We start from the raw sequence: 137,498 nt of genomic DNA on the forward strand, positions 1-137,498 counted from the left end.
ACATACATAACCAACGCCATTATTACAACATGACGCGTCTTATGTTGCATGCAATATTTGTTTTATTATCCATAAGCAGTTTGTTCCTGGGCCACTTTCTGACACGGATTCTAATACACTGTGCAGATGTAGTGGTTCTTGTCGGTTTCTGATATATAACAGACGCAATACAGCCCGTGATCATTGTGTGTTCTGATTATTGCAGGTGGTCACTATCACCAGACATGAATGATGGCGACTGGGGTATTCAGAAAGTTGTTCATTTGAAGGCGAGAGACATAATAGTTAGTGGTTTAGGAGATGGAGAAGATGTGTTTGTTATTGGTTTTCGAGATGGAGAAAGGCATGTTTGTTGTTAGCTGAGAAGATGAAGACAAACATGTTTGTTGCTGGTTGAAAAGATGGCGAGATAAGTTTGGTTGAGGAAGTGGCGAGATATGTTTGGTTGAGAAGATGGCGAGGTATGTTTGGTTGAGGAGGTGGCGAGATATGTTTGGTTGAGAAGATGGCGAGATACGTTTGGTTGAGAAGATGGCGAGGTATGTTTGGTTGAGAAGATGGCGAGATACGTTTGGTTGAGAAGATGGCGAGATATGTTTGAGATATGTTTGGTTGAGAAGACGGCGAGATATGTTTGGTTGAGAAGATGGCGAGATATGTTCGGTTGAGGAAATGGTGGGACATATTTGGTTGAGGAGACGGAGAGAGACATGTTCGGTGCTGGTTGAGGAGATGGAGACAGACATGTTTGTTGCTGGATAAGGAGATGGAGAGACAAGGTTGTTGTTCGTTGAGGAGATGCAAAGGAACTTGTTTGCTGATGGCCGAGGAGATGGTCATACATGTTTGGTTGAGGAGATGAGAGACATGTTTGTCGTCTGAGGACATGGAGAGACATGTTTGTTGTGTGTTGGCTAGGTATGTAAAGAGACGTGTTTGTGCTGCAATGTGGCATGGTGGGTATGTATTGAAATGTCTAACATATTAACGTCGGGTTCAAGATTATTAAGCTTGTTTATATTAACGTATATACATGTTGACGCTTCTATGCTAACCCGGCTTTAAGTCGAGTTTACGTTTTATGTCGCAGTTTAACATGGCCTCTGTCATTGTGAGGTATGGAATCGACACATCGACTTGCCTTTCTCGGGGCAGACACTCCCTCAACCACACAACAGATGTCTCTAAAGGAGATACGGAGATATATTCCACATAAATTGACAAGACAAAGAAGTATGTTTGATTTTGCTGGATGAGATACAGATGACTCTAATTTGCCGCTGGAGGTCAAGGTCACCATGCAATCAGACCATTAACAATATTCCCAATTATCAGCCATATTTAACGGGGTGGTTGTACCAGACGTGACACTGATCTAGTTTCATGGTTAACTTTACACGGATATAATAACGAAACAGAAATCCGTATATATTCTTGGACTAGGAACATCATCACGAGACGATCATTGCTTGTCATGGAGCATATTTTAAATTGATAGCACCTTGATTCTAAGACCCACTGAAAGAACACATGTTGAAATGTGGCATACGATAAGCCGTAACACTTTTTGAAAACATCATTCCGAACACAGGGCGACTGTCAGTTCAATTTCGAAATCAATGCATCAAGATACACCGATGCATGTTGCGCATATCTATGCCATGTTTCGTTTAGCTGGAACGCGCATAGTCCAGAGTATTCAAAACGCCCCTTTGTAGTGAGGTAATTTATTGTGTGATTGTTTTAAGCCTTGCATTGTTTCAACAATATCTTTTCCTACGCTATGTGTGCTGTTAATGGAATCCGCATATGTTGAAAATATGAGCACTCTTAGTTCCATCCTCTGGTAATGTGAAGGTCAACAAATTGTTCAATCCCATCTTATGGTTCCTTTAATGAACTTTCTACGGAAATAGACTTACGCCGTTTCTCTGAATGATTTAGTTCATAGAATTCCATACACCCCGTTTGTGGTACATGAAAGCTGTTGTTGAGGAAAGTCTCCGTTAAGTTAACAAAGAGCTGTTCCAATATGTCTGACGATTCGATTACTCATATCGACGCCATCGTATCCCCGGGAAGGTAACTTAGAGTATAAAGAGAATGAGTTGTGTTGCGAGAGGCAAGTGACGATATTTAATTTAAATGGTAAAAATAGAATAGCAAGTACAACTTATGGACAACAGTATGGATTTCTACCTGTTGAAGCTCACGACTTTCTAACTTGACCAAAAATCCTTAAGGAACCTTTGGTTGATTCACAAATTCTAATCACATGAATTAAATATCAGTCATCTTCTGTCGACATATCCAAACTGCCCATTCTTTAATGAATTAATTATATGACAGGGATAGATGTGGTGCTTAAAAATTGCACGGGGAACATACACTGCATATGTTAATATAATATTTGTATTTGGTCAATTCTGCTCAGTTTTAGAACACACACACACACACACACACACACACACACACATACGCACACACATGAACATCAACATAAATGTTATGCAGTAAACTAAAAGTTGTATTTGCGATATAAAAATATTATTTACAAACGGGGTACTCAACCCTCTCAATATTTGTATAGGTTATTGTCAGTTGTTCAGTCAATTCATATATTTACCAACACCACTGATGGAGGGTAATTTTTAAAACTGCGTCTTCATAATCTGATACTAGCTCCTAATATACCAGTCACGAACTCATTTCCACACATGAAATACTTTGCTAAAATGATTATGGCGTCACTGACCATAACCAATAGGTTCGATGTCTGGTCTCCACATCATTGTCTCTATTGAGTAAAGTAAAAGATGCTTATGTGTATTGTTTGTTACTTTTAAGTGTTAAGCAACGACGTTTTCCCTGTCAGAGTGAAGGTGACATGGCCATCTCGATCATAAACTGTATAATTGTAAAACGCTGAGAAGTGGTGCGATATTCTCTTTGTGGAATTTTCCATGTTGTTTTTAACCACGGTCTCGATTGCAGATATTTTGATAAAATATTTAAAAGGCGATCAGCCATCCAAATAGGCAGATACTGATGACAGAAGAGAAACTTTCAACACCATGGTTATGAATACACAGTACAGTTCCCACGATGCTTTGTCTGTTTTTGAAAATATGTGCCCTCGTCGTTCTTTGTGGAATAACTTCGTGACTCGTTCATTCGGGTTTCCTGCGACTGAAGCCTAGTCCTCGACATGTAGATACTTTTTATGTGGTTTTTGAAATGAAACTTAAGCATTGTTTGACAGCTACATCCCAGTCACAACAGACACGTGATTCCGTACAAACGTGTAATTGCCCAGGAGAAGGACAGATTGGTTTCAGTGTCTGCACTGCAAGGATGTACATGGTACAACGACGTTGTATTTTTCGTTGTTGATGCCAGCTGAAGAAATGCTAAGAAAATATAAATATTCGAGGTTTGGTTGAATAATATTCCGTAAACAATGTGCCTTTTTAGAGAGGCATGCATTTCAAAGAAGAAATACCATTACATTTCCCTGTGTCTCTTGTTAGATTTATGAATGGAACAGCTGCTTTATCACATAAAACTATGTACAGTGATGTGTTCATAAAATATACCAGTGACAAATGTTGTCAGTATGACACAAGGAGGTAGGCGCATTGGAACGTGCACATAAGACGTCTATATAAGTGTGCAGGCTGTGATTTTGTGAAGTTCCGTTCAAAGCAGTCTAAATAAATTTAGGCTCAGTAATATTCGTTGGGCTGCTTACACGATATAAGCAGTGTAACGAATAATATTATGCCAAAACTTACTCACACTTTGCTGAAAGCGGCGTTACATTAGACTCATTCATATTTCGGAAACAGGCCATACTACGTACTCCAGTGAAAGCTGAGTACATATGGGTTTAAATATATCGACATGAGAGTCACGTTAACATCCTTGCACATAATACTATGCAACATCTTCTCAAGACCATTGGATAGATTTAGCGCTAGGGTAATTGTAAGTTAATGTATAGCTGTTACTGCTATCTTAGCGCTAATAGAGCTACTAAAATTCTTGGCCCTGATGCTGAAGTCACTTTGAATATCCGAATGGATACTAGATGCAAATCCCAATTCTGACGTTCCTTACAGTTTAGACGCTGAAATAAAAACCATACTCACTTTGTCAAGGTTACGATAGTATCAGTCTATATTAAACCACTGATAAAAAATGTATCTAATCTGCACGCAAAAGGTGGTCCTACACGAGCATCCGGCTGGGAACTGTAAATGGTAAACTCAAACGTGGAGGAGAATTAATGGTTGCCTGTTAGATACTTGTGGTCAAGTGTTTATTGCCAAGGCGAATTCATGTTTACACCGACTAATCGCCTGACCATTGCCATGGATGCGTAACCGCTCTCCGGTCAAAGTTCACGGGGGCATATATAATTAACCCTGCTGACTCAGCACATCTGTTTCTGTCTATTGCTCCTTGCGGTTATCTTTCCTTGGCAAAACAAACATAAGTTTAATCTATTGGAATTGGCAAAAAGTCTCCACTGTTCTTTAAGCTGAATAATTCCTTTAAGGTATGAAAATAATTCAACTCACGTCCAAAATTCAGAAGAATGAAACTAACGACGAGTGGTTATACGTTTATGTTATGACTTTGGGGTCAAGCGGTCTGCATTGAGATAAGTGCCTTTGGTGCGCAGATAAACAAATGAATAGTTCAAGGAGATACCTGGTGCTTTAGCGCGAGACATATGCTTTATAATGTCTGAATACAAATACATATCACATGAATAACGTTACTACTAAAGAATAAAGATACAATGTAACTGTATACGTTCTTTCAACCATGTCAATCTTTCTCCAGCAAACCTGAAGACTATGAAATTAAATGACTAAGAAGAAGGGTCACTGTTTCAGTTGATCTGCACCACTGTCTCCTTTTCACCGATGGCACAGTTGTCCTAAATATTAATGCAACATAATGTTACCCATGTTATCGAAGAGTAATGAGTTTTGTCTTGTCAGCAGATTCTTTTTATGAGTGTTTTCTTCATTACCCTTCCTCAGAGTGACAAAACACGTGCTTGGTACATGTTGCAGGTCAAAGGACGTATTGATTTGAAAGCTGGTTTGACCGAAAACGTACACACTTATATCAAAATATCACTAGAGTGAAAGTGACTGAATAGTTACTTGGTCCAAAGCACAACTATGGTACTCATAATATGCTGCAATACCAACTGAAGCACCAACAAATAACAGCTCATTGCATGTTTAAATTCAGCAAAAATGAAACAAAAATGTACTACTTTTTGACTTGTAGTTTATCCATACAAAAAATGTTGATGAACTTTTGCTGTGTATATATCAATGACAGGATTATTACTAAATGTAGATGCTGCTATTTTAAGTTAACAATTCCACCTTCTAAAATACAATCAGATGAATAGATTATGAAATGGTCATAAAATGGACAACATATACTTGGTCAGTGGGTCAAGTGAGGTATCTGACCAATGGTGCCCACAATCATGGGTCTTTGTTCTGCTGACCACGTTCGAATTCCTCAAGTGATTTGTGTCTTTAACACGATAACAAGTGTCGCTTGCGGCCTTCAAAATGTCCAGCTTGGCAGGGTCCCTCGCCTGGGAACAGCTACATATTGGATCCAGCTGCAGGTTTTCTACGGCGAACTAACCGGGCCATAATCGCTCCCCTCCAGCGGGTTCCGCGACGGCACATCTTACTTTCAGAGATAATTTGATAATAATAGACTAATGTGTTTGAGCAACAAAAATAATGCAAATTTAACACACAAACACCAGTGAACGAATCATGTTACATAGATACAATATTGTAGAATAAATCATACATGCACACATACAAGCATACATGCATGCATGCATTCATACACACACTCTCACACATACATGCATGCATACATACATACATACATACATACATACATACATACATACATACATACATACATACATACATACATACATACACACAGACATACACACATACACACATACACACACACATACATACATACATACATACATACATACATTCATACATACACTGTATTGTTTGCACTCGGATGTAGCAATACTTAACACTACATTAAACAAAAAATAGAAATACTGTACTGACGCAAATCACATCAGGAGTACAGCAATACTTAACACTACATTAAACAAAAAATGGAAATACTGTACTGACGCAAATCACATCAGGAGTACTGCTCTCAATCTGCTCTCATTCCTAATTATATTTATATATCATTTTCAATCAACTAAAAATATTATAGTTAACTTTTAATGGTAAACGCTATCTCCTAAAATTGTTTGTCGATATGTGGTGCGGCGGGGTCAAGTAATTACCCTAGTGTGACCTAGCTGTAACCTGAACTAGGCAGGAGAATAGTCCAGACAGACTTGCAGATCTTGCAGTTTCTTCAAGTCATGCTAAAATCACTTCAACACAATTCATGTTATCAGCCAGACAGTCAATGACTGTCTGGTCATTGACCGGGATTGTCATAATTAATAAAAACTATATTTCAGTTGTAACATTATAATTACTGTTTATCTATATCAGTTGGTCCCTTTGTACAACATAGTATCAGGAAATCTTTCATATACACTGAAAATATTACAACCCTTTGCACCCTGTTTAAATGGTTAGATGGTTTCCTTGTCATCTTGCAAGTAATTAGTCTCAAACTTTCTATTGTTATAACGGCATTGACAAATATCAAAATATTTATTTATGCACTGTTTAATGGCTACCAGCGTTGAGCCAGTTAGTAAACAACCACGAGTAAAACATACTTCACAAGTGATGCTATATCTTCCCATGCCTTCTTTTTGTTACGTCTTTTTTAAATTTACGCACACTTACATACCACAGATCAAGTTTACAAAAGAAAAACAAAGTATTTGGAGAAAAAAACACACATTCTGTCACAATTAGCATTTCACGACACATAATTGAACGTGCATTGCTTACTCAGCGAAAATTAAATGGAATTGTTTAGTCAGTAGAAATATAAATATGAACGTGATAAAATTAAGTTCTTCGATGAGAGGATGGAGTGAAAATAGGACGGTGTCGTGTGTCGTATTGCGGACAATTATAGAAACGTTTGATGGTCACAGGGGGAGGGCTTTAGGCTTCTCAGGTCACCATGATAGATTTGCATGATGCTTAACATACGTGACCCAGATTTTGTTTCAGGTCAAAGCAAGACGTTACTACTCGATAAATACTTAACGCTTGAGAAAACTCATTTCTGTTAGTAAATATATTGAAACATAATCAATTTTATCAATGCAATTCAAAGTTACTCTCAAAGGAGACTACATTGGTCAATATTTTTTTGTTTTAATGAACATGTTCTTCCTGCTTTGACTTCGGTATTAGTTCTTTTGTTAGTATTTGGAGATTTATGCTAATATATACAAGTGAATACAAGTGTTTCTGGAAGAAATGAATTGACTGTATATTAAACATGACTTTGCATTGAAATTGATTGGTCGGTGAAATAAAAAAGAACTTTATTCAATATAATTGTAGACATATGTTTCAAATAATCTATAAATGAAAAATTTAGAAGCACAAAAATTGGTTTTCAAGATATTGTGCATACATTTATATTCTTGTTCATATTAATCTGTTATACAAAGCATATTATGGTCAACAGTTGAAAGATGCTGAGACGAGAACAATCCATTGTTTAGGTATCGGGTTACATTTAGGCAGAGCTGCGGAGTTTGGAGCTGTTTGGAGGCTGGCGTTTCCAGGCTTGCTCAGAGAGAGGGTCAATTCTCGCCTTCCCGATTGGTCCATTTTTTATGCACGCCATATAAAATCCCTGGTCTAGCAGACCGGGTTTGTTGGCAGCTTTCACAAGCCTGCCAGACAATATTGTATCCAAACTTCCTAGGAATCCGTTGTTGAGCTCCAAGGAGCTCAGGCTCGGCTCTTCCTAGTAGTAGAAGCCATTTTCTGGCTTCTAAAACAATCTTGTAATTTTAAAGTTTGTCTGTGAATGTCTTGACGTTTTGTCGGACTACACATCAGGATGTGGAGAGAGGCTTTGATAGCCCTATTGGCTCTTGCAGCCGTGATACACGCTCAAGGTGGGTTAATTTCAATTTCTGCACGTTTTAATAAGTTTTATTTCATAGGCATGTGTTTAAAGTGACTGTACACGTCGCAAAGTGACAATGCGGCAAACGTATATCGTTGCCGTGGCGGTTTTCATTCAAATTTCAAAAGAACTTAGTGAAGTCATTTATAAATGTCGCCTCTTCAGGAAGACATTGGTATCTATTACTTTAGCGTTTCTTAACATGTGCCAAAGTATTTAGCAGCTTGTAAATTGATTCTTAGAACAAACTTCAATTTCTGTTTAATAATTCAAAGAAACTTTTAAACATTAGACAGAAGTCTTTAGATTGAAAAGAACTGTCCGGGAAGTTGAATTTCATATGTATGTTGAAACCTTTGTACAGCCAGCTAATGGCTTGACGTAACACTCTGTGACAAAGCACGGCTCATGAACTTGAAATCAGGGCTGCTTATTACACGCAGGGCTTTTAGCATGTATACTCTTTTCTAGCTGGTGCCCAGAAGCTGCCGTGCCATGATGTATATATGAATTGTCATGCCATAGAAATATACTTGGGTTAGCAACCACCTTTCAGTGCAACAAGTTGTCAGTTTAAAATATTGGCAATAGTTCACGGTAGGCAGGTCGCATGGGACCTTAGTGGACCAATGAAACTTCATGACCTAGGAAATTTGCATAATGGTTGAGATGAAGGTCATGACACGTTGTCGAATGACACGTTTACTATGTGAGCTTAATTTCTGCTTAGCTGCCCTTGCTTGCTTGGTCGGTCTTTATGGGGTTTTGTTTTACCTGTCGTTGCAAATGATTAATTGAAGCCGCACTCCTAGATTGGATTAATATTAATTTGTTTTACTAAAAGCCTATCAAGAAGTTAGTTTTTCATTTAAACATAACAATTCATCAGCTCATCTCATAAGAATCTTTGTTAAATGTTCAACACATTGTCCTAAGGTAAAGGCGCCAGTGGTTGGCATTGTTAGCGAGCGTAAATGTATGCGCTCGTGGAGGTTGGCTTTACAGGATATAGTGAACTATTTATAATTATTGACTTTATCGGTTAATATAGCGGTCGAGTCATTGTTTAAACAAGGAAGTGGTACAAAGCTGTTGTGTAATCATATGTATTTACAGTTTTATATGTGTGCCCTGTCTTGTAGAAAATATGATTGCACCTTCTTATTGAACCATTGCGTATCACTGCATTTGATACTTACAACACTTATTCTTCTTTTACTTAATTCCAATACGGTGCTTAAATCAATTTAGTTACTTAATTTGCCTATGCTGTTGTATTTTATACACGGTGTGCACATATCATCATTGATAGTTTATGCGATCTGATAAATGCTACATAACAGGTTTCGCTCTCTGTCTGGGGATAGACCTGTTTGCTACGCTATGTAAAACAATGATAGTTTCACGTTTGAGTGAAAATGTTACAAAATGTCACGATCACTTAGTATTTATCCAAATATCTTGAAGGTCAATAGCAATGTCAGAACTTTAATGAACGTAGAGACATTTCAGTGATGTGTACTTACCCTGAACTTACGAGAAAGTGAAGAGCCTGATAACAACAGTCAACAACAGTTCAATCAGTTGAGTTATCCTGTCTCTCATCCTGTTATGTAGGGTCCACGGGAAAGTTGAATCCCACGTAAGCAATTGGCAATTAGAACAGAAACAGCATTTCAAAACAAATATGACCAAAACAGTGAAATGTAATACCTGATACGTACTTGGCATCTGAAAAGAGCGTTTGCCCTTTGTCTATACACGAAATGTTCCTAGAGTTCGCTTTTGTTTTCGACATGGGTATGTAGTAGGGTCCAAGAAAATGGCACCCTGTTTTCTCATCTGATGTGATAATACGCGCAAATACCCTACTACACCATCATCTACACCCAACCAATGAAATAATAGTTTGTCGACAAAGTTTGAGAACTATACATCGATGACAAACGGTACCAGCATTGTTTTGCCAGATAACATGTTGAGCTGGAGAGGCAACTAACATTATTAATGGCGATATTGTGTATGTATTTAATTATTAATTATACATGTCCGGAGTAGATCACACCCATTGTGTACATCTTTGACTGCCTTTACTGCAACGAAAACGTTACTTTTTAAAAACATACTTTACAGTTATACATTATTTCCAGGCGTTGAGAGCGAATGCTATGATGAAGCGGGTGAAGAGGTTGCCGATGGCGACAGTTGGATTCCGGACATAACTGACCCATGCTACGTGTGCACATGCAGTGGAACACAGGCTATCTGCAAGGATACAGCCTCCTCCTGTGCGTCTGTCGACTGTGGTGATGATGAGCCTGTGAAGCCTGTTGGTGTATGCTGTGCCACGTGCCCAGGTGGGTGAACACCGTACAGTCATGCGAAGCAATGTATTTACAAGACTGCGCCTTACTTAAGCGCATAGTCTCATCAATGTGTTGGATGTATGTTTTATTATTGTATTAAAACAGCCTACAGGGGTGACTTGTTAATTTTCTAAGGAGGACACAGTTGATTCTCCAAGAATCATGAACCAACGATACAAATTGTCCTTAAGAATTTTGAAAATAATATATGCATCTTTCATATGGCAAAACAATATATTTAATCATAAAGTGTCCAATGTGCCATTCATGTTCAACAATGATTGCGGCCTTTGGCCAACTGACAAACTAATATCATATACTAAAAACATGAAGTATCCTAGGATCGTACAGAAAAGACAGCGTGTATTATGAAAATATGATGTGCGGCAGTGATATTCGATGAGACAAATGGAGTAGCGTATTCGGTATTTGACCGAGCAACGGTATTTGAAATGTCTACCAAATGCTAATGGCGACACAATACTTTGCTCTAAGAAAGGACACATTTGCAGACTGGGCCGTATCCTGTTAACAGCTGTTCCGTGTTGATAACATGTGTCACGACGTTAACTCGACCAAATAATGCATAGCCAGTCAACAAAATAGTGCTTCACCAGAAAGCTAAATTCGGCAAAATATATTTTCGCAAACAAAGTCAAACTGAGACTACAAGTGGTATGTTGTGACATTGTCAGTCCTGAACTTAGAAATGGCGATTGTGTCTTGTTATCCTGTGATGTATAATATCATACCAAGCCAAAATCAATCTTAGTTCTATTCCATGTATGACTCTTTGCCTACTAGATATACTGATGTCCGATTAAAAGTAGCGTTCAACCTCATTAATTAGTGAAACCCAACCATTAGCTGAGACCACTATCTTACGCGTGTGAATAGATATACACCCGAGAAAAAATTTTTAAAGCCACATTTTATATTCATCCAATTTCGAATCATGTTTATTTATGAAACATATTTCCTTTTCAGATAAACCTTCCAACACAGAGCAGGTAGGCGTATCGGAGTTCCCTAGATGCACGTGCACCAGGCGGCGACTGTTTAGCTTAGTTCATAGTATGCACGTGCATGCTCCTTCGTGTCTGTGTATTCACTCTGAGAAGGCGTAGAGTTCAATATCAACGTATTATGCAGGTCGATGCTAGCACACACAATGTTGACTTCGAGACTTTAAACCTTGGCCCCAACACACAGGCGTGCATCTTAGCCAGTTAATTCTGTATCTTGTTCGGAAGTGCAATGCCCAAGTCTCCATGGAATAGAATATGACATATCTCCTATTCAGCGAGCGAAGATTGCATTCCTTATTTTGCTACATAAGTAGTACATCTGAACAGTTTAGATTTGAAATGAATGTATTTGAATCATTTTAACATAGGTGTTTCGGAGAAATGATATAAACATAAAAAGGCCCCATGACGGTCTGGTACGCAAAGATGCAGGCACATATGTATGGCCATTTTGTTTCAAAAGAAGATGTAGCAGTTATTAGTTATAGACACCCGGGGATTATGTGCTTCAGCTTTGTAGCAAATTGCTCACTGAATATACATATGCAGTGGATTGCAAGTATGTTTCGATTTTTCAGAGCTTTCGAGACCCAAACTGATAAGCGCACGCGAGAATGGGAGTGACATGTGATGGCTTACGAAGATTACGCCTCTATGTCAATTTCATCTCTGCGCATGTGCATCAGGGACTTGAACGCTGAAAAATCCTAATTACCCGTGATCCACTGTATGTAAATGATTTATTTCTTTACATCTAGCATACCTTTCAAAATTGTATTGCACATTTGTGTGCTGGGCCAAATAATGGCACAATATTTTAAGTGATGCCCGGTTGGTGATGTCAGAAATGTATTTAAAATTCAAATTATGTGAATTTATATTCATGCTTTCTTTATGAAGTATTTACCATTAACGTCGGCATGATGATGTAAGTTCGATATTTTATTATTATGGGCATATTAAACATGCACCACATAAATAGAGGGGATAACTCCTGCATTAGTCCCCAAGTGTCTTGTTTTGGTTTGGCTTTTCAAGACAAGACAGTCTTTCAAATTGATGCGAGCAAAGTTTAAAGTCTCTCTCAGAATCTCTGACAAACGACAACCCATCTTTTGAACTCTCAGCCACTCAGAAAGTTCTAATCGTCAGAGCTTACGTCACTTCCTTACAGAGATAACCCTCGTCATTTAACCATTCGATGCACGAGTTATCTCCCCTAACATATGCACAGATAATGTATTGATGCTTATTTGGTATTTGTTGATGTCTTGTCTTCAGGAAATGCTCGGTGATGAAGCATCAGAGGGGGGATCTGATATAGCTAAGTCACGTATACGTAGACAGGCAGGGGGAAGAGGTGCAGGAAGTCGACGCCGTACTAGTACCAGAAGACCTTCTAGTAGACGAACTGGTAGCTTTAGTACTAGAGGCGGCGCTGGTAAAGCTGGTGGCAAACGTGGCAGTAGCTTCAGTTTTAGTTCAGGTGGCGGTGGTGCCGGTGGCGCTGGAGGTAAACGAAGGGGTGGGGGAACTGGAAGTAGCTTTAGTTTCGGATCTGGTGGCGCTGGTGGTGGCGGTGCTGGAGGTGGTGGTGCCGGAGGTGCCGGAGGTAAACGAAGGGGTGGTGGAACTGGAAGTAGCTTCAGCTTCGGATCTGGTGGTGCCGGTGGTGGCGGCGGCGGCGGTGGTGCTGGTGGTGGTGCTGGTGGTGGTGCAGGTGGTGCTGGTGGTGCTGGTGGTGCTGGTGGTGGTGCCGGTGGTAAACGAAGGGGTGGTGGAACTGGAAGTAGCTTTAGTTTCGGATCTGGTGGCGCTGGTGGTGGCGGCGCTGGAGGTGGTGGTGCCGGAGGTGCCGGAGGTGCCGGAGGTAAACGAAGGGGTGGTGGAACTGGAAGTAGCTTCAGCTTCGGATCTGGTGGTGCCGGTGGTGGCGGTGCTGGAGGCGGTGGTGCCGGTGGTGCCGGAGGTGCCGGAGGTGCCGGAGGTGCCGGTGGTAAACGAAGGGGTGGTGGAACTGGAAGTAGCTTTAGTTTCGGATCTGGTGGCGCTGGTGGTGCCGGTGGCGGTGGTGCTGGAGGTGCCGGAGGTAAACGAAGGGGTGGTGGAACTGGGAGTAGCTTTAGTTTCGGATCTGGTGGCGCTGGTGGTGCCGGTGGCGGTGGTGCTGGAGGCGGTGGTGCCGGTGGTGCCGGAGGTAAAAGAACGGGTGGTGGAACTGGAAGTAGCTTCAGCTTCGGATCTGGTGGTGCCGGTGGTGCCGGTGGCGGCGGCGGCGGTGGTGCTGGTGGTGGTGCTGGTGGTGGTGCTGGTGGTGGTGCTGGTGGTGGTGCCGGTGGTGGTGCCGGTGGTGGTGCCGGTGGTGCCGGTGGTGCCGGTGGTAAACGAAGGGGTGGTGGAACTGGAAGTAGCTTTACCTTTGGGACCGGTGGTACAGGGGGAACAGGTGGCACAGGAGGGACAGGGGGCAAAACAGGCACTTTCACCTTCGGTACTGGAGGATCTGGAGGAACCGGGGGAAAGACCAGTGGAAGCACTTTCACTTTTGGTTCAGGTGGTACAGGTGGTACAGGTGGAAAAACTAGTGGAGGCAGTTTCACGTTTGGCACTGGAGGTAAGAGAGGGACTGGTGGAACCGGTGGTACAGGTGGAACAGGTGGAAAAACCAGTGGAAGCACTTTCACTTTTGGTTCAGGCGGTACAGGTGGTACGGGTGGTACTGGTGGTACAGGTGGAAAAACTAGTGGAGGCAGTTTCACGTTTGGCACTGGAGGTAAGAGAGGGACTGGTGGAACCGGTGGTACAGGTGGAACTGGTGGAAAAACCGGTGGAAGCACTTTCACTTTTGGTACAGGCGGTACAGGTGGTACGGGTGGTGCTGGTGGTACAGGTGGAAAAACTAGTGGAGGCAGTTTCACGTTTGGCACTGGAGGTAAGAGAGGGACTGGTGGAACCGGTGGTACAGGTGGAACTGGTGGAAAAACCGGTGGAAGCACTTTCACTTTTGGTACAGGCGGTACAGGTGGTACGGGTGGTACAGGTGGTACAGGTGGAAAAACTAGTGGAAGCAGTTTCACGTTTGGCACTGGTGGTACAGGTGGTACAGGTGGTACAGGTGGTACAGGTGGTACAGGTGGAAAGACCAGTGGAGGCAGTTTCACTTTTGGCAGTGGTGGTGGAGCTGGTGGAGCTGGTGGAGGTGGTGGTTCTGGCGGTTCTGGCGGTTCAGGTGGTAAGACCAGCGGAGGCAGTTTCAGTTTTGGGTCAAGCGGAACAGGAGGAAAAACGGGAGGGAAAACAGGAGGAGGTTTTGCATTTGGCTCTGGGACAGCTGGCACAAAAACAAGTGGTTCCAGCTCTGGTTCCACTGTTTCCGATAAAGATTTGAACATTGGTTCAAGATCCGGCAGCGGAGGTTCCGGTAGTAGTTCATGGAGTAGCTCTTCTAGGAGTGGTTCGTCAGGGACTGGTGGTAGTGGGGCTAGTGGTACTGCTGGTGGGGCTAGTGGTACTAGAGGTACAGCCGGCACAGCAGGTACAGCCGGTAGAGGGTCATCTAGTGGAACACGGTCATATGGCACATCTGGAGCGTCAGGTAGTCGAACTCGAAGTTCCGGTTCCAGTAGGTCTTCTTCCTCTAGAGGCAGCAGTCGTTCCTACAGTACTTCTTCCAGGGGTCGTTCTAGGAGTAGTGGTTCTAGCGGCAGACGCCGCACTGTGAGTCCTTCTCGACACTCTTTCACCCGTGTCACAAGAACATATAACATCAAAACGTGGCCCAAAGTGCCCTTTCTCAGGCGTGGTCACTCGCATCTTACTTGACCAATACGTCTATCACATGTGTAGTTTGCCTTGTCTGTATAGTTTAGTTGTGGTAGACGCATTGGTCCAGCAAGAAAACAGTCATCATTCTCTGCCCCTTGGAACACGTTTTGTAAATATCATTTCTCTGACAGTAACCACCGTTTTTGTACATATATGTTCTGGTGACATGACTTACCATCAAAGACACCTTCGTGTCTCTTCTCTGAAAAGAAAAAGGTCACAGGTTTGGAATGCACTATACCCCGAAATGCTATTTTTATCTAAGAAGAGACACGTGGGTGATATTACTGCACATTTATCCTTCACACCGTACGTAAATTCATTGTATTGATCACTACATACATATCCATCGCATTGTATGTCAGGTCAGAATTATAATGTATATTACATCATATATTTGTAATGTACTGCACATCTGTTATGTCTCTGCTTTTGTGTTGTTCTCCTGCAAACAGAACCCTGTAAATCATAATACAGTATCTGCTTATTTGTATTGCTTCGTGAATGAACTTCAATTTAAATTATTGGGATCTCTATACAGGACGCATATACCTGGTAAAACCACGTGACATAATGAGTAATGTAAGAGTACACTGATAGGAAGATACCCTTGTAAATCTTGCGACTTTACCAGTAATGCATGGAGTGAGGAGATAGTGTCCATTAGATAATAGGTTAGTTTGACTCATAGCACTTTTAGGTGTTCAAATTTACCTTGATGATATATGACTGATATGGAGGTCACAATCAAAGACTGTTTAAACGGTATAATAGTATACTGCCTCTGACACACAGAAACCACCGTGTTTATCTCCGCTACAATATTGCAGGCCCAGAACACACAAGGCAATGTCAAGGCCGGACCCGCCTTCTCTCCACAGTACTACTCACCAGTAAGTAAAGCATGCTAGAAATCTACAAAAAGCCATTTATTTTCCCATTTAAACTCAACATGACAAAGTGCTTTCCATAATGTTAACAATCACCATGTTTCCAAAGCACGTACGGTTTATTCTGATAAGCCAGTGTTTGTGAATCACTATGAAATGATGATGACACCAGAAAAAAATAACGTGGAGATATGTAGAGTACTCTCTTTTTCAGGGTGCACCTGGCCCACGTGGACCACCTGGCCCTCCTGGACAACCTGTAAGTAGCATTAGTGCATCAGACAAGCTCTCTCTTCAGTGTATGTAAATTATCATGTATCACATGCTTAAAGAGGATCAATCCTTTGCTCGAAGTTGTATAACAGAAAATATATTGACAAACAACTGACTTATACCCTTGGTTATAGTGACAGTAAAGATAATGACTCTCTTGTGTTGATATCCAGGGACCCCAGGGATTCCAAGGAACGCGCGGAGAATCTGGCGATCCAGGTCCACCCGTAAGTTGTCCAGTCCATATTAGGAAGCGTTTAAGTGTCAGAGTGGAACAGAAGACAACGTTACTAGTTTGGTCGTTAAAACGACTGAATGAGGATTAGTTGGTCAAACTGCAGGACCTGAAATTGTCAGTGTGTCGTCAACTGCATACATATAGTCTGTCGTGTGTCATCGACATGTAATTTAAACACATTTTTAAAAACAGTATTAGTGTATATCCAGTACATATAAAACGGTATGGCGACACAATACTATATCTTGTGTAACTTATTATTATTATCTATCAGTTACGTTTTTGTAACATTTCTGTATCAGTTACACGTGTCTATTTCTCTCACGATTGATCACATTGCAGGGTTCCCCTGGACAACGTGGATTTGCTGGCCCCCCAGGTCCCCCCGGTCTTGATGTAAGTGACACCCAGCCCGTCACTCTCTCGTAATAAATAACCCACATAGCCAAGATAATTTGACTCAGCAACGTCACTACGTTATGCAAGATAATAAACATTAACACCAAATGATACCCCAATCGACAAATTATAAGATTGATCTCTACTTCTTCTCTACTTTGCTACGGATACGCTATATTTCGTATATTTACCTTTGCTTCTATTTACTAGAATGTGAATCCTGTTCGTTATGTCACCTTTCTGTATTCCCTGTGTCATGGCTATTTATTAACTGTGTCTGTCTGATGCAGGGCGAAGAAGGTATGCCTGGAGATCCTGGCCCAGCCGGAGCTCTTGGAGCACCTGTAAGTGATGACCGTCTTAGCATGATTAATGCTATCTGAACACTTCAATTATTCACCTAAGAACACATGGTTAACAAAATTAAACAGTAGCTACCTGGCTACCATTACTGGATCACAGCCAAAACACTTTGTAATGTATATAACACGAAAGTTCAATGCAACGTTTTCGTATAATATATATGTCATCATTGTACGCCTGATTTTACCCAGTAACGTTTATGGCACCAAATGACCCAACAAACATCGTTTTATAGATGTTATTTTCATATGTGTATGTTGTCATGGCCTTCTGATGGACGCCTACTCTGTTGTGTAGGGAGCAGCTGGACGCCCAGGAATGCCAGGAATGCCTGGACCCAAAGGACACAGAGTGAGTAAATATAATAATGTCATTTTACATCGCCTGCGTCTATTGTGCAGTAAAGGGTGATGGCAAAAATAATTTTGAAGAGTTTTTAAAAAGTCTGTGTTTAAGCTTCAGAATATGTGTTCACCAATAAATTAACTACTTTTTATACTGTATGTTACAGGGAGCATCTGGTCGTCCCGGCCGTGACGGAGAACAAGGAAAGCAGGGAGAGAAAGTACGTATTCGTTTTGAGTGTAAATATGTATACGTTCCTGTAAAATACATTTTACATATAATTCTTCATGTATGACTTATAATGTGTTGTATGGGCGTCATTGCCTTCTCCACAAACTAACGCTTGTATTCCATATTTCAGGGTATTCCCGGTGCAGCTGGAGCCCCTGGAGCTTCTGGACCTCAGGGACCCCGTGGATCCCCCGGAGAGAGAGGCCGTGACGGAAGTCCCGGTGCCCCCGTAAGGATTAATACCTTTTCGTTTAAATAAAGTTACGGTTTTAAAGATACAATCCTACTCAATAAATTAAGTCTTAAACTATTTGCGTTTTCTGGAATCTTCATTAAATTATACTATCAAATTGCTGATGGTGTGGTATTTGCCGTGAAGGGTATCCGTGGAGAAGATGGTATGGCTGGTAATGTTGGACCCGCAGGACCTATTGGACCCCCCGGAGCCCCCGGATTCCCCGGATCATCTGGAGCTAAGGTAAATTTCATTTTTGGCAAAAACACGTTCAGGTCGGACATTAGGACAATCCGTGCAAGTTGTAAGATGTATTAATTAAATGTTCTGCGGACTTAGTCAGTAAGTAATTAGTAAGAAATAAGGGACTCATGCGACAGTCATCTTGTAATGACTCACGATACAGTCAACATACTGACTCTTTATAGGGAGATGCAGGTCAGTCTGGAGATCGTGGCCCAATGGGAGCCCAGGGTGCCCCCGGAAACAATGGCGCTGCCGGACAACCTGGTCAGCCTGGAAGGCCTGGTTCCCCTGGTGATGATGGCAATCCTGGTACTAAGGGCGAGATGGTGAGTTTGGATCATTACTTCTTAGAAAGGGACATTGTTGAACTCTAACATTGTAATCTAATAATTACACGAATCGTTACTCCTGATCAAACATCAAACTCTTTGCCATTGTGAGCATATTAATTGCAATTAATGTGTTCTTAATTAAAGAATTGCTAGTGTATCTTTGTTCCATCTATGATACATGAATTCCTTATTACAGGGACCGGCTGGTGGACCCGGTTCTCCTGGCTTCCCAGGACCCCAAGGACCTCCCGGAGCCGCAGGTGCCCCCGGTCCTGCAGGAGGCAAGGGAGATCAGGTATGTATTGCAGTTGTCCAATCTTGTGAACAGTTAAAGTGTTAAATATAGCGTACTTTTAACAACTGTTGATTGATTTGTTGTCAGATTTGTGTCCAGCTAATTCTCGGTAGTTTGGCAATCACCATGTGTAATATTACTCTCTGTACAGGGACGTGATGGAAGCCCCGGAAGCCAGGGAGAGGTTGGAGCTGCTGGTCAACCCGGTGCACAAGGAGAGAGAGGTCTGCCTGGACTTCCTGGTCAGGAGGGAAAGAGGGTAGGCAAAACATTATAACCTCCCACTATAACCCAGCATGTACCACTTCTGTCTGTGCTTTCAGAAACGAAAGTGTGCGAGGTTCAGTTTTACGCCGTACACATCAATTTGCCAGCTATATGGCAATTGTCTGTAAGTAATTGAGTCTGGACCAGACAATCTGGTAATCAACAGCATAAGCGTTGATCTACGCATTTGGAAGATATTCAACTATATTTTTAAAGTAATATTGAAAATAGATTTCCAGAGCTGCTCTTGCTCTTTGTAAAATGCTGAATTCCTTTTATTCATTATTCAGTATGGATTTTGCAATTAATGATATTTTCCTCCTATAGGGAGCCACTGGAGCCGGTGGACCCCCCGGCCCCCCAGGACCAAGCGGTGAAAGGGTAAATACTACTTTCCGTTAATATATTTGTAATGTTTTATATGAAACTGCCAAACTCTCACTTTCCTCCAGCAATAGATGTCTAAACAAAATTTAAAACGACTAATATAGTTATTACACAGTTTTTTTCCTTCAGTGATTTAGTTCTGTTGAGGAAATATAAGGTTATTTGGAAATGATGATTAATGAACCTTTTAGGGATGTATAAAGACTATGGCTTCCAGACTTTAAACACACAGACATGACTCACAGTGATATACAGTTTATATCCAGTAATGTATTTCAAGAGAATACATGCTATTAATGATGATATTGGAACTTGCCAGGGACTTCCCGGAACTCCCGGAATGACTGGACGCCCCGGCGCTGCAGGAGTTCCTGGAAAGGATGGAGCACGTGGTCTCCAGGGAGAACGCGGAGAGGCTGGACAGCAAGTAAGTACTACGTCGCATCATTTTGATTCTGTAACACTGTACAAAGTCTTGGCATTGTCACAGATAATTATGGACATTATCATTTACACTTCCTGTTATCGACAATATGTTCATTGTTTGTGTCACAGCAAACAATACTACTGTTTCGAATAACGCATGATTTCATGTTTTCCATTTCATCTACTTGATGATAAAAACGTAACCTATGTGTTGTGCTTCTATGCAAAATAAGCCACCATATGTTTGCAAGAATAAGACAATGTTACTTTGTATTGCAGGGTGTACCTGGACCCCCAGGAAGCGCTGGACAAACCGGAGCTCGTGTGAGTAACCTTCTGCTCAATGACTTTATGCATGAGGACAGCCATGCATTTCGTGAAATAACGCCATTATGACAATATGTCGTAATAAACAATGATGACTAAATAGTCACGATTTATAAATTGAACTGGTTTCCTTTAAGGTGTGACGTAGCCTCTACTGACATGTAGTCCCAAAAGTTAAGTTGATTATTCAAAATATATGTCAGCAAAATATACTTTAACATTCACATGGAGCTCAAAACCATGTTTAATGAACAAAGCTGATGCAAACAGAACAAGCCAAATCAAGAGACATGACTTGAGACTTGGAATTATCTCTCAGTATGCTCCCTGCCAGGACACGCGGCTTTACGCTGTGCGGTCCGTACCAATTTTAGCTAAAAATCAAATCTGTTGATTATTATTTATCGTTATTATTATTATCGTGCACTGAGCCATCATGTTATTTACCATACAGGGTGCCCCAGGATTGTCTGGTGCTGACGGTGCCCCTGGCGAGCGTGGACCCGCTGTGAGTGCAACTTAAACTGGTGTTTAACTCAAACGTCGGACGTATGGACAGAATACCATTTTCATGTGGAAGTGACATTTGTACAACCAGTAAATTAATTAATTATTAAGTAATTGTCGGAGGTCCATCGAGTCTATTCAAATGATGACAGTAAATACTGCACGTTACTGTCACAATACCAGTTTGGTTACTTGATGCTGGAATACTAAAATGAAATCGAAATGGACTTCTATTTATCAAAAAGAGTGATTTGAAATTCTCGCCCTGAAATGTAAATATCTTGTTTCAGGGCAACCCCGGAGTTGATGGTAACCCAGGAGAACAAGGACCCCAGGGCATCCAGGGACCACCAGGTCTTCAGGGACCCGCTGGAAACAAGGGAGACACTGTAAGTATTCGTTACAGGTTGAAGTGCAGGCAAACAGCGACTTCGAGTTGTCCGAGATCTGAAATTACAGTAAAATTGTGCCCTCTTATGTAATACACATATTTTACTTACAGACAGCCGCAATAATCACATTTCGATACAATCATATAATTATGTACAAAATGATAACGATGCTCTGTACATCTGAGACCTCTGCACTCGTTATATGCTGAAGAAAGTAATTCAGTGTGTGTGTCCGTAATGTGATACTGAGAGAAGGTTCTGTATCTTGGATACGTTAAGTTAACATTGTACGAAGAGGACACTGCAGTTTGCGTTATCTTCATTCACAAGGGCCCAGCAGGCAAGGACGGTGATGTTGGCAGACCAGGAGCACCAGGAGCCCGTGGACCCAGAGGACCCGCTGGAGAGGCTGGTTTGGAGGGACCCCCAGGATCACCCGTACGTCCTGAAAACCCTTACCGTAACTGATTTCGTGCATAATTTTTCAATAAACATCATCGTATGTATATTTGCATGAAAATTAATCATAAGTCACAACAAAAGATTACACGCCAAACAAATTGTCTTTGCACATTGTAATGCATTCCATGAGTAATGGTTTCATAATATGTGTGTGTGTAAACATAGGGTGCTGAAGGAGAGATTGGACCTTCCGGACGCCCAGGCGAGCAAGGATTCCAGGGACTTCCCGGTCCCGCTGGACCCCCCGGCGAAGCTGGACGCCCAGGACCACCCGGTGAGACTGGAATCCCCGGAGAGGTTGGCGCAAGCGGAGAGAGAGTAAGCAGCATTCTCGATTGTCCAGTTTTAGAGCAGTATATTGAATGATACAGTATCACCCATGGAAGGAAATCAGCTTTTTCGGACACAGAAGGATTAACAATGAATAACCTTGAGAAGATTCATCTGTAGTTCTGTTGGATGCTACTGATTCCCGATATTACATATATTGAGTACTAGTGAACGTTTTGTTTCATCCTTAATCAATAAAACGACGACAAATGTGAGGACTTTGTCTCTTGTTTCCTAGGGTGAACGTGGTGCCCCCGGAGAAGTTGGTGTTGCTGGATCACGTGGTGCACCAGGAGAGAGAGGACCAAGTGGACCATCCGGAGAAGTCGGACAAGCTGTAAGTAATCCGCAGTGTGACTCTATTCACCAAACCTTTCAGTGATGAAAATGGGAATATTGTACTAAAATAATTGCTCAATGCTTCATTCGGACATCAGATGCCTATATGACACTTGTCAAGACCGGGTTTGATACCCATATTGATACAGTAAATAAACTTTGTAGTGATGTTAGTACAGTATTAAAACACATCTGGAGAGTAAAACACACTCTTCTATATGGATCGCCCCGTGCGATGGAAACTCATGCGATGGAACAGTATTAGTATATAAGTGTATGTAGGTACAGGTAGCTTATTCCGATTACGTTTGCTTCAGGGACCACCCGGACCCGCTGGAGCTAGGGGAGATGCCGGCGCTCAGGGTCTTATCGTGAGTAAACTTTGTTTACCCAAATGTCAGCCATGTCGTTGTTTTTTTCTACCTGTACAGCCAAGTATAAGATATCACCTTTAAACCCTTTATCTTAAGAGACTGTGTTACATTTACCATGTATCTTAAAGAGACTGAATTACATATAAAGGTGTAATATTGTCTTAGTTTTAAGGTAAACATGAACTGATCATGGTATATCATCATGTGGTGGCCTGTTTCAGGGTATGCCTGGTGAGAGAGGTCCAATTGGACGCCCCGGAGCTCAAGGAAACAGGGTTTGTTTGTAAAACAACATATAAATACGAGCAAGTGAATTATGTAATATTTAACTTAACTGCAGTGTTACGGCCTTAATAAGATGCAGTCATCGATCCATCTTTGGTGGCAACGTAGTGGTATAAACATTATGATTTTTATGATAAAGATGAAGAGAAAACTGATCTCCCTCAGCTGATTTTCCAAGGCTTTTCAAAAGCTTGATTTGCTGCTTTTGGTAGGGTCTTACTGGAGAGCGAGGACAGGATGGAGAACCTGGTCGCCCAGGTGAGGCTGGACCCCCAGGATCACCCGGTCAGCCCGGACCTTCTGGACTTGTTGCTGCTAAGGGAGACCGCGGAGAAACTGGACCCGCTGGAGAGCCTGGCCCACCAGGTTCATCTGGACAGAGAGGACCCGCAGGAGCCCAGGGACCACAAGGACCAACTGGACTTGCTGTAAGTGACGATCTTGTGGACCTTGTCTGTAATGTGTAACCTACACCTGAATCGTTTATTAACAGAATGTTGTCTTATTGATAGAATCGTGAAAGTATTTGTTTGTCAGAACTGACAGAATCTTTGTAGTAAACAGTATATAATCGTTTGATAATTTAGTGTCATAATGTTTTTATGACATGTTTCCATTCTCCGATCTTGTGTATCTTTATACAAAACTGTTGTTGGTAATATGCTAGTTATATCATTGATAGTATTAATATTGTCATTCAGTTCTCTGACCTGGTATTTGGTGATATGTGACAATATAATTATTTCTAAGCACCGTACTTCCATAAAACTGCAACGATGTGTTTGTACGTATTCAGGGACCTACAGGAGAGATGGGACAACCAGGAGATGACGGACAGACTGGGGCCAAGGTAAAATGTCATATATAGCTACTATAGGACAATATAATGAAGTGGTAAAACAAACTTAAAATAACCAAAATAGACTTTATCTATTATCTTTATATATCTATGGGCCATATGGCTTGATTTACTAAACAAACTTGATTGAAACATTTTCTCTTATTCACATGCATATCTATTTCTTTGGAAATGCAGTATTAAATTCAGTTTCGTGTCGCTTGTACTATATACTATTAGTTCCCTTTTAAAAATGAGAATTTCAATACTAACAATTTGAATTTTTGTAAAACTAAATGGCAATAAATCATTCTTCATTCAGGGCGACACCGGAGCACGTGGATACCCAGGCGAGGCTGGACCAATCGGCGCACCAGTACGTTCACTTCAATAGATTTTTCAGAGCGGTGTGACTTACCTTCGCTCATTTAACGATAACTAGATCTACCGCGTGGTTTCACTCTTGTGATATGGAGGTACTGTGGACGACGTCTGATATCGTTAGTTGTTCAATCTTTTAAAATTAAAATGGTTAACATTGTATTTAGATTATCCATGTTATCGTAAAATGCATGTGGTTGGCCATTTATATTAAAACGTGCGTCAGGAATTCGTAGGCAATCCGTTTCCGTTGCTTTGGGGATTTCAACCAACCTTCTGCAACTGTGCGATGACTTTCAGGGAAATGAAGGACGCGAGGGCAGGAAGGGCAACCGTGGATCTGCTGGTATTCCCGGCAATTCTGGAACCCCAGGTGACCCAGGACGTGCTGGACCCCCTGGTGCCCCAGGCGCTCAAGGAGCACCCGGACCCGCAGGAGCTACTGGACTGGCCGGAGATAGCGTATGTGATTTCTGTTAGACTGACTCATTTCCATATTTGATTCAACAATTGTAGAATTGGATGAAGACCAATTGAAATCGTTCCAGTTGAAACTAATGTTTGCATTGTAAGCATTATGGTACAATATAGATATATCTATAACTATACAGGCATGTGTTCAGTATAAACGTTATCTGCTTCTTAGGGCGAGCGTGGCGAGACTGGACCTCCTGGTCGTGCAGGTGAACCTGGCTCTCCTGGCCTTCCTGGTCTTGATGGTGCCCAAGGAGAGAGAGGATCTACCGGACTCACCGTAAGTATACTCACTTCCATTGATGTCCATGACTATACGACCCTGTAAGAGCAATGTTTCAGCCCGATAAATTGAAGATACAATGCCACGTTGTCCGTTATGGAAAAAGTCTTGGCAGAAACTGATCAGCTTTAATGCTTCATTAACAAATAATTCATGCATTGAACAATCGTATTGTTCTGATGCAGGGACCAGCTGGACCTGCCGGACCAGTAGGACCCCAAGGAGAGCGTGGTGCCAACGGATTCCCAGGTGCTCAGGGAGAGGCTGGTGCAGCTGGACCCCCCGGAGCTGCCGTGAGTTTTTGTCCATCTAATCTAGAATGTGCGCCAAATGTGATGTTAAATTTTTCACTCGATTATGTGAATGCTGTATGCAAACTGAACAAACTATCATATAAGACTTTCCACTTCACAAACACAAACGTTATGACGCCCAATATCTTTCATAGGGAGAGCCCGGACTTCGTGGAGAAAATGGAAATGATGGTGCCCCAGGACAAGCCGGACCCCCAGGACCTACCGGACCTGCTGGTTACCCAGGAGAGACTGGACAACCCGTAAGGATTCTGCCAAGTATTATGATATTCACCAACAGTGCAAAACGTGAAAGATGTAGCACATACACATAGCGCATGTGTACATTTACCTTATATATTCATCATTCCAAACAGGTTATAACGCCAAAGTGTCTCTTGAAGAAATGGTAAAATCGACAACAGAAATTAGTGTTCTCACATGAAGCACACCACGCCTTTGTATGCAGGTGACTCTGGTTGTGTCTTCTTTCTAATGGATAGAGAACCGAATACGTTTCATGAAATTAATTAAATGTATTATTACCTCTACTCTAAATGGAACACGATGATTTGTCTCAGGGATCTCCAGGAAAGGATGGACCACTCGGAGCTGTTGGACGTCCAGGAGCAAAGGGAGCTCGTGGAGCCGCTGGAGCCACTGGACCACCAGGACTTAACGGACCTGTTGTAAGTTGTAGCAGCATGTTGTAGTGATATATCCTGTTCCCTCAAAAGTGAACATTTTTAACCCTAATAAGTAAATTTGAATATGGCGGTGTCTTTCGAATATTTCATGAGCGTGATTTTAATAGACTGTTTGAATTCCAGGGCGCACCAGGAAACTCAGGACCTCCCGGACCTCAGGGAGAACGTGGCGAGAGGGTGAGTTTTGAATGTATATGCTAACTGTGGTAAAGTAGTCTGATGTAAAAGCTACTAGTATATCATGTTTTTGTTTTGAGAGATACCATTTCACTGAGTGTACAAGAACTCTTTACACATAAAATACGCCTTTCTGAAGAATGACATGTTGTATGATCCATTATACATATATATTACTTATGTTTAGGGAGAAGTTGGCCCCAGTGGACCCGCTGGATTAACCGGACAACGTGGACCCGCTGTATGTATCTTACATATACATCTCTTTCAAACATGTAAACAAATAATGCAAATAATATGTTGATATATGGACCTGGAGTACAGTTGCTCATATTCACCATGTGGATGGATTCAAATAAAATAGTGTTTCAGAATTGCACATCAAATATAATGCATTTATTGTTAAGGTCAATTACTGTGTTGAATTGCATAATATACTTCCATACTCTGCTTACGGGTCAATGCTTTATTATAGGGTGCCCGCGGTGCTCAAGGAGAGAAGGGAGAAAACGGATGGGATGGAGCTAAGGTACGTAGTGGCAGAGTCTGATATTCTGTCATATATATTGTCCCACAAAATATATGCTATCTGCATTTTCATATTTGAACCAATTATCAACTACTTTCAAAATTTGTCACGTTTTAAATATGTCAGTTTAAATTATTCCCCTTAGTGAATGCTTGAAAACTATGAATAATGTCAAATGATGACAAGAATGTGACTCTGAATTTACCATATTACAGGGCGACAAGGGCTGGCCAGGAATGCCTGGACCCCAAGGACCACCCGGACCTCTCGTAAGTAACCTTAACTCTAGTCTGATTGGTAGCGACGACTAAACAACTGATCAGTATATAATAATACAATATTCAAACTATTATCATCTACAGGTAATCAAGTCCTCTTTGGAATTATCGACTTTCTAGCACCATCCAAGTTAAATGTTATTGATATCATTCGGAAACACATAACATCATCTTTTTATTCATTCATAGAAGCGACAATTTTGTTGGTTATAAGGTATTATTTTGATCTTTTAATGACTTATTTTAGGGAAGCAATGGAGATCCCGGCCCACCAGGACCTCCCGGAGTTGCTGGCCAGAGTGTAAGTAAAGGACATGCCTCATCTATTGCAAGACTTATACCTTACTCTGTAACCATGTACTTACTGTAAAGGAGCAATCAATACTGGTGGAAATGAGTCATAAATCCGTGGATTGCATATATAGTATAATATACCACATTCACTTCGCGAACTGAATGCAAACGTTAAAGCAACATTTGTCTTGAGTTTTAAATGGCAGTTTCAGAAAATCGTGTCTGGTTCTCAGCTACCCATCAACATGTTTTTATTATAGCTTTCTTTTTAACAAACCGGTAAATCTGCCTCGTCAGATCTCACGATGTTTAGAAGTGTTATCACTGTCAAAATGGATAGCAGATGATATGGATTTTCCTTGACGCATGCTCTGTTTCGAGATGTTGATGATGTTGCTATCTTTTCAGGGAAAAGCTGGAAGTCGCGGTCGCCCCGGACGTAGTGGAAGCCCCGGACAACAGGGACCCCCCGGACCTTCTGTGAGCATTACACGTTCATCCCGTACAACAATATAATATGACGCTTAGTGCCCTTAGATTCTTTGTGACATCCACTGTTTGTTTCTTTGTGACTTTCGAAACCATTAAACTTTAAAAGAATGATATTGATTGGAAAAGCACAACCATTTCTTAATGTTATGACAGTATGTTTAAACCTATTCCTAGCTATTTGACCTTCTGATTTCAGGGTGCTCGTGGACCAGCTGGAGACGACGGACTCTCCGTAAGTGGACAAAAGCAAAACATTACTTGAATAGTAAATACTGTAATATCGTAACTAACCGGATGAAAACTATTCACATCCAATCTTGAGTAATCTGTTAGCTGTAAAATGCATCTGACAATACCCGATTTATGTTTTATTGAAAAGTTAATTGTATGCAATAACACTACCTAGCATGACACTTTCAACGTAAACTATGATATTACAGGGACCCAAGGGACCACCCGGACCTCCTGGACCACCAGGACCACCTGTAAGTACAAACATGCTGTTGATTTACTTTCTGTCAGTGGCGTGCCATATAAAACCATCACTCATTCCAGGTTCGATTCCCATAATGTATAGAAGGTGTCCTTTCATGTAATTTTCCACCTATGTTTCTATTTTTTTCACAATGGATTTGTTTCGCCCTATGATTCCCTATTCCATATTTAAATCCACTGTATGAACCTTCCTCCTTTAATAAGGCTGGAATGTTATATTTAAAGCTCAAGACCTCATTCACTTATAGGAGTCGTTTGAGACGGCACACGTTCTTGCCCTTTTTACAAGAAGTAGAACTTTGAATTGTATGTATTGGAATAAAGGCGATTAGTAACAGTGCATTTTTAAGCGTGAAATTTGTAGAACATTTCCTTTATGTCTGCCCTAGGTGTCATGACTGATGGAATAATAACTGTTTCATACTTGAATATTTTAAGGGCTACGGACCAGTCTATTCACCTCAGCCAAACTGGAACAAGGGACCAGACCCATACCAAGTTAGTCATCATTAATGCTGTTGATCAATACGATTATAATGACAATGAGGCAACTTGTACAGCACAGCAATCCGCACAATTTAGTGTACCCTACGATTGAGGGATACTTTTAAACAAAATTACTGTGACAATAATATAAAATCACTGAATCAATTCATATCAATGACCACAGCGTCAGTAGGGTGCTTTGGCAAAAAACATTAATAGTAATGAAAAAACAAAAGACACTATTTTAAGATATTTATATAATGAATATCAATATCTAATAACAACCTGTCTTTCCTTTTCAGTATGATGAGCCAGAGGTAAGTACAGTTTCAATATGTGATGAAATAGTACAGTCTCAAGACGACGTAATAATTGCATAGTGTTAAGGACACCTTGGCAGAAGTAACAAAATGGCTTTACAGATACCTCAATGCGTCTGATGTTAATAAATCAATGCTTAAGAATTGCAGTATAAATGTTGTGCCTACTGTTTACAAGTACCCAACAACTGGTTGCAATCAACATCATGTCAGTATGAAGTGTTACGATTTCATGACAATGTATGTGTTATGCAGGGCGGCATGGCAGTGTATGAGAACCTCAACAGAGTTAGAGAGGCTATCGCCCGTATAGGACACTCCAGACTCGGCAGCCGTACTTCACCTGGCAAGAACTGCAGGGACATCAAACTCAGCAACCCCGACTTCAAGGATGGTCAGTAAATCCTAACAGGACAGTCACGTGTAACGTTTGGCAATGGAGCTGATGTGATTCGTAAACACGGAATCGTACACATGACACAACTTTTATGTGATATTTATAAAAGAGGAAATGTCCTATATATGACATGAAGATATCGACATGCAAACTTTTGATGTAAACATAACCTGCAGAGAAAATAAATGAAAATTGCTTCAAAATGACTTCAGACAGAACCATTTCGAAACAGATCTTTAATCAGTGCATTTCTTCTTGAAGGCGAATACTGGATCGATCCTAATGGCGACTCTGCTCTTGACGCCATCAAGGTATTCTGCAGAATGGAAACCCTTGAGACTTGTGTGAAGCCCAAATTTAGTGAGGTAGGTTATTGACCACAGCAAAACTTGATTCTTTTTTATTCAAATATCAGAAAACAGGATTAAAGTAGCTTCTTAAGAACTTTATATACAATGAATAAGATGTTCTGCATTAACATTGTGCTGTGTTCTTATGTCATTGTTGCCGTTTCAGTACCGCCGTGACCGCTGGACCAAGGACACCACCAGTGGCCAATACTTCATGAGCGATGTCTTCGGCAAGGTCAAACAGGTACGTCTTCGACGCTATTGTTTCTTGGTATCAAGAAAAAATGATCTACTTTCGTACTACAATTAGTATGTACAATATCATAGAAAAACAGCAAACTATATCAGATACTGTTTTTTTTTAACCTTGCCTTACTTGTAATGAATCTGGAAACCACAAAGACTGACATTTGACCTTAGGTTACAATGTAGATATTCTCCTCTCAGTGAGCGCATTCATCTGACTGAACGGTGATCTTATTACAGTTCAAGTACGACATCGACGATCGCCAGATGAAGGTTCTCCAGTTCGACTCCCAGAGCGCCAGACAGGGAGTAACATACCACTGCCTCAACTCACACACCTACGGCACCCGCTTCATCACCGATTCCGGCGACGAACTTGACTCAGCTGAGGGTAGATTCAAGAGGTCAACATACATCGACATCCTGGAGGGAGAATGTGAAAGTGTAAGTAGTTATCTTCAGACTAAATTTTGCAATTTCTTATTTTTTTAAATGATATTGAGGGAAAGCGGCTTACATATTTACGAGTACCACGTGAATTTGTGTAATATGACACAGAAATATGACATCTTGTTATACATCGTACTTTCTGACAGCATGCCTATCTACACTAACGTTTTTCTCTTCCAGGTATCATCCAAAGATAACCAGTGGCATAGAAACAGATATGAAGTTAGGACCAACAAATCAGAACTATTGCCTTTAGTCGATGTCTTGCTATTCGATATTGGTGGAGAAAACCAACAATTTGGCATCGAATTAGGAGAGGTGTGCTTCAGCTAAACCGACAAGATACATAGCTAATTTGCATAATTTAATATTTTGGTGCTATGGGGCCAAACGTTTTCAAGGAGTATCATCCATGTTAGTGGTCTGTATTTTCAATGCCCAAATCAAATTCCGTCCACATGTTGTATGCTAGTATTTTAAAGATCACGTGAATGTAGGACCTCGTTCTGACTTTGATGACCTCATTGTTACCAAGGCAACTGTGATGCAATCCACCAATGACATTTGGCGGGGAAACACCACTCAACTGTGATGTAAATATTGTGATACAACAACTCTAACACTGCCACGATTGACTCACACCTCGCCAAAAATCTGGGATGAACCTCAAGGAAAACTTATCATTTTATCAAAGAAATATTATCATTTGATTAATCCATGTCCATTTACAATAACATCTTTCATTGTCGGTGCGAAGCTGAAAGGGGAAATAAAATTAAAAAATTATTTTTTATAATGTTGTTTTGTTTGTTTTGAATAATGGAGATTGGACACATCTATGAAACGTTAAGTGCACAGCTTGATCATAGGTCAGAATATGATCCGTGCCAATACTGGTCCTCAGTCTGTGAGAAATATCCAGACGCGCGAGGGACTCAACAAAGTGCTAAACATCTATGAGCCATGCCTCACTGGATAACACCACGCTACTCATGAACCAGCACACACACATACACGCACACGCACAGACCTGTGTGTACCGGAAACACGCTATCGTAACTGAACGTGGGTTCTGAAAGCTACTGATTCCATTTTCATACTGTCACTGCTAGTGGTGCAGGGGAACAGTACCGATTCATTAAGTGATTCGATATATGCAACAGGTGCCTTTTGTCAAACAGGAACCATTTAACGGAAGGCAATTAGCTTCCTCTGATTCATACCGCATGTTTATTTGACTTTTCTGTTTTCTACTTCACTTCCACTTTATAGCTTGATAAAACAGTTCTCTCATGTGAACGGGTTACATGTGCAGTTAGTGAGTGAGTTTAGTTTTACGCCGCTTATATCATGGCGCGGGAAACCCGCAATGGGTTTCACTCAATGTACCTACGTGGGCAATCGAACCCGGGTCCTCGGCTTGACGAGAGATCCCTTTAATCAGCAGGCTACTCCGTCACCTCTGACATATTCAGATGAGGTCATCAGAAAAAATTATGTTCAATTGCCTCTCCTACAAGTTGTTCTTTCTACAGGCCTTCTACAGGCCTTCTACAGTTGTTTCTGATGGTGACGCTGCATGGGATGTACGACAGTCTTCACTTACAGCAAGTTGTATTAAAGGCCAGCATTAGTCAATGGTTGCAAATACGAAAACCTTGTTGTTGTCGAAGGGTTATAGTTCTTGGACGCAAGATACATCGGTGCATCACGATGCCATGGGTGATTTTATAAACCATTACCATATTCATTTGTTTCCGGTAGCAACTGTTCACTTACAGGTGACATATCAAGTTATTTACCTCTGCGGAAATCTCATTATACAATGATACAGAGTAACATGACTTGACATGTAACGAACGCTTATGGTGCCCCAAAGTTAACTGATAACTGGGTTCTACCAGAACACGAAGATAATGGGATAGAATCGCAACCACTGCAATTTACTGTGAATAAACTATAAATAAATATCAGAACATATACTACCCCCACCCCCCCAAAACCGCATAGGCAATTTGTAGTTTTTAAAATCTGTTAATTGCGTATTGTCTTCAAACAGTCACCAAAATATGTAGCAAAAGTGAGGATAACGTGATTCTACACAACTCTAAAAGTAGATTTTGATAAGATTTCTTACAAGGATAAGAATTGCATTGCCACAACGCAACAGAAATCACCTTCCAGTAATAAAAATCCAGATTATTTTCAGGAATTGGCATACGTTTTGAAAGAGTGTCAAGGTGGTCAAATCGAGTCACGTCTTGACTCTGCAACACGGAACCTCACCACTGAAATATAAGTACTAGAGATTACCAGTCTTCTATTGCCAGGCGTCTGAATGTTAGTCGGAGCAAGATATCATAGCCTGCAGCTTGTTGCGACCAAACAGTTATAATAAATGACCGTCCCCGTACAAGCAGACCTCGAGTTACCACTGCAGCCCAAGTTCGGTACATCCGGGTACTATACAGCTGCGTGATCGTACTGCTACAGGTGAGAGCACAGCAGCCAGGCTGCCTGGACTTTAGAGGATATCCGGTCAAACTGTACGGAACAGGTCTAAGTCAGGAAACCCTATGTCGGGGTAGTGCTACGTAGTCACCATCGCGCTCAACATCCCATTGTCTAAATGTATCCACTTGGTTGTATAGACATTACCTCCTTATAAACTGGTGTACAATTTCATGCACTAAAACGAGTTGCATGATACCGGCATGTGTCATGTTCTAACCACTGGGCTGCAATCGTCAGCAAAGAACCAATTTTTTTTCAGGATGCATAGGCACTCTTTGCTGGTTTTGCAACTGAGTAAAACATCATATTTTCGATTATTCAGATAATACCTCCGAGTCATTTTTGGTCAATCGGGACTTTTCATCAAAACGGACGATGACTTTGACTTTAATGTTTTGAGCTAACCTTCACCTTACGTTGTATGGTTGTCCAAATATCTGCATCTTTACTGGCATCTTGGTGGCATATATGTTTGTTTGTTGATATTACTAAAATTGTCAGAAATTATACTTATTAATACCAGTGTTTATATTAATAACATTAGACAAAACTGGGGATGTTAACATTTTCCTTATTTCCAATTTCCTAATAATAATAATGATGATGGATATAGCATTTATATAGCACTAATCTCCTGGAGGACTCTTTGTGCATTTCTCTCACAAAAAGTAGATGGAAAAGTACACATTAAGGGAAAGCCTGTTTAAATAAGAGTGTTTATAAACCAGTCTTGAATGAACTTAGAGAAGGGGAATTCATTAGGAAGAACATTCTAAACTGAGGGCGCACTGTATTTGAAAGAGCGCTGTCCTGCTGACTTTAAGTTGTATTTTGAAACTTTAAACAGTTTTGTCATTGGAAGGGCGGAGAGTTCGTGAGGCCTTATATGACAAAGTTCTATGGACAGATATGGCGGTAGTGAACCATTAAAATTCCAAATCTTGCAATCTTGTATTTGCATCGAAATGCGATAGGCAGTCAATGCAGATGCTGCAGCATGGGAGTTACATGATTATACTTCCGTCTCTTTATCACAAGACGACCTGCACTGTGTTCTACTCGCCTGAGTCGAGAGATCTCGTCAAGAGTGGTAAAGCAACTTACAAGACTGGCTGCTGCGTCGTCAGTGAGATATGTTGTAATAGAAGCATGTCGGCCCATCTCAAGGAAGGAAGCACGTGATACACTGGTGATGTGGTTATGGGGTGTTAGTGATTGATCTAGGTGCGCCCCTTGGTACTTCACACAAGGTTGGAAGGGAATATCACTCTCACCTACAACAGCTGACTCATCTTTAATGAGGTTTAGACGGTTAGCTGTACCAACTGGCACAAGTTCTGTTTTTTCAGTGTTCAATTTCAGTTTATTATTGAACATCCATTCCAAAACGTCGTCAATGCATGATTGGATGCCATGTTTGACCACATCGAAGTCCTGTGGTAGACCACTTTTTGACATTTCGGTGTCGTCTGTATATTTCTCAAATCCTCAGGCATGGGAAAAGGTGACTTCTGAGAGTAGTTGAACATATAAAGTAAATAATACTGGCCCAAGGACAGAGCCCTGTGGAACTCCATGCGTGAGGGAACTGGGGTCGGACTGCTTGAAATTAATTTCAACTCTCTGTGTACGTTGTTACGAGTGTGTATTTTCTGTATATTTTGTTATGTATTTAGCAATAATTATTACTGGGTCACAACGTTTAGTGTTTTGAATAAAAATTATGATGGGTCACATATAATAGGGGGTCAGCATTTTTAGGATTGTGGCAGCAGGCTTTCCGGAAATTATCTGCCTTTGACTTTGTATTTGTTTACGTTCGACAGGGCATTCCACGTGAGTGGCGATATATATATTTCCTCTCGCTTATATATATATACATACATATATATACATACATATATATATATATATATATATGCACATACATACATACATACATACATACATACATACATACATACATACATACATACATACATACATACATACATACATACATACATACACACATACATACATACACACATAAACACACACACACACATACATACATACATACATACATACATACATACATACATACATACATACATACATACATACATACATACATACATACATACATACATACATACATACATACATACATACATATATACATATACATATATATATACACACATATATACATATATACATATACATACATACATACATACATACATACATACATACATACATACATACATACATACATACATACATACATACATACATACATACATACATATACACACACACACATATATATATATATACACACACATACATATACATATACATATATACATATACATATACATATATACATATACATATACATATATACATATATATATATAGACGGACACATTCACATTACTGAGGTATACATCGTCATTCGCTACCAACGCATTATTTTCATAGCCGCCGTCAGACCGCTCGCTGTGTTCTTAACCGTAACAACGTCCACTGACATAAGATTTAAACCATGCTGTACCTCGAATGCCGGATGTTATTTCCTCTCGCTTTAATAGAATTGAAGTATTCTAGATATTCTCTAGTATCTTTGAGATAAAAAGCAGTTTCGACACGGGATGGAAATTCTTCATATTGTTTGTATCCAGTCCAGCCTTATTGAGATGGGGTATAACAACAATCGCCTCCTTGAAATTTTGCGCAGCAACGCCAGGAGATATCTAGAGATGTGTTGACCATAGCAGTTATCACAGCAGCCAATTCAGCAATGTGTTGCTTTGTTGTCGAGGTTAGAATATGGCCTTAACTACAACTTTTGTTAAGCGACTGCACAATGATATCACGATATCGTATACGACTGGTCCGAAAAATAATCACAGAATTGCTTTGGAAGAACAGATTTTAGAAAGTTGTTGGGAAGAGATGTAGTATTCCTTTTTGCAATTAATTCATTAGATTGAGAACAGTTGCTTTGGTGACACACTCTCTGTGATATTTTTACAGAAATGGTCCTTCATAGCATTTTCAGATATCCAGGGAGCTGATGGGCGATCTCGATCCATCTCATTTTGCATTGTGCCTTTTATTCATTTTCGATTAAAGATATTTAGTAGTTTCAACTGACGACTAACTGTGGAATAGAAATTGTCACCGCAGTAGATAGTATTACACACCATTCTGAAATGAATATAATCTATAGTAGTTTCTCCAGAAAAAGCATTAACATCAGCTTTGAGGTCTGTATGACATACTACGTGTCGTTGCTTTGGTGCGTTCGTGATCAGCAATGGTAGAAGTATTTACAGACTGTAGCTGTTCTAATGAGACCACGTTTATACCAGTTTATACTTTGTTCTGTACGACAGTTTGTAGCTGTATCAGATACATTTATATGTCGACTTGTAGGTTATTAGAAGCTATGATGGCTGAATTGTTAAGCGGCTAACTTTGTGTGGTGGCGATTAGGTTCCTACTTCTGAGTGTGTTGGTTCGAGTCCCTGGTGGGATTTAATCCAACACAACTGCTAGAATATGTACTTTACTCATAAAGTGTAATCCGAAATAAAACTTTAAGGCCGGGCGGGACAACTTAGGAATGGCCAGCGAGTCCTAACTTGACATACAGAAGGGAGGAAGCTACAAAGACATATTTTATATCATTGGAAAGATCTTGAGGAGATGAACACGAAAAGTTCATTTGCCAGTGTGTTCACGTGTTAATAAGCTCACAAATTGGCTCTGAAAATGCATTTCTGCAGAAATTTCTGGCAGAAATTTTTTTCCCGCAGAAATTTCTGGCAGAAAATTTTTTTCCGCAGAAATTTCTGGCAGAATTTTTTTTCCCGCAGAAATTTCTGGCAGAAATTTTTTATTTCACTACCAGAATTATCTTAATTTAACAAAATTAGAGAGTATAAGTAATGATACTGCTGCATGAGTGGTAGTTTCATGTTTATTACAAGTAATAAGCACTTAGCGTGATCAACGGATCTGATATTTTTGTTTCGATACTAGAATTATCTTAGTTGAATAAGATTAAACACAATCGTTAAATAATTTAATATAGACTTTCTTTAAATGGTGTCGTTTTCCCTGTTTAAAGCCTATCAGTACCAGACAACCGAGAATTTTACAGTCTGAATTTAACCGTATTTCATTATAGCTTTTACAATTTAAAAGGCTTATGCATTATTCCCATCCGTTTCATCATAACACAGTTGTAACTTCTTAGTGGATTCACGTCGTGCAAGATTAATTTAACAGTATCGGGGTGCATTTTCTAATCCCAATAAGCCTACATTGTTTTTGTATGCGACATGGGTTGAAGGCGAATAAAGACGAAACCGGACATATACTACATACATACAATATAATAACAATGTAAGACGTGTGAGCCATAATTTGAATTCATCAACATGCCCGTAAAGACCAGCGTACCAGATGAGATGATAAACAATGCATCAGTGTTCATAGTGACAATGCCCGCGAAAATGTAATTGCCTCGTTGAAACAATAATTTATGCCGGAGTGGCCACCGAGTATTCACACCTGTTAACGTGGTTTATCAGGTTGTCTCTATAAGCGGTCATCGTTCCGGTTCGGTTGGCCTTGAGTGGACACCGCGGTTAATAATTGCGCAAGCCAGAGAGCGGCCACTGGGGAAATACAGCGAAACAATGCCAGTTGGTGCTGCATGGACAATAGACGTTTTATAGAGTATTTCCAGTACGTCTTGTCGGTTCAAGGTCACATGCAACACAAAACAGTTCTTTGCAGATTCTGAATCGGTTCGGTAACAAATTATCAAAAATGCAAAATAAAGTTATGAAGTTGAAAATAACGCGATTGAAAAAACGCTTCCCCAGCGCAGGGGGAAAAGTGGTTTCACCACCCATAGCACATGTGCAGTGATTATTTTGAACCGGAAAGCCAACTTGAACTCGTATAAACACAAGTGATGTGTGCAAGATTATCGTTGCGGTCGAAGTGGGAGAACAAGAGATGTTTCTTGTGGTTACAAGCACCCTGGTTCGGCAATAATAACAATACACTGGTACAGTACCTGCATATTTACAACCCATGCTTTTGACAAAAAATGTATAGTATTAGAAATGCTACTTTCATAGTTCAGTTTGAAAACTGAAATGTTTTAAATCATGTATATGGAAACAAAGAATACATTGATTGTGACAAACAGTGTATGTCATAGACAAAGCGCAACGTCTGTTTATTGTCACCTGTCACTCTGCTTGTCTGCTAATGACAATATGCAGTGCTCAACTTCAATCATTTACCAACTTAACGCCTATCAGGCTATACACCGTAAACAAACTACACTGCTTTATGGCTCGTGCACCTGGGGTCTGTCTCTGTAATTAGACAATATGTAATTAGACAGACAGGCAGGTGCGATTCCTGTACACATGACATGTTATTACGTCTGTGGGTTGCAAACAAACTACCTCCATTTTCCCGGATGACTGGGTTGGAGGGAACTGCGTGCAAACTCAGATTGTCAGTTTCAAGGTCTGTATGTACAAAACCCAACATTTCAATATATAATATTTATGGATAACAACTTCTTCTATTGTGTGTGCTTAGAAGTGGATGGATGAATCATAATGATTGGAATATTTTCAAACTGTTTAACGCTGTATTTTGCACGAATACACGAGTGACCAACATAGTTCTTACTATTCCTGTTTAAAAACATGTAACTGATAATATGCCGACGGTACACTAGAACAGTGATATAAACTGCCATCATCACAGACACATTTATACAATTTAACATTTCAACCACTGGCCTTTGTTGCGAAAACACGCCAATCAAGTTATCTCACTAGCTTCTGTCATGATGGGACGATAATTCACTCACTAGGGTCTTGGTTAAAAAAAGGTAGGAATAACAAATATAAAGGGGATATTGTACCACATTAGTCATTCTTGAATGGGATTAACAGGAGTGAAAACTCGGTGGCCACTTCGGCAAAAATCATTGTTTCAAAGAGGCAATTACATTTTCGCGGGTATTGACACTTTGAACACTGATGCATTGTCACATAGGTATTGTTTATCATCTCATGTGGTACGCTGGTCTTTACGGGCATGTTGTTGAATTCAAATTATGGCTCACACGTCTTACATTGTTATTATATTGTATGTATGTAGTATATGTCCGGTTTCGTCTCTATTCGCCTTCAACCCATGTCGCATGCAAAAACAATGTAGGCTTATTGAGATTAGAAAATGCAACCCAATACTGGTACTGGTACTAATAGGCTTTAAACAGGGAAAACGACACCATTTAAAGAAAGTCTATATTAAATTATTTAACGATTGTGTTTAATCTTATTCAACTAAGATAATTCTAGTATCGAAACAAAAATATCAGATCCGTTGATCACGCTTATTACTTGGAATAAACATGAAACTACCACTCATGCAGCAGTATCATTACTTATACTCTCTAATTTTGTTAAATTAAGATAATTCTGGTAGTGAAATAAAAAATGTCTGCCAGAAATTTCTGCGGGAAAAAAATTTCTGCCAGAAATTTCTGCGGAAAAAAATTTTCTGCCAGAAATTTCTGCGGGAAAAAAAATTTCTGCAGAAATGCATTTTCAGAGCCAATTTGTGAGCTTATTAACACGTGAACACACTGGCAAATGAACTTTTCGTGTTCATCTCCTCGAGATCTTTCTAACGATATAAAATATGTCTTTGTAGCTTCCTCCCTTCTGTATGTCAAGTTAGGACTCGCTGGCCATTCCTAAGTTGTCCCGCCCGGCCTTCTTTTGTTCCAAGCTTATTGTCACTGTGTCGCATTACATGAAGAGAGAAGTCCAGTCTCGAAGATATGCTCATCTCACATCATTTACAAAGTGGAGAATAGACAATAACATGTCACGCTATGACGTAAAGACGGACCACAATGACGATGTGTTTTATTTCTTTTCTACGAGCAAGAGGTGTAACAAGCATAACAGATTGCAGGTTGACTCACTTTCTTGTTGCATGTTGTCGGACTCCAACACCATAGATCGATGCTCATAATGTTAATCACTGAATCGTCTGGCTCAGGCTCATACAGTTGGACTATTAATGAGAACAGCGCTATCAACCAACCACCCAAGCACTCAGTCAACTATACTACCAGAGATACAGGTACAATCTTCGGGAATGTTCCAGTATCAGTCCCTTAGTTGCCACAAATCAGGGTAAACTCAACTTGCATCACAATCAAGTGGGGACGACAATTATTTCAGTCGTGCACTAGTATTCACATTATATCATCACGTGATAAAGCTGACATGTGATAGCGGCAGAGATAATTTTGCGCGGTTTTGTTGACACATCTAATTTTTGATGCGACACTGTTTGCATTAGTCTGTAAACAGTCCACACGTCTGTTATCTTGACCCGGTTTCGCTGTTTTAAAGGTCACCCGTATATAATCGAAGCGGACTGTTACTGTCCTGACGACTGTTCAAAGGTCACACCGGCGTTATTTAAGAGGTGTAACTGATTCAAGGTAAGAACGTGACTGTCACGTACACAAGCATAGACTGCAGTCATACACGCACAGCTGCAGCGTGGAGGACAACACTTGTCGGTAAGCAGACTGCCCATATGAATATTTACACTCGCTTTAGTATACCAGCATACACTGGAACATGTTATTTTCAGCACAGTGTGTGCAGTTATAGCTGTCATTATTCATATGTGGGGTAAACGAACTGACTCTGCCCCATGTGTCCCTGAAAGGATTATTACCCCCAGAGACTAGTGTCACCTGGTGGTTTCAGGTCGGAGAGAGAGATAAGTATTGCACCATAACAAGGTAGCGTGTCTGCTTCCACGGCGATCTACATTACCCATAGAGATTGCTGTTATGCAAGGTTATGCATTATTAATGACATTGATTATGATTTCCGGAAAGTTGCAGCCATGGTCATCTACTGTTCCCTGTACATCATGTACTTTTATAAAATACATGCCGTATAACGTTAGCATTTCACTCTCAGTGGAGGAATAGAGCAGTGTACATACACTTGTCAAGTTCCAGGTCCTGGAGTCTGTACTAAAGCTGGGAGTTGAGGTTATGTTAATATCGCTTTCCGGAGAGTTTTCTCTTTTTGTATCCTACTTCTTTATCCTATAGCAGAGACAACATAATATGCACACTTCAGTTGAGGCAACAGAATTGAACTTCCACATTTATCAGTAATGACAACCCCTATGTCAAGACAGCTCACTCTGTTACGTTGTTACTTGTTATATATTTGCTTTAAAACCTATAACCAATAGTCGTTGAAAATATGAAGTCGAAAATTCGAATTTCCAAATGAATCTTGAAACACAATTATCAAATAATGGTTTGACAGATATGCAGGCACTCGACAGTAACATGTGATGGTGTGATAATGATAACAGCAACGTTAAACAAAACCTGATAACCTTACCGTCATATGGGACACTCAAAGTTTCTAAACCGTTATTATTATGATACGTGTGTTTAGCGTAATACAGCATACTCTAGTATCAAAAGCAATCTGTTTTACTGATAACTTATCTCGTCGTTATAATGAGTAGTCTGAAAATGAGACTGTGCGATGTGAGAAGGTTTCGGCTCTTCTGTAGGATATTGACCGTAGCGTTAGACGTTTATTTGCATGCGGACGGTAGAGGATGCGGCATGGCTGAAAGCATGGTAGGTGTTGCTGTTTTTATCGATCACTGACGTAAAATCCTACACAGTACTACATGCATACATGAATACATGAATAAAGACGTTGGTTTCGCTAGGAAGGCTAATAATCTATTATCATTTGACTCTATTTGCATCGTAACTACTTCAACTTGAGTGGATGTAGGTCACGCGAAAGCATCAGCTGTGTGAGGAATTGCTATGACTGGATCACTGTGTCTCTAAACCATGTTAGTTTCCTTCCACACAGCTCATTCCGCAAAGCAAACTTCCCAGATGAAGCAAACATATATCGGTATACCTCCTGTTCAGGAATCTTTCAGCTCACATGGCTCAATTCGTCAAGCGACTCGTTGATTGTTCGTGCATGTAATCGTTCCCTGATTGCCTTGTCAATCTTCATGATGTCTGTCAATATCTAGTCCAGATGCGATCATGAACGGACGCTGTCATATAGCTGTTTCAGTGTTGAGTGTGGTGTTCAACAATACACATACCGACGTCACACGCTGGGATAATGATCTGATGATACAGTCGGAATCGAACAATGAATTTTTAATGTCGATTTCTTATGGTTATATAAATGACTTTGCTCCTTTGTATTTGATGTTGCGTTTTATTTGCTGCCTGTTATCTACATGTAACTTACAGTCCACACCTTGCACAGGTTATGTCCACTCTTGGTGTTTGACACCTGCTTCATAAATGGCAAAAGGCTGGCTGGAGACAATGTGAGTGACTAATACCACCATAGACGTATACTGCTCTCCGATACGGTTACGAGCACAACCACGGATAATTCGACAAAGTAGCATAGCCAGTATCTGCGAAATACCTTGCACTTGTCTTCTGGTCTCACAAATAGCTGTGGACGGGCGGTGCTGTAGCATCGCTTGTCATGCTAAGAATCAGATTTGATTCCTCATATGGATACAATGTGTAAAGCCCATTTCTGGTGCCCCCCGCCTTGATATTGCTGGAATATAGCCCAACCGACTATCATCTCTATCCATGAAGCAATTTGGTGTACTGTATAGATGCAGAGCCAAAGCAAGATAATCTAACATCGTCTACATTCCCACCTGGACAATATAGGTAATTGCCGCATATCCTTAATACCCTTAAGTCCAGCTGTCGTATGTGATTGTTATCAGTGTAGACCTTTATTAGCTATACTACTATTAGCTGAAGATTACACGATGCCATTTAGAAAGTGGTAAAATGCAACATATGTCATATCGTATGACTCCCACAGTCGCGGAGCTGAGCGGGCTGACTTTGTGTGCTTGCGACTAGGTGCCTGACTCTGAAGGCGCGGATTCGAATCCCGGAATGGGACTCAACCAAAAAAGTACTAGAATTTGTACTTTACTGAGAAAGTGAAATCCCAAATATGACATATGTTGTATTAGCTGAAGAGCTATGTTAAACAGGCAACTGAATGCATGCAGTACATACATATATGAATATATGTAATTTGTTTCATTACAGAATGTATAGTCAGTTTGTGCGGTCTTGTCCAGGAATCAGAGCAGTGACAGAGAACACCCGTGCCTTTGTGTTCACGAAAGGAAAGGCAACAGCAACTACAAACATGTCAGGTAGGTGGACCTTCACTTAAGGTAAGGGGTGGTGGGGTAGCCTAGCGATTAAAGCCTTCGCTTGTCACGCGGGAGGCCCGGGTTCGATTCCCCACAAGAGCACAACGTGTGAAGCCCATTTCTGATGTCATTGTAGGGATATTGCTGGAATATTGCGGCGTTTGTGACTTTTTCGTTACTTCAGACTTTTATATATCTCACGTCTCGGTTGTCTCACCGTATCTCAGTGCGTCACTATAAAGGAATAAAGAATATACACAACAATGAGACGTCATTGTACTTAATTATATAAAGCACTGTTTCTTTCTGTGGACGTATTTGATACTGTAAAACAGCTCTCTAACAACACATACCGTACTTTAATGCCTATCAAAATACTAGCGCAACAGTACAGAGAAATCTTCTAATAAGTTACAACTTTCGAACAAAACTGACGTGTTTTATCATTGCACTGAAGAGTCCAAGGTTCGACCCGATAGTATCACGGCCATCACCATGTGAAATGTTAATCAAGAGAGCATTGAGCCCCACTGACATATTCAGTCAATATCAAGAAGTAACTTTTAGTCAACAAATGGAACAATCTGTCTAACACCTAAATATACTCAACAGAATAAACTCAACTCGTTAGCTGCGAGACTAGCCTGTCTCACAGTCCTTGAACTGCATTATGTTCCCTTTTAGCCTAGCACGAATTGCCAGTGCTAAATGAAGCAAGTCCAGATTTAGTCAGGTAATTTCAATCTATTTCACAGGTAAACATGGAATAATTAACTTCACTGTACTATATCTTACAGTTAACCCGTACTCCGACCCAGAGATAAAGGACTTTTTATCCAAAGTGCAAGAGATCGTTGTCAATGATGCCCTCAGAGACGGTATAGATGGGGAAAAGGTACTAGAGTTCCAGCAACCCGCTAAACTCCAGGTGAGAGCACTCATCACTGCGGTGATAGTCCTTTCTTCAACAGAATGAGTGGATGATTAGTATTTTATGCTGTGATTTAGTGGCCGATCTATTGCGTGATCAAACCTCGCCAAGATCGATTAATTCACAATTTTAAGTTGCCTACTGCCCTCAACAAAGGAAAACAGATGTATGGGAACGCTTGACTTCAGCAACAAATGTTTGATCAACTGTGTATGTTATTAAGAGTTAATGGTCAGGTGTGTCATGTCAGTATGATCCAAGTCCAACGTTAACGTCCTGTATATCACGATGCAGCCTGTTCGAATACAGTTCGTAATTGGACAGATAATTACTTAAATATTACAGGCGGGAAAGTGGGTTGTCGACTCATTCTACTCGAACGAGAATAACCTGGGCGCAACATTGAAAGCGCAGACCATATTTCAACCAGACGCACCAGCAAGGCGTCATTTGAAAAAAATTCAGTTGCGCCGTGCATGTCACCTAAAAGTCATTGCACCTGGGATCTTGGCCCAGACCCGCCATTGTGTGTTGCGTTCGGACGACTCGTATATGCGTTGGCGGCATTGTGTTCGTGTGCCAAGAATTTGTGACTGTTTTCAATTGAAGACCGTACATACCTCAATATTCCTTTCACAGAACTAACTCTACAAGGTGGCCCCACGATGTTCACATTCAAGCATAAACAGTCAACTTTGATCAGTATGTGCATGTGTTATATGATATTCCGATTGTTCAGATTGTGTAATGTTCCAAACCCTCACGGGAGTGAATTCCTCTCTAAAGGTGTTCGATGTACTAACAGCTAACGGTATGAATCTAGGACAATAAAGAACACTGTAAATATAGAAACTGTCCAACTAAAACACATAATCCGAACATGATCTAACACCAAAATGAAGGAAATAGTTGTGGAAATGCCTCCAATCCTCTGTCGCATGCTAATGTCTTTGGAGAAAAACTCCGTTTCCGGTCTCCAGGCCACTTTGTTTTTATTGCCAACACGTGTGGATGTAACATGTCTTTGTACAGAGACAGTTTGGCTGCTGTGACCGCCTGTCTTGGTGTGAGAAACACGGACCCAGACCAGTTACGTAAGATGTAATGACTTGCGTCCCGCATCACTGTATCAAGTTAAAAGCCAAATGAACACCCGGCATTCCTCTGAAGCTGTGAGGGAGGCTTCGAGGCGCTCTGCATTCAGTTGTTAATTATCCTTGCAGACAATGTCATACAGTCTGGCTGATGATTGCTGCCACCAATGTATGTTGATGAGCACCAAGTCACCAAAAGTCCTAACATGGCGACCAAATGTTTGGTCAAAAACTGATGTTGAATAGTAACAGACTGAATGTTTTATATTTGGGAGTGGACGTTTTAGGAAAAAATATTAGGCAATCAATAGACAGAGTAATTTGGCTGATCTGCGTCGCGGTACCCGAACCACATGATTTTCCCAACAGCCTAGCCCTCCCTGCAATGCTAAAGCTCTAGCAAGTCTAGATTTCCCTACGTTCTGAATCTCAAGTCTCCCTTGGTCTCCTTTTCAATTTAAATGGGTTTAATTCTTACCATTAAAATTACATATTTTCATAGACTAAGCATTAGTTATAATTTGAATTGCATATCCTGAATGCTGAAGCAGCATCTGAGAAGGAGACATTTTTGTCTCCTAATCTAACCAAATCTGTCCCACGCAGGTATGTATATATTCAAATTTTAGTAGCAATTATGAATATGGGTTTATTCATAAAGAATTATACTGCAGCATATCTATTACTACCAGTATAACCAGACCTTGTGGTGGTATTGTCATACAAACCAATGATGTGTATTTTCGTTATTACAATGAGAATGGAATGTAACTGCTGATTCAATTCGGTAACAGGTCGAATGTAACTATTGCCACATGCTGCTTTGTATATTTATACTATATATCCAAGCGTCGAGAGGATGCCTGTTCGGTAATTTATCAGTATATGTTAAGGTCAATAAACGTTAGTTCGTTAAAACGCACCTTGTTGTGTCTCTATATTTATTCGAACTATTGCCAGGTAAATATTGTCTCTGTTACTTATGTAGACTTGCACAATTCTCTAAGGTGAAAATTAGTAGTTTAAATGACAATTTCTAAAAAGTAATAAATAACAACCTGGGGCCTGGTTATCTAGACTTGCCTCTTCGAAGGACAGAGTTATTACACATGCTTGGTCTCAGCATTCAGTACAGCCTTGGAGCAAGGCTATTACGCTGCTGCATATAAAGCAGTTTACAGGCCGCGTAGCAATGGCAGGTATACCGATTATTTAATTCTAAAGTGAAGTAATTCCTGTCATATAGACACATATAGTAGCGGATCGCCGCCATATAGTTGGAATATTGCTTAGTAAAACTACACTCACTCACATACAGTAGTGATGGCTGTTCCCAAACCATGCATATTTAATGGTGTCATATTTTCTCAGAGACAAATTTGTATTGATAAAGTTTCTTTTGCCCGTCAGTTTAATAGTGATACAGTGACAGGGAGAAATGTCTTTAAAGAAAACCTTCATCCTCTCAGATATATACACTTCCAGTTTTCGACATGGGAATGAACCTAATTAACTCAACGGACGATAAATTACGTTTGTCTTAACACTTAAAACACGTGTCTGACATCCCACGTGTCAAACGTAACCGCACACAAACATAACACGGCAATTGACGTGGTGGGCAGCAGTCAGTCAGCCAGGCAGGTGGGTCAGGGTAACATGTGTGGCAGTCCAGGCCAGCTGGTTGTAGGAAGCACGTGGAGATCATTCCCACTGGAGCACACCGAAATGCCGACAATGCAAAACACAATGGAAGGATGTGGGCGAGGTTCTTCGGCGGTGCAAGCACAATAGACAAAAAGAATAAGTACATTCAGTGTTGTGGGATTCACTATTTATCAACTGTAGTAGAAGTCTCAAGGGATACATCCGTGCACCTCTGACATCTATATGAAAATGAAAGAAATATTGTGTTATGATTTGTTTGAATACTGTTACTAAGCAAGCAAATCCACGACATCATAGTGGAAGAAAGTGGTCATGTTACCCCCAACTTCTGTGAAGATTACGCCATATAAAGTAGTATTGTGTTGTACCAGCTGGTTCATGATTATGAAGGAAATAAAATATTTCGCAGTTGAAAAGACATTTTCCCAAGCAACTGATACCGCATAACTGAGGCACCGCAGAGGCATTGGGTTTTGATGAAACGAAAGAGATTAGCCTCCCGTTCAAATTGTACAGGGAATGCAGATGGCCCAGTCGTTTATGGCGATCAGTTCGCTATGTATATGTAGAGTTGGGTCCCTTGACCAAGTCAGCAACTTATGCTTCTGGGTTTGTTCTTGCTACAGCCTTGATCTTTGCGTTCTCCAAAGTGGTCTTAGACGCTCATCGCTATATAACCGGAATACCGTTCAAAGCAGCTTTACATTTTTCCATATGACCGTAGAGGATAAATATAAAAAGTGCAACTCAGTTCAGTTGCCTTAGCCCAAAATAAATCGATGTGTCCTGAAATACGATAACTCAAAATTTGAACTAAATTTTAGTGTCCAATAGGCCAAACCCTTTCAGAAATTAAACTGCCCCTCACAGATATATTTCTTGTTGATATTGTTTAGGAGCTGATGCAGCTCCCCATTGGGCGAGATCCTGAACCAAAAGAGAAGCTACTCGACCACTGCCGTCGAGTTGTCAAATACAGTGTAAAAACAGGTACGTGTCGATAGCGAGCATGTCTGATTGCTAGGTTCAACATCCTTGAAATATAATTACCGTTTTCAGCTTCCCATTCTTGGTCAAAATGTTCAGGATTACTTTACCAGTAGTTCATTTTCGTTAAAATTAATTTTGATAGGACGGTTGTATTTCTGTGCAGACGTTATGGTGGTAAATACTAAAGAATGTGTATACATGAAATTTTGTATATTATGCATGAGTTGATGTGTTTTTACAAGCACGGTAATTATGTATGGTAGTTGTTAGGAGATATTTAACAAACATTGAGTGAAGGCATCGTAATGTTACATGTTTGAAAAAGTTAGAGCTGTTTCCTGTGTGAATCACGAAGTTTCCTGTACAAGGACACCTGTGCTGGTCTGTGGCATTTGAAAAACTGCTCACGATACATCAAGTTTTTGTTTCCCTCAGGATAATATGTCTGTCGTGATATTTACAAGACTTACTTCTTACGTACACAACAGGGAGGTCATCTTGCCTGTTCCAGCGCTAGATCTGCCTGTGTGATGTGTTCCTGTTAATAAATGTATCCTAGTAAAGCTCCATCTACTAAAATAATGTATCTAGACCAGATCAAGCATTACTTTGACATTTGTTCATGTTGGACTGTTTTCCATAGCCTGTTTTCACGCCCTGCATTGCTAGCAAGCGATATGTGTGTATTGCCAGTCAATGTTATTCGCGAAATGTCTAACTGTTATGTTTGAACAACATGCTTGTAAATAGTTATCAGCCTTTGATTTATTACATTATTAAGTTTGCATCTTTACGTTCGATATTACAACTGTAATTGATATGATTGTAGTCAACCCTCGTTTCTACAACCAGCTGTATAGTGGAGTGGACCCGTACAGTCTTGCCGGCGCTTGGGTCACTGATGGTCTGAACACAAACATGTGAGTCTCAGATGAAGACCTTGGAAGGCAATACATAGACACATTGTGCTAGGTTTCAAGACATTATGTGACATTCTTCAAGTGCGTGTGCATGACTACACTACTACTTGCACTGGACCTGACGTATGGCCAGGTTTTAGCACTGAGCCAGTCAGATACCAAGCCGCTTTTAAACATAAATATGCTATCATACTGAATCTGAGTTGACTATACTTGAACTATCCATTTCTGAAGGTCATGGCCTCATGAGACAAAACTGTTCATGTAAATGATTTGGCTACAGCATTCAATTCCTTCGTAAACCTTTCAGTTTCTTTTATGGCATTTCCAAATTTAACGCATCAGTGACCTAAATGATGTCCAGTGTAACTCGTTGTACATGTTTCATGTTTATTCAGAACAGCTGACTTGCGTTTCCATGTTTCTGCGACCACTGCCAGTGGTCTACCGCTTATCTCAACTTCAGCTGGACTAAAATTCTATCTTACAAAAAACGTAAATAGATGGATCTCGTAAACACGTAACGACAAAAGAATTTGCTGAAAGGGCATGCAAAGGGCATAGAATTTACATAAAAAATGTTTCCTTGCTGCGCAATGCCATGCACAACAAAACTTGTTCCCAACGATTTGCGATTTGATCTGTCCCAAAACAAAATGACATTTTTCAAAAGAAGTCACAGTTTATTTTGAAGTATAATAAACGACATTTGGCCTTTCACATTGTCGTCACCTCCAAATCTGACGTGCCATAATCTACTGCTGGGGGTGCTCGCTCTTTCCAACCCATGGCTGTTTATATGTTTATCGCTGTTTATTATAAGTCCCAAACGAGATCATGGCAGCGGTATACCTGGAACTGTAATGGTTAACACTGCCAATACATCTTGTAGTATTACTCCGTGGCTCTTTAACTACAAACATGCATCGTGTCACATTGAATGGCGGTGAGTCATTATCCAGAATGCAGACCGGTAACGTGATGTCATATCAGACACATATAGACATTCCATTCAGGACGTTTCGGGGTTTCAAAAATAACATACATATGGCGGTGAGTTTCCGGAAAACTTACTCTGTTATGGATTTAATGGTCAAAGGTATTTCGATCTGACTCTAGCAATGACTGGCACTAGTGTCAAAGTCCTTTGAGGGACAACAATCCGCTGTTCATACACACGTCTCTGGGGAGTTCGCTTCGTATTTTCTCCTGATTATGTTTATAGGAACACCTCGAGGCTTGTAAACTGATATTAATTTTTAGTTGCAGAATGTAATGACTTTATATATACTTGCTGAACTCACCTTCAGCATATATGATGGCTTTCATCGGGGTGGTCATCGGTTCTTGTTTTAGTCTCATGTCAAGCTGGCTGATACAATGTGATAAATGGTATTCAAGCTAAGCTTAACTCGCACACTCATGTACTCACATCAGGTCCCGATTTCTCGAAACAAACCTAAATCTGAGTTTTGACTTATTGGGGGCGTGAACATGAGTATGTCTGTCATATTGTCTGATTACAGATTAACTAGGGATTGTGTGATTACAAAGTGTTTATGATTGTCTGTATTAGCATACAGAAAATACACACAGATTTTAGTTTAGTGGGTTTAGTTTTACGCCGCACTCAGTAATATTCCAGCTCGGCGGTCTGTAAATAAGCGAATCTGGACCAGACAATCCTGTGATCAACAACATGACCATCGATCTGCGCAATTGGGAACTGATGACATGTGTCAACCAAGTCAGCGAGCCTGAGCACCCGATCTCGTTAGTCGCCTCTTACGACAAGCACAGTCGCCTTTTATGGCAAGCATGGGTTGCTGAATGCCTATCCTACCCAGGGGTCTTCACGGGCCCGGATATACAGAAACAATGACATGCATGAATGTGCCAGATGCACAGGTGGTGTCTTATTTGCTACCAGTTTCAACTAATGTGTTCATAATACCATAGTTCAAGCAATGTTATATAAGTAATCTTAAGTTTTAATGTAACCGTGAAATGTATTGGTAATCCGCTTCAACAAATTTAATCGACAAATTTGGACCGTTTGAAATTTTCAGTTGTACGATGACGATGTTTTCATGAACCTCTATCGGATTGTGGTAATACCAGGTGTTCGACCCCACATGCGAAGGCTAGCCAGTTGTTTATCCGAAAAACAAACACTAGGGCATATAGTCTAACTGGATCGTTATTTTTGTCACTATTGTGTCATATTCGGACATCTGTCTTTAAGAACATTACTGCGACTGCATTGTGCAACAGTATTATGTTGCAGGCAAAAGTATTTATATATATTTTTCCGTTTTATTCACAGACACACTTACGAAGTTTGCCCTGTGTTCGTTGTCATGGAGAAATACCTTATGCAGAAAATGTGCGGAATAATTGGATTCCCAAATGGTGACGGGGTCATGTGTCCAGGTGAGGTCTACATGCAGATGACAATTTACGACTCACCTCACATTTTGCAAATCGCAAAGTTTATAAAGCCCTTTTGCGTCAATTTTTAGGTGGATCATATTCAAACATATTAGCCAATCATCTTGCACGATACAAGCGTTGTCCGGAAGTGAAAACGAAAGGGATGATTGGAATTCCGAAGATGAAACTGTTTACGTCAAGTGAGGTAAGGTCATGGTCAAGGTTAAGGTCAAGGTATTTACATCATTTGTAGAGCATTCATAGTTAATATAACATTCAAAACAGTAGGGGATATTGGATTTACACGACTGATACAATCAATGCAAATAATGAAGTCATGAGGAAACAGACGATGAAGAGAAACTGAGGAAAAATGTGACGATTTATTCCATTTCTTCGGAAATGTTTCACCTGTATAGATCTTTAGCACTTTTCCTCATATACACTGGCATCGGCTAACGGCTAATGGAATATCCTATACTGGTTTTAAATGGTATATTTGTTTTATCCCTCATCATATAATTATTGCATATACACTCACTGATACCCCATATATGATCACTACGTTTCTCTGTGCCACTATCAGAAACTGATTTATGATTGATATTATAAGTCATACAGAGGGAGAGTTCATAATCAACTAACTAATGGCACAGCATTCGTTATGCCGGCGATGCACACACTTACCGTGATCATGATGTCATTAGACAAAATTTTATACTTCTGTCAAAGCTAGAGAGTACAAAGTTTGGATTATCATTTGAATCCGTAAAAGTCAATATAGTGGTGAAGGTGTATGTCAGTGAGTACACCAAGTGAAAAAAAACCCACAGTTAAACACAATATGTTTTGTTGTCCTCTGCTATAGCTAAACAAACAGATGATGATTTCCTTTGCGTCTTGTAGGCTCACTACTCTCTACAGAAGTCGGCCAGCTTTCTTGGGTTTGGCACGGAAAATCTTGTACAGGTGGAGACGGACGAAAAGGGGAAAATGAGAATAGATGACCTTGAAAACAAAATCAAGGCTACAGAGGAGGAGGTTAGTAACATCACGACATACCCTTGGGATACAAGAATGTATTTTAAGACACAATCCATTTAGAAAGTGGTCAAATGCGACATATGTTTTGCTGGGATACACTTTCGCAGTAACGTACATGCTCTAGTTCTTTTGTTGGGTAGAGTCCCATTAGTCTTACACTCATCATTTTAATTGTCCTTTAGTGGTTGTTGGTAATGAGGTGTACCCAAAACACTAACATACGTCAAATATCAACAGGTAAAACAACTCGAAAAAGGTTATAATTTTTCATCAAATATGTGTTCATGGGTTTGTTTGGAATGAACGCAACTATCTTCATACAATGATGAGTTTTAGTCTACTGAAATTATAATCCTAGCCTTCGTCACGAAATATTGAAACAATATTTTCAAAACCAGCTTCTTAAAGTCCCAGAACTACTTGATCTATACTCGAGAGAAGTGCTACCAGGCTGACCCTCTTAACGTTAACGACTTCCGTCATAATCTGATAGCTAACTGCTGTTTTGATGCATACATGTAGCTTTATGTTGGCCATGCTTTTACGGTTAAATGTCGGCCTCCAACGCTGTAGTTGCCTCATGTAGATCTGTATTGTTGACACAGGTATCTAAGTACAACCACTTATCATTTCAGGGAAGTATTCCTTTGTTTGTGATGGCGTCTTCAGGGACCACGGTGCTCGGTGCTTATGACGATCTAAACGCTATAGCTGATGTTTGTGAAAAGCATGGCACATGGATGCACGTTGATGTACGTAGCTATGTGTGGGAGACTGCGTGAATGAGTTTAGTTTTAGCAATATTCCTGTGGATGGCTCCAGAAATGGGCTTTACACACAGTCTGGTCTGAAGGGCGAACCTTTAGGCTACCCCACTAGACTTAGGCTAGGTGTGATGATAATTTGGGTACAGTCAGCATGAAGCGGCCAGTCTGCATAAATGTTACATTCAGATAGTTAGCTAGTCATAATTCCTCAGAGGGCAATGGTAGGTCAAGTTCAGAAAGTCCCTTGATCAGAACTTCATGACAATATTATCACTGAGGCCATTGCTCATTCTCAACACGATACAATCTGAAATCGTCTCCACTCTAAAACAGAATCCATCTCGACAACATGGTAAGCAGCAGATCTCCAGTTCGTCTGTGCCGGTATAAAGACACGTGTGTGTTAGTACAGTGTTAGTGTCTGTGTGAACGTGCACACATTCATCTCATGTATTACTATACTCATGGCATTTATCTGAACCTAGGGCGCATGGGGCGGCGGTGTACTGCTCACTGAAGAATATAAACATCTGATGGCTGGGGTTGAAAGGTGAGACATAATTTCGGCGGTCATATGCTCTTTATCAATCAGACTGGACCGCTGTAATCTCGGACCGGAGATAACGAACACCTCCCAATTGCATGCACTAGCTGTCCGATGTGGACGCACTGACGCATTACATTGAAATACCAGCTAGCCTTCACGGTGAGTCATGACCATCCAGCTGTTTACTGCATTTAATGCCCTTTATAGGTTTGACTGCAAACATGCTATAAGCAAGTTTGATTTTTGTATGGGAACAGAAAGATGATTTAGTGAAAACTTGAGGTTCAGGTGAATGATTCTTGATGCCGAAGAACTAAGACCTCAGTATGAATTCTGCCTGATGTTCGGCTTTATGATGATGAAATAACACCAGTCGTCTTGGCGCCAGTAGACGAGCGCGCGCGCACGCACGCACGCACGCACGCACACACACACACACACACACACACACACACCAGTGTTTAATGTGGAGTCACTACGTAAACTCTTACATACCCTGCAGAAAGCCCATGCAAGTCTGGGATATGTGACCAGGTAGCTACAGTTTCAGTATGAAAATGAAGCAAAAACGTCTCAGGGCGCCTTTTTGTTATATTTTATTTTGATTTATTATGAACTCTTTTATCTGTAAAATATGTTCATTTTAGTCCAGTTTAGTTGTTAGTCTACCCAAATCACTTTCCCTACATCGCCTCGTACGCGAGTTATTTAAACTATACCACCTTTTAACGCTTAGAGGGTTATAAAACGACCCATAGATGGACATATCACACAACGGCAGCTTTACAATATTTCCAACTATACAGTATCTTGTAAATATGAAATGATAATTATACTTTCAGTAATACATATGAAATCACTGCCGCTTATTGAAAGAGTTTTGTAATGGTTCATTCCAGGGCTAATTCTGTTGCATGGAACCTTCACAAAATGAGTGGTATACAGCTCCAGTGTTCTGTTCTCGTGGTCAGCGAGAAGGTAAAACGATGGGATATATAAGTTAAGAAACAGTCGTTCATATGTGTTAAATGCGATATAACGAAAAAGATTAGCTGCTTCCCAAAATCTTCAGTCAGCGTTCTGATTATATAAACAACACACGGCTATTAAAGGCCGTTTAACATGACCCCTGTTCTGTGAAGTACTTGTGTTAGCTACACGTTTCCTTTGAACACATTTAGGGTCTGCTGGAGGAGTGCAATCGAGGTAACGCTGAATACCTCTTCCAACAGGACAAGAATTACGACCCAACCTTCGATATTGGTACGTAATTATGAGTGAGTGAGTGAGTTTAACTTTCTGTAGCGCTCAACAACATCCCAGCTATTTGACCGTGAACTATAAATAATCAAGTGCATCTCAAGCTAGTGCATGCAGGTCGGTCTGCTCAAGTGGAAACTGTTGACATTCTTCCACCGAGCCTGACCACCTGATCCCGTTAGTCGCCTCTTACGACAAGCATGGGTTACTGGAGGGCAATATTTTAGCCCGGACCCTCACGTGTAATTTAATTATCAAAACACGTGCACACATTTAGAAAGATGGATATATTTTGCCTGTATTTGTTTTGTCTAAAGTGAGTAGACTGTTGACCAAGATGATATATTTCAAATATTTCATCACTACATCAGTTACTTAACATAAGAATCGTGACGTCATGTGGTTTGTTGAATTATATGTCCACTTTATTTGTATGACGTTATGAAACATTGTGTAGCCTATACGTGCATATCAGACTTATACACATTGTTTTGTCTACGTTCATTTCTTATGGGAGTATGCATTTCCAATCAAAGGCGACAAGACCATACAGTGTGGACGTAAGGTAGATGCGATGAAGCTGTGGCTGGCATGGAAGGCGATGGGCGATAAAGGCATGGGGGACAGGGTAATCCGGGCTTTTGACAACGCAAGGTATGTATTGCAGTCTCTTATCAAACAGCCAAACGCAGCGTCCATACTTTCATTTCTCTCCAATGTGTATATGTGTGTGAGAAAGTCTCTGTGTGATGCTACGTTCGTTTCATATACCACGAGGGGATGCTGCGTTCGTTTTACATACCATGATGTGATGCTACGTTGTTTCCATATACCATGAGGTGATGCTACGTTGTTTCCATATACCATGAGGTGATGCTACGTTCTTTCCACATACCATGATGAGATGCTACGTTCTTTCCACATACCATGATGTGATGCTACGTTCTTTTCACATACCATGATGTGATGCTACGTTGTTTCCATATACCATGAGGTGATGCTACGTTGTTTCCATATACCATGATGTGATGCTACGTTGTTTCCATATACCATGAGGTGATGCTATGTTCTTTCCACATACCATGAAGTGATGCTACGTTCTTTTCACATACCATGATGTGATGCTACGTTCTTTCCACATACCATGATGAGATGCTACGTTCTTTTCACATACCATGATGTGATGCTACGTTGTTTCCATATACCATGAGGTGATGCTGCGTTGTTTCCATATACCATGATGTGATGCTACGTTCTTTCCATATACCATGAGGTGATGCTACGTTCTTTTCACATACCATGATGTGATGCTACGTTCTTTACATATACCATGAGGTGATGCTACGTTCTTTTCACATACCATGATGTGATGCTACGTTCTTTCCATATACCATGATGTGATGCTACGTTCTTTCCATATACCATGAGGTGATGCTGCGTTGTTTCCATATACCATGATGTGATGCTACGTTCTTTCCATATACCATGATGTGATGCTACGTTCTTTTCACATACCATGATGTGATGCTGCGTTGTTTCCATATACCATGAGGTGACGCTACGTTCTTTCCATATACCATGAGGTGATGCTACATTCTTTTCACATACCATGATGTGATGCTACGTTCTTTACATACACCATGATGTGATGCTACGTTCTTTTCACATACCATGATGTGATGTTGCGTTCGATTTTCATAACATGAGGTGATGTTACGTTTGTTTTACATATCATGTCGTGATGTTACGTTCGTTTCATATACCAGTGTCGTGTTGCTACGTTGAGACGACGTTCGTTCTTCATAGGATGTGATAACCTTACGTTGGTTCTTCATACCATGTGAATTGGGAACTGCATTCCTTGAGATGATGTCTGATACCGTGTTGTCATTATCATTCTTATGTTCGAAGTCTTGATGTTGTTATGTCAGTGGATGATGTCCATATTTTATGATGTCCACTCCTCGTGTTCATACCTCGCCATGATCTTAAAAATAATAGCTATCGATGATCGTAGCTCCGGGTTTACATGATATGGCAATAATATCACTGATGGTGACACAAATCTTTCCATAAAAACTCGAATTTTCGATTGAGGTTATATATTAACCATGCGTTTAGGAATCAAGATCCAGTAGTGATGACATAAGGTGTTTTCGGGAATGGGAGCGTACCCTGCAATGAATGTGGCATGTATTATTGCTTGAATAAAGGACGACAACAGTATGTTTCCAGGAGTAATAAAAACCATAGACTCATGTTACTACACCGAATCTAGTTAAACATTTTCTATCTGGTGTAAACCCGTAGCCTTTATTTCAAACAGGTATCTCACAGAGCGACTTCGAGAAACAGAAGGATTTAGGCTCATCATACCCGAGGTTTGTATTTCACAATCGCACATTCGACCTGATAATGATTCATACCTTGTTTACCCATTTTTCATGTTTTAATAAAGATGTATGACACAAAATTTAATGTGGACACACATTGAGTTGAAACTGTAACTAATCGAAATGCTCTTCAAAACCTGCCCCAACACACTCAGAATGGTTTGCACGATGTTGATACACACGGCTGTTGTTGTTGTCGCTTCAGTTCGAGTGCACCAACGTTGGCTTCTGGTATATTCCTCCAAGTCTGCGCGGCCAAGAAGAAACACCGGAATGGTGGCAGAAGGTTGGGAAGGTATGTGACGTGGTAGCCTCACGAATAACCTCAATGACACATGACACCATATCTAAGCAATCTTATTTAACACAGCGCTGCTTGGGCGTTTGTTGTATGGACGACCGCCTTCACGAGGAATCCAGGGTAACCTCGGACCTTATACTGTTACGGTTGTTCAGACAATACATTTTATGCAGATCAGACATAACCGGAGATCATAAACACGTTAGTCTTTAGAGAGTGTATGATGCTGTTGAGCAAATTCTGGATAAATATACATGTTCACAAACAAAGCTGGTATTCTTTAAAGGTCCTTGGTGAATATATATGGAAGGTGTGGTCTGCCAAGCAGTCGACTATCATCCACACACAGGTCCTGAATCCGATATTATAGTTTCTTCATTGTTACCAGGTGGCTCCAAAAATCAAACAACGGATGATGGAGACTGGCAGTATGATGATCGGATTCACGCCTCTTTCAGTCAAGGGATTTGTCAACTTCTTCCGCATCATCATCAACAATCCTCTACAGGACCATGCCGAGATGGACAGAGTTCTAGCGGAGATAGACAAACTAGGAAAAGACCTCTAAGCTTAAACTAACAAATAAGAATGAACAAGGACCAGTATATCAATGTTGTGATTGGACACTCTGTCATCAGCTTGCATGATGGAGATGCAGAAATTTCTCATTTATGTGACATCAGTCCGACTGGTCATATTGTGAATGTATTTGTGCTGATTGTGCAATAAACAGATAAGTCCTTTTCATGTTCTATGTGTGTTGCAATATTATGATAGCATGTGTGTCATACACATACACAGGAATCTTCAGCAAACCCACTGTTGTCTTAAGATGCATCTAAAGGCACCTGGTGATCAGGCACACTGTCTTTGTTGATACATGTCATAGAATCCCGATTGCGTAGATCGGTGCTCATGCTGTTGATCACTACATTGTCTAGTCCCAACCAGATTATTCACACCGCCGTCTTATGGCTGTAGTACTGCTCAGTGAGTTAAACAGCAAACACGAGGTACCTAAAAGTACATGATGTATCTGCTAATGTAATATATTCTTAATATCTGCCTTTTCTGAATCCATTTGCTCCTCATCCTCCATCTCCGCCATAAAAGGCTAAAAGAGTGAAAACCACAAATGTCGTGACTCTAGTCTGTGGAGGCCACAATTAAAGTCTGCCTGTCAAAAAGTCACGACGTGACTGGGGTGTACGTACGGTAATGAAATATAGCGAGGTAACAATATTCGACATATTTCTGCTACACCCACCCAAATCAGAAAAAAAAGACTTATTCTTCAGATATAGAAACTGTTTCAGTTTGGCTTGAGTTCGGAGTAAATGTTTTCTCAATATTTATATCTTCAAAGTTGCATTTCTGGTGACAATGATTATCTCATTGTTCTGTATATTCCCGAGGGTATAATCTGATCGTCGACTTTTTGTGTTTAAACACTGAAGTAATCCATATTTGACCTTTCATATTAACATTTCTATCCACAGATTGTCTTTATCCTGTTGAGAATAAATGTCTTTCACAAATAATTGTTATCATTTTTTTCATGTAGAGTGAGTTTCATGTAGAGTGAGTTTAGCTTTATGCCGCTTTTAGAAACACCCCAGCAATATCACAGCGGCGAACACCAGAACTGGGCTTCACAGACTGAACCAGTGTGGGAAATCGAACCGAGACCTCGGCCCGATGAGCGAAAGCTTTAATCACTTAGCTACCCCACCGCCCCTACATCTATGAAACGACACTAATAAAACTCACGAGTAGAACCTCGCTGAGAAACAGGTGACAAGGTTAAAAATACAGTTGTATGCTGCAATGCAGGCTATATGGAAATTCTCGCCTGTTAGCTATGAGAAGTTGCTTAATTTGCCTGTATTCCTCTTTCAAAGTGTTTTAATGAAATGATGATTATAGTATTGGCAGTTAAATTTCTGGCTTGGAAAATACAAGAAATCTGTGAATAGAAACAATAAAAATATAAGTCTCGCAGTATTTCCGATTAGCGAATCCATGTCATTTGTTATGATTTCAGAGGAAATAGGGATACCATCTCCCACCTGATTGTGAAAGTATAGTTAGTGGGAATATTGTGTAGATCATGTCACTTCCAGTAATTGGAAATGTTTCCTTCATTAACTATAAAATGGAACAATTTAGATGCAAATGCGTGTATACATTGGTTTTGGATAACGACATCATCTAAGGTTTGACATATTAATGATGCTAAACCTTTTCAAACCGAAAAACAGGTCCAAAAACTGAAAACCAAAATAACTGCCAAACTGTACATTTTAGCGACTTGAGTGAGTCAGTCAGTTTAGCTTTACGCCGCACTCAGCAATATTCCAGCAGAATGGCCAGGGTCTGGAAATAATCGAGTCTGGACCAGACAATCCAGTGATCAATAGCATGAACATCGATCTGCGCATTTGGAAACTAATAACATGTGCCAACCAAGTTGGCGAGCCTGACTACCCGGGCAGAATTGTTGGGAATTGGATTGTGCATCTGTACAAGAAATTTGAAAGTGTTGGAACAATTAGTTCTTGAGATATTTGCTGTCGAACTTTGAACTTTAGGAATTAATTTTGAATTATCCCCCCTTTTCTATTGGGCCTAGAGCCTAGAGATTTTTTAAAAGGAATATCAACACCTCGGTGTGCGTGTGTGTGATTTTGTTGTAAGCGATTTGGAGCATTGGGTTTTGGAGTTGTTTGGTACAAAATTCGGCGGAATAAATAATAATAATAATCCGAACAATTACAATAGGTAATCCTGCCTAAAAGCATGGAGCCCTAATAGTCCTAATAAAATCCTAATAAAATTGAAATGTATCGAACGATCCTTTCATATTCACAAGAATTAAAACAATATATATAATGTTTTTATAATGTGTCAAACGACGAAAGAGAAGTCTGTAATCAGCCGTGAAAGTATATGCTTATTTTAACTTACGTTTAGCCCTTACCAGATATTGTTAAGAAACATGTTGTTGTTACGTAAAAGAGTGAGTGTGGTTATCTGAACATCTCCAGGTATTTTTATACAGGGGTGTGTGTGTAAACTTGTGTGTGTACTTCTCATTCATATGAACATATCTGAAACCATTCCAAACAAGTTGTAAGTTTCTCCCCCATTCTCTCTGTCGTTAAGGTTTATTTGCAAAATGATTTCGTTAATGATGATACAACTAGTGATGATAAACAGCTTTTTATCCAAGTTTCAGACATGAATAGTATTCAGACAGAAATTATCTGAGTGGTTATTTATCAAATCACTTTACATCCACAAGTGAGATATGGTCGATTTGTACATTGATCTTTGTTTTAGAATGTACATGCTAAAGAATTAACCACATATTGTCACTTTTTTAAGTATAATGTTTGTCCTCTTGATCCGATGCACCGGTTCTGTTCTTTACTTTCTCCTGGATCCAATATTTGTGCGTCATTTAACACCAATAACCCCACTGTTTCTCATTGTTTTTAGCATTATGTACATATTCACGTCAGGAATAATTTCGACATATTACAGGATTACTGTATCTTGAATATGGTGACAAGGTGTTCTTCCCAACCTGACACCTATCCTTTATATTCCGTTTATTCCATGTTAGTTAGCTGCTTTAAACATTCTGCCTCAAGCATAGCACTATGTGCAATACGTATTTGTCACATTTTTGTGGACACTGACATCTAGTCTTTGAAATGAACGTGTTGTATATTAAATAACATTTTTATAACATTTACTCTACAAAATATAATAAAAGGGAGAGAAAGGAATGTTCATTTTTTTTAAAATTTCAACAATCTAAACTTACACATCATAGACTTGAATAGGTTCTGTTGATTATATTTGTTCCAGGGTTTATATCACAGGATGTTCGTCGGACAAAGTTGTTGTCTTTAATTCGGTGTTACGGTACAAAGGTGTGATGAAGGTAAAAACTAATGAGGGATTAAGGTGAAAGCTGGTGTGTATATTGTGTAAATCTGGGCAACCTACCTTTTTATGTTCATGACTTTTGGGAGTTGTTTTCTTATCACAGAATGCATATTTAATAATCATTGACGCACGGACATCCGAACACAACGTCTCGAAACCAGTTATATTTAGCAACGTATTACTGCGTCTTTTCTCTTATCAACCCATCAAGAAACAGACGTTTTTAATCTTTGTTTTACGGAAATATAGGTGTGCAATGTGGAACGTCAGTGCCAGCGAATACCAAGTCTTGACTATCCTCAGGAACAGAATCGTATCGTCATGAGCCATGTCTCAAGTGGAGTTCCGAGTTTTCAAGTGAGACTTTTCATTGTGTTAAACGTTTGTGACTTTTTGACATTGTAAACTAGGACTGGTTAAGTATTTTACACACCAGTCAGATAATAACAGGTCTGAGCCAGGGAAATCAGACCGGCAACCGGATCCAACTGACCTGTTTGGGTCACCTTTTGCTACCCTGATAACGAAGGTGCTTACATTGAATTGACTGTCTGTTCAACAACGCCTTCCTTACACATTCAGTCTGTGTAAGGCAACCACAAAACCACATATCCATAGTCAGTTATAAGACTGACTATATTTAGTGGTTTGCTAAGGGATATTACCGCCACGACTGTCCTAAGATTTTATTAAACAATTGCAGATTCACGATAGCCTTGTGAAGACGACCTTTGACTGTGTTAACAGTGCAAGATACTGACCAAGACAAACATGCATCCACATATGTTTTCTTAACAAATAAACAGTCATTGGCTTTTTCTCTTTTTTTATTTAAAAATAAATCACAAAAATGTTCTTAATTTTATTTTTTTATTTCCCACTTCAGCTGAATGCCGACAATTTTGGACGGATTTATTAGACAGAGGTAGTAAACAGGCCGCGTTGAAACAACATGCATCCAGCATAGGTTTGTGTCCCCTGATCCCTTGAACACTAGACGTAGGTAATGGCAGTAATGTAGCGCTGATCACATATGCTTTGTATTAGTAAATCACAGTTTCTTAACATCCGCCTACTATTCTCCGCCGCGGCATCGATGCTCCTCTCGCAATGTCGAAAACAAATAATAATAAATTGGTCCATGAGGTTAACAGAATGATATCTGGAAGGTACTTGAGTTTTATTAGATGAATGTTGAAGAAATTTCTAAAATTGTCTATATCTGTCATGAAATATGAGAAGACGTGTGCGGATGAATACGGAACTAGCCATCGGCTCAGCTGAAGCACGCGGGCCCTATGTCAATACCAAATTCTTGATCTTCTCCCCCAACATCATATAGTCCTACATCAATAATTGGCATTCTTTCTATGCGGTGTCCGCGGCCGCGTACTTCTATTATTGTTTGTCCCAACTGTCCATTGTATTCCTGAAATAGATTATTATGTATTAGAAAAAAAAGCACAAACCTATCGCATTGCTAGTCATTTGAAACACAACAAAGGTTAGACTTTTTGGTGATGGAATTAATCCATAAGTCTAACACTGGATTAACATTGTCCTGGTTCATATAACAACATCCTGTGCCACAAAGGTAAACCCTGATATCTAAAAGTTTCAAAGTCCATAATGTATGCGAAAACCAAATTCATTTTATAGTTTCAGGCATGTGTAAACGTACCTTGCAAGTATCGGACTTTACTCTAAATCTGTATGGTTTCTTGGCAATTGGTCCCATGATCTCCTCATCGAAACTGCCAAGCCTCACAGCCTTCTTGTGGTTGCCAGCGGCTTGGTCGTAGATGACGACGGTGTTCTTGCAGCTGATGGCGATGTCCTGGCGAGCACGTGAGCTCATTTGGTGTAGGTACTTAACTTGAGACCTGTGCATTCCATAGTCGAACTGCAATTGATAATGAATCACATGTTGCATCACAGTGACCTAAACAATCAACAGGCTGTAAACATAATAATGTATTTCTTTGTGTACCCGAGAAAATGACTTGTAGACCATCTATATCATAATCAATAGTCATATAGCATAATCTTAAAATGTAATGAACTTAATATGACAGGGCAACACATCATCAAGGTTGTGTCTGACATTTTATAACGGTTCGGACTATCCTCTAAATTATTTTCAAGCATAGACATGTTTCTTATATAAAACCTCGAGTTGTGGTAGATGTTATTTAGATGGTATGCATCGGAGTGAAGACGCTTCAAATACTGATAAAAGAGAATCACTAATCACTCGTATATAGTATTATGTGTTATGCGAGTACTTACGAAGCCGTTGGCGTCGAAGGTCTCGGCGAACCATACGTGTGCCTCTGGGTTTTCCTTCCTTGCGAACCAGTGCTGTCTCTCATACTGCAACATGGATGAACAGGTTTAAACAAACCATCCCTCGTATAAAATTGTTAAAAACAACTGAACAGTTGTGAAAGAGTACAGATACCCGATACGAGAATTTACATCTACGATCTTATAGATAACACACAGGAAAACAGGAAGCGTTGCCCAGCTTCTGCATTCATTCTTACCCCAGTTTGGATTGGATGTAAGCAGGTCTCGGTCCTCTTTCCGTTGAAGATACATTCGGCCTCAAAAGCATCACTGATGCCTCCACCATTAGGATCAACGAAGTACCAACCTGAATAAATAACACAATACTTCCGGAATCTGTTTTGAAGGCTAAGACATATTCCTAAAATGGAATGAGAACTTCATTTCATAGAAAGTATCGAAAATACTATACTTTCAGAACATACTTAGATACCTTAGACTAAATACTCTAACACTTTTAGACACTGTATCCACTGACCCCAGTTCAAAGGTGATGTCACGTGTTTTGTCGATTTCGTTCGAAACGCATTTGAAAGACTTTCCAATTTCTGTATAGTTACCCAATTAAGGGAATATCGTTTTCCCACTTTCGGAACATAAAATTTCGAATCTACATGAACAAAAAAAAGATCAGAATGTCGTACCGTTAGTGATGTCAGGGTTGTTCTTGAGCAGGTCATGGCAGGTACGTCCGGGGGCGTCCTTGGTTCCAGTGGGATCCCTCAGTTTCTTGATCTCCTCCTCTACATCCTTAAGAGCCTTGATGGCGTTACGTGCCTACACGAATATAGTCAGTACGTAATGAACGAGCGTGTACATGGTGAGCACAAATATGTATTCAACAGAATAGTTACACACATAAGTATACAACATTTATTCCCATTAACTTTAACTGTATTGCAAACTGACGATTCTCGATTCTTGAGGTTCCTTTTACTGGTTATATTCCATCCTGTTAAATGTTTCTTACAACCAAAATTGAACGTACCTCCTCTGGTTCACCCTCCTAAAAAGGAAAATCAATAACCTTTCAATAATAAAGGAACATGTTTTTCTGAGGATTATCTATTTGTCAAACAGACATCTTTAAAAGGTTTTTCAGTTAGTTGTCAAACGATCAAATGAAGTGATGAAATGTCTTTATCAAATATAATGCGTGAATTCAAATTTATGGCTTAAACAAATGTCAGTGGGTCTGTATTATTGTAAAACTTCAACTTACTGCAGATGGCACATCACCCTGTAAACAGAAACAATGAAATGACGATAATTAGTTAAAGGATTTAACGATTCGTCACAGTTATTCCTACTGTAATTTGTCAGCTGAATACCTAGAGTTCATGTCCAGGCCATCTGACATGTAGAGCTAAAAGACATGAGTACTTATGAGCGCTGAAACTTAATCATAAGTAATAACGACAACGATAATGTTAAGATTGACAGAAGATCATGAATTTTGTTCGTGAAAAAATATTATACTTAAACAACGTGTCATTGTGATAAGGTGGATACAGGGTTAAAGCAGAGTTGTCAGAACACTGATCGGGAACTGAAGATTGTTTCAAACACCCACCATGAAGCCAGGGCCCTTGGATCCAGTGGCCCAGCCGGTGAGAGCACTGCCGAACACGCTTTCTCCTGGTGGTCCCTACAACACATAAGCAATAGCCGGTAACAGTAACACATCTTCCTTCTCACATTATTAAAAGTTACTTATGTCCTCAACACACAGTCATCAATCTATTACCAAATCATGAATATTTGATTACATTTTTTTCCGAACAGTGTTGGAGGCATACGTACATTGTATGAGAGGTATTGTAAGGAAAACGAAGGACATGTTTTCATGTATAATCAACAATAAATACTTATACCGTTTTTAAGCAAAACAGGTAATTGAACACGGCATTGAAACGCTATTGTAAAATATAGAAGCTCATCATCCATAACGACTTATTCTCACATATAATTATATGCATAGCTTCACTTACAGGGGGTCCTGGATTCCCGGGAAGACCGGCGGCACCCTGTTAAAGGAAAAGAAGCAAACACAAATGAATAAGTATATAATATGCAACACAGGAATATTGACAGAGCATTAACAGGCATATGTACAACTTTAGCATTAACACAATTGATTTTGACAGAAGTGGGCACGTTGTCCACAGACATGCATATAACATAGGATCAGAAGCCTGTGACCGAGAAATTTTAGCGTTAACATCAGTACATGTCTTACATCTTGTACATACATTCTGTACGTTTGGATACATTTGGGGAAGAGTGAATATCTAACTGGAACTCATAAATTACTTGAAAACAGACCAATCTGGGGTGATGAAAACAATAAAACTAAGGTTTCACAAATTTACATACCCTCCTTCCATCTTCTCCACTGGGTCCACGGGCGCCCTGGCGTAGGCAAAATACATAGACATTAGACAACAAAAATGTTAAAAAGGTTTTCAAATAATACGAAAATACGGAAAATGCACGCGCAAATTGCAAAATGAGTAAGTTTGCACCTTACCATATTCAAATGGCCAGAAAGGAAACGTAGAAATCATTCCACGTGAACTTAGGTGGTACGAAAACAAATCACTTGCCGAGGCAGTTATTGTGAATGTGGATGGGTATGAATGTCGTTATCGTTTCTTTAATGGGTCCTCGACTGCCAATGCAAGCACATAATGGTTTATTGAACTCTTTGGTAACAGGAGTATAATTAATCTCGTAGTTTCTGGTGAGAACATCCAGTACGTGCTTATGTGAAATAGAGCCGCTTGGATACGTACGACTCAAGAGCGACGAATAAAATACAATCTGTTTCATCAAATACTCACTGGGGCACCACGGGGGCCGTCGGGGCCGTCTTCTCCTGGAAGACCGGGTTGTCCACGGACACCGTCGTTACCCTGGCGGGAAAGATAACAAGGAACTGAATACATATACATGAGATCAGAGAGGGTCGATGTTGGAACTGATGTTCAGAGGAGTTCATTTCTTGCGAGTCGACTAACTGACGCTAAGATTGGATCATTTGAAGACGTAAATGTAACTGGAATCTTTTGCTTTGAGGAGCAACAACAATAACAACAACAACAACAACAACAACAAAACTAACAAAACACAATCACACACTGAATACCAGTGAATTAAAGAAGCAATACGTACTCTCTCTCCAGCTGGTCCACGATGTCCTGGTGGACCATTCTCTCCAATTGGACCCTAAAAAAAGAAAATATTACAATATGCATTTGAGTTGAAAGTTACTTCACTGCTGGATGCCTCTGCACACGATTAGGGGCAGTATACACTGTTACATAGCAATGTCCAGTGTACTGTTATAGTAAGATATTGCAAGTTCATGATGAAAGATGACATAGACATACTCACCTCGGGTCCAGGTAGACCAGGAAGTCCCATGTAGCCTGGGTCACCCTTGTCTCCCTACAACATTACAAGAAAACAAAAAAAACCCAATGAATTGTTTACTGTCACTAAAGATCTTTAAAAAATAAATTCACAGGCTTCTTATTTTAAAAAAAACAATGAATTGTTTACTGTCACTAAAGATCTTTAAAAACTAAAATCACAGGCTTCTTATTTAAAAAAACAATAAATTGTTTACTGTCACTAAAGATCTTTAAAAACTAAAATCACAGGCTCCTTATTTCTTTCTACTAATAAGGTAACAGAAGAAATAAGTTCATAAATGGGATTGGTGTAGCGTTTCCTATCTGTCATAAGTATTTATAAACATGTTTATCAGTACACTTACTCACTTAACATCAAATGTTCCTCAAGAAAAGTGCTTATTATGTTATGCCAGTCTTATCCTTCCCTGACATGTATTCAAGTTGTATCACTTACAGTGTGACCAGAATCTCCAGCCTCGCCATCAATGCCTTGCTCTCCTTGAACTCCCTGTAACAGAAACACTTATACTGACCCCATGCTAGTCATACTTCATCGGTCTTTCTAACGCCATCTTTATCTTGTAAGACAAATGTCATCGGTGACATCTTGGTAGACTTGCTTAGGTCTCTAAGGTGAATGATAATTTATGAAATAAGTCCCTTTATTTCCTTTGTCTCTTTAAAGGTAGAATTACTATACATGTGTGGGCTTGGCACTCAGTACAGCTTTGGAGCAAGGTAACTTAATACAGTGACACCGGTTTTAAGGAAAAATGGGAACACGGGCCGATACCAAGCAACATCAACATATACACGTGATTTGAAATGCGGGCATGTTTCAATTTGGAAAATTCATTTGGATTTATACAGAATCGGATTTTCAGTCTACAAGATTCATTTTCACTGAATTGACAATGTATGTCAGATAATTACTAAAGTAGAAATTATGCATTACTTACGGGAGAGCCTCTCAATCCCTGGGGTCCTCTGGGTCCAACAGGTCCAATTGCTCCCTGCATATCGAGAAATGTATGTTAGCTCGGTAACAAGTGCATTTACTATTAACATATGACGTGATAATTCCTTTAGAGAAGAGCAAGTGATTAAAGGTCTGGGTGAGGAACATACCAAAGTGCTTAACAAGGAAGCATACAACATCTGTAATGACCGTGAAAGGTAGTGTAACCAATTACATCCTTTTGATGTTTAACGAGGCCATCAATGTGCAGTTATGTCTGATATCTTGAATGTTTCGTTATCAATATTTCCACTGACTATTATTATGAGAACAGTCTTACCCTTTCTCCACGTGAGCCTGCCTCGCCTACTGCTCCGCTGGGTCCAGCAGGTCCCTGTAAAAACGATATTCGTTGTTACAAAATTGCCAGCGAATATCACATTTCATGTCGAAAATGATATACTGTCATTGTGCGTTTATTCAGTAAATATAAAACATCCTTTGAAGACTGCATCACAAAGCTGTGAGTGGATTTCATAAAAGCATGACACCACAGAAATATGACCGTTCCATATCACAGGGTTACTTGGATATTTATAATGGTTTTACACACATCTGGGCATGTCGTGAATGAGAGAACAAATATATCTCACCTGAAGTCCTGGTAGACCTACGGGTCCAACTGGCCCGGCATCTCCAACAAGTCCAGCCTCGCCTTGACGTCCTGGAAGACCAGGGGCGCCGTCAGCTCCGGGAGCTCCCTGGTCAAGGAAAAGACCAAATCATTCACATGCTCTAATTCTACTTTTAACGAAGTAACCATAAGAGTAACTGCTACATACAGAAGGTCCCGTTGGTCCGTTAATGCCGGGTCCTCCAACGGGTCCAGGGGGTCCAGCCTTTCCTGGAAGTCCATCGCTTCCACGACGTCCATTAGCTCCACGAGCTCCCTGTGGATGAATCAAATATGTTAATCGTTTCATGTTGTATGACAATAACATGTAGTATGTAGTGAAAGCTGTCCATACCAAGTATAATACAGTTTCGTAATAGGTATCCCTTTACTGTATGGACACGTCATTTCGATGTGGTCATTTGGTGGTTAGTTTCAATTGTGTAAGAATAATGATAGTACTTACATTAGGTCCTTGGGGTCCTCCGGGTCCAGTTTCACCAGGTGGTCCAGGCATACCTGGTTCACCGCGCTCTCCTGATGCACCTGCAGGACCAGGGGGTCCAGATGATCCCTATTATCAGATGAAGACATGCATATAAGTAAGTATATTGGATTTTTCTTTTCCAATTTGTATTGAGCTGTTTTCTGAAAAGTGGCACGCGTGTGTTTTACTGTTTAGGATAGTGGCATTTAACGGCAACGTGGCAACATGAAAACCGTAGGTTTAATCAAAGGTCTACAAAATATGAAATATAAAAAATGTTTGTTTGAGATTTACGTACAGGTGAACCGTCTTCTCCACGGCTACCCTTCAGTCCTGGATTTCCGGGTTGTCCGGGAGCACCATTTCTGCCAGCCTGTCCCATGTTGCCAGTGGAGCCACGTGATCCCTGCAAAACAAATTAATACATCTCAGGGCTGCTAATTGTGTCGAGGGCGGAATCATTCTTAAGTTGTTTGATGAAACAACCAGTCCTTGATAAAAGTACAATATTTAAGTTCCCAAATAATTGGGCCATTATACAACAAGCAGATAAAAGGAAGCGCTGAAGTACATACATAATTGCAAATCCCTAGTACTGACCTTGATACCGGGAGAACCGGCGGGTCCAGCAGGGCCTGGGAGACCTTGTTGACCAGAGAGACCCTGGGATCCTGGGGCTCCGGGGGCACCTGGCTCACCGGGGATTCCAGCCACACCCTGCTCTCCTCTTGGACCCTTGCGACCTTGAATACCAGGAACTCCCTAGTGGAATGTATACGGAAAATGAGAATAGTTTGCAAAGACAAAAACAAAACGTGACAATGAACAGTTTTAAGGGTAAACTTATTATATACAAAATTATATACCTCATATACAAAAGGGCCGATCATTAAGCAGATACATATCGGGAAAGTAGTTCATCTTTGTACTCACAGCTGGTCCTTGACTTCCTGGCTCACCAGCAGCACCAGCATCTCCTTGCTCTCCCTGAAATGCATAAATAACGTTTAAGTTAACATGGGCCTTTATATCCTAACGAAACATTCATAATACTGTGGTTGAAGCGATCTTCGAGTTGGAATTGTTGCCTCGCATAAGCGTTATGCTCTACTTTAAGTAAAAGTCTTATTTCAAAGCTGAGGTTATGAAATCAATCGTACCTTAGTTCCGGGCAGTCCTGCCTCTCCCTTCATACCTGCACCTCCGGCAGGACCCTGTAGACAATGACAATAAAAGTTTGATTAAAAAGTAATAATAACATGTACATTGGAATGTTTCCACAAAAGTAATGCCGAATATTATAAGTACTCTGTTAAGTGGAAAATAATCGGGAATAATTTGAGAATGGCACACTTGGCAGTCATCGTCAACCATTAATGAGAATCAGTACGACTTACAGGAAGGCCTGGGTATCCGGGCTCTCCGTCAGGGCCAGCATTTCCGCGCTCTCCAGAGGCACCAGGGGGGCCAGACTGTCCACGGTAGCCAGGGTCACCAGGTTGTCCCTTCTCAGCAGGGGGACCGGCAAGACCAGGTGGGCCAGGCTCTCCTGGGGGACCAGCAAGACCAGGTCGGCCAGTGTTTCCATCAGGGCCTGGGGGACCTGCCTCACCCTAAAGACAAAATAAATAAATAAGTAAATAAAACTAAAAAAAAAAAAAAAAACAGTTCCAGGAAAAATACCAGGAAAAGCTCAGAGTTAATATTCATAGGGGTAAACTCTCATTATTATTGTCTGTTTGCCTGACTTTGGTATATTACTGCCTTTACAGGGATTTCAGAAAGAGAGGGAAATACACGAAATCTACTTACATCGTCTCCCTTAGCTCCTGCCTCTCCAGCTGGACCTCGCTCTCCTGGCATACCCTGAAAATATGAATACATGTACGTGATTAATCCAGTTTCCTATTATGACATATGCCATTTGTAAGTAAGCATTGTTCATCATAACCACGACACGAACTTCTTCTCAACATGTAACTTGAAAGCATCAGCTTCTGATTGACTAGATATGTCCTTAAATTCGTTGTACTCACCATAGGTCCCTGGGGACCAACGTCGCCCTGGACACCGATTTCTCCGGGAATACCCTGGAATGGAAGTGTTTGAATGATTATTCGGATACCAACGTATGAATATAACGTGCAAGCGTATCGTATCTCATCCTCCCACAGAGAACAATTAACTAAATCGCTAACTACATCCACAAATATTACCACAAATAAAGCACTGAATTACCTACAATACCTAATTTGAATGTGTATGGCACAGATGTATGCATCCATATAATTTAATATACACTGTTTCTTGAAGAAGTCAGAGCAGCCACCTACTCTCTCGCCATCATTTCCAGCGGGTCCAACTGGCCCGGGTGGTCCAGGCTCACCAACAGGTCCCATAGCTCCGCGTTCGCCGGGGAAACCACGCTCTCCCTGTGGCCCAAAAACGAGCAATGTAAGACGTGTTAAAAACATACTAACAATCTCACTGAAACCACTCTGTGACATACGGACAAAGAATTTACTATAACAAGGCTCAAGACAAACCTTTAAAGCGATGAACTTTCTGTACAATTCATGTTTAAATATTTCCTCCTGAAAATCTCTAATTAGAGTCAGTCATCTAGTGCTATAGTCACCCTGTTTCCAGTACGTCCTGGCTGACCTGGTCCTCCGGGTGTGCCGGGCTCTCCCTCAGTTCCAGCCTCTCCTGGGGGGCCGGGAAGACCTGGAGCTCCCTGGACACGTGAAACGTTTCCATGTAAATATCATACTTTCAAAAATATATGATGAAGTCATCATTAATATCACAGAGATGAATGTTCGTTTGGCAATCACCTCAAGGATACTACCAATGCAACGTGTACGCACCTGGAATCCAGGTCCTCCAGGGGGTCCCTCAGCGCCTCTGGGGCCAGGCTCTCCCTGAAAAGGGCAACGAAGAATACTTTTCATAAATACAATATTACGAAACAGTATGAAATGTTAAGAATTATATGAAACGGTAAGCTATCAACGTAAATGAATTATTGCCTTGTGCAATAATGTAGTCTCATTTGTAACATTAACGTTGTAGAGTAAAATTACTGATGTGAGAGAGACAGGATGAACGACAATTCCTCATAGCATCAGCATTTGTTTATGGTGATTTCTTCGTCAACTGTTTACGCAGGGAATCGCTCTTCGCTCGTACCTCGGGTCCAGGTGCTCCCTGGGGTCCCATTTCACCAGTTGGTCCGTTGTCGCCTGAGGGTCCACGTGGACCTTGTTGTCCGGGGTTTCCAGACTTGCCAGGGTTTCCCTGAAGTGTACAGAAAGTAATCAGCAAGATAGATTTGACTGAACACATCTGGTAAAATATTCTATGGTTGCAGGACAAAACCTCAGTCTGACATGAGATATACAGAGAAACAATCATGAACGTAGGCGAAACATTTCCCTCTTTGCTGGAACGCTTGGTACTAGAAATTCAGGAGTCCATTTGATATCATTTCCAGTATCGGACTGCCATCTATGATGTGGCTGCTGCTTATGAGATACGTACTCTCTCTCCAGTTGGGCCTTGAGCACCCTGCTGTCCTGGGGAGCCAGAGGGTCCGGGGGCACCAATCTCGCCGGGGCGTCCATCGTTACCAGATGGACCCTGTAACAGGACAATAGCTATCATTATTGAGGTTAATAAGTAACATATTTTCATAAATTTCACCGTCGTTTTCAAACTATTAAGCTTCACTTGTAAAATATGTGTTGGAAGAAATAGAAATCTGCATATAAAATGAATCCATCAGTGAGATCATGAAAGGTAGTTAAATGTAATTGTAAACCAAAAGTTACTGTGTTCTGTAATCTGATTGGTTGAAAAACATGATTAAATGGTATTAGATTCCCGGAAACTGAAAGACTATTCACCGCGTATTGACACTGAAACAATTGTTTTGTTGTGTCATCAACAGTGGTGACGTCATTCAAATCATATTGTGACGTAAAGTTAGAATGACGTCACAAATGAGCAACTCCAGATGCTACCATGAGAACCAGCTGAAACGGCCAGCTGATGACTCTTCACTGCTGTGTCCGTATTCGATGTAAACGAGTGCAGACACTAAAACCCCTTTGGTTTACTTTTGTGTTTACAATGTCGATAAACATCATGTGTTGGCCAATAACTGCTTAGTCTTTTAATGCAGAATCTGCACGTTTTGGGTACTCTGGTGCCAGGCAAGTTGTTGAGTTGACAGAGAAGGCACTAGCATCAGTACCAAAAAGAGGCATTAAAAGAATAACAAGTTGAACTCCATAAGCCATCATGGTCTTCAGCCCATCTAATTATGTTTCCTTTTAACTTGCAGAATTTGTTTCCACTGAAATATGCTTCCAAATGCATTCCCGTGCTTCAAATACTCAATAACACCCGGAAATTGGCCAACACATGATGTTTATCTCCTAAATGTATTATGTTGTATTTCTTGTTACTTACGATAGGTCCAGGTGATCCAGATTTTCCATCAGGTCCAGGTGGTCCAACTGCACCCTGAAAAGGAAAACAAATAAATAAATATATGAATTCACCAATATAGGATAATATTATGCTTCGTAAGTATCAGTTAACAAATAGAGATATAAAAGCTATGTTAACCAGGAAAGCGTGACGTTAGAGATCATTTTAACTTTACATAATATCACCAGTAAGTACCGTCAACAACAATGAATGCACAATAGAAACTTTATATAAATGTTCGTACCGCCTCACCAGGTGGTCCGGGGGGACCTGGGCGACCAGCCTCTCCCTAAAAGTAGATGAAACAAAAGATATTTATCAAACAGTACAGCCATGATCTTATAGTTAAACAGACATTATGATAACACTGCCTTGCAAGGTTCGGTGTGATTTGAAAAACAAAACTAAAAACATGCATCATACAGTCCTTATTGGACGAAGCTATGACTACCTTGTATTGTTCAGGTTTTGTGACTTTGTGGGGAAATGAAAAAGCTCGATAAGATCAACGATAAACGTTTTCACTACAGTTATATAATGACGTACAGTAAGCCTCATGTGAAGAACGAAATAAGTATAACAGAAGGATATGCAAAGAGATTCAATGCATTGAACGATATGATACTACAAGAAACGACTTGTATGCCCCTTACCATTGAGCCTGTCTGTCCCCTCTCTCCGCGGAGTCCGGCGTCTCCATCTTCTCCCTTAGGTCCGGGGTTTCCGGGGCTTCCAGGATTTCCACGCGCACCAGGGAGGCCCTACGTTCAGATGATAATATATAATTGCATCTATACGGCAGACACCCATTTACCACATTCTTTACTTAATATTTTCAAATGGTACTACAGCCAAGCTATTCTGGAAACTACTCATACGTTCGTAATGGTTTATTCTTCAGGCAGGCTAAATATGCCTCAGATTATAAAAGTGAAAAGATATGTCTTATCTGGTGTATGGCATAAGCCAAAAACCCAGCTAGACATCAGGACTGGTAACTTCAAAATCTTACCTGCCAAAAAAGCATTGAGCAAGACAATCCAAAGAAAATAACTAAATTTTTAGTTACGCAATGCTTTGGACGATAGTCCAAACCTTAAACAGCAATTGTAAAGTCTGAATGTAACGCTCAATTTGAAAAATAGATGTATGGAACATCTTATTTCACAATTTTACCAGACCATCCGACTGGCGAAGTGTACAATTAGATCGCCGGTAGAAATGTAGCCTGTGTGGGACGCTCGGATAGGCCTTATTTCACACACTCTTATCAAAACGTCTTTGTGAAGGTGCTTTGTATCTGTGGGATATACATTATCCTATCCTCCTACTTACTCTCTCTCCATTGGGACCCTGAGGTCCGGCGGCTCCAGCACCACCACGGCTGCCCTGCAAAACATCAAATGATGAAACAAAACAGAAGCATTTTTCGAAGGTTTTGTCATGGTCTTTACTCTTTCATTCCAAATACAGGTGTCAACCTTAAAAACTTTGTTAGTTATTGTAAGATAACTACAAAAACATCTCATCTTTCATTCACATTTGTCTTTTAAACTGACAAAACAACGCGACATGTACGTACACGTCTTCCCTGGATTCCTGGGGCTCCTGGTTGTCCTCTGTCTCCAGGTGCTCCTGGAGACCCCTTCAGACCTTGTTCTCCTTTGTATCCAGCTTGTCCAGGGGCTCCCTGTATATGGGGTTAGTAACATTCTATAATCATCCTTATAAATTCGCATGTTCGTTATTTGTTTATACGGCTATCTGATAACCTAAATTTAAATGAATCAAATGCTTTATTGGACTCTACTTTTCGTAAAAAAAACCCTATGCAAGTTTCGGCCACAGTGTAATTCTGAGGATTACTGCAAACTTACGGCGGCTCCCTTAAGACCAGGCAATCCTGGGCTTCCCAAAAGTCCGGGGGGTCCACGGGGTCCAGGGAATCCTGGAGAACCGGCTGGACCTGGGTCTCCCTGAAGTGAAAGTATAAATATATAAGCTAACTATTATAAATGTAACGTCCTATTGCATAATATCCCCTCCCAATACAGTAACAATATACAACAGAATGAATGCAAACAAAATGAATTAACTCAGACTTTGGTTTCTCCCATTGGCATAATAGTATGTGTTAAAATGTTGCTCTTTGCCACATCCTTTAAAATACATAACTTCCAAACTACGACCCCAGGACTACTTACAACGGTACCCTTCTCGCCATCACTTCCAGGCTGACCAGGTGGCCCGTTCATTCCGTCCTCTCCATTAGCTCCAGGCATGCCATTTTCACCACGGGATCCCTGAGGTCCAACTCCTCCCTTAGGCCCCTTAGCACCGGCTTCTCCCTGAAAATTTCATTTTTTTATATCAGATTAAAAGGAATAGCGTCATATGCTTCAAAGAATAATGATATTCGTATTGACATTGCAATTAGTTGTTTTATCGGAGTGAGCATTGACGCCTTGATTGCGATCCTTTCTGTCACCATTTGGTGCCTGTAGTTCAGTCCATTCAAAATGTCAACATAAGTTACTTTTTGTTATTATAACACCATTCATTCACTAAGCAACAAACAATTGTAAAAAGCGGTAACAGAAACAATTTGTTCCTTACCTTAGCTCCAACCATTCCTGGTGATCCAGGAGGACCGGATGCACCCATTGCACCAGGGGCTCCAGGTTGTCCAGGAAGACCATCAACACCACGAAGACCTGAAGGTCCAGTAGAACCATCAGGACCCCTCTCGCCAGACTGACCACGGGGACCAACTGGGCCAGGAGCTCCAGATGGACCTGGGGCACCGACGGCACCCTAAGGAAAAACCAAGTTCGTGAACGACCTCCTGTTTCTCTTCTAGAGACAGCTAACATAATGTTAAACACAAGTTTTTTTCACTTACAGTATATACTGGTCAGGAATTTGTTTCGAGGAAACATACAACCGAAACCGTGCAAACGGTACATTCCAATGTCTGTAACATGATATATATAGTAGTGTATGTAGTTTGGGTATGGCAAGGATGTCTTATAATACTTTTAGCAAATGATGACTCTGAGGTGATGTGTATGAATCATTTTATGCAAACTTACACTCTCTCCTGAAATACCCTGCTCTCCACGTTTTCCGGGGAAGCCAGGGAAGCCCTGAAAAGAGCGAAGAAACACAATTTTCAAAACAACTCAACATTTTCAGGGAGACAAAATTTCCAGAAAATGCCCTCACAAGCGTAACGTCTGGAAGTTCATTCACGCCAACTTTTCATTCATATAATGTGATAATCACCGAGACACTTTATCAATGCGCTATGATAGATGACCTTGAATACAATTAAATTAATGCATTCGTATTCTGAAACATTTAAAGTTTGAGATGTGTGTTGACAAGACTTACTCTATGTCCCTTGGCACCAGGAAGTCCAGGCATACCAGATGGTCCAGGGCCTCCCTGAAGAAGAAACAATCAGAGGACCTGTGTAGATGACCCATTTGGCTAACTTCACAGCAGAGCTTTAATGGCATCAGAAATAATATATAAAAGTAAACTAAAACGTTTTTTCGAATTTTATGGAATGGTACATTGCGCTTTATATAAAACAACTGTTCGAAATACAAAGGTCAGTCACCAGCAATTCTGCATTGAAATATTAAAAATGCGCAGGGTAAATGATAAGAAAGTATTTTACCCTAGCGCCGGGGAGACCTGGAGCTCCTGCTTCACCATTACGTCCACTGTCGCCCTGAAATCACAACGAAAACTGAGAATTGTCCTCCATGTATAACGGGTGAATATCAGCATCGAATCTCTATTACATCGGATATATAGAATGAATGCAATGTAACGGTATATTTGGTTCTGTCCTCACCTCAGGTCCGCGAGGTCCAGCTGGGCCTGGAGGTCCACGGCTTCCGGGCGCTCCCTGTAAGTTGAGAACGATTTTAAACATCTAGTCAAAGAAGACTTACCGACATGTTTTAGACTTACCGACATGTTTTACACATTACACATTTAGTCCATTCACCTCCAAGCTGTTCTTCATATTAACAATTCATGATTGATTAAAACATACGAGTTAAATCTCAGGACGATCAAATCATTCGGTACATACATGACAACGATGAAAAATATATTTATTATTAATTTAAATATCATAACTACATACATAATAAGTAGCACTGTAACCCTTGGGTGTAAAGGAGATCTACTACGAAGTGGCATGGGATACCAACCTGTGGTCCACTGTCTCCAGTTTCGCCCCTGATTCCACGGGCTCCTTGGGGTCCCTGAAATTCATTATAATTACAGGTAACAAAACACATAAAGCGTGAATCTATATAAGCCTGTAGGTTTTGAAACTTTTTAACACCACTGGACATGAACTAAATTATTCTACTGTTTAACATCTGTAAGTGTTATACCAAAACTTACGGTGGGTCCTGGAGGTCCAGACAATCCACGTGGTCCAATGGGGCCCTGAAATAACATGTAACAAGGTGATAACGTATGGAGACAGCAGATATCTCGATAATATTGAACAAGCTTTAGGCATACAAGCTTCTTAATTACGAGAGCTTCGATTCAGATTCTTGTAGCGTGGTCAGAAATTCCTACGGGTACGTTTCAACATCTTGCCTCTTAATCAAGATATCTCGATAGATATCAGAAATAGAAAGACATCCTCCACGAGCCGTGGTTATTACCCCGACAATACAACTACGACAGATATATTCTTAAAAGTAATCGTGATGTCCAGGTACAATCAACAGGACCAACATATTGTTTTCGTAAGTGAATGACAATACGCTGGAAATAGGTTCTTTAGAACCTGGGGTAGGTATTTCACACAGAGCCTGATCGACAGCATCGACAATTACTTAGTCGATGAGTCAACAGTAATATGACGATAGGGTAAAAATGTTATAGTTTCCTACTTACAACTTGAGCTTGAAGATACTGAGGTCCGAAGGCGGCTCCACCAGCCTTGTTGGAGAACCTTGCGGCGTAGTAGCGGCGGTAAGCCTGGTCAGCTGACTGAGGGGAAATGGCAGGGGATCACATGAAACGTCAATCGTTATGTAGCATATGTTTAAACACATTTGTGCACACAGGGTTTTATTGCATGGATAGTTTATTAGTCTGCCATACAGACCATGAAGCAAATATATCCAAACAAGCCCACGCAAGTCTAGAAAGTTGCAGAGCTACTTTTTTTCATTTTTTAACTATGAACTTTTTGTTTGCAAAATATGTTAACTTCAGGGACTAGTTATTAGTCTGATGGCTTCATTACTTCTTCGTTTTATCTTTTGTTTCATTTTAAAATGCCGAGAGTCCTTCAAATCGGACCATACCATATGGTAACATTTAGCACTCACTAGTGTACCTTAGATCAGAGAATCAAGACTGAATTAGATGGAGAGGGACTTACCATTTCGCTCTTCCCTGGGGATCCGGGTGGTCCGGGGACACCATTAGTTCCATCAGGACCAGGCTCTCCCTGGAAGTCAGATCAACAGTTACATGCACCGGAAAAGACGTATGTAAGAACGGTAAGGACTGCTGTTGAAAATTCATGCTGTTTTGAACTAAGAAGCAGTTTCGCAAGGTATTGATAAAGTACATTGATACGTTTAACAATTTCTGAAGATGACAACTGTCGTCCTCATTGTAACTCTTTGCGAGCTTTTGGTTTGTATTTTCGCCATGTTTGGTTTGAAGGCATATTCTTGCCGCGTCTAAAGAATACGAGAGATGAGCGGTTAAATGTTCATCGCTCAGTTTCAAACACAATTTATCTCATAGTTCCTCAACCACAGCAGTTATCAGCACAGCCCTTTCCGCAATGTAAAACCCGAAACGAAGGATGTGTAGATTTTCCTGAGGTTCTGAATATCTCAGCTCACTGATGCTCCTGTTTTGGAACTATTTTTGTTAAAATTATTTTCAGGGACAAAATAAACTTATACTCACTTGCTCTCCCTTTGGACCTTGTACGCCCCGTTCTCCATCCTCGCCAGGCAGACCCTGAGACACAACAAAGACAGATATGATATCAATGTTCAAACAACAAACACCTATTCGTTAGTGCATAAAATCACTGTAGTATCAATAAAGCAAGATTAAGGACCGTCGGTCAACTAGTCAATACAACCGGTGATGATAATGACTTACAGTGACGGCAGCCATGACCTTCATCTTTTTCTGCAAAGGAGAAAAGAACACACCATGAAATTTGTACAGTGTCATGACAACAAACGAGACCAGTGAATGTTCAAAGAAACATGAGATAAAATTTAGAAAATAGTGGTCTATCAAGTTGGTACAGTTGAATAACAATTCAGGCTGTCACAATTCGTCTGTTATAACGTTATATGTTGTGGCAACAAAAGGAAGTCTTTTGCTAAGACCTACCTCTTCTTTGGTGAGAGCGGAGGCTGAAAGGATAAAGCGTTGTGTCAAAAGTTAATAATCGTAATAAGTTTATAAAAACATCATGCGTACATACCGATGATAGATGAATTAACTTAGTAACTAAAATAAACCTAATAAAATCGTTATTAAAGTAAAAACGTCCACAAACAATTATTGCTTTGGCGAGTATGTATTTACATCATTTACCAAAAAGAGTTCTTTGACCATCTCATCAATAAAATGATAAAGGTAGCGGACAAACAATCCACTGAGCAGGATTTTAGTCGTACTTACCGTAACCGTCACAGTCAGCAAGGAAAGAACAATGGGCCTCGCCGTTGTCGCAAATACATTCAAAACATTTGTCCTCTTTATTTGGTAGCCAAACTGCTCCGTTCTCATACTGAACTCCTTGATATGTGCACCCTGAAAATATAAGGATGAATGTTAGTATATAAGGATGAAAAATAGTATGTGTAACCCTGCACTCAGATAAATTATTCTAATCAATAACGTTTTTTGGTTTGTTGTTTAACGCCGCACTGAACAACATTCAATATATGTGGGATCGCCTGGAAAAAATGGTCTGGAAAGAAAATTCCAATGATCAACAGCATGAACACTGGATACGATGACGTGTCAACCAAGTCAGCGAGTCTGACTACCTATTAATCGCCTCATGGGTTTCTGAAGACCAGTTCTAACTCACTCAATTCTTCACGTGAATACTGCTGGAGAGTGATCGAGAGCACCTTGAGTTGGGATACCTGCGGTTTGAACACAGAGACATTTAACCAGTACTATAATTAGAACTTAGAAGTGGTTAAGGCAGTCAAGGCCACGTAATGACGGTTAAATGTTCCCTAAAATATGCGTATTTTATTATGGAGTGTATATACCCTCATGGAATATTAACTCTTATGTGATGTAGAAGTTCCAAATGGAATCTACTATTGCCTCTAACCAATGAATCCTAGCAATGATCGCTTGCTTCAAGACTTTAAATATTATTCTATTACCACTGTGATATTAGCTGTAAGTTTGCTTCGACAGAACAGAAGTTCAATGGAGAGGTCACCACTGACTCCATCACAGCGCGTGACAAGTCAGCCTATGGTTGGTTTTTCGGTTAGGTAACACAAAGCACTGCTGTTCAGGGCATGCTGTTAATGGCGAAGAGACTTCCGTATTCTCTAACTAAGCCAACACGACAAACAATTCTAGTAAACGCCAATACAGTTCGTGTAAAGAATGAAGTTCGAAAGGCTGAATGTTAGCAACGTGGAACGGTTGGAGACGAATTAACTTACGCGTCAAAATGTAAGGTATCTCTGCCTAAAAATGACAACAGCATACCAGTATTGAGCTGGGTGGGATACTTAGCAAAATATTTTGAGGACTGTCACGAAATCGTTCAAAGAAGATATTACACAATTTTTAATACACATATTGACTCCTATATCCCAAAACGTTGATAAAGCAAATGGAATATCGAAATCAGAAAATTCGACAAATCTAGTTTGAGGATTTTGTGTCAAACAGTCCTGTGGAATTTTAATTTCTCCTCGCCATCTACATGAGAACTGTACTCTGCATGTCCGGCATATTTGTATGAGGTGACTGTATGTGCGATTGTTCAGCCCATGGTGAGCGAAATGCATCCCATGTGAATGGAATTGTATTGTTATATACAGAAGCATGTGCGATTGCTTCCACGTGTGCAGCTCTGACTTCAATTTGCAAGTCTGGCCAGGATTTGGGGACGGTGAGGAATGTGGGTGGATATTGAGTCCCGGTTAAGTATCTTAATGAGGGGTTAATATTCAGAGGATATTTAACTTTCTGCATTTCTGCCACTCCCCCGGATGTCTGTCATATGCTCATGACAATCTGTCCTCTCTTTACACGCGATATGTATGTATAATGCATATAATTATAAAGAGAGTGAAGAGAGATAGCACAGAGACACACAGACACGTACATACATACATACATACATACATACATACATACACATAAGATGACAGTTATGACGTGGTTATGACGTCACAGAGGCAATAGTAGTCACAATGTCACTGCTATTCTGACGTCATATCTGTCATTCACTACCGGAAGAATTTCACGAAACATGTACAAGCATCATCGGCCCTGTGTGGATGTTTCTCAGTCTAATATATTGTATATCTATACACCTCCCCCCCCCCCCCCCCCCCATCTCTCTCCCTCTCCCTCTCACATGTCATCGGTTCCTTCCCAATTGCGCAGATCGGTGCTCATGATGTCGATCACTGGATTGTCTGGTCCAGTCTCGATTATTTACAGACCGCCGCCATATAGCTGGAATATTGCTGAGTGCGGCGTATAACTCACTCACTCACTCTCTGCCTCTCCCTCCTCTCTCTCTCTCTCTGTATGTGTGTGTGTGTGAGAGAGAGAGAGAGACAGAGAATTATCGTAGTGAGAAAGGAAATGAAATGCCTAAATTCCAAAGGAAATTATTTTAATGCTCTTTAATTATTTTAATTTTAATATTTCAATTATTTTATTAACATAACAAAAATATGTTCCGGACAAAACGACTAAAAAAGCAAGGATTAAATACTGTTAAAACTGTATGCGTGCTCATACTTCATTTTATCTGGCAAGATTATTAACAGGGCCCAACATTCGTCACTTACACACAATCACACATGCTTTATGCAAGGCATTCCTGGGTAAAGCAGGGGAGGTAACTGAGCTGAAGCGTTAATGGCAAATAGAAATGCCGCTTTTTACAATATTCCTAAACATCGCTACACTACAACTAGGCGTCACGTGGCACAGGTGGTGAGTCGAACCCCGTTCATTTTTTGTGACGTGTAGATGCGAGTGACTGGTGGTGTCTGATAGAACAAACCACTGGAACATATGTGTAGATCAGACAAACCATTGGCTCATCTATCCCGTTTCTTTGGGTTTTCAAAGTATCAGCCGGACAGAAATTTAATGATGGTTTTCTATTGTAGTGTGTTCATCCAATCATTAACAAGTCCGTTTGAAGGGGCGTAGTAGATGTTTAAGATACAGTCATCACTTTGTGTTTTAAATGTACTGTATTTTAGATATCTATGACTTGACAATAGTGATGCCTAGTGATGTTACCAAATCCATACCTCTCAAACACACTGACTAACAAGACATGTTTATTACAAAATACCATTCTGTATAAACATACGCTCTCCGCAAAGGTTATCACAACGTACGTGCTTGACATTAAAAACAGATGGTCGGTCTTTATATTAGGTAACAAAATGTAACAAACTAAGTCAACAAGTTATAGACTAGATTTAAGGAAATGTACGAAAAGAATTTCGGTATAGCTGATATACATTCGAAATTAGAATGAGTGACAGTAATATTAAATAGCCTCTTGTTGGGTATTGCAAATTTGGTGTTGTGTTTCAGGGTTGACTTGATCAAGTGGATTGAACTGACCTAGTTATTAGAGCGTAATATATAGCACAGAAGAGGAAGAGTCTCACAAGGCTGGGGAACACATGTAATTTAAATCTTTTAAACGGACAGTTTTTTCCAATTTTATTCGTCAGTGGTGAAGCCAAATCCAAGTGGTTATCTGATCACAACTGACTTCCAGAGTCAGGAAAGTGAATTTGATATAAAACCTCACAACCTTAAGAAGCTACAGTTGGGAGCGTCAAGGAATAAGGTGTGGTGACTTGAGATCGTAGTTCGCATTATTTCAGCTATGAAACCAAATCGGACCAAATTTACATATATGTGCATGTCCTTCATTAACACAAAGTCACACTAAAAGAAGAACTGAAAATCAATTGCATTAATACCCTATTTGTAATTAATGTTCACAACTCGGAACTTAAAAAGCAAAATGATAGTCGTTGTTATTTACAGGATGCAATGTATCAGAGTGACTGATGTTGATATGCATATTAAGGAGTATAACCGCTCTTCAATGAAATGTAATGTTGTAATATAGATGATATGTAATGCATGCAAGGCCTGAGATGACTGAAGAGGTGAAGAAGAAATAAATGTCAATACAGACAGCGACTAAACTCATCAAATGCTCGGTTGAGATTCGCTGACAAAGAATTCCACGTTTACAATTGCTGACGTGGTGATACGTGGCAGCCATGTTGCTGACACAGGATGACCTAGATTTGGTGCCAAATGTCACGTGACATAATAATCTGTCATTGGCCGCAGCTCAGCCTAACATGTCCGATCAACAAGTGGACATATCCATCACGACAAATATGCACAAATATAATAATAACTGCGTTGCCAAACTTTACTTTCACTTTAAGGTAAGTTTGTACACACTTAGAGACATTTCGAAATACCTTAAAACTACAGATATCGCAGTTTCTATCCACAAAGTAATAAATGCATGAAAATACGATTCCTATATACATACCATACATGTTGTTACTGTCATTTTGGGTAAAGAAAATAATGTAGAAATTCACCGACGTTGTAAATGTAACAATGTTTCACATAAACACTGTCGCAATATCACATGCATGGTTATATAGAGAATCAGAAACATCGGTCAGCATCAACCTCAGAAACATAATAAAATGACAAATAAATGATATAAATCTCCTACCTCGATCTTTCTCCGGCGCGGCTGCCACTGTAACAACCAGTAGAACAACTACACAGACACACTCCTGAAGGCGCATGGTGAACGCCGTTCTATATTCCCTTCCCACACGTACAACTGTTAAACCATCCAAACTAATAAATAGGTGGAATTGGTTGCTTTCTTTGGGAAAGAAGCCGAATGGGCTTCTTTTTAACTAGGAAGAGCCGAGCTAGCAAGCGTTACCGCCTGCAACAACGGGTTCCTAGGACAATTTATAATTTCTGGCGTGCAGCCTTCCAGGACTGCGACCAGAGTCTTTTGAATATGCTCGAGTTTTAATATACCCTAAGAAAAAAGTTAACCAATCAGGACTCCAGAATACGACGAGCTCTGACCCCTAAACTGACTATGAGCCAGGCCTGCCTCCCTCTTTCAAAGCTCCATACACTGTTCCTCTCAGCGTGGTAACCCTGCCCCCCTCGTTCAGCCCCCGGTGCCAGATTCTGCTGCAGTCAGCTGGCGAGCTCATCAATTTCAACCACTGGATGTCTCTGACCTCTCTCTGACCACCACTTAACACAAAACCTAGAGCAAAAGAGGGGATACATTTCAGTTTCGAACTTGCAGATGTTTCAGACAAAAATACACTTTAAGGTCTTGCATGATATACTTCACAAACAATTTGTGATTTATATAATAACCCACTCTTTTCATGTTAATCAACTACTTCCATGATTTCGTTCATCTTTCTTTAAGCATCGCATATAAGTGGACCTTATAAATTATTGTTATACACGTAATTTCAATTTTCAAAGTAGGACCACAATATTGGACTCATTTAAGTCTCTTTTCAGGATATGCTGTAGACCAGATTTTGTAACTTGTGTGTGCAACTTTATTGCAAATATCATATTAAAACAAACTAAAATTTTTGATAACCTGACAAAGGGTAGTAACATCAAACAAATTCGTGACGTTAGACAAAAACTTTGTCACGTTTTGACTGGCAGGTAACGCAAACGTTCGGCCATTAACCCTTGTGTGGTATTTTTCCCAAACAGATGTATTGGATCTGCTGAGTCGTCAATTTTTCACCATTTGTGATAATCTGACACCACTACAGCAATCTCAGTTATCACTGTGAGCGTTACAGATAAAGTCAATGTAAACGGAGAAGACATGATCCCCGGTATCAGAACTGCCTGACCTTCATTTCCAAAATGTTCAACATTTCAAATGCTTGACGATTAAATCCACATAAACAAACGTCAAACTACAAAGAAACCTGCAATAGAGAGATATTCTGTATTTCTAAATTGTTAAAGCGGCTCAATTTTTAGAATTTGGAAACATTATCGACTGGTATGTACTGCTTACAATATGCCCCGCCCCCTTGTCCTAGATCGAAATAATACAAATACATACGACATGTGAGAACGTAAGTCTTTAATTAGAATCACGTGTATGTCTATTCATAGAAAAAACTGCAAATTAGGTTTCTAACTTTGCTGATAACGAGAGAAAAATATTTGTTTAATACGAAAGCAATGCTCCGTTACTTAACTTGCTGAGTGTGTTGTCTTTCAGAAGTGTATAACCCTATAAAATGATACAATGACAAGTGCTCCCTAACGAGGAAAAGTAAGAGAGGATAAAGTCTAGACAGATGCTCAGTCAACAACATTGCTATGGCAGATGTCCAATTAAACACAATACGATTTCTCATGACTATGGAAACCATTCCGTCAGTTTATATTAATGTGAAGTGTCAAAGTTCATTTACATTATCATTTATGCAATGTGTTTAGGTGAGTGTGTTCGTACACGCGCGCATGTGTGTATGCAATATCTTCATGAAAATTTGCGCGACCTGTTTTTCCTCGAAAAAAATGTGTCAATCGTATTAGTATCTCTTTTTACGTATATTAGAAATATTATTGTTCTTCTGTGCATATATTAGAACAAGGCAGAAATTAATACCCTTTAACCTATGTTCACGAAACACGATTTGCGAAGGATTTCGAAACAATAAACACCAAAATAAACCGATACAATATAACATATATGGAATACGATCGTTTAAATACAAAAATATTCACACCATAATTTGGCATTTGTTTTCGCAGTCAAGTGGTCACAAACTCGAAATCGCAACATCAAAGCATGAAATGCGCGAAACGGCATGGCCCGTACAGGCACCGTAGACACTCTGTCACCGCGCGTTGAAATTCTCGACCCAGAGAACGAAGAACCACAGTCTCACGATAAGTTAATGTTGGGAAGCCTGGTACTGTTGTTATCAGCGGTCATCTCTGGAAGACAAAGGGTCAGCGTTTATCAGGGGAAAAGAAACTCAGGGTGCAATTGCTTTGCACATGTCATGCCCAGATGCCAGTTATACACATAAGCACATGTCCATGCTCCACGCTTTGCTACAACCTAAGATGCTAGCACGGGTCTTTTTTTTATATTTTTCTGAGTTTGCTTTTATTTACACGCTTAAAATGTGCAGAAGCAAAACGAAGCGTCTTAATTTCCACCAGAGATCATATTAATAAATCTGTTGCACTTATTTTGGGTGAGAATTACATCTCATCTTGTCCACGTCATGCCAATAATATCAAGGTCAAGTGTTGACTTTGTTTTTTATGTTCAGCCACAATAAAACGCCGGCCGTTACAGAGACTTCCAGATAATTTTGATTTAACGTTGATCAGTAGTACGACATTAGCAGGAACCCGACAATTTACGAGTGAAGCACATGATGGCATTTATCAGTTAGGATGGAAGTGTTTGGGATATTCCAGAAACTATAGACGCTTTAAGAACTATCTAACAGTGAACATTACTTTACTCACTGCCGCCACCCCACATGGGATATTTACGGGAACAATTCCCCAGTTGAATATTGCAAAGCTGCAGAATATAGCATTCCAAGACGTAGGCATTGAATACTCAAGGTCTCCTACAATGTCAGGAACAGGAGAACACGAAAAGACTATTTCCCGTGGAATGATTGTAATCAGATCTGAAAATCCTTCTTCCATTTAAATTTACGATTCCCTAGTCGTAATAGAAGGAGTGGCGGGCATCAGAGGCTTGCAGAAGGGGGTTACTTTTAAATGCTATTAAATCCATTTTCCGAAAAACTCACTTATGTAAATTCCACAAAGGTAATGTTATTACATGTCACACATTTATTGATAGTGCTTTGAGTGGCGTTTTAGACAGGTTGGAGGGACAATATAGAATGTGGAAGGCTGCCTAACAACGGTACAAGAATCTGCATGGAAACGTCGCACTCACGAAATGTAGAAGCTGTTATCCATAAAGTTTGTCTGTTTTATATCTTGATGTGAACAGTAATGACGAATGAGGACTATTTTATGGATATACAACTTCTTTGGTCTGTGTAGGGGACATTTCGACATAGATTCTAATATCTTTCAGAAGCAAGTGAATCTACGTCGAAACATAACAGAACAAATAATAAAGAAGTTGTATATCCATAAAAATAGTCAAAGAAGTCATACTAATAGCATTTCCAAACAATGATGTCAGTCTAATGGATACGGTCAGTGACGAGCAACTATCGTGTTTGAAACCCTACGATATCATAGAGATTTTATGAGTGAGTTATCTGGAAAAGGTACTTTGGAGCGCTCTTCGGGCTTCTTATTTGATATGTACACCCTAAAGTGGTATAAAAGAACGACAAAATGCTCCCACAACACCTACAACGTCCGGTAAGAAGGCACCATAAACTGACTGGTATATGATTTATGATGGAAGTCGTCTTCTCATCTCAATTGTAACAATGATGTGCAAATTAGTTTCGATGCATATTTTATTAGTATGCCGCCATTCACTTAAGAATTATTGATAAATGTGTGATATGCATAAAAGAATTTTCCATATACGCAACATATTCATGCAAATGCATCTCCTTTGTCTTGATCTTAAAACAACAATTTCTATTTTTCATTGTGTTTATCACAAGGTTATAACCGACTCGTAAATATAACCATGTTTATGCTCTGAGCCCTAATGGTGTTTATAGTAATACAATAAAGTCATATTATTATAGCAATCTGTACTCATATGCTCATGGTGTAGTTTGAAAATGGACCCTACTTGTAGCCGACCTTGTAAATATCGGACGGATTCAGCTGCTTGAAGAAATAAGCAAAATGTCATGCGAACTAATCAGACTAACTTCAAGTGATGAAGCAATCGAGGCGTCACGAGCACCATAATGTTTTTATCATAATAGATTATAGGAAAATGCACTGATGTAGAAGGTGATATGTGAAGTTGTTTGAAGTTTGTCATGTGCTGCTACTGAGGCTGTTGCAAGCACACTAGTAGGAGATGGTGAGGATGCCAGTAGACGCTGCCCTCCACGTCGTGTCATCACAGGTCAAAAACATAACCTCACGATTCCCAGTACGGCGACAAAAATAGATTTCAAATATTGCTGAGGGTTGCTTTTCTCTTTAAAATGTGCTCTAAATAGTCATAAATCACACTCGTCGTCTTGGGGTATCACGCCGGCAGTAATCGCTACACCAGAGCTGCCCTTGGGAACATGGCGACACAAGTCGCCATACTGTGATACAAATGTATAATTATATGAACGTAAGCTCAACTGTTTGAAAGCTTGACACACGATGACATTTTAACCAATCTTCTCCTTAGCCTTTTAATATCTAAAGACATAAAGAGTTTACATAAAGCAATTTTAGTTGCTAAACTGCTTTCATTGATGTGCTGTGAAATGATAAGAATTCATTTCTTATCCAGTGGGCATTAAGCAAGCATCTAACAGGTCGATATTCTGGAGAGAAAAAAATGCTTCCAGAAAACGTTTAATTCAAGAACCAATGACAATGACACTGTACAATGACGATGTTACTCAATTTTCCTTTTAAAATGGTATCCAAATGTACCATGTATATTAAGCACCAGACAAAGCTAATGAAAGGAGGGAGTGACTTTTCTTTGTATATTCATGCATAAACTATGACAGCTTTGAGGGATTGAAAGTCTTCGTAGTACTTAGTCAGCAATATCTACGGCTGTATCACGCTCGTCCGTCGTGGAAATCATGGGTGAATTCACTGTTTCATCGTGACCTGTATGGTCAGTACTATCTTCAAGGCCATCTGTAGTCAGCAAAAACAAAGCAATGTCCATAGCGAACCTTTGTAATGTACCGATACTTCTCGATAACATTTTAAGAAGTTGGGACGTACGATATTGATCAGACGTTTTGGATAGCAACTTCTTATATTTCGTAAGTACGAAATATAAGGATTTGTTATCCATAACGTTTGTTAAATATTACCTTTTATTAAGAATCTATTTTCCCATTTACATCTCTAATAGTCTTATAGATGTGCCGTCTCATCCTCTAATTCAGAGAAAATGTTCCAACTGAAAAAGCAACTTAAAGAATCGTGATATATGATTTTGGGCAATTGTAACAACATCTCGCTAATGAACAACTTAACAATCATTGTTTAGAAAACACATCAACCAATAACATATGGTTTGTGCCCGGTCGTTGTTTTGTGAACTTGCAAACGCTGAAACACTATTGTTTCATGCAGCGGAAAGGTTATGAATGCACAGATGACATTTTCGATGGCATAATCAAGAACGCGAGATATTTCCGCTGAGTCTATAATTGTACCCACGCATTTTTCAATTTTTTTCGTCTTTGAGAATACCATTTCCTTTTTCCTGAGATTGAATGTCTTTACATGATACATTGAGTAATTGACAAATGCACGGACGGGTGAATACAACAGCTAAATAAAGTAATAGGAAAATATATGAAGAAGGGAAGGTGGAGTATCAAAATTAGTTGTCAAAGTTCACTGACGCCCGAAGGCCGAATTTGACGAAAAAGTCGAGTATTGCGAGATACTGATTGGTATGATGTTCTTGTAACATTACCAATGATGCTTGTATATAATCTGTCACCATCAAAGTTTTGTTTGTTTCTTCTCGCGTATGGAGAACCAATGTATCGAGTATTGGTGGAAGATGCGGATTGATGTAGATTCGAAATCCTTCGTGTCGATCACGGATGTGAACTCTCTGACTATTTTAACCCAGATTGGTCGATCTCCTTGTATGCTCATATCTAACTCCTAACTCCTTCTAACGACTAAGTTTATAAGGTTAGAAATACGTTGATCTTGACGAGACTATAGTACATGTTATTGATAATACCCGAGCATGGACAGATGCTCAGATATGTGGATGTGGCAAATGAAGCGTCAACAGTGTAAAACAGACAAATGAGCCTGAACTAGATTCTATGTAAAGAGACGGTGTATCGAATATATGTGAAAGTGGCAGAGTGGATGGACGTACAGTATGTTTGCAACAGTCTGTCATTGTGTCTGACTATCTCTTAAATGAACCCTGATAAATAAATGAAATTAGCCCAAAGTAGTGAGCATTCAAAATGGTTGAGAAAGGCAATCTATGCAGAATACAGAACACCACATATCTACAATAGATGGAGACAAGGCCCTCACATCTGTAACGGATAACCATATGTCGAAACGGAAGGCCATACTTCTAAGATAGGTGAAAAAAGGTTTCATCTGCCATCTTTGAAACAAGGTCCACATATGTATGATAGATGGAGGAAGGCCCACAATATGTGAAGGACGGCACATATCGTTCGTCACGACGAAGGCCCGGGTTCGATTCCCCATTTGGATACAATGTATGAAGCCCGTTTTTGGTATCCCCCCACCGTGATATTGTTGGAATATTGGTAGTAACGGCGTAAAACTTAAATCACTCACTCATATCTACAATATGTGAAGCTAGGCTCATAGGTCTACAAGACAACAGATACTTCTATAACTGTTAAAGGAAGGTCCATGAGGCTAGTAAAGGAGCATACCCGTGAAGGTCCGGGGTAGAATAGACCTTCAGCAACCCATGCTTGCCATAAAAGGCGACTATGCTTGTGGTAAGAGGCGACCAACGGGATCGGGTGGTCAGACTCGCTGGCTTGGTTGACGGCATGTCATCGGTTCCCAATTGCGCAGATCGATGCTCATGTTGTTGGTCACTGGATTGTCTGGTCCAGACTTGATTATCTACAGACTGTCGCCATATAGCTGGAATAAAACTAAATGCTGGAGCTGTTGGAATTTGGAACGTCCATATTTGTGTAATAGGTGAAGGCTGGATGATCCAGAGTGTCTACGTGTTTGGCAACTAAAACCTTGATGGTTGTGACTTGGGTGGGGTTCTCACACACATGTATGTAGAAATATATTCGCACCCACATTCACATACGGCATACTTGGGATGAGCCATCATAACAAATACTATACTTGGCGTTGTTTCAGGGTCACATAGGTGTCTAACGTCAACATTTACCTCGGTACATCCGATTAGGTTGAGTATGTGATTAGCACCTAAAACACTTGTTGTTTATGTCCACATCTCGCAGGCTTAATGCCTGATGTGAACCTAAACAGTGGTTTAGAACATATGCAATGCATGGTTCATTTAAGTGCAACTGAAAATGCGATGTTAATTTTATTATTACCTGCATGACCCCTCAACAATAACACTTATCAACCATTGTACATGGGTACGTGTCAGAAAGGTCTGGTCCGAAACGACGCACCATTTGGATCTTCAGAGATGTGTGGAGGCAAAGGATGATGTCTTGAGATGACAGGAATATTGCGAACAGGTGCGCAAAACCACAGTCACTCACACTTAACGTGACATAACACACGGGAACCCACCGATTTCGTTCGAAGGAAACAATCGGGCTGTACGTACACATGCCCAAACAAACACCGTGACACGGTATAGGCGCTCCCAGCTGGATCGACCGGTGTATGAAAACAAATATACATGAATATGGCATCGGGAGTGGGACCTTGCCCTGATGGGCCTGAGATGCCCGTGTCACATTACAGTAAAGTGTTCGAATGATCAAACATGACGTTGCCAAACTGAATTACACTGCAATACCGTGTAGAAGGAGTAACATAACAAGTCTTACCATATCTAAGGTTATATATAGTGTTGACATATGCATTTTCAGAAATGCTACTTGTACAGTAAGGTCAGACTTTTCATAGAAACTAGACATACACAAGCTATGGTCACCAAACCTGTGATTTTACATCCTGACAACAAATACATACAATAAAACCTTTTATTATTATAGAGTGTAACTAACATTAGCTTGGTACTTTCTATTTGAAAGTCCAAAACCCGTGAAGGCCTTCAACAACCCATGCTTGCCACAAAAGGCGATTGTGCTTGTAGTAAGAAGCTACTAACAGGATTGAGCTGTCAGGCTGACTTGGTTGACACATGTCATCAGTTCTCAATTGCGCAGATCGATATGCATACGGTTGATCGCTGGTCTGTGCAATATGTTGCATATGAGCGCAACGACTCACTGACAGAGGTTTTGTTTGCAGGAAAACACATTCAGAAACAAGAAATTTACGCGACAAAGAGACAATGTGAACAATATGTACTTTCACAATATGGCGACATATTTGTCCAAAAGAATTCGAAACTAAACACAACTGTCAAACGCCTCCTAATAGTATGAGAGTGAAAAAAAACCCGTAAGATAAAGGCGTGCTGGAGAGTAGGCGGTTAGGGTGCGGGTGTGGGAGAAGATGAGAATGTAAATACGGGTGGACATGCGAAGGTAAGGGTAAGGGTAACAGTTCTGGCTAGAGGAGGCGGGCAGTGGTGGTTGTAAGGGTACCGATGAGAGAGGTTGTAAGGGTGAGGGTGACAGTGATGTGACAGTGGTGGTTGTAAGGAAGTCGATACAGGTGCCGACGAGAGTGTTGGGTATGATGACAATGGTGACAATGGTGGTATGGTGACAATGATGGGTGACGATGGAAGTTGTAAAGGTAAAGAGGCGGGTGCTATGAGAGTGTAGGAAAGGGTGGGGGTGACGGTGAGGTGACAATGGTGGTTGTATGGGTGCCGACTCAAGAGGCGAGAAAGGGTGTGAATAAAGATGACGTTAAGGACTGTATGTGTAGAGTGAGGGTGCGGGTGTTACCAATAGTCAAAACTCGATCAGCCAACCTTTAGTAGAAAGCGTGGAAGCTAGCTGAACTAGGATTTACCTCGTGTCAACATGAACACATATAATACCAGAGTCCCTGTCAAAGGCGTGAAAGAAGTAAAAGTAAACGGAAATTTCGTTAATGATCCACACACGGACCACGCATTTAGGTGCAGTTATTCCTTTACTCAGCAATACAACTGAGCCATGTCGTGAGATGCGACAGTAATTAGATGAAATTAGTTTCGTATGCTGCATAAAGTTAAATAGCAGGGTGATATTTCTGGTAACGTGTACAACATGCCACCGGAGTAAGGAGTGGGCCGGTTTGTGATAAATAGTGTAACATTTCGTTTATTTAATCAGCAGCCACCTTTTTCCTGAACGTCTCAAACTGAGAACTAGGTCGACAGAGCATTAAACATGTAAACTTAATCCTACTTCCAAAGTTCGCTGTTAAAGCTTCCAAGTATAGACGCTTCTTTTGATCAGTTTCAACATTTTATGTAATGCCTTTATAGGGCGGTCGGGTAGTGATTTAATCATTCGGCCGATGACCCACAGAGGTACAAAATGAGTTGTCCATTTCTGCTGTTCCCTGCTGTGATATTTGTGGAATATTGCTAAAACTAATCTCACTCACTAATTGTTTTAACGTCACCTCGTCCTAAGATAAAGTTAAACCTGTGTTTCAACACACATTCTGGACATATCTTTTCGGATATCAGATTAAACTACAGCGAAACGTCATTGACCCGTACTCCCATTTACCGATGTGATATACAGTGTCTGGTTATAGGTGAATTCACTGTCTGACAGCATGCTGTGTATGTACATAATTTCAAATTAACGTCACATTCTTACTTGACCATGGTACAAAAATTGTATCAAATCGTCGCACTCAAACTCGAATAAAATAGCATGTTATCTAAAAAGTATAAAATATTGGCATTATTGTACCAGGCAACCTCCCAAGTATTCTTTAGCAAACTGTAATCTAATAATAATGGTTAACATTACTAACAAAACTAATTTTATAGCAATACCAAGTGTACAAACAAAGATTTATTGATGGATCCAACAAATATACCACCAAAATCTTGTTTCTTTGATCAGCCGTTGTTAGAACCAATGTAGTGATGCTATTTTGTATTTGACTGTTGCGAGCAGATGTCATAGAGGTGGCGTTTCCGAATAAACGGCGTCTGAAATGTCATGTTATCCGTGCACATGTTTGAGACAATGAGACAAATGCTAATGTGCTTGCTTCTTTTAATATCAAGTTAGAAATCTTTCCATCCTATTCAGTTTTCTTGTTATCTTTACTTGTCACAGTGATTTTATAAACGCAAGGAAAGTATTGCGGACATCAAGGCATTCTGTATATCGCGCTTGACTTTCTACATCATAAAAATCTACTTATGAAAAAATGTTAAATTTGGTAGGTTTCTAATGAACAGAGTAACTGCTTAACTCTTTGACCCTTTGACGTGCTTCATTGAAAGCATTTGCCGAACTATGCGTCAACGAAGCGCTTGCGATGAAGAAACCATTTAGTCTGGGAAGAGTTATGTCCCTTATCTTCCTGCGCGTTCTGGTAATTTCACCCCTCTTACAACAAAGCACCACTTCCTTCCATGATCATATGTATGTACATAAAGTGTACGTATGCACAGGTTATAACAAGAAAATACACCCAAGAAAACAAAACCCAACCGCTTTTTTCTCGGGTGAGATGTGAGGCACTGGTCTAGGGTTCAGTCCGATAGTCTAACATTGCCACCTTGTTCTCCTTACCTGCTGTGAGCCATGAGATGAAGCATCCAAGCAGTGCAAGCATTTTCAAATACGTGGACTGTACAATGACTGATCTAATTTGGATCCCACTTCTGTGTTTTGGGCAAAGATATTTAACCATGTAGGAATGTCATGTTAATGAATTTATAACCGGCCTAAAACACCTTTTTTTGTCAAATTACCTGAGCATTTCTCGTGTGTGACCTTGAAGTGTGACTGATGCGGCAACTGTATTACATTCTTCGTAGTACGTGTGCGTAGATGTGGTGTCTGGACTGGACGTCGGCCCTTGGGTGAGAGAAGTGCCGCGATTCAGTTAAGAAATTTCAGTGATGCTTCAAAATGTTTTGACTTGTTCTCATAATAATCCAGATGGGTATATTAATGCGTAAAGATACGCACTTATACCACCATATAGACTTGTGGGTGGCGCAGCAGGCATCGCAACCCAGTCAAAAATTCTGGGATAACATCCGACTTGTCGTAAACAACAATAACGAAAGAAACAACCAGTTGCCAAAGTGTACCTTCAAAGCCAGATATAGTTCCGTTCATATACGTTTGAAGCATTCATAAAATGCACATAGAACTAAATTACCTTTTCCATTTTAGTCACCTTTCCCATTCTGATAGTGTCTCGCTTTTAAAACAAGTTATTGGACAAGTTCATGTAGGACTCATGACCCGCCTGTGGTGCAGCTGACGTGTTCCCATTGTACTGACAAAATGGCGACCACACGTCCAGTATTTCTACACCATATGGCTTGGTTGGCCGTTTTAGCTGCCACAGGTAAGTATCATAGGTGCCGTGCACATTTACCCCGGGTTCGCATTTTTCAACAACATAATCTTGGCTTGTGGTTCTTTCTAACCAGGTCTAGCCACCATCTCAGTCACTGGTTTGACGTCACATAACATTTGGTGTTCGTTTGCATTTGGATGCGTATCTTGGTGCATTTTAACGTCCGTGTATATGTGTGTTCTGTTGTGTTCATGCATGCGTGCGTGCGTGCGTGCGTGCGTGCGCGCGCGCGTGTATGTGTGAAACGCGTTGGTTCACTGTCTCTGTATGTGTGTTGTGGCGTGCACGTGTGTGTGTCTGCTAGCAACGGTTTCATCCACTGTGTGTGAATGAATATGGTTCGAGAGTGTATTAGACCTCCGTGTATGTGACTATGTATGGTTCGACCACTGTGTGTGTGTGTGTGTTTTAACGTGTGTTAGTACATTGTGTGTTAGAATGTTGCGAGTGCGTTTTAGCGTGTCTTCGTCCACTGGGTGTGTGTTAGTGTGTCTTCGTCCACTGGGTGTGTGTTAGTGTGTCTTCGTCCACTGGGTGTGTGTTAGTGTGTATCCATCCACTGGGTGTATGTTAGTGTGTCTTCGTCCACTGGGTGTGTGTTAGTGTGTATCCGTCCACTGGGTGTGTGTTAGTGTGTATCCATCCACTGGGTGTGTGTTAGTGTGTATCCGTCCACTGGGTGTATGTTAGTGTGTCTTCGTCCACTGGATGTGTGTTAGTGTGCATCCGTCCACTGGGTGTGTGTTAGTGTGTCTTCGTCCACTGGGTGTGTGTTAGTGTGTATCCGTCCACTGGGTGTGTGTTAGTGTGTATTCGTCCACTGGGTGTGTGTTAGTGTGTATCCGTCCACTGGGTGTATGTTAGTGTGTCTTCGTCCACTGGGTGTGTGTTAGTGTGTCTTCGTCCACTGTGTGTGTGTTAGTGTGTAGCAGCGTGTGGTCGTCCACTGGGTGTTACTATAATGCGAGTGTGTATTAGTGTGTGTTCGTCCACTGGGGGTGTGTGTTTCAGCGAGTATTCGCCCACTGTGTGTGTATTAGTGTGTGTTTGGCCACTTTGTGATGTTAGTGTGTATCCGTCCACTGGGTGTGTGCTAGTGTGTAGCAGCGTGTGTTCGTCCAGTCTATGTTACTGTGGTGCGAGTGTGTATTAGTGTATGTTCGTCCACTGTATGTGTATTAGCGTGTACTCGTTCACTGTGTGTATTAGTGTGCGTTCGTCCATTGGGTGTGTATTAGTGTGTATTTGGCCACTTTGTGTGCATTAGTGCGTGTTCGTTCACTCTCTGTCACTACGATGCGAGTGTGTATTAGTGTCTGTTCGTCCACTGTATGTGTATTAGTATGTGTTTGGCCACTATGTGTGGATGAGTGTGTTCGTCCACTTGGGGGTGGGGTGGGTGGGTGGGTGGGTGGGTGTGTTAGCGTATATTGGTCCACTGTGTGTGTATTAGCGTGTGTTCGTACACCGGTGTGTATGTGCATTAACGACCGCTTCGTCCATGTTGTGTGCAAGGATGCGTGAGTGCTGTTGTTCGTATGTTTATGTGAGTGTCTCCGTCTCCCTATGCGTCGCTTTCGAGAGATTACGGGGAGAAAAGTACCTCCAGTGTAAGAATGTGTCATGCATGTGTCTTTTCGAGTGCACGTGGACAATTATTTCCCTACACGAGTCAATAACTCGCCTAAAACGCATGTGCTGCTGATGTTCAATGTGTTGCACGCGAGTTGGGCGCCCGTTGAATGGGCTGGGTTTGACAAACAGATCAATTGAACACTGAGCAAAATGTATAAGGGTTATTCATCTTGGGTTAATGTTTCCTCATTGACCTGCGTTCACCAGATCATACATGGTAGGAAACTTTTAACGGTTTAATTATTTAACGATACCAGAAAGGATTATGAACTACCGTGACTGAAAATAGAGTATTTGTGATCCATATATATTCTCCTTAGATTTGCGAATTATTACAACAGCCCAGACCTCATACAGTAGCCCATTATTCGTGCCCAGGGACACCAAAGGCTACAGTTCATGTGGGAATGGTAGTTAATGCTTAGTATCATGTACATGGGATAACAAGACGACTCTAATCCTTCCTTCATTTGCAGGTAATCCTTTTCATGATCATGGAAGGAAGTAGTGCCACGAGTTCATGCATTCTTCCGATGGGATGAATTTGCGGTCGTTTAAAAAATCGCTGTCTGTTATTTATTACAAGTCTTCTTGTTTGAATTTCACCCGTGAATTTCACCCGTCTCCATTCATTGGAGTAGAATATGCGAGTAGAATATATATGGCAAAACATACCGAAAGAGCAGGAGACACACAAATACCACGTGGGAACGTCGGGACCAAACACACCACCCCAGAATGAACGTGAAGCATGAATTGTGTAAAGTGTTCTTCGATAACGATGGGGTTTTATTTGTCTGTCACCATAGTTGTACAGCAAGTGAAAACATGCCACGACTGACAGAAACTGAACGCAATAACGTCATCGGCCGCCTGCAGACAGGCGGTACCAGCCGTAGGCATGCTCCTCACATATCACTTTTCACCATTGCAAGAATTCAGTATACCGTTATACATATTACATTCTTCGGTCACACGTCCTTCGAACTACTCAAAAAGCAAGAGGTCATTTTTCAACACGACAAAGACCGACTTCACATGGCAGGACTGGCGACGGTCAAAAGAACCATGAACTGCCATTTATAGTAAGGATACAGGATGAACAGTCCCAATTCATAATCTTAATAATCTTAATACGTAATAGTCATGCAAGATATTGAGAACAGATCACCTTCTTTCATGAGTGCCATGATGAACCTCGGATGAATTTCGACAATTTAATATGCTCTGTTGATTACTTATATAATATACTATCGAGACTATAGACGGGGAACCTGAACTTCCAGTTTGAATAAGCGTGAACAACCGTTTCAAGGATAGACATCTTATGAACGCACCACCATTTTTCTTTATCAGAATCCGTAAACACGACGCATGAAATGCACGTGCACAACGCAGTAGCCCCCATACACGTGCAGGGGTGTCTTTCTTGATTTTGACGGTTTTCTGGAAGACCGTAGACCCTTAATTTAGACAATTATCATGCATCACACTGTTTCTAGTCAAGTTTGTTTTGTTTGAAAAGAGGCACACATGCAAATTGCACGTCATGCACCAATCGGCTTTCAAAAGCGATTACTGTATAAAAAACAACTACGTTCATAAGGGAGGGCAAGTGGTGATTCACTCTCAAAACATTCATTATTATCACCTCAACGTTGATTGATATATCTCCCATTTTTCCTAATCGTATATTAAAAATGACGTTTCGGAACTTACTTTTCAGGGTATACATAAAGTATCTATCTGAAAACAGCTTATGCGTTTCTTTCTCTTTTTTGCAGGGTATATATCAACATCTGTTGTGTATTAAATCACCTACACACCTTTACCCACAAACCGATCGATCGAAAAAAACCCAAACATTATTGTTTACGGGATGTATGTATGTATGTATGTATGTATGTATGTATGTATGTATGTATGTATGTGTGTGTGTGTGTGTATGTATTTATGTATGTATGTGCGTGCGTGCGAGCGTGCGCGTGTGTGTAATGTCTGTGTGTGTGCGCGTGCGTGCGTGCGTACCCCTTCTGGTGAATTACAGGGGCAAAAGATGTGTGTGTGGGTGCCTGTTATCAACGTCTTTGCGTATGCTTACTGTGTGTTTCTGGTGCTGTGCATTTGCTCTTGTGCGTGTGCGTGTGCGTGTGCGTGTGCGTGTGCGTACGCATTTGCCTGCCCCTGTATGCTTGTATCTTTAGGGGATAACAGAGGAACGGTAGTAAATGCCTGTCGTGTGTGTCATTGTGTATGTGCTCATGTTTATCACACGAAGATGGACGGGGCACGGTTGGCCCAGTCGTCTGTGACACAGTGCACAGTTGTGTCCTTTGGGCATGCCAGAAACCCCAGATCATGAGTTCGAATCCAAGTTGGTCCTGCTCATGTTTCTAATTGGGTCAGCACTGCTTCCGCCTTTGTTTCAGGCTTTCTTCTCCCACTGTTGAGAGTGGCGTTAAACCAACTGCCTTACTAACTCAGGTGACCCGACATCTTGCCGTGAAAATACCTGCCTGACTATTTGATTAAATAATTTGGCTCATTCTGTCCAAAAATCTATCACCACTGATGTTATGTACTAGTATCTGTCACTTTATGTCATCTTTGCCTACTTAACATCTTCATCACAATCTTCCACAAAAACATCATGAAACGAAGAGTATTTCTCAACCATTCTGCATTTGTAAAATCACCGCGTCACGCCTTCCGACAGTTACGAAATTTCACTTAGTCTATTTAAAACTGAAATAATCGATATGTTTTCTCATGATGGTTTTGTCTGTTTTATTCAAGACAGATAGGCCGTCAAGTTAACAGAAGTAATTCAGTTCAATGTCGTTTCTTTATCATAGAAATAACCGCCTTTATTTCATTGGTTTTATGTGAAATGAGAAATGTTTTCTATCACATTAGCTTCAGCTATATGTCCCAATGGTTTTGTCCGCCATGACGACTCGTGCTACAAAGTCTTCCTGATACCAACAACTTGGCCGGAGGCGATCGTAAGTCTGCCAATAGCGATAAAACGTAGCATCAACAAATATAGAGACATTTCCCACCGATTAAAGTGACCGAGTAGGAAAGTCCACACGCAAGAGAAGTATTGGAACAATCGTAATTGCTACAGTGCTGTCGCAACAATTGAGAACGTAATAATTTTACACAGCTCCATTCCCCAAACTGATCTGAAGTGAAGCTAAATTTAAATTCAGATAATCTCTCTGTGCACTTAGATGCTTTTCCTTACTGTATCGTTCTGGCCCAATTCATGTCATGTGTTTTAAGTCTCACATGGATGTCGTTTTCTGATTGGCTGAGCGCACTTCCATTATTTTCAATGTACCCCGCTTGCAAGTTAGTAACATGTTTGTGTACCTCGCTGGCAACGCCGCACTCATTTGATACTTCGTGGCAATAGCATTTTTCATCTCGAATGGCATTGAATCATATATATATTATATACAGGCATTACTGATGTTTTACGAATGCAAATCGATGGAAGGGAAATAACTCCAAACCTGTTTCTTTTTCTCTGCAAAACCTAGCGATAGCTACAAGACGATATCTGCAATGTAGAACTAACACAGAGGTGTTCGGTAAGATAAAATCGTTGTTCACTGGTCCCGCGGGGCTATGGGTTGATGGACCCTCGATGTTTGGGTACATCAACTCCTGTCCCCCTTGTGAAAAGTGAATAACTTACAGCATTGTCCCAACATTGGGGTAATTGTGCTATTTCACTGATGTATCAGTGTACATTCATGTAGGAACAATATATACCCATTTTTCACCCTGCTGCAGTAACAAAACGATTGCACCTGTCCGAGTGATATTCTTAGGCTGACACCGTTATTAAAACTTTACTACAGATCCGGACTGAGAAAGAAATGCGTTCTTATTTTTGTGAAGTAATGTATTGGAGGTATGTTAATGTCAACTAAATGATGAAACGGAATTGCGTATCATCACGTAGATAGTACGGTAATGCCGTTGTCCAATATCACTTTCAATCACTACCTGTGATTCACGCGTTACTACCTGTGATTAACGCGCCATTAATCGATTGCATTTTTACTGCGAACGCCATTTCGGTGTGCGGAAGTTATGACTAAACCCACTGCGTAGATCGTGATTACTCAGTAATGGCACAAAGTACACAACACATCTGTTTAAGTACATTCCACGTGCTATACCTTACGCATCTGTTCAGTATGTAACGTGAAGGAACACTCCGAAAGTATCACGAAACCCCGAAGGCTGTTAGAAACACATGAAACAAGTCAAAAGGATAATAAAATACGAAAGGAAAAGACAAATCTATTCAATATATTAATATTTAATTTATTGTAAGAAGTGGGCCGTTGAAAAAAACAAACCTATAACAAATACATTAGTATTACCCCAAATAACATCCTTTGGACTTTCGCCAGACAACTTCTTCAAAGCGATCACAGACTCGGTGGGCGTGATTCTATCTGACATCAGCGTGTTCTTGTCCACACGGTGTGTAACAGCTGCGTAAACTATTGACCAGCTAGCATGTATCGTACCTGTTGACGATAGCAGATGGAGCATATTCCGGATCAATCCTCAAACGCCCACATGTCCCTATCGGTTTGCCCGCCTACAAAGTGAAAAACATCAGTTGCGCCACTGCAAATAAGTGTCTTGGAAACCATGATATAGAGCAATGCCTCCCTCACCCTCACCATCAAATTTATATTTTATTACGTTTTCACTTGCAGCAATGGGAATCGCGTGTACATACGTACCGTGTTGAGATTTACTTACCTTTTTCCAGATTCAACAAAAGGAGTGGTTTCATGACTCTCTTTATATTAGGAAGAAGTTATGGTTTGTTTTTTAAGAAACTTTTATGCGTCGTAAATATGTAAAATCCATTTAAAATCCGGTAAACCGGTGATCCAAAACCGAGGAATCATTATTACTGGAGAGCGGTACTTCAAAATTCAAAATTAGCTGTTTGTTACACCAATTTTAAATCAATTTATTGAATTAAATGACTTTTCTTTGCGATGACCGTTGACAATCACATGAATTATTAACGAATAAACGTTTATCAAGCATGCTGACAGTGTCTTACATTAACATTAACTTATGACTATGTTAGCGCTAAGAATTCTTAGAAAATCTGGGCTCAGCACTATACCTCTGGCGTGAAGGTTGCTGTTATCTAACGCTCACCCTTCTCTGTACAGTCTTCCTGCACAGTAGTTGTTCTGTGAACCACGAAGAGATATTTTCGTTAATACTTCAGCAAATAAGTGACATTTGTAACAAGACAAACATAAAGATCTATGTTTTCACTTTCAACTAAAAGGCGACATTACGGTGAAAGTCTGGGTTATAGTGCTCGATACATAATTTGATTTCGTTTGTATTATCTAACATACAATGAAAATAGGTCAAAATTAATTGTATGATGTTGCTCCTTTTACTCATTTTGTACACATATCAATGTCCACATGTCAAATTCATATTTGCTTCATTCAGCAAGAAATGACATAGAAGTTGAAGAATTTGACATAATGGTAATTGCTACACAGTGGTACATATCACATGACAATGTGGAGCTATGTGGAATAAACACGGGGTCGCACACACATCACCAGGAACACGGCCCCGTTTCACAAAGCTCTCGTAAGCCTAATGTCTCGTACCGTTCTCGTAAACCTAAGATCTCGTGACTTTTATCATAGTATTCGTACCTTCCATTGAAGCCTTAAGCTATAGGAAGTACGAATGATACGAGAAAAGTTACGAGATCTTAGGCTTACGAGAACTTAGAGATCATGAAAATGATTTAATTATTTCTTTTACAAATGCTCTGTATGACACGATATGATATTTGAGGCGCAACAAGTACAAGAGTTGTCTCAAGAGCCCAAGATGGTACTCACCACATAGCAGGCCAGGTAGTCATAGCATAGCCGTCAACATTCTTTTCAGAGCAAACCAAAAAAGAATATGTATGTATGAATGTGTATAAGCATATTGGTAGTTTGGATTAGTGAGCAAGATCAATCATTTACAGAGGATATGATCTGTGTAAATTATCGTTATGAAATAAACCTCACTTATCGCATACATGGAAACTCTATAATCGTTCCTTGGTTGAGGCTTTATGCCCTTTCACTTCACTTTCATACCAAGGTCATGATTTACTGCATTGTTGGTTCCGATTTGAGACTGACATTTTGTATTCAAATTGCCACTCAAGTTAACATTATTCCTGTAAAGGTATGAGTGAATTTCTGGTTTTTTTAGATATTCTGCGAAGCGTTTGGTGCAAAACTAGCCGAAATCTCCACACCATCGCAACAACAGTTTTTGGAATCTTACCTGGCACCGTTTAAGTGTAAGTCGAAACTTATTGTGCTTTTTTACAAAGGATCGTAATACACAACCTTAGTACCTTCTACTGCTCATAATAATGTATTTTTTAATGGTGTCTTTTTGTTGTCTTTAAAAGTGTTTACAAAGGTTACAAAGAACGTATATAATGATGTAGCGTTTAAACCAAATTACTATGCAACAGTCGGGGAGTTTGTTTTTAAACCGCTATTAGCAATTCCCAAACATATCCCGGCAGAGGACACCAGACTGAACTCATTGTACCCGTGTGGGGAATAGAATCCAGGTGTTCGGCTTAGAGAGCGAGCGCTTTAACCACTCAACTACCCCGCTGCCCTTTACTATGTCACAAAAAGTATTGACGTGGTAATACAGTTGAAGCAATGCATACTCATCTCCGTAAATGGCTTTTGTTTTTCATTGTGTAATCTGCCTGCTGACTGATACTGCTTTCATCTATTTACCACAAAACATCCATTTGAAGGCGTAGTGTGTCCTCCCCGACTGTATATGATACCTTCTTATAACATGTCACATTTTAAGCAAGAACTGTGAAGATCCAGGTTAGAATTGATCTTTTGTAACCCATGCTTGTCGTAAGAGGTGACTAACGGGATCGGGTGGTCAGGTTCGCTGACTTGGTTGATTCATGTCATCGGATCCCAAATGTGTACATCTCTGCTCGCGCTGTTCGTCACCCAGTTATTTACAGACAGCCACCATACAGCTGGAACAGTGCTGAATGCAGCGTAAAACTAAACTCACTCACACAGCATTATTAATATGCATTCCTGTTTGTGACAGCCTCGATAAACACACTGGATGTCTGGATCGGTGGAAGTGACCTCGTGGTTGAAGGCAAGTTCACGTGGTCCCAATCTGGTGACCCTGTTACCTACACACACTGGGTCCCAGGAGAGCCTAGCTCCGTGGAGGACGAAGACTGTTTGGCTCTCTTTACATATCATAACTTCATGTGGAACGACGCTCCATGCGAAACTAATCAGATGTTCCTGTGCCAAATACCGTGAGTTAAATTATGGCTGTTGGTTGAGGTAATTCTATTTTTTTGGGGGGGATATTATAAAAGAAACAGCTCACTGCATTACGCCCAGTTCACCGATGTTTACGAGTGAGATCGGTTTTAGTAATCGGTACTAACTGAAACTGTTAGGATAGCACTGAAATTGTGTTTGACTGTTTCTGTGGTGCTTCTTAGTACTGCAGACAAAATGTTTTCAAATCAGCATTTGAGTGAAGGTCTTTGTTGGCTATGAAAGAATGCTATACATCTTCGTCTAATTTTCAGGGGCTCTGGTAGTGCAGGATCTGGCATCATTGGATAATCTTTGGAACAACTGGCTTGCAGTAACAGTAAATATATCAATAAATGCCTTCGAGCTACTCTCCTCTGGCAGTCATACATATTGTTGACGGTCTGATATGGCGCATAGCCATGTATGTATGTATGTATGTATGTATGTATGGATGTATGTATGTATGTATGTATGGATGGATGGATGGATGGATGGATGGATGGATGGATGGATGGATGGATGTATGGATGGATGGATGGATGGATGGATGTATGTATGTATGTATGTATGGATGGATGGATGGATGGATGGATGGATGGATGGATGGATGGATGGATGTATGTATGGATGGATGGATGGATGGATGGATGGATGCATGCATGCATGCTGAAACCTATATGTTTAGGTCGGTCTTTCAAGTTGGTGATGACTATGACTAATCACGATGTGAATTGATTCGCTGCAGGTGTCAATGTCCAACAGATCTTTCACTGCCTTCTGTTCACAAATACCAAAGATCCATGGGATGAAATGTAACTTCAACACATTTGGGACGTTATACGCGAAGTGATCGAGCAAGCACTTGTTCCTTTGTTTGACACCCGTGAAGATCCGGGCTAGAAATGATCTTCAGTTGCCCATGTTTGTCGTATGAAGCGACTAACGGGATCGGGTGATCAGGCTCTCGGGCATGTCAACGTATCCCAATTGCGAAGCTCGATGATCATGCTGCTGATCACTCAGTTGTCTTGTCCAGACTGGATTATTACCGCCGCAATACAGCTCAAGTACTGCAATGTGCGGTGTTACACAACCAACCAGCTTTAGTCTGAACTTCATTGGTGGACATGTATAATGTGTACATTGTGAATTTTACCTTCACCAACATCGTGTGACACCCATGTGTCAGAACACGGCCACCCATTTAGTAAAGATGTTTTAAATCATTGGAGGTACTGCCTCCTGTTTGGATGCTGCTCCTTTTGTTGCAAGAAAGATATGATATGGGGATGGTCAAAATCCCAATGAGGCGCCACCGATGATGACCAGTGGTGCATCACTGCGTTGGCAATGCATATAAACGAGAATACCTATTACTACTTTCACGAGTATATACTGAATATATCAGGACTTTGTGCTTGCTTTAATGCATATTATTTCATAAAGCATGTCTGCTAGCAGAACACTGAGATTTTCCAACCATGGGTACTCACATACATGATGATAAGTCTTTGAAGGACATGTAGAAGTGGAAAGCATAAGAAAAGCAAGATTTATGGATATGAACTTCTTTATTGTGAATAACACGACGTTTCGGAACGTATGCGTGCTCCTACACTATAACAACTAGTTGATAAGGAAGAACATATATATGCGTACCTGCACATACTTTACACTAATACTCCAAACCAATAAAATGTAATAACTGACGAAAAGACTATGTTGAGAAACTGGTTCTGTAACATACAATGTACGTGTTCATGGGGCGTGTAGTCAATATATAATTACATCGAACCGATATTACAGCATTGTGCGTCATTTTAGTGGTCTATTTACGGTATGGATCAGGAGTTTATAACCCAAGGGTAACTAGCCGGACCCCTTTGATCGATGGTATATGTGGCAAAGTAAGGTGTCCACATTACAACTGTCTAGCTCGCTCCAAGACCTTTATTGTAGTCGTTACGTTGAGACTTATGGACTAGGGGGAATTCTTTACTTCTTTGGTAAAGTTGTTCGGGGACTTGCCTTTTATATGTGAAGCTGGACACAAGTGTAGAGTAGATGTAGCCCAGAATGATCCGTTGTGAAAACAGTTACCTAAGAAGTAAACATACATGTACAATACATTAACGTTACTAATATGAGGATGGGTTGAAGGGTTGAATATTCTCTCTCCTTCATTTCCCCACCTCACCAAGCCATAACGAGAGATGTGGCGACGTTAGCGTTAATGCTAGCCAGTGTGGCCATGATGGTGTTGATGTTGGTGAGGTGGGTGAGGGCTAATCCAATGGCGACTGATGGTCGTAGAGATGTCTTTTCTGATATGGTTTTGAAGACGAGTTTGGTGGTGATGGCTCATGGTGACTGGAGTTTGTGATATGGTTTTGAAGATGAGTTTGGTGGTGATGGCTAATGGTGACTGGAGTTTTGGTCGTCACTATGCTACTGTTACTGCTGGTGGTGGTAGTGATACTATTGTTGTTGGTGTTAAGGTTGCCTCCCCACCACAAAATTATAATTTATGTGTAATTATTTTACTGCACTATTTGTTAGAGTCATAGTATAAACACCCGCGATGAGTACATAACATATGTACTCATTCGCTAAGCACATGTTGTTACCACCCTTTATCCGACTCTTCCTGGAGATTACCCGAGCACGATGGTATACCATAAAATACTGACATATGCATTTATCCCACTATAACAATAGTTTCAGATTAGTTATCGTGACGCCGTTTCAAGTCTTTCACCATTGCTTGGACATGTTTTTCATTTTTTTTGCATCAACAAATATACTTTAAATGGTTAGTCTGACATTAATATCAGACGAGCGTAGCAGCGTTTTGGAAAGCTGCCAGACAAAACATCTCAAAATGTGTTTTAGAATGCCCTTACATTATGTTTTGTTTTGTTGTGTATATGACATTTTGTGGAATAGATTATCAATTTCCCTGTTACAGTGGCTTAACACGATAACAAATCACAAAAGCATCAAAGCACAATCTTGGTAAAATAATTTCATTTTTGGACCGATGTCTGGTGATATTTGGACTTTAATATTGTAAGCGATCCCATGCATAGGCAGCGTAACAGATCTGTTCCGACCAGATGGTTGGGTTCATGTTTAATCATCAAACAAACTTGGCATGATATAGAGTTGTACGATAAAAATGTCACTTACTGAAATGATAAATTATGCCTCACACAAAAAGCCTTGCCCATAAATATACTTTTTGATTAACTGAAAGTGCCAGTACCTACGCAAAGCCTTTTGTGAAAGCTATATTTCAACAGCTGACTGATCAGCTCCACTGTTTTAGACGTGAATTTATATGTGGAGTTCACCTTCAGCAGAGAGTCAATCAACTGCACTTACGCACTACAGGTGACTATTATCTACTCTATGATATCCAGCTTAGTGACTTTGCATAAATGGTAATTTCTAAACTCATTAAATTCTCGTCCAGTGTTGTTTGTTTTCGTGATGTTTTTAGTATAAGAGTTAATTAGTCTAATATCTGACATCGTTAAAAAATTCAATTGGCCAATTTTCTTCACAGAACACCCAAACCTAGATTTTCGAAGCTCTCTTAGAGCTAAACATGTCGTAAGTTAATGTTAATGTGTGGCACTTACGACCGTCATAACACTGGGAGAAATTCGAAAATCTAGCTCCTGGACCCCTATTCTCGAAACGTTCTTATCGGTTACGATCTTCTATTATCCTATTCTCGAAACGGTCTTAGCCTTACGAATTCTTAAATTTAAGACAACTAAGGCAGCTAGTAGGCTGTCGTAACTTGAAATACACAAATTAAAGATGGCGGTGTTGATTCTTTTGATAAATAATGTAGACCTTAACGTGAACAGGGAGAGAGTTAAACCGGTCGAGCTATTTGGATTTGTTGGATGATTAGTTAGTTGCGAGGTACAGGATGTCTCGCCAAGTCATTGCACAACTTTGTACACCATTCAGACCCCACCTGGAGTGACAAACGTTCAACGTTCAGTCCCCCTTGACCCAGAGTTGCAGGTGCTTGTCACCCTCCGCTACTTCATCCCTAGGCCTGTGATAAACTATAGAGTTACGATAAGTCGTAACGTTATGAATGTTTTGTGGATCGGAACTCTGAACTAGAATAGAAGAATTTGACCAATGCAACTGCACAATCTTCTGTATATTTAGGTCTATATAAAAGGGTGCATGAAAACCCTCCTCAAGTCTTTTCAGAATAGGGATGACTTAATTATTTCAATAATCGGCATTCTCTTAGTGTCGAACACATTTCAAGCATTTCGAGGCTTTGGTGTCAACATGCTACTTCTATGTCGGGTTTATGGTTAGACAAGAAATGTAACCCGATCAGTATGTAACAAAATGGTGTCCGTTGCAATTGAACTTTCGTTTTAGAAATATTCCAGCAATATCATGAAAAGGGACATCAGGAATGGGCTTCACACATGTTCGTGGTGAAGAGCAAATGTTTGAGACACTTGGCTGCCCAACAGCCCGTGTCCGTAACAGAGGCCACCGACTGAGCAGGATTTGAGTCATCTTTTGGTAAACACCCTCTCCATTGACGTCACGCCCAATTGTTTAATGACGTCACATACGACGAAATAAACAATGTTTACTTGGCAAAAGTGATATGTGTGCATGTGGTTTATAGACCAATGGATATGTTCCACCATAGGGATAATGCTTCCTATTATGAAACTAGGGCTAGGCAGTTACATTATTTGATTGTAGATGGAACGCCAACCATGATATCTTGATTGCATATTTAATATTTTCAACCATCTGATAAGTAAAATCACAGGTGGACAGAAAGACGTCCAACACAGGTGACAAACAGTTCGCTGTGTCTGATCGTTTGACCAGAGTTTTTGAGTGAGTGAGTGAGTGAGTGAGTGAGAGTGTATGGTTTTACAATGCTTTTTTCACCAATATGATGCTCAATCCCAGAAATGATTGTACCCATGCGGCGACTCGAATCCGGACCTTCGGCGTGGAGAACATATTTTTAAGTCCAATACATACACAGAGAATAAGGTGAACATAGAATATAAAGTGAGTGTACCATTGTACTGTTTTCCAGCGATATTCCACTGAGAAACAATGAGATGTCCCTCATGTATTCAGCCCATGTCAGGAATAGAACCTTTCGGGCTAACCTGCGAACACATCAACCACTAGCCTAACTCACCGCCCCCGCAATATCTGACGAACGAACATTGATTCGTTCTGTAGTGTAGCTAGGGGGCATCTGATAAAGGACTTGGTTAATGTTGAAAATCATTTGATCAAATTAAAGGGGTCGGCTCAGACGGCCACCGCCCACATCCACTTAAGATAAAGAATGTACCCTGCACACAATCACGCATCGTTGGATATGCCGAGATAATTAGGTCTAAAACTAGCATGCAGGGAACTGATTTCTTTCAACGGTTCACGCCAGATTTTGATTGTCCATTCGATCCGTCTGTCAGAAGAACCATGGTTGGAATGCCTAAAGCGCTAATCTAGAGGTGTTGTTCTTTCCTCGTATTGTCACTTGAGTATATCTGTGAACATTACACATTAGAATGTAAAACGTATGATGGATATTGTGCAAATATAGTGCAGCCCCGAACGTTGCGAGACAGGTGCAGCAGGTTCTCCAGCAATGTTACTATTCAATAGTCCGGGACTACGATATGGTCCGGAAGTGACTGAATGTGTATGTCCATATGAGAACATGGATATCAAGTGATGCCAGAAACAGTATTGAGTTCTGTTGTCTCCAGGGTATATAATTAAGCATTTTTTTGAGTTGGTTATTCTACACCATTTGAGTGAAATAGAACCTTAATCAAGAACACTAACATCATCATTACGGCGGATCCCGGGATTGGGGATCACAACGCAGTACACTGTGTTGTATAGCAAAGTGTTATCGTTTTCAACCAACATTATTTTTGCATAATATATCCCAATCTCTTTAACCTAGCATGTATACCGTGATCTACATAATCTGGCATATGTAGTGTTCTCCATAACCTAACATGCATGTCGAGATCTATGCAATCTGGCATATGTATGTAGTGTTCTCTACAACCTAACATGCATGTCGAGATCTATGCAATCTGGCATATGTATGTAGTGTTCTCCATAACCTAACATGCATGTCGAGATCTATGCAATCAGGCATATGTATGTAGTGTTCTCTATAACCTAACATGCATGTCGAGATCTATGCAATCTGGCATATGTATGTAGTGTTCTCTATAACCTAACATGCATGTCGAGATCTATGCAATCTGGCATATGTATGTAGTGTTCTCTATAACCTAACATGCATGTCGAGATCTATGCAATCTGGCATATGTATGTAGTGTTCTCTATAACCTAACATGCATGTCGAGATCTATGCAATCAGGCATATGCATGTAGTGTTCTCCATAACCTAACATGCATGTCGAGATCTATGCAATCAGGCATATGTATGTAGTGTTCTCTATAACCTAACATGCATGTCGAGATCTATGCAATCAGACATATGTATGTAGTGTTCTCTATAACCTAACATGCATGTCGAGATCTATGCAATCTGGCATATGTATGTAGTGTTCTCTATAACCTAACATGCATGTCGAGATCTATGCAATCAGGCATATGTATGTAGTGTTCTCTATAACCTAACATGCATGTCGAGATCTATGCAATCTGGCATATGTATGTAGTGTTCTCTATAACCTAACATGCATGTCGAGATCTATGCAATCTGGCATATGTATGTAGTGTTCTCTATAATCTAACATGCATGTCGAGATCTATGCAATCAGGCATATGTATGTAGTGTTCTCTATAACCTAACATGCATGTCGAGATCTATGCAATCAGGCATATGTATGTAGTGTTCTCTATAACCTAACATGCATGTCGAGATCTATGCAATCAGGCATATGTATGTAGTGTTCTCTATAACCTAACATGCATGTCGAGATCTATGCAATCTGGCATATGTATGTAGTGTTCTCTATAACCTAACATGCATGTCGAGATCTATGCAATCTGGCATATGTATGTAGTGTTCTCTATAACCTAACATGCATGTCGAGATCTATGCAATCTGGCATATGTATGTAGTGTTCTCTATAACCTAACATGCATGTCGAGATCTATGCAATCTGGCATATGTATGTAGTGTTCTCTATAACCTAACATGCATGTCGAGATCTATGCAATCAGGCATATGTATGTAGTGTTCTCCATAACCTAACATGCATGTCGAGATCTATGCAATCTGGCATATGTATGTAGTGTTCTCTATAACCTAACATGCATGTCGAGATCTATGCAATCAGGCATATGTATGTAGTGTTCTCTATAACCTAACATGCATGTCGAGATCTATGCAATCTGGCATATGTATGTAGTGTTCTCTATAACCTAACATGCATGTCGAGATCTATGCAATCTGGCATATGTATGTAGTGTTCTCTATAATCTAACATGCATGTCGAGATCTATGCAATCAGGCATATGTATGTAGTGTTCTCTATAACCTAACATGCATGTCGAGATCTATGCAATCAGGCATATGTATGTAGTGTTCTCTATAACCTAACATGCATGTCGAGATCTATGCAATCAGACATATGTATGTAGTGTTCTCTATAACCTAACATGCATGTCGAGATCTATGCAATCTGGCATATGTATGTAGTGTTCTCTACAACCTAACATGCATGTCGAGATCTATGCAATCTGGCATATATATGTAGTGTTCTCTATAACCTAACATGCATGTCGAGATCTATGCAATCTGGCATATGTATGTAGTGTTCTCTATAACCTAACATGCATGTCGAGATCTATGCAATCTGGCATATGTATGTAGTGTTCTCTATAACCTAACATGCATGTCGAGATCTATGCAATCTGGCATATGTATGTAGTGTTCTCTATAACCTAACATGCATGTCGAGATCTATGCAATCTGGCATATGTATGTAGTGTTCTCTATAACCTAACATGCATGTCGAGATCTATGCAATCTGGCATATATATGTAGTGTTCTCTATAACCTAACATGCATGTCGAGATCTATGCAATCTGGCATATATATGTAGTGTTCTCTATAACCTAACATGCATGTCGAGATCTATGCAATCTGGCATATATATGTAGTGTTCTCTATAACCTAACATGCATGTCGAGATCTATGCAATCTGGCATATATATGTAGTGTTCTCTATAACCTAACATGCATGTCGAGATCTATGCAATCTGGCATATATTATATGTAGTGTTCTCTATAACCTAACATGCATGTCGAGATCTATGCAATCTGGCATATATATGTAGTGTTCTCTATAACCTAACATGCATGTCGAGATCTATGCAATCTGGCATATATATGTAGTGTTCTCTATAATCTAACATGCATGTCGAGATCTATGCAATCTGGCATATGTATGTAGTGTTCTCTATAATCTAACATGCATGTCGAGATCTATGTAATCCAGCATGTATATTGCGTTCTCTGTTGCTTAACATGTATGTCGTGATCTATATAAACTAGCATGTATATTGGGTTCTCTTTAACTTAGCATATACATATCGTGATAACCCTTATCACCATGAAATGACACTGCATGTGTAGTCTATAATACTATATATCAAGAAACAGATTTCATGGTATTCACGACAAAGTGATAGCTTTTCACTAATAATGCGTTGTTCATTTTTGCGGATAATCTGGGAATCTTTTCAGCGAAAACCCAGGATCATTACCAATTTCGATGACACACACACACACACACACACACACACACACACACACACACACACACACACACACACACACACACACACACACACACACACACACACACACACACACACACACACACACACACACACACACACACACACACACACACACACACACACACACACACACACACACACACACACACACACACGGAGAATATAACTTCATCGCAGTAAGGATTAGCTAAAGAAAGATAGCTAAAAGATAACACTGTGTTCACACAAAGATAGCAATACAGGAAAACATGTTAAAAACCTCAGGTCCCGAGATCAACCAGCTGCTCTAACAAAAAAAATCCTATTACGAAACGTAAAAGGAATAGTAACTCTGAAACATTCCGGAGGTGATTTTTTTGTCCACAGGGAGAAATAGTTTTCACAAAGATGCAGAATTTAGAAGAAAAGTTAAAATGCAAACATATTTTTAGAGTCTTTCATGTTTGGTATATTAATGTAGAGATGCTATAAGAACCACTTTCTCTACTTTACACACTTGTGACGGACCAAGCTGATGGAAAATAGAAGGACAATCGACAAAGTAAGATCTAAACATGTGATGTGTCTTCTTTTGCATATACTTCGAATTCTAAGACTTGCCACAAGCTCGTGATCACTGCGTTTTTGTGTTTATCCCTGTTACCTATAGGCCGAGGAAAGTTGCTTCTCAAGTAAGGAAGTAAAAGTACGCCCACAAAGTAAATAAAACCAACAACACATTTCACCAAGCAATTGTCTTCTACCATGTCACGAGCATGTGTTTTCTAGATTACTGTCAAATTGGGATGGTACCAGGTGTTCGCGACAAGGTGAGCGTATCCTGCTAGCGTCTGTCATAAAAACATCCAAGACAAGCCAGTGGGAGCTATATGTCAGACATCGCTGCATCACCCTATGTAAGAGATGTCCACCACACATTCTCTTAAATAAATGCCAATTCGAGTATGAATAGTTTAGCTTACTGTGAGGGGTGTTTAGAAACACTTGCAGTAAGTGAGTAGTTGAACTCAAATTCATTGCTATGAGCGAAATCCACATGACATCGGTCCTAATCGATTACCATTTAGTGGAACCCAATAGCATGGGTATGACAAACGTACAAACACAATCAGAACAAATATGTGATTCGAACTCATGATGTCAAACATGTCTGACGCAGGGACATAACATCAGTGTACCCATATGCAGTATTAGATAGAAGCGGGATCTTTACACTGACAATGCGCCTGCATTTGTTCAAAGATTCAACAAACAGCATCAAGATAAATATCCATCATAAAGCAAGTCTACCGACTGCAATAAAATCACAATAGTCAGAACAGGAACATTAACTTCCTTATCGTGGGCATGAGGAGACGTAGGCCTCGTCCCAGGAGTGCTTGGCTCAGCGGCCCAAAGAAAAGCACTCGCCAAAATATGGCGTTTGTGGCAATCTCTGATAATAAACGGGATATTACGAGATGTAAGAAGCAGTCCAATATTCGTTTTATTATCAATGCTGCCCTCTAGTGACGGATGCTCGATAATTTAGTTTCAAACCTTGAAGTAATGTCATTAACCTTCTAACCATCAGGTACCTTCAGGAGTAATTACCATGTGGATGTTTTTGATAATTTGATTTTTTAATTATTTTTTTTTGTAACACTGTGAGCAGGTCTCCTACTTCGAGTTTATTTGAGTGCAGTAAAAACGTTTATGCATGGAGTTGTTAAGTGAAATAGGAAACAACAGAAACAGTGCAGGACATGCAAATATTTATACATAGTAAAAAAATTGTCAAAGTGATATTGTGAAATATTGGCACCCATATGCTGACATTTATAATCCAGAAATGCAGGGCGTAAGAAAACCATTGATGATCAGGAAGTTAGACACCTTTGTAACATCCACTGACAACAGCAGCTGGAGAGAAGGATAGTTTGGACTTATACACTACACCATACACTCAAGGTTCCCCAAGACATGTACTCCTGACTATCCGTCTTAGCATTGATCTTCAACAACCCATGAGCAGGATATGAAACTCCCAAAATATTCAGCTAGACCACAGGGCTGGTTACATGTGAAACTTGCCATCCCTCAGCAAAACTTACCTGCCCACAAAACATCTTCATATGCATGTCTGTATGTTAACCCAGGTGAATTGAGAATCTGACAGTCTGTGTTGTAAATAAGACCCGGGTGGTTGGGCAGGCAGGTATTTCGAACGCTGCCATGAGTGTCTTACATGGCGCAGAGTGGTCAGGTTCGCTGACTGGTTGGCACATGTAATGTATTCCCTTCGTAGATCGATGCTCATGATGTTCATTCTTGGATTGTCTGGCTGAGAGTAGATGATTTATAGACCGACAATATATAGCTGGAATATTGTTTAGTGCTGTGTTAAACAAACAAACAATCATCAAAACATGTGGAATAAAGTCACCCATCAGTTAAGGGAGTCCAGGACAAGGCGTCAGAGAGCCAACAGGACATCATACACCAATCGTTTTATTGAGAACGAAACACCCACTGATACACTCAGACAGTCAGACTGTACGGAGAAAATGTACATTCACTGGGGACACAGTAATTCAGACAACTATTTGAAAATCATCGAAAAAAATCAGACATTGGATATATGAACCTTAAGCTGACGATTTGGTCAAATTACCCTGTTTTGTCCATCAGTATAAAGTCTGCGAGGGCCTGATGGGAACAAATATGTTTAGTTAAGGACAGACAGTTACAGATACGAACAGGCAGATACATAATACATCACTCACAGACAGTAAACAGCAGACAAACGGTGGTTTTATATTTGAGGGTTAGGCCAGAGTAGTCGCAAAACATGAATGCATGTGTGATAACATTGATTTATTCACTTAAATCAAAAACATCATAGTTTTAACACAACCTATTCTCTGTGATTTTTTGTGGATTTTTGTCTATGAAAACGTTTAGGTGAATTATTCCACAGTTAGAGTAAAACCATGTTCCCGTTATTATTTGGCCATCAAAGCCAAATATTCAAGAATGCCATCCAGCCGTGCACATACTGGATGCAGACAATACAATAAGCTGTAACTTACACTCTCGTGTTCCGCAAAAGAAGACAAATCGCAATTACTCATAACTAGATAGAAGTACAACCCAGATCAATAACAATGATAAATTAATATAAAATCTTTATGCGCACGCCCTAACAAATAGCCATAATGTTCTGAAGAACTCCCTTCTCTACTATTGATTTCTGTACAGTGCTAAAGGAGAATCGGTTACTGCCACTAAACATCTAAAATCCAATTCCCTGCAACACAAGTGTACAAAAACTACTACCTCCTCTCACTGCTAGTCTGAAAACATGCGACTACATTGCTGAAAAACATAAATGGTTTTGTGACATACTGACAATGGCGACCAAAGGGTTCCATCGCAGAGTGGCATTTGTCCGCCAAACAAGAGCTAATCAATTTGTCATATTGTTCTCTATGGGGAAATAGAGAGAATTGATAAGCGAATTTCCTCCCTACTTATTAAATATTAAACTTTGATGCAGCGCTACAAGTCGTTATTGTGGAAATTAATCTGATATGTTTTTCTACTTTAATTACAATTCCATCTCTTTCTGAATCATTTGAGAGAGCCGTGCCTTTTATCAAGGCGAAAAATCTATCCAATCTGTGAATATGAAAATTAACATTTGATCTGTAATATCTACTGATAGGTGAAAGTCACGCAATTATCAATAACAAAAACTCCCACGTGTGTTCCGTGGACCTTGTTTATTCAGTTTTTAGAATCGTGATTATATAGGAATAATATGATTGCATTGTTGAGTGCATGGACATAGTATGACGAAACAAGGAAATTTGAGTTTCTAATCTTATTACATTATGGAGCTAAACCTTGCAGAAATATAGTGTTACATAACTTGAACAAGAACATGACTTTACTTCAAAGCATCAAACATAACATTTTATCATTGTCCATAGGATAGAGGGAGCAAAAAATGTAATTCTTTCGAAAAATGGAACGCTCTTCTGAAACGCCGCTCTCTATTGCACCTGATCGTTGACAGTCAGGTAATTGCTCCTGAAAGCCTAAGGAAAGTCATTCTTGTTTGCCATCGTTATAGAAGCTGTGCTGAACCGTCGCATCACAATAAATAAAGATGTTCTTATCCATAAAGTGTTATACTTTCGTTATTCATCAACTTATAAAATGACACTGAAACAGATTTTCTAAAAGCTTGTTGATTAGCAGCAGGTCCAAAGTTTCACAATCTAAGAATAAAGTGACAAATCATATTAGCAGTTTGGAGAGTAGGAGATTTTATCAAGTTGAACGTTCTTGAACTTTTCAAAAGTTTACATTTTTCTCATCGGTTGTATTATTTACATATTTCTCATCTGTTGTGTTATTTACATTTTTCCTATCTGTTGAGACAACCCGAAGTAATTTAAACGCATTTCAGTTTTTCACATTGCTCTCTTTATTCAGTTTATATACCTTGTGAGGGATGTGTGTTAGAATATAACAGCGTTAAGGATAGTTTGTAGCCAAAAGTATTTATTTTGTGGGTGTTTAATGCGTTTATGTTCGTCCATGCTCTGTAAACGAGGAGTAATATTGTAGCTTCACAAATAATGGCAGTTAGCAAGCAGTGCATGAATTAAACTTGGTAATACTTCATGTTTTCTACACAACTATGCCTGCTTGTATCCAGACTTTAATATAGACTTGCAGACAACGTGGCACCAACTGCAAAATAATCCCTACTCTCTACAATCCACTTGCCTTTTCCAAACAAGGTTCTTCAAAGCTGACTAGTGTTCAAGTTGAAATATGTATTGCATGCGACTGAATGTGCGTGAAATGGAACACACTCATTGAACCCAACACAGGTAATACCATTAACACCTTTTAAATATTTGATTAATGAATAAACAAACAAATGATGTTCCTTGGGTAAACTATTTGATTTCTTGTCTTAAACTTAACCATTTGTTTTGCGCAAAAAAGACTCTTCGTTTTGACGATGGTGTGCTTCCTGTCATAAGAAACTGAAACACAACTAATAATAATTACCACTTTCAATCGGATTTTACAAAAGATTTCGTTGGGTCCGATATAAAGAGTACAACCATGTGTGCATATTCAATTCATTTAATCAGTTTATATCTGCATAAACTATACTCACCACAAAGGGTTAGGGATGATGAATACTTTGGTGGATATGTTAATGAAATCCTGTGCTTGTGTATCTTTTCTACAAGCCATGTCCCCCAAACAGTCATGATTCCTAACCCTTTTCTGTCCAGTACATCTTCATTCCACGTTGACCTTTGTCGACTCTAACGGATGATTCCGGTTAGAAGTGAAACACTGGAATTTACATTATACATTAGCCATTTAAGGGGACAGCCTTCGCACTGGTCAGCTGCTGCACGAACGAATCGTACAGAGAGAGTGTGTTTTTACACTACACTCTGTAAATAATGACGTTTCGGCCAGTCATTGTGATCAACAGCATGAGCATCGATCTACGCAACTGGGATACGGTGACATGTGCCAACAAAGTCAGCGAGTCTTACCACTCGATTCCGATGGCTTCTTACGAGAAATATGGGTTACTGAAGACTAGTTTTAAACCGGATCTTCATGGCTTGCGATTCGTATAAAGAATTATAAAACAATAATTTTTTGGGACAAATGTTTCTCATTTGGAATGGTTCATAGTTTTGAAATACACGAGATAAACATCATGGTGTCAGTTATAATTGTTGTTGTTTTTTTGGTTCAGCAGGTACGCTGAATGATAGTACTATCAACAGGGATCGAGACTGCCAACCTACAACCTTATAAACTAAACTAATGCAAACAGAAAAGACCATAGAAACAGATTAAAATTGTATATCACACACTTTAACAACGTAAAGAATGATTGTGATTCTGATACTTTTGTTTGTGTTTTGATTCTGACCATATGTTCATAGGCACATTTAGCACTGTTTTACTCCTGGGCTTACTTATGCACCCACATGGAACATGCTTACGTATCTAAACTGCATTCAATGGCTTAAGCATCTCTAATTCTAGTACCCATTTGTCACAATCTAGAAAACTCTTTCTGATTGAAAAAACAATCACTCTGCCTGTGATCTTGATTGGTAATCTACCTGAGAACCTCCTTTGCAGATTAACAGTGACTAAAATAACCAACTGCAATCTCAAAATACCCTACATTGAGGATAAACTAGAAACTACAAACACAATAGTTCTATTCTTGGCTCCTTTATCACAATATGTAACGTTAAGTCTTTTGAAACGATGTCGGGTGTATAAACAGGTAAACATATGCATCGATATTTCAAATTGGCAGTATTAACAATAATGACCCATCTTCCAACTTTTAGTTAAACCAGCACTGAGAGGGCGCGGACCAAAAATTAAGTTCAGCGGGGCGTATCTATTGCTATTAAGTGGTAGGATAGAGGTATTAAGTAGTGGGATACAGAGGGGATATCCTTCTGAGCTACTTTGGTAACACAGTATAAGATGCAAATGCTTCTCCTGGTCTACCGGTGTCCGACTGCGATAAAAAAACTCTCTGCCAGATAAAAATCACGACTTTTTTACGTCACCAACGGATTACCTTCAATCATTAAGAAGAATTTATAAGGGAGGCTATAATGTTACAGACGCATAAAAATGGAAGCAGACATGTAGAAATAAGTTTCTAGATAGACTGGGTGCCCGAGGGATTGGTGTGGGGAGATTATGAGCAAACATATCATCAGATTGAAGCTGAAATGTATATACGTCTCTTCCCTGCTGAATTGACTCTATTGGAGTCGAGATACTCTCAGATAATTTAAATGGCGAGCGAAAAATAATTTGAATATACGTATTGGTATCTTACTTACGGTTTGGAAATAGAGCGTAAAATAATAAGAAAATGCATATAAGTGTTTTCACAAGACCCGGCTGTCCTAGTTTATGAGATCACATACATCATGCAATCTTTCAATACTACCGTTAATAATGAGCCAAGTGTCAAGAATAAACGACATAATTATACAAAATGTACTTCTAGGGCAATGGCAACATCACACATTAAAGGCAGAACGTTAACAGGACCAAATTCAGTAAATTGTACACGTATACATGCGGAATACCTATGATTAGACTCTTCGTATACCCACTAACATCATTTCAGTCACTTCAGTATGGTACATGCATATATCCATAACAAGCATACTTGAACACACGAGTCTAATATATTATCTGCATGATTTGCCATATTGAGGTAATTGCGATTCTTACGTGTAGCGAAAAGCCATGTTAACCCAAAAAGTAATAAAGCCAGCACTTTAGACTTCTGGGGAATCGAACCCGGTAATATGTTAACCACAAGGAAACTCTAGCACCGCAAGTCTACTTTATGGTACAAACAATGGTATACGTATTGCTTGACGCCGCCAGCACAGCTTATCATCAGACAATACCTTTATTCATGAGTCTCTCAGCAATTTGCCAATATTTCATATTCGCAATCGCTTTAACAATGTGCACATTCTTAAGTACTTCAGTTTATAATAATCGCTATTGCAAAATCTATCGAGAAATGAAATCATTCTGAATACCTTCAATATATAAGTAACACAACAGCAACAACCTTGTCATATAGATTAACTTCAATAATCGGAAATGGACTATTGAACAAGAAATAGAGTAGCAAACGGTGCGCACTTCACTAACGTAATCGAAATATCCTCTAAAAGCACAACTTATGATTTCTTCACAACCTCAAAGGAACATTTACCAATAAACCACTTGTGTCCACAGTGCACGTATCGAACGACTAGGGATGTTTTCCCACGATCATGTGAGCCCTGTCAGAGAGCAAGAGGAGCAAACGCAACAGATATCATGGAAATGAACTCGTCGAAAATCTTTAATGTAGAACGGAGGCAATTACAGTAAACAGCTTCAGTTGTGTGTGGTACCTCTGTTTTCGCCTTCGGCAAGTTAACTCTGCATCGCCGTGTCAGCAAAGATGCTTATTTAAAAGAAAATGGCTGTTTTAAAAGCGCCCCCTGGCGTAGGCATTCGTTCCCATCCATGTGCAAAATGTACCTAAGTTTGACAAAGGTATACGAAAGGATGTTGCTCCTGAGGGAAAGAACATGTTTGCTTGGATGTCGGCCACGTCAATATTCATGTTTAAACTATCGTACATTACTTGCAGAGTCCGTGTGGAGAAAAACCTCATATGCATTATGGTGTAAGCATTATCAAATGGTCGCAGAAGAGGTAGACACTGTCGATTAAGAGCAAAGAAATCTGTTTGAAACTGAAGATGGTTAACAGCGATAGTACTGAGATTGTGGTCACTTAACGCTGAAACCGCATACATGCTCTGAGCTATTCCTCAATGGTTCGTGTTACTTCTAGCTTGCTTTGTTAGGAACATTATGGAACGAATAGAACAAGGAGAAATTTGTCGTATCATTGAGCACAGAAAGGTACCAACTTATTTCTGGAGCAAAATGGAGATATTTGTTGATCAGTTTTGACATAAATATTCAACATAGGTTCTTGATATTTCTTCTGAGAAGTACCTATAAGCTATCTCATTTCACGTACACGATATTTAATCAAGTAGTTTTGGAAACATTTATTATTTTGTCTAATTGTTTATCTTGATTTCCGTGTCGTTTACTAACAACAATTTGTTTAATTACAGCGTGTCTCCGTAAGTTATTGGATTTAATAATGTTATGGTTTTGTCCAATTTGATCTTAATATACGTAGGTCATTGTGTTATCAGATACTTTCGACCACTGACGTATGTAACCATAGTCAGTTACTCAAAGGATTAACGGCTTTATTAAACACCATGCCACTATTTGCATCATAAAAAATGTAACATTTTAACTCAGTGATATAAATATCACATAACACATCAGAAATTAATGTACATGTCACTTTGTGAAATATCTCTCTTCTAGTTGTTATGGTTTGATTACGCTCTATCTATTACCGCCTGCATTATTTTCATCATAACATTACATGGAGAAATTTATACACAGTGTCATACTGAATAGAAAATAGAAACCAACTCAATGAAAATCAACCCAAATGTCTAACACCCAAAAAATTAAAATTGGTGAATTTAATTTTCTTTTTTATTAAAGATATGAGACTGATGCCATGTACATATGCGAAATCTACTAGCGCTAAGCTAAACAGTTATATAAAATGCGCTCTTTATCATGTACTAGTATGTTAACAAGAAAATACATATATGTGTTTATAAGATTATTCATTTGTTCGACTTCAGAAGAATGCGATGTGTCTCCCAGATCCCAGAGAATATCCAGAGAAGGGGTCCAACTGAAGTGTAGTCCCAGCTCTTACTAGTGTTTTGTTTCGCAGACGTGATATGTTTTAATAGGGTTACAATATTACAGGGATTGGATGTCAGTCTACTTACCCATTGGTAACGTTTAGCTTTTGCGTGGTTTTTAAGGATGCCTTTCCTAGATTACTAAAAGTTTACTAATTTTGTGTTTACCATTTCAGTGTTTGAGCGCATTCTACTCAATCGGAAAATCGAAATAACTACTCCGAAACAAACAATAAAAAACAAACAGCACACACGAATCCACACACCCATCTACCCCATCCCCTCACTTGCCATGTCTAACATTAAACATTTTGAAAGCTTAACTTGGGCCTTAAATGTAATCTTGCTCAGACATTTTTAACAAAGAGTAGCATGAGAAGCTTGCTCGATGTTGCCTTAAAAGTTGTAAAATATAGACACACAGACACCAAAGGCTGTACCTGGCAGAATATTGCTCTACATAGTGGGAAACCTGACTATTAGAATGGTGAAGTCATGTTATGGAACGTTTTATGTATCTCCCCGGATTCCTTATGCATGGATCTATAGACAAGGCGGTCTCACTAGTCTCAACTATTCTAGCTCAAGTGAGTAAATAAATGGAAGGGAATCAACGGGTAGAATGTAAAGACAATTTTTTCAGATGGTTTGTCCTCGACTAATATACAATTGTTCATATTTGGTTGCAGAAGTAATCAATAGTGAACCAAAATACATCATGTTACATTTTACAGCACTGATCAGTAATGTATGACAACTGATGCAATTTTATATGAAAATCCATGGGCAAAGTAGAATAGATTTCAAACTAGAATTGTTACATGTGTTTCAGCTGAAAGACAGTTGTACAGTCCTGTCCCGTGTATGTTAATAGGTGTGGCCATTCCCTAAACGCTATGTATCAGCACTGAGCATTCTTGTTCGCCACAAACCTACTAAATCAATTTTTAGGACTTTTGTTACTTATTCAGGAGAGATTACAATTTGCCAATGCCACATTTTCACAAAAGAAAGATGTAAAAAACGAGTATTCCGAAGATGGAGATAATGACCTAAGGGTGTCGGGATTGGTCTTGTGCTGGGTCTAGTGAGACCTCATAATTTGATCCCCACACTACGCTACATCATTGTGATTAATACTCTTCTATAAAAAAAGGTAGCTCTCTTTGCCTCGAGTCAGTCTATTTTCGAGAACCCAGATCATTGACAATCAATGAATTAACTAATAAGTCCATGTTTATCGAAACACTGACGACACATTTTTAGATAATCAATGACTAATAATCATCCACGTTATGAATGGAACATTTCAATGAAATCCAAATGGGAACACTAAGTAGTCATGATTGTTTTCAGTTTTATTGACTGAATACTTGAGCTAGTATGTGTGAGTGTATACATGGTTATCTCTCATACCGTAGTATGCATAATATTATATGAAAACGATACCACACGCATTTTTGTACATATCTACTATTGATTAAGTCACTGGGTGGATAGGGTTAACGCCACTCTGAACAATACCACGGCACAACATTGATTAAGAGACGCCCAAGAACAGACTGTATAGACAAGCATCATGTCGATAGAGCTGTGAGGAAGACGGATCTAAAGTGCCACCTGAAAAGGCCCGTCGTTTCCTGCCCTAGCACGTATACCCATACCACTCTAGTTGCAGTGGGTAAAAAGCAATAAATGTCGATAAAAACATCACGTTTTGTCCTTCCAGCAAAACTGCAAATATGAAATGGAACTGCATTAATCTTCAAAATCGATCTCAGGATCGTCATTAAAATAGTTCATCTACGTGGAATTAATTGACAGAAAAAAGAGAAAATTGTCTTGAAATCATCTAAGTATTGGAGTTCAGCTTCAACTGGTCTACAAAATGTATTCGCTTACATGTCCGATATGATTGATGCAGTAAGTTAGTTTCATCGTCTCGATGCTATCAGCTCGGACAAATCAGCATTAAGGTGTCCTTATTAATTGCACGTTATCATCAAGACATTTATACGTATGTCAGGCAATGTTGGATTATGTAAATTCGTTTCTATAACAACCATTATTACTGATTAATATAAGTAACAGGGCATTATCGCTATAGCTTTAATTGTGAAAATTCTCTAGCTATCTAAAAATTATGCCTTCGTGAAACATATTAAACCTTCAGGCAAAAGAACACATCCCTGGGAAATTTCACATTTATTGTCACTTTGCAGTGTTCTATGCAACTGCAGCATTTGCCATGTGCATGTAACCTGATGTTGCATACTGTGTCGCTAATGATACTCGTATTAAATACATCATCTTTGGAAAACTCATTTTGGCAAACAACAGCCATGTTTAAGTACTTTCTCTTGAACGATAGTGACGATTACCTTATACAAAGCATTACAGAAAGCAAGACAGAAATATACTCTCACTTTCAAAGTTAGACAGCATTTGACCATGTGTAAGAAATCTAACATATGTGTTGTCTGATAGCATGGTCAAAGGTGGATTTATGTCGCAGACAGAGCAGATTAATACCTGTTGAGATTATTGCGTGCTTCGATGCTCTCTGTTCTCGGCCAGTAATCCAGATACTGAAATGATTAATGATCCACCTATAGGGACCCGGATATACACCACACACCGACCGTGACCACCCGATTGAACTTATAACACGCATAGCTTGCTTTAACCTAGGGAACTTCCGGGCGAATTATTATGATAATCAATTTGATCTAATGACTAGTGTATGTATGCCATTTATGTTTCCTAATCTAAATAAGCATATTTCTCAACATTAACATTTCCTTATCTATTTTGTAGATATTTTCCCTTGTTACCAATCCGGTTAAGTACTAAACATGCGATCGCAACGGAGTGAAATTCTGTAAAATGACTGAAAAAGCACACTGCATATTGTATTTAACATCTCCATTCACCTTATTAATATGCATTCCAATATGCCAAATATGATCCAAGCAGAGCGCTACATCAATCAAAAATGATTTGTCGAGTTTCTTTGATGTAAAATATTCGATTTCTTTAGTGGTATCACAAAATAAGAAATTCTAATGTCTCTTCGGTTCAATTTTGTGAGTGATATTTTTCTAACGTAAGAAATAAGTCGTCTGTTTCTAGCCCACACGTCCGGTCGCATTACCATACTGTTGACATCAAAGTCTATTGGAATAGCACCTCTATCATCCAGCTTTTGTTTGTACGCTTGATGAGATACTTTGCTTGGTATCATCTTTGGTTTTCGTTTAAGCCGTGATTACTAAAAGTTGTAAGCCCTGCTGGCATGAGTGAGTTGGTGGATACACACGACTTCGACTGAATTCCAGTTGCATGGCGACGCGTGGGAGGACATCTAATGTGACACCCGAGTTCGCATAATGATGAATAGAAAGCACAAACCACGTTTTTATATGCAGGGCCATCAGTCATTGTTCACATTCATATATATCTCTGGATGTTTACATTGGTCAATGATCCTCTGTCGGTTCCGGGTAAAAAATATCCAGTACTAACGCGTGTTTTAAGAGCCGACAATACTATTGGGATCAGGTGGCCTGACTTTGAGGGTGTTGGTTGAGCGAAGATGGCACAAACTCGACTGTTTACAAGCACCTTCATTTAGTTGGGTCATTGCTGATTGTGGAGTAAAGCACCAAACAAACATGATCATCACAATGTATAGAACAAAGGAAAAATAAATGTCTCAGATGTGCAGTCATAATTGATTTTACATAGTATGAGTCTCGATGTTCTTCGTTTAATGTTGTTTCCGCTGTGGAGTATTCAATTTTCAAATGATGGTGGTACTCTACTAATGCGTCCTTTGATATCAAAACATTACGCATAAGCTGGTTTAAAGTGTGTCTTTTCCAGTACATCGCAGCTCAGACTTGTCATACAGGACTAATTATGAAATGGATCTGTCTGGTTCAACATTTTGACTGTAATCTATCACTCAAGAACATTGCCATACGGGCGTCTTTCATTTCCTTGTGTGTTTGACGAACAAATGTATTCTTGAAAACTAATGGGGCAAATATAAAGATGCAAGACATTTCCATCACTCAGTATATTTAGTATGAGTCCATACCACGCACAGACATCTTTCGTATTTGTTTTAGCATTTACTCTCCTCTCCTGATAATTACTGCAGGGACCAGGATAGGCCTGGGATAGAAAGGAACCACAAACACCGTCGACTTAATACTAGGAAGATACAACACAAACAGACTGTCCCTGTCATACCGCCTTCGCAAAGATATGAAGACAGACAAAGAGAAAGAGTATTTGAAAGTCCTTTGAACTATTGCAAGTTTTAGAATAGGATATTTATTTCTATACAATGCAAAATAAAAGAAAAGGAAATGAGGAAACTTGAAAGTATATCTTTAAGATGAAATGTATCTTCATAGTTGCGAACACCTGGTGTCATGACGTATTTGTGATTCATAAACAAATGCTCATGATAAAGTGTGAATCGTACGTTCAGCGTGTATGTCATAGATATGGAAAGGTGTTTTCACATAACAGTCAACACATTCATAGTGACCTGTCTTTCTTCAGGCCTCAGCGGCATGGAAACACTGCAGCTGCCGAACTATGTAAATGCTGTTTATCAATATAAGCATTTGTTTATCCGAGCAATTATTTGGTGGCCTTGTGGTTCAAAGGTAGGTGCCCTTTATGCAGTAATCTCGAGATACATTACACACTCACTGGTACTATGTGTGAAGACTCAAATTCTTGACAATTTAGAACTCCAGAATCTAGAACAACTAACCGGTGCCACCATATAAAACCAATTTGACAGCCAATACCCCGACTTTAAGACATTTGAATTACAGTGTCAGTGGATGCGTGTGAGAATATCTGAATGATATCATTGTTAAGCACTCCAGGGTTCACCACGCCGTGTGAATGTTCTATACCAACCACAAACGATGCTAAACAGTGCTGCAATTACTCTTAGAATGAGAATGTTAGGAGTGTGTGTTAATGAAAGAAGAATTCATAACAAATACGTATACCTCTTGAAATATTCATCATGGGATCGGAGGAAGGGGGCGATGTCTCTTCTGTGATAGATAATCATGTGTGTCGATCTAATTAAGTCGTCAATAAGTCATGAACAAACAATGAAAAAGGGAAGATTAAAATAGTCGGCAAATATACCACAGAGTACTGTTCCTACGTCAGGCTGATGCAAATCAATCGAAGATCTGACTTACACTCCATGGGACTTGCCGTATAGCAAACACTTTGTTTTTGTCGAAAGCTCTAACGTATTTGATCCGTTACGTTTATTTGAAACACATTTGCAAAAAAACGTGTTTCTCGTGAGTGAAGTAACCACAGAGAAGTGTGTATATATCAGCTTGAATATACCTTATGGTGTTCATCCTACTGAAAAAATACAATACAAATGATAGCTCCTGTGTCTGAATAGGATATAGAAGACGTATACTTGTGTTACCCGCCCATTGTGGATATCCACGTCATGACACGATCGCCTGCATATTTCATGCCATATCGCAGTTACAACACTTGATTTCCTGTAGTTATGTGATTACATGTGCATTTCGATGCAAGATTTGCATTCCAAACACAGTCTTAATGCCAAACTTGAACAAACACGTACTTGCGAAACATAAACACAAGTGCTCAGAAACAAACGTTACAAACTGCATCGTTATAGGAAATTCGGGAACGAAACGTGTTCAATTTGTTTTTTCGTTACAAAAATACCCAATGAGATTGTAAATGATACTGACTTTTAATGTCACAGATAATACAATGTCAGGTAAGATTCTCTGAATGGGGAAGATCACACTCACGGCCATCAGACTGTGACAGAGGCACTTGTTCGTACGTGAACTTGTGGAATCAGTAGATGTACATGTTTTCTAGAACATTCGGACAACCTGGAGGGACAGGCAGTTAGCAATGTCCACCTTCATGTCAGTAAAGGTCAGCAGTAATCAGAGTAAGAAGATAATAACAGCAGATCCGGTTACATCATGGTCTTTACCACCATTTCAATGCAACTATCCTTTGTAATCCCGTTGATCTATCTCGCAACACAAAGCGACTCTTACATGGGTACTTGTCGTCTCGCATGCCTCGAACACGGATCAGCGTCGCAGCGGAAATAACTCCCGAAGACTATAATAGCGAAAGGAAATTGCCCAGCTTTGATTACAGAAAAGAGCTACAGATAGCTGTTCTCTGTCTGACCGCTGTCAGTACCCAGGCCCGGAGTGTACCGGCCCTAGTCAATGTAAGGACACCGGCAATTATCTATCATAACTCCACGACAGAGAAACACTGGGCTGAGAATTACTACACTTCCTGTAGAGTAATCCCAGCATTGCATTTGTAGCAATGTCAATTTCTGCCCCAATTCTTATCTATAAAGCTGTGGACAATTTTACATATCAGTGGGACGTTGAATTATCAGAATTAAAAGTTCTCTTATCAATATGTTTAGTTGACATGAAGACTATCATAACCTTCTGACACGTTAGTCCGACAAAGTTATATGAAATTATGATAATATGTAACTCAACAAGGATGACTTCAATTCCCCCGTCACACGTATCCTTCAGGAACCGTGGCGTTAACGTGAAGAAAACACCCACATTGGCAGCAGTACCTCATGTGGACTTTTCCGTCACCACATGCTCAAATGTTACAACATTTACTCGCTTTGCTTCAGATAACCTACCCCCAGTAGACGTGACACAATGACCCTATAATCCTTTGTGATATCATTAGCTGGGTTGTGCACCGAATAATATGTGCCTATCCAAATCCATGTGGAGATGGACTTAGGGCGTCATCGCACGCGTCGGGTCAGCCAGGCAGCGTTCATTGTATTACAATCCATGGACACATAGCAAGCGCCCGTGTTTCTATCTCCCACGCTATCAAGAGGGCTACGAGTCAGACATTATAATCATACCTAAAATTTTTATTTATGCAACAAAGCCCCATTATTGTTTATTGGATTTCACGGACAAGCACAAAAACACTGATTACTTTGAGTGGCGTGCGTGATAGACGGCGAGAATCGCTCATAATGTGGGCGAAAATATAGGAAACATTATTATCCAAATAATGGCGAAGGTAGTGACGGACCTGTTGCGTTGTGGCGATTAATTATCGCATATTCCAGATAGGAGTTTATGTGTTCCTACAATGAAAACAATAAATCATGCCCTGGTCACACAGGAGGCTAATTAATGATTGCTGTATTAATGATAGATACTCGTTGGTTTCATTATGCGCTTGTTATATCTGATTCGATTCGAGTTAACGAGATAAAACATGTCGCCGTTGGGCTTTATGTGCATTCTAAATGTAAGCGACCAAACAGTATAACATACCACGCTGCCTGTGCTTTTTAAGAGAAGTTAGGGAGAATGTGACAAATAAGATGCGACCTTTGTGTTATTATCTATATTCACCATGCAAAACCAAATAACATCTGTGAAGAAAGCATTTCATATAAGACTATAGAGCAATAGAGAACTGATCGCCCGAACGCATCTTTGGCGTTTGGCTTGAATGGACTGGTCGGATGATTATCTTTGTTGGCCCAAGTTACTGGTCCACTGGGCTTTCCTCGGGACTTGTACCCATGTAATCCACAGCGTGCTTTCTCCCGCCTTGATTGTTTGGGCCCGCGACTGCACACGTGGGAACAAGCTGGTATTTAGACATTTTCATGAACGTTCACTCGTATTCATCTCAGATATCTTAATTAACGTAGTGAAGAAAATGGATTTTTATGGGGATTGATTAAACGAATGTGCTTATGGTGAACTATTACATATCATCGGATGTATACCTACCGAGAATATCATTTTGATGGCGGAAATTCTCCGTATCCTGAATTATACGTTACTTCTTTTGTAATCAGAGCTAGTGTGTCTGATCTACAGAACAACTGCCATATATGTTATCACTGAGAAAACTGTACCAATGATATTATTTTCCACTTCGAAAATAATTATAATCTTCTAGGAACAGTGGGCAACCGAGTGCGCGATAGAAGACACTGGATCTTCAGCTGGTCAACATTCCTTCCGTGAAAAACAAGCACCTGAAATATACGAATTGTGTTTGTGTGTGTTGTATCGAACTGCCGTGTGTAGGTTTATTTAAGCGACATATTTTATTCACAAAGTTGCATATACTATGTACCATAAATCAAATCGTGAAGCCTTTTTGAAATACAGTATGTCACACTAGTACACGAACCTGCTTTCACAAAATGTTCAAATCAGCAGCTCCGAAATGTTCTCTATGACACCAACAGCGATGTCATCTGATTTGATGAAGTCATGCATATTACAACTGGAACACCCTGCATAATGTTAGCCAGTATCTAAATATCATTACACTAATACATGTTCGTGGAAATCAGATCTTTTAATGGAAACAATCAAGTTTTATGATTATGTGGTAAGTGTATTTAAAGGCGTATTCAAGATGCGTGATTAGAAACTGCCGAAAGGTTAAAAGGCTTGCTTACGTCCGTTTCATATCCATTACACTATGCGTCAGTGCCAGAGAATGACTTGAATATCTGTCAAAAGATGAATAATGGGGTGTACATGTCAAAATACACTAACGATTAGCCTCTGAATGTATACGATTGTGACAATAACAAATAAAACCATTTAAACTAAAAAAGAGTCCCAGTGAGTTGGGAGCCAGAACTTGAGTAAATCAAGACTTGCTTCACTTACAGCTTTTAGTTTTGCAGGGAGGGCGAGACAGCATGGAAAATAATGTGGTTCAGGGACTGTGAGACGAATTTCAAAACAGTGATGACAATGTGAAAAGTCATGTAATGTACATAGCATAGGGTATCATGGCGCATTAGGGAGACATGATGTTTGCACAACGGTGAGTGCGTATGGGTTTTCACCGCTTTTGGCATTATTTAAGCAATATCAAGGGATAACTGAAATGAGGTTCACGCATTGTACCCAGCTCATTGTGATTACACAATGCCACCTAGAAAGTGGTCAAACGTAAAACATGTGTCATAATTGGGACTACACAATATGGTGCCATATGGGACCCAAAGAAAAAAGTACTAGAATTTGTACTTCACTAGGAAAGCGTAATCCCAAATATGACATATGTTGTTTCATCGTCATGATGAGCTGGCACTTTAATCACTATGCTACCCATTTATCACTAACGTGGGTTCAACAGATGCACAACGAATCACTGAACCATGTCCCAAAATATGATTTGTCATTGGAAAAATCAGTTTCGCAGATGTTTTTCGAAACAAGGTGCATGATAGACCCATTCGTGCTATGAGATTCTGTTATGTTTCAAATGCAAGGATGAGGGTTAGAAATGATACAATTTAGATGTTATTGATACATGTGTTTGGGAACCATTTGTGAGCGTTGGTTCGATAACAAGATAACAGGTGTTAACTGGATTAAAGCTTACTTTAGTTTTTGAGGTTATTTTCTAATGTTCAAAGGAGCATATTTGTTCTTTACGGTGTAAAAGTCACATTTTGTGTTTGTTTCGACGGTATATTGATAAAAGAGAGTTCTAAATGTGTCTTCATATCATTGTTACTAGGGCACAGCCGCTTATGATGTTACACAGACAGTTGCTCAGAGTATGTTTCCCTTGAATGGGATCGTGATCGATCAGTAATGCACATTTAATGACGTAAATGAATATTTTCTGACTTAGGTACAAAGGACGTCTTCAGGGCAAAGGGAGCTTTTCCTTTCCGCATCTTGGATATTCAAATCTCATGACACAGACAGAACAAATCATACATAGAAATAATATCAACTAGAAACTAATCGCAGGTCGAGGCATTGAACATATCACCCACGTCTATTTCAAGAAGGAACAGATATAGTTCTTCGGAATAATAAACACTCAAATTGATGTAAACGTATTCATGGAAATGGTCACATTGCCAGCTGAACGACTGAAGCCCCAGGCATGCATGATAAACGGCAACAGATCGTTAATACCACCTTTAAGTATTCTTTGGCAAGTGTGAGGACTAGTGAGGCGAAGACAGCATGCGAGGAAGACGCGGCCAAACTGTGAGATCAGCGTCAATAGTTTACGTCACTAGGAGAGGTTGCCATTGTGACGTTTACCCGCAAGCGGACGTGTAACGATTTATGCTAACGTCGGAAGGAGACGGTCTCAGTGTTTACTTTTCACAAGGGAGATAATTAAAGATTTATTGAGCTATTCCATTTAACCTGCTCGTTGAAATGGATGTAAACGAACATTGCACAGCTTACTGTTAGTTGCGATGGGCCATGATCCTGAACCCATGAGCAATGCAAAGAGTTGCTCCAATCTCCCACCCATTTTTTACTGTCCTGGGGGACGTGTGGAACTTAAGAATATAAAGGCATATAAAAGAATGTCATGTTGAAAGCAGTATTTATGGAAAAGATTATGGATTTTAGAATCATCCTTTAAAGCGTATTAGTACTGTATGGAAACCGCAAAACACCTTCCTTGTTTAAATCTATATCATTTTCAACATAATGTTTAGATTTAAGACTGAAATTTACACTAATAAATACATATCTAATGGAGTGTTTCACTGGACCTGAAATGCTTAGATGTATAGTGGATTTGGTTGAACATTATTCTTTTCGGGGGCTCTGCCTTTGTACCTTCATCTAGACTATTCCAACAAGTTGAAATATAGAATTTATTGCCTTCCAGATAAGAACGTTTTGCTGTTTATGATGTCATGAACAGAACTGATTCTCTCGGGACTTGCTGAGGATCATTGTTATGGACACATTACCACGTTGTATTTGACTTTATATATCCTGGCGTAATGGGTTTTCGATCGGATAACGATATAATATTTCATGAACGAAAACTAAATACAATCTTTCAATATCGTTCAGCCTACCTTCAGACAAGATGAGATTCATTTCATAAACTATTATATTCCCATGCATAGCACGCATTTTCTATCGTTAAGCCGATCGAAGCAATCTCAGAGTTTCGCCGGACGTGACGTCATATGTTTTCGATCCTTTCGTTGGCTGAATATTTTTAGCAATGTTGTGATAGTACGACATGCCCCTTGTATCAAAAACTCTCACTATACAGTCAAACATTTCAAATTGCAGAGATAATAAAGAATTTGCCTTTCTAATTTGCTCTAAAACAGTTTTAACTGTAGCCGGGAACGAAACACCTGCGTAGGTAGATTTCCCATGTCATTTATCATGGTGTGTACCATATGAGATGGAAAGTCATAGGATTCCCCGTCCATCTACTCCTTCTCATCATTATCTAGAGCCTAATAATTACAATGCCGGCATCTGGCCTTTTTGCATTGATAGCCTTCATGAGGCAAAATAATGTAAACAGAACAGTGTCTGCTTGGAAATGAATTTTGCAATTCAATTCCGATTTTACGTAATCAATTTTGCCATTTTGGCGAGCAATGAAAATAAATCTAGCAGCGTGGTCACATGACTAGTAACGTGATCTTGTAAGGTAGTGTGTAAAACATGCAGGCGAAACGTGAATGGTATCTTTGGAGTAAAGATTTATGATTTTTATGTATTCGATTATGAGGTAGATATTGCATTAACGATTCCCTAGTTAAAATAAATCTTTCGTTGATTTTTATTGTTGTTGACGCATAAGCTTTGATTCATAGTATATTTATGTCCAACCAATAGCGAGGATCGCGTCGTTGACATGCAGGATGCTGCTCATGGATTTTCCCGCATTATCGCACTATAAATGGGAATCATAATGGCCGATCGAAAACATATGACGATCGGAAACGTATGACGTCGCGATACTAATCCTCATAGAAATGAAACGATCCACCAACCTGTGACATTTTTTTAACGGGTGGAACATATCAATGTCGCAACACATACTCAATATATTCATGACTGTATGATTTGGAAACGTCTTCATAATGTCATTAAGTGCTGTACACACACACAAGAGAGCGTCCATGACTGGTAAAATATTTAACACGGGCCCATGTAAATTCCTGAATGGGAGTCTTTTGTTTTTGGTTTTGCTTTTTGAACTAGTATCATGTTACACGCTCTCATAGTTAGCTTTTGCAGACTGTACTTACATAAAACGCAAAAATACCAACCTCGGTCAACGACGCACTCCACTAATCGTGGAGCTACCGACACGACATCCATAGTCATAAACGGCAGTACTAGTGTTTCCAAGCCTTACAGTGAATAATTGTTTGGGGGGGGGGGGGGGGAATAATGTTTACACTTCATTGTTGTAGTTGCATGATGACAGGTAATACCAACCAGATAGTCATGACATGGCTGGGATGACATAATCAATATGCAAACGAATTATGTCACTTTATTGAACTATCAGTGAAGAAAAGGCATTGGCTGAATGTCAACACCGCGCCTTGGCACACATTATTGCCAGGTTACACATTTACCAGTAAAATACGCATTGGGAGAAAGGTACATGTCTCACAACTAAAATACATGGCCCGCTGTTTATGACCAGCTTCGTCGGGAATTAAAGATGATAGAGATCCTGAATGTTTTGTAATGGCAAGTACCGTATATCCACACTGGAATACATGCTCACTGTGCAAAAGGTACTTCCTGGATGTGTTAAGTTCAAAGTACAACATGCAAGAGTACTTTGAGAAATCCAATACAATTAGGGCCTACAGTAATGCAATAACGAAGTCGTATGGCCCAGGTCTGAAATATACGTTTGGTTACTTACAAATAGCACTCCCTTGTCAGGTAAAAATGCATACTGACCGTGGTTAATCATTGACCGACAGCGTTGTTTAGGGAGTGGCAGTCATTTATCAAATATATGCCTCGTGATCAGGTAGGATGATTACAAACGTAATATTCTTTGTAATACATGTGTTGGCCATACCGACCTGTGTGTCTTAAGTTTTTAATTCTCAACGCCATTGTTTTTTTTTCCAAAACCAGCGTCCTAATATACAGCTCATATGCCTTGGACAGCAATGTCAAATATTAAGGAAACTACGGAAGACATCCATTATGATTTACAGGTAATTAAACAAATTTTGAAGATTTTCGAAAAAAAACCACCTGAAACAGTCATGTCAGTCACAATTGACTCGGCCTGACATTATCGAATGATCTGAC

At 39.9% G+C, this 137,498-nt stretch overlaps 4 protein-coding genes across 9 annotated transcripts; 3 read left to right on the top strand and 1 right to left on the bottom strand.

Moving 5' to 3' along the window:
• The first annotated feature begins 7,887 nt into the window (after positions 1 to 7,887).
• On the top strand, positions 7,888 to 31,586 carry LOC137298473 (collagen alpha-1(I) chain-like). 5 transcript variants are annotated; one of them, XM_067830752.1, is made up of 51 exons: positions 7,889 to 8,137; positions 10,299 to 10,505; positions 11,502 to 11,524; positions 12,824 to 13,717; positions 13,892 to 14,564; positions 14,658 to 15,259; positions 16,198 to 16,260; positions 16,472 to 16,516; positions 16,704 to 16,757; positions 17,111 to 17,164; positions 17,458 to 17,511; positions 17,828 to 17,881; positions 18,042 to 18,095; positions 18,237 to 18,335; positions 18,486 to 18,584; positions 18,770 to 18,913; positions 19,116 to 19,214; positions 19,366 to 19,473; positions 19,809 to 19,862; positions 20,188 to 20,295; positions 20,574 to 20,618; positions 21,076 to 21,129; positions 21,419 to 21,517; positions 21,851 to 21,958; positions 22,148 to 22,300; positions 22,551 to 22,649; positions 22,969 to 23,022; positions 23,247 to 23,300; positions 23,523 to 23,738; positions 24,107 to 24,160; positions 24,471 to 24,524; positions 24,830 to 24,991; positions 25,176 to 25,283; positions 25,472 to 25,579; positions 25,735 to 25,842; positions 26,161 to 26,268; positions 26,410 to 26,463; positions 26,651 to 26,704; positions 26,939 to 26,992; positions 27,208 to 27,261; positions 27,518 to 27,571; positions 27,973 to 28,044; positions 28,253 to 28,288; positions 28,497 to 28,541; positions 28,990 to 29,049; positions 29,340 to 29,354; positions 29,613 to 29,751; positions 30,016 to 30,119; positions 30,271 to 30,348; positions 30,591 to 30,794; positions 30,981 to 31,586. In XM_067830752.1, exons 1-51 carry the CDS (start codon positions 8,080 to 8,082, stop codon positions 31,131 to 31,133), a joined length of 6,306 nt encoding a protein of 2,101 aa, XP_067686853.1. In that variant the 5' UTR covers positions 7,889 to 8,079; the 3' UTR covers positions 31,134 to 31,586. The 5 variants fall into 5 exon arrangements, with proteins under 5 accessions (XP_067686856.1, XP_067686853.1, XP_067686855.1 ...); XM_067830754.1 differs by having other exon boundaries at positions 14,667 to 15,259; XM_067830753.1 differs by having other exon boundaries at positions 12,824 to 13,412; positions 13,512 to 13,717; positions 13,892 to 15,259.
• A 9,038-nt stretch (positions 31,587 to 40,624) lies between these two features.
• Positions 40,625 to 58,737, top strand: LOC137298476 (cysteine sulfinic acid decarboxylase-like). Of its 2 annotated transcripts, none has more exons than XM_067830759.1 (16): positions 40,625 to 40,869; positions 43,537 to 43,646; positions 44,444 to 44,574; positions 48,236 to 48,329; positions 49,159 to 49,249; positions 51,576 to 51,682; positions 51,772 to 51,887; positions 52,589 to 52,723; positions 53,362 to 53,478; positions 53,979 to 54,043; positions 54,940 to 55,018; positions 55,222 to 55,303; positions 55,837 to 55,954; positions 57,627 to 57,681; positions 57,899 to 57,988; positions 58,383 to 58,737. In XM_067830759.1, exons 2-16 carry the CDS (start codon positions 43,538 to 43,540, stop codon positions 58,560 to 58,562), a joined length of 1,569 nt encoding a protein of 522 aa, XP_067686860.1. In that variant the 5' UTR covers positions 40,625 to 40,869; position 43,537; the 3' UTR covers positions 58,563 to 58,737. The 2 variants fall into 2 exon arrangements, with proteins under 2 accessions (XP_067686860.1, XP_067686859.1); XM_067830758.1 differs by having other exon boundaries at positions 40,823 to 40,950.
• Positions 58,738 to 62,804: 4,067 nt separating this feature from the next.
• On the bottom strand, positions 62,805 to 85,663 carry LOC137298475 (collagen alpha-1(II) chain-like). The gene is made up of 52 exons (XM_067830756.1): positions 85,373 to 85,663; positions 81,040 to 81,171; positions 80,746 to 80,768; positions 80,506 to 80,535; positions 80,305 to 80,358; positions 79,763 to 79,831; positions 79,270 to 79,365; positions 78,763 to 78,807; positions 78,564 to 78,617; positions 78,200 to 78,253; positions 78,020 to 78,073; positions 77,728 to 77,781; positions 77,427 to 77,480; positions 76,951 to 77,148; positions 76,539 to 76,682; positions 76,212 to 76,310; positions 75,917 to 76,024; positions 75,670 to 75,723; positions 74,988 to 75,095; positions 74,579 to 74,623; positions 74,314 to 74,367; positions 73,381 to 73,479; positions 73,030 to 73,137; positions 72,708 to 72,761; positions 72,476 to 72,574; positions 72,171 to 72,269; positions 71,874 to 71,927; positions 71,650 to 71,703; positions 71,235 to 71,450; positions 70,998 to 71,051; positions 70,771 to 70,824; positions 70,438 to 70,599; positions 70,136 to 70,243; positions 69,817 to 69,924; positions 69,520 to 69,627; positions 69,331 to 69,438; positions 69,018 to 69,071; positions 68,679 to 68,732; positions 68,174 to 68,227; positions 67,697 to 67,750; positions 67,475 to 67,528; positions 67,144 to 67,215; positions 66,677 to 66,712; positions 66,292 to 66,327; positions 65,874 to 65,948; positions 65,523 to 65,540; positions 65,289 to 65,306; positions 64,945 to 65,077; positions 64,498 to 64,607; positions 64,241 to 64,324; positions 63,633 to 63,854; positions 62,805 to 63,380 (listed from the first exon to the last, which is right to left on the bottom strand). Exons 1-52 carry the CDS (start codon positions 85,446 to 85,448, stop codon positions 63,228 to 63,230), a joined length of 4,317 nt encoding a protein of 1,438 aa, XP_067686857.1. The 5' UTR covers positions 85,449 to 85,663; the 3' UTR covers positions 62,805 to 63,227.
• An 11,284-nt stretch (positions 85,664 to 96,947) lies between these two features.
• LOC137298477 (perlucin-like) lies at positions 96,948 to 106,466 on the top strand. Its single transcript, XM_067830760.1, has 5 exons — positions 96,948 to 97,032; positions 101,596 to 101,684; positions 104,971 to 105,061; positions 105,862 to 106,084; positions 106,367 to 106,466. Exons 1-5 carry the CDS (start codon positions 96,969 to 96,971, stop codon positions 106,401 to 106,403), a joined length of 504 nt encoding a protein of 167 aa, XP_067686861.1. The 5' UTR covers positions 96,948 to 96,968; the 3' UTR covers positions 106,404 to 106,466.
• The last annotated feature ends 31,032 nt before the right edge of the window (positions 106,467 to 137,498 follow it).

The sequence above is a fragment of the Haliotis asinina genome, chromosome 10 (assembly GCF_037392515.1).
Source record: "Haliotis asinina isolate JCU_RB_2024 chromosome 10, JCU_Hal_asi_v2, whole genome shotgun sequence".
Classification (NCBI taxonomy): domain Eukaryota; kingdom Metazoa; phylum Mollusca; class Gastropoda; order Lepetellida; family Haliotidae; genus Haliotis; species Haliotis asinina.

Bases quoted from the DNA above. Each gene is read 5' to 3' on its own strand.
- LOC137298477 (XM_067830760.1), top strand. From the start codon at position 96,969: ATGGCGACCACACGTCCAGTATTTCTACACCATATGGCTTGGTTGGCC. The intron at 101,685-104,970 runs GTAAGTCTGCCA...TGGTTTTTTTAG, and splicing joins CAACTTGGCCGGAGGCGATC to ATATTCTGCGAAGCGTTTGG. The intron at 106,085-106,366 runs GTGAGTTAAATT...TCTAATTTTCAG, and splicing joins ATGTTCCTGTGCCAAATACC to GGGCTCTGGTAGTGCAGGAT.
- LOC137298475 (XM_067830756.1), bottom strand. From the start codon at position 85,448: ATGCGCCTTCAGGAGTGTGTCTGTGTAGTTGTTCTACTGGTTGTTACA. The intron at 76,683-76,950 runs GTAAGGAACAAA...TGAAATTTTCAG, and splicing joins CAGGAATGGTTGGAGCTAAG to GGAGAAGCCGGTGCTAAGGG. The intron at 66,328-66,676 runs GTATGTAAATTT...TTCCTTTAACAG, and splicing joins GTGGAGAAGATGGAAGGAGG to GGTGCCGCCGGTCTTCCCGG.
- LOC137298476 (XM_067830759.1), top strand. From the start codon at position 43,538: ATGTATAGTCAGTTTGTGCGGTCTTGTCCAGGAATCAGAGCAGTGACA. The intron at 55,019-55,221 runs GTAAAACGATGG...GAACACATTTAG, and splicing joins TTCTCGTGGTCAGCGAGAAG to GGTCTGCTGGAGGAGTGCAA. The intron at 57,682-57,898 runs GTTTGTATTTCA...TTGTCGCTTCAG, and splicing joins TTAGGCTCATCATACCCGAG to TTCGAGTGCACCAACGTTGG.
- LOC137298473 (XM_067830751.1), top strand. From the start codon at position 8,080: ATGTGGAGAGAGGCTTTGATAGCCCTATTGGCTCTTGCAGCCGTGATA. The intron at 23,739-24,106 runs GTAAGTGACGAT...GTACGTATTCAG, and splicing joins AAGGACCAACTGGACTTGCT to GGACCTACAGGAGAGATGGG. The intron at 26,269-26,409 runs GTAAGTTGTAGC...TTTGAATTCCAG, and splicing joins CAGGACTTAACGGACCTGTT to GGCGCACCAGGAAACTCAGG.